This window comes from Nicotiana tomentosiformis, chromosome 2 (assembly GCF_000390325.3).
Source record: "Nicotiana tomentosiformis chromosome 2, ASM39032v3, whole genome shotgun sequence".
Lineage (NCBI taxonomy): Eukaryota > Viridiplantae > Streptophyta > Magnoliopsida > Solanales > Solanaceae > Nicotiana > Nicotiana tomentosiformis.
In genome coordinates, this window is record NC_090813.1 from 173,262,401 (window position 1) to 173,390,241 (window position 127,841).

General features: G+C 39.3%; 5 protein-coding genes across 5 annotated transcripts; 2 read left to right on the plus strand and 3 right to left on the minus strand.

The window, feature by feature from the left end:
* Nucleotides 1–10,791: 10,791 nt before the first annotated feature.
* Nucleotides 10,792–11,612, plus strand: LOC138906103 (uncharacterized). The gene is made up of 2 exons (XM_070194625.1): nucleotides 10,792–10,894; nucleotides 11,083–11,612. The coding sequence occupies exons 1-2, from the start codon at nucleotides 10,792–10,794 to the stop codon at nucleotides 11,610–11,612; spliced, it is 633 nt and encodes a 210-aa protein (XP_070050726.1).
* A 2,216-nt stretch (nucleotides 11,613–13,828) lies between these two features.
* LOC104098490 (uncharacterized) lies at nucleotides 13,829–14,329 on the plus strand. The gene has a single exon (XM_009605238.1). The coding sequence runs from the start codon at nucleotides 13,829–13,831 to the stop codon at nucleotides 14,327–14,329; it is 501 nt and encodes a 166-aa protein (XP_009603533.1).
* Nucleotides 14,330–25,630: 11,301 nt separating this feature from the next.
* On the minus strand, nucleotides 25,631–26,327 carry LOC138906104 (uncharacterized). The gene is made up of 2 exons (XM_070194626.1): nucleotides 25,953–26,327; nucleotides 25,631–25,801 (listed from the first exon to the last, which is right to left on the minus strand). Exons 1-2 carry the CDS (start codon nucleotides 26,325–26,327, stop codon nucleotides 25,631–25,633), a joined length of 546 nt encoding a protein of 181 aa, XP_070050727.1.
* A 35,681-nt stretch (nucleotides 26,328–62,008) lies between these two features.
* Nucleotides 62,009–95,276, minus strand: LOC138906105 (uncharacterized). Its single transcript, XM_070194627.1, has 4 exons — nucleotides 95,109–95,276; nucleotides 94,698–94,830; nucleotides 63,203–63,417; nucleotides 62,009–62,209 (listed from the first exon to the last, which is right to left on the minus strand). The coding sequence occupies exons 1-4, from the start codon at nucleotides 95,274–95,276 to the stop codon at nucleotides 62,009–62,011; spliced, it is 717 nt and encodes a 238-aa protein (XP_070050728.1).
* Nucleotides 95,277–114,999: 19,723 nt separating this feature from the next.
* LOC138906107 (uncharacterized) lies at nucleotides 115,000–115,482 on the minus strand. The gene has a single exon (XM_070194628.1). It carries the CDS (start codon nucleotides 115,480–115,482, stop codon nucleotides 115,000–115,002), a length of 483 nt encoding a protein of 160 aa, XP_070050729.1.
* Nucleotides 115,483–127,841: the final 12,359 nt, after the last annotated feature.

The window sequence follows — 127,841 nt, forward strand, 5'->3', positions numbered from 1 at the left end:
ATCTAGAAGTAACTCAGATAGCCTTTCTTTAGACAAAAACTTAATCTTGTCTTTTAGATGGATTATATTTACTTCAGATTCCTCATCGGATTCTCCAATTACCATAAGTGCTTGTTCATCTTCATCTTCATCATTTGACTCCTCATCTGAGCTTTCTCCCCAAGCAGCAACCATAGCCTTTGTTGATCCTTTGTTCTTCTTGGGATGAACCTGTTCCTTCTTTCTGTTTTTTCGTTCAGCTCTTTCCTTCTTCCATTCAATTTCCAATTGAGGACAGTTTTTGATGTGGTGATCAATCTTCCTACACTTGTAGCAGCCCTCATTGGCCTATTTTTCAGGAACCCTTGGTTTGCCGTAGCCTCCACTTCTTGAAGAACCCTTTCCTCTCATTAGGTACTTCTTGAAGTCCTTTGTGATCATAGCCATTTCATCATATCCTAGATTAGAACCTTCAGTGATTCTGAGTGCCAGGCTCCTTTTCTTCTTGGGTACATCCATCTTCTTGGTTTGCCTTCTAAGTTCATAAGCAGTGAGATTTCCAATTAGCTCATCCAACCTAAGAGTGGCGATGTTCTTTGAATCATGAATAACAATGATTTTGCTCTCCCATGAGACTGGCAGAACCCTTGTCAAAATATTCTCAACTTTGTCTTCTTCAAGAATAACCCTTCCAAGAGACTTAAGTTCATTTGTTAGTGTGGTGAACCTTGTATACATCTCTTGGATGGTTTCTCCTTCCTGTATAGTGAAATTCTCATATTGAGAATATAGAACCGTTCCTCTAGACCTCTTCACCCGAGGTGTTCCTTCATGAGCCACTTGTAAAGTGTCCCAAATTTCCTTAGCAGTAGTACAAGTTTGAATTCTGCTGTACTCGTCTGGACCAAGTCCACACACGAGCCATTTCTTGGCCTTAGCATTCTTTTCCCTTTTCCTCAAGTCATCAGCAGTGCAGTCATCTCTTATTTTTGGCGCCTTTTCTCCTTCGGCATTTATCTTCATGGTAGCTAGTGGACCATCTGTGACAATATCCCATAGCTCATAGTCTTCTCCTATGATGTGGTCTCTCATTATGTTTTTCCACCAGGAGTAGTACTGGCCATTGAAGAGTGGTGGCCTAGAAGTGGATTGCCCTTCCCAGATTCCAGGTGGTGCACTCATCTTGATCTTCTCCTAAGGTGTTAGCCTCTTCAAGGATAACCTGCTCTGATACCAATGATGTTTTAACTTTAATACCACACAAGAGGGGGGGGGGTGATTTGTGTGGTGTCCAATTTTTTACGTGCACAGATTATAGAAGGACCTAGTTCTTTTATGTGTTCCTTATACTACTCTTGTGGAATAATAAATACAAAAATTAAAGAACACAAGTATTTTACATGGGAAACACCTGGCTTAAAAGGTGAAAAAACCACGACCTATTTCCCAGTAGAATTGTTCCCAAACTCTCCACTAAATCACTGAGCCAAAAACTGCATTTACAAAACACTTTTTGTAAACCTAGGATTAACTATAATCCCGTTGTGGCATACAACCTCTAACTGTTGCGACAACTTCAAGTTAACTGTAACTTGAATACTCTGAGTACCTATTACAATTGCCTCTAGATAAAGCTGAAAGGTACAATATAAAAATACCTACTACAATTGAACTAGAATAAAAGACAGACACTTGGAACTGGTTCTTCTATCTGGTTCATGTAGATTCAGGTTCGCACACTTGAATTACACATGAACTGCTTGCAAAATGCCTTTCTATTTTGCTCTCAATTCACGTTTAACTTCTGCTTTTGTGCGTCACTTGTAGAATGAGAACTTCCTGCGATTTATAGAGTAAGTAGAGTAGAAATAAACTAGAGTTCTAATGCTACTCTTCCTTGGTGGAAGAGTTCTAGTTGATCTCAACCTCTAACTCCTCCCTTATCTTGGATAGTGTTCTCTTTGATTAAGGAGTCCTTCTCCTTATCAATTATGCAACCCTTTTCGATCAGGAGATATCTATTATTATGCTAGATTTCGTTTATCTCCTGCATGTGCATCTCACGTGCATTGAATTTTCCCGTGTCTATGCCTACCAGTGATGGACCTGGTTCATCCCTGAGTTCCTTTGTCAATCTTCAAAACTATCCTTTACTTGGGCCAATAATTACTTCGAGTTCGAATCACTCACTTGACTAATAAGCCTACGGGCTACCTTACTTTGAGTTTGAATCACTCACTGAAATATTAAGTCTACGGGCTATCTTGTTTCGAGTTCGAGCAATCACTCACTTGACCATTTAGCCTACGGGCTACATTACTTCGAGTTCAAATCATAACTCGACATCTAAGCCTACAAGATATATTACTTCAAGTTCGAGCAATCACTTACTCGACTTCTAAGCCTATGGGCTACCTTATTTTGTGTTTGAGCAAGCACTCACCTGATTATAAAGGCTACAAATGTCTAAATTCGATCAAATTGCCTAAAGCCTTATGAAAACCTTCATAATGCATGAATAAAGCAAAATCTTCACAAGGTAGAGAATAAAGCAGAGGCAAGTCGGGAAAAGAAAAGATCTTTATGTATATACAATAATGCTTAAAATGTCCGAACACGACCCTACACAAAAAACCAATATGAAAACTAAGGGCTAAGTTTCTTGGTTATCTACGGGGGAAGTCTCTTATCCATCGGGCTCCTCCTCGCTCTCGGAGCCACTCTTAGTCCCATCATCACCATCATCATCATCATCATCACCATCATCATCATCAAAATTCAAGGCTTCAGCATCGGCGTCGAGCTCTTTAGCCCTTTTTATCTCTTCGGTGAGATCAAAACCTCGAGCCTGGATCTCCTCGAGGATCTCCCTCCGAGATTGGCATTTAGCAAGTTCAGCAACCCAATGTGCTCGAGTGTTGGCGGTCTCGGCTGCCTCTCTTGCTTGTACCTGAGAAACTTCAGCATCGGCCCGATAGATGGCCACGAATGCATTCGCATCGGCCTTATCCATTTTCTGCGACACATAACTAGGGCCAGTAACATCCTCGACACCAGTAAACAAATCATAGAAAAGGTCCTCCCCTTCATGAGATCGGTTTGTCTCGAGGGCCCCCAAAGCTTGGGCTTCCCGAATCTCTACTTCGGAAAAAGCAGGGAGAGTGGGCGAGTCTCCGATTACTATTTCCCCAAGTGACTCACTTGGGGCGTTCTCCTCAGTTCGGAGAGCTTCAACACCGGCTCCTTCAGATATACCCACCGTTTATTGACTTCGGTGGGAAGTATCCTCGATCTCTAAAACTTCGGGGACTCTACCTGAATCTTTCTCGGATACCACCTCAGTTCGAGGCGGAGACACACAAACCACCATCGATCCAGTTGCTTTCGAAGCATCGATGGTTTCCTTCGCTCGGACCACTAGTACGGACCCGTCGTTTTCTTCTTCTTCCTCGTCTTCATCCCTTAGATGCATAACGGATTCCATGGTTAAAGGGATGGTATTATTCCTCGGCTTACGAGCCGTCCTCGTCTTCGGTTTTGGATCTTCGGAAGCAGAGGCCTTTTTTCTCTTATTATCCTTCACCGATTTTGGAACATAGGTCGAAGCATCTTCCTCGACGGGCGGGCCCCTCAAAACCGCATCTTTTCCCATACCTACATACAAGAAAATTGATTTAAGTATATGAAAAGCATCTCGTTCGAACTACCAAAGATACGAGAAAGAAGCTTACCATGACTTTTTGCCTTCCATTGGCCCTTTGACAAATCACGCCATGAGCGCTCGACATAAGTGGAGGTCGAAGTTATCTCCCGTACCCAGTTCTTGATGTTGGGAACTGCACCGGGCATCCAAGGAACCGCTGCTTGACAAACAATGGATATCGGTGAGAAAAGAAATGAAGGGGCAAAATAGTAGGAGATAACAGTAGAATTACACTTACGCTTCATGTTCCACTCCTTGGGAAATGGCATCTTTTCAGTCGGAATCAGGTCCAAAGTCTTCACTCGAAAGAACCTGCCCATTAGGCCTCGATCCCTATCCTCGTCTATGCTCGAGAACAAAACTTTGGTAGCCCGGCGCTGAAGTTTTATTAACCCGCATCGAAAGAGGCGAGGGCAGTATAATCGAATGAGATGGTCGAGGGTGAAAGGCATCCCCTCGATTTTGTTCACGAAGTAACGAATCAAAATAACGATCCGCCAAGAAGAAAGATAGATCTGGCCTAGGGTTATTTGGTATTGACAGAAGAAATCAATAATAACAGGGTCGAGGGGACCTAACGTGATACACACTTAAAAACCCTTTCACATAAGTGGTGATATCTTCTTCAGAAGACGGGATTACTATTTCTTTGTTCTCCCAATTGAAATCTTTCTTTAGCTGTTCGAGGTGCCCCTCGGTTATCGAACACATATACCTCGATACTGGCTCACATTGGTCGGGAACCGACGAGCCTTTGTCGACCTTAAAATCAGAGGTAAGAACACATGCCCCAGGAATGCACTCCTCAGGCCGTGGCTCCACCGGTGGCTTGTCGGCGGCAGGATGTGAAGAAGAAGCTTTTTCTTTCCGAGGAATGGTTTTTGATATTTTTGCCATTTTTGGATTTAAAGAGCGAAAATAGAAGGAGGTAACAAAGATTTGGTGTTTTTGAAGAGATATTTGCAGTGAAAAATCATAGATTTATAGATAAACTCAGAATATGCAAGAAATAACTTTATAAGATTTAAATATTGGAGACGCAAAAGTGGTAAATGGTAAATAAAGGGGATATTTATAGATTAAGCAATGTCGGTTCAATATCAACAGTGGCCAACCATCGTCTGACACACATTAAATGCCTTGGAAAACTAAACCGACGGGACAGTTATCACGTGCGTCATGATTGAGCCCGATGTAAATGTCAGCTTATATCTGATCGAGCCGATGGAAAATCATATCCTTTCTCGCCACATCCTTCCAGGGAAACAAGGGGACTATCTGTATATGGTCGAAACTGATTTCGGCCTTCATACGTCTGATCAATATGGGAAGATAATGGACCGAAGAAAGTCTTCATAATATCGAGATGGGATCCGAAGAAGGCAGAACCAAGCTTCAAGTTTCAGGGACATGTCAAATACCGAGCTCGAAGTCATTATCGAGCTCGGGTCCGAATCTAACTATGATGGAATCGAGCTTAAGGTCCTGAGGTCAACCAATACCGAGCCCAAGTCATTACTGAACCCTAAGTCGGCATCAAGCTCAAACCCGCATCGAGCTCTAAAACTGGAAACCGACCAATACTGAGTCCGATCAAGATCGAGCTCATAGACAAGGGTCGTTGCAGCCGCACTAAGGGAGAAAATCTCAGCGAAAATTAGGAAACAATTAATTTATCATGGGTTTTCCACTATATATTTTTAATTATATCTAAAGTAGGATTCCCCCACTATAAAATGGATGGCTATATTTTTGTAAAGCATCAAGTTTTGCATACATTGTAACTGAGATATCATACACTCCCATATTGAAGAGTTATCCTTTTTTAGCTTCAGAGATTGATTCATTTTGCTTAATCCATAAATCATCCTTTTTTCAACTTTGCTTATTTTTCATTCTCTACAATCAACACTCGATATTTCTATTTACTCTTACGATTTGTGTCAAGTTATACCACATACCCTTAGAACTACGTACAAATTCAACTTTATCCGTTTTTCAGGTAACCGGTTTATATAATATTTTGTGACTTGCATGCATAGTTGGTTGGAGTCCTGAGAGGTTCGGGTGTGATTTGGAATATTTGGTTGATAACTAGAGGCTTTATGTTAAGAAGAATTGACAAAGTCAATATTATAGGTAAAAGAACTCGGATTCCCGATCTGAAGGTTCCAATAGGTTCAATTTGATAATTTTGGAGTTGTCGGTGTATTTTGGTTCGGATCATGGGTTGCCCTGGGTTGATTCGACACTTCTACTTAAAAGTTAGAATTTTGAACTTAAGAGAGTTTGAAATTTTTGGTTTGATATTTGATTCTTGATTTTTATGTTGTTCTTAGTTCTTCTTGCCTTTGGACAAATTTACATAGGGTATACGAACTTGTTAGGATTAGATGGGTCCGGGAGGGGGGGGGGGGTCGGGTGAGTTTTGAGGCAGTTTCGAACTATTTTTAGCCAATTAGCAGTTGTAGTGTTTTGACAGCAGATGTGTGCATCGTGATCGTAATGATCAGAGCCGCGATACCAAAGAGTAAAGTAAAATTCGGGGTTTTCATGATCGCGTAGAAGAATATTTTCATGACGGCGGTCTAATTTCGAAAGCTTATATCTCGCAATCTTTAAGGAATTTGTAGATAATCTAAAAATAAAAATTATAGCCCTTTGAGTCTATTTTTAGAAAGTTAAACCGTTTGACATTTAGATATTTATACAAAATGGTATGATCATTTTACTGAAGGGTGTCACTGTATGTAATGACCTAGCTGGTCATTTTTATATTTGAACCCCATTCCCCTATTTGATACTTCCCGTATGCTTATTTCTTATTTTGTGACTTGCGGGGATGATTGGTTTGGTTTCAAGAAAGTTTTGGAGTGGACTAGAACACTTAGTTCGAAGGTTGGAACCTTAAGTTATAAGAGTTGACCGAGGTTTGACATTTATATAAATAATCCTGAAATGGTATTTTGATGGTTCCTCTAGATTCATATGGTGATTTGGACTTAGGCGTATGTCTGGATTTGGATTGAAAGGTTCCTAGGTTGATTTGGCTCTTTTTGGTGAAAGTTGAAAATTTGAAGGTTTATAAAGTTCATAGGTATGACCAGGAATTGACTATAAGTCTATTGAGGCCAGAATGTGGTTCGAGGCTTAGAAAATATCCATTATGTCAGTTTTGACTTGTGTGAAAAACTTAGGATAATTCCAAGTTGATTAGACGTGGTTCGACATAAGTTTTCAAAGTTGAAAGTTGGTTAGTTCATTAAGCTTGAATTGAGGTGCTATTTGTTATTTGGATATTATTTTGTGTGATTTGATACCTCGAGTAGGTCCGTGTTATATTTTGGAACTGGTTGTGTGGTTGGATGGGGTTCTAGGGGCCTCAGTGAGTTTTAGATGGGCTTCAGATCATTGAGGTTGAATTGGCTTATCAGGTCTAGTGTTTTCGCACCTTCTAGATTTGGTCTACAGGTACGAGTCCATAGAAGCGGACCTAGGGTCACAGATTCAAAGTTGGCTGGAATTAGGGATTTTTTTCTGATGCTATGAATCAGGCGTAGGTGCGCATGCGCATGTGCGCTATTTGGAGCACAGAAGTGGCTCCGCAGAAGCGACTTTATGTTCGCATCAGCGAAGGAGTTGAAGCTTAAGTGAAACTGGCAGAAGTGATAAGTTTGGTCGTAAAAGTGATGTCGCAGAAGAGGCAATTTGGTTACAGAATCGAAAGTGTTGGGTAAATTATACTTTATCGATGGTTAGCTTTATTTTGTCATATTTTGAGATTGAAAGTTCGGATTGAGGCGGTTTTGAAGCGATTTTCACCACTTGGGTTAGGGAAAGTGTTCTTGACTTGGATTTAATTTCATTTCATGATTCTATCCTTGATTTTTTGCATTTGATTGGTGAATCTAAGAGAAGAATATTCGGGGTTTTGGCATAACTTTTCTAAAGTGAACATTCATATTTGAACCCCGATTTGGAGTATATTTTGGATAAAACTTGTACATTAGGACTCGTATTCAAATGCATAATTAGGATTTGTGATTTTTTTCAGGTTATGAGAAGCGGGCTTGAGTTGACTTGTCTGTTGACTTTTTGTTAATTAATAAAGATTGGGTCTTTATTACTTGGAATCGATTCCTATAGCTTTGTTTGATGTTATTGAGTTATTTTTGGATGGATTTGACTCATTTGGAGGCAGATTCGAGAGATAAGGGATTTTTAGAGTATTGATTTGGCTTGTTGAGATAAGTATCTTTCCTAACCTTGTGTGGAGGAAATACCTTTTAGGATTTGACATTAATTATTTATTCGTGTTATGCGAAAAGTGATGTGTATACGAGGTGATGAGCGTGTATACGTGTACACGAGGTGACGAGCGTGTACACGTGTACACGGGTGCTATGTGTGGCTGATGATTAGATTAGATCTTAGGCTATTAATAAGCCTTAATTTGAGGAAGTGTGGTATATGAAACATGCTTAATTACTTTGTAGCTACGTGAGCATGATCACTGCAATTGATTTAGCCATGGTAATGCTTTATATGTTAAGAACCCATCTATATTTTATTATTGTCATGCCTTTGTGCACCTTATTAATAAATTATGAGCTTATATTTTTGATAAAAAAATGGCATTATTAATTTGTGATAATTGTGGCACATGTGGATACGTTGGGCGGATTAATTGGGTATTGGCACGAGGTCTTTGCCATGCGATTATAATTATTATTGTGCACATGGAGGAAAATAAGGGTGGCATTTTCTCTGGTTGCCTATGTTGCGAAATAAGAATGGTGATATGCGCATGTGGTGAAATAAGGATGACATATATTATTATTTGCACATGCAGCAAAATAGATATGGTATTGTTGATGATATTATGTGATAATTTGAGGGTGTTTCTCTTGATGTTGTTAAACGGGTTGGTATTTTTATCACATGCATGTTTTTTAAAACTCCATGATGTATTTTAAATGATTTTTTAGTTGAATTTGACATGATATCATATGCCCCCACTTTTATTTGATGACTTGTTATCAAAACTGAACCGTTTCTTGCGTTGAGTTGTTATCACCTGTTCTAAAGAGATTGTTGATATTGTTTTCCATTATACATTATGTTGCTAGTTATTGATATATTGCACATGCTGTTTGACTAGTGAGTATCATATAACTTGAACTTCATCACCACTTTACTGAGCTTAGACTTAATACTTATTAGGTACCGATTGTGGAGTACTCATACTATACTTCTGTATCTTTTTTTGCAGATTCATGTGTTGGAGGCAGTGGACCTAAGGAGTAAGAGCATTCATTGACCGCGAGGATTCAAGGTAGAGCTGCATGAGCGTCGCAGTCCTTTGAAGTCCCATCCTTATATTGATACTGTTATTTTCTAATATTCGAACAACATTGTATTTTTAGACATTTTTATGTATTTAGTTAGAGCTCATGTCTTTGTACTACCTAGTTATGCGGAGAAGTATTGAGCATTGTCATTTTGGCTTGTGTTATTTCTATTTTTACTTTTATATTAAATTTTGTCTTATTATATCATATTTTATTGATTTACGTAGTCCTAGAGATTAGGTACCATTACGACCCCTATGATGGTGTTTGGTTTGTGACAAGTTGGTATTACCGCTCTAGGTTCATATGTATTACGAGTCATGAGCAAGTTCAGTAGAGTCTTAGAGATCGATACAAAGACGTCTGTGCTTCTCTACAAGAGGCTACTGAACTATTAGGTAACATCACCTTCTTTCATTCTTTATCGTGCTGATTTGTTATTCCAAAGATTGAAACTTTACTCTTTTATTCTCTCACAGATGGTGAGGACACGTTCTTCCGGATCAGCTGAGCAGGCAACAATACCCCGATTAGCGGCGCGAGAGGGCGGGTCTAAGGTAGAGGTTGAGGTGGGGCACGTGCCGCAGGTAGAGCACTTGCTAGAGCAACAATAGTTGATCTACTTGTTGCTCCAATTAAGGAGCAAGAGCCTGATCACGTTGAGCCGGTGAGACCTACTTGGGTACCTGAGGGGCCTGTTACTACACCAAAGCTCTAGTAGACTTTGGTACACTTTATGAGTATATTTTGGAGTTTTTCCCAAGCATGGTTGATTCCGGTCGCACCAGCTACTTCACAGGCTGGGAAAGGAGCTCAGACTCCTATCGCTTACACACTAGGGTGGTTGGCTCATGCTTATCCGACACCAGGTGTTGGACCAATAGAACTAGTAGATGTAGTTCTACCCGAGGTAGGCCAGTTATGTCGGCTGAGGGGAAGAAGAGATTGGAGAGGTTTCAAAAATTTTGTTCTCCCCAGTTTAGTGGAGGGGTCTCTTTGGAGGCACATGGTTTCTTGGATTAGTGTCATCGCATTCTACGTACCTTGGGTTTGGTAGAGTCGAGCGACGCCGACCTTATTACTTTTCAGTTGAAGGGGCCGACATATAGATGGTGGCAAACTTATGATATGAGTAAGCCAGGTGGAGAAGCAACACTTACAATGTACCAGTTCTTCGATCTTTTCTTGAGGGAGTTTACTCCACAGACTCACAGGGACGAGTTACGCAGTGAGTTTGAGCAATTATGCTAGGGGGTATGACGATGTTAGGGTATGCCATGAGGTTTATAGAGTTATCTCATCAAGAAAATTCCTTGGTTTTAAGTAAGAGAGAGAGAGCCCGTAGATGTATTGTGGAGATCACCTATAGCTTCAAATTTTGGATGGCATGAGAGCTGGAGACTACATTTCATCAGGTTTTGGATATTACAAGGAGGTTAGAGCGTAGCCACGAGTAGGAGAGAAAGGTTATAGAGGCTAAGAAGCCTCATGGTTTTGGAGGATTTAGTGGCTCCTATTCTAGGGGGAAGGTCCGTCATGGTAGAGGTCATATCAGTCGATCAGTTTATTCCGCACTTCAGGTTTCCCATGGTGCTCCAGCTAGTCATGAATTTTAGAGCTCTTTTTCCGGATAACTTTTGTTTTCATGCACCTTTTTGCATGGGGTTCCTACATCGGTAATTCCAATCGTCTAAGGAAGGGTTAGTACCAACATCCATGCCCTCAGAGAGGCTTTTTGAGTGCGGTGACAGTCGACACATGGGGAGAGATTGTCCCAGAATTCGGATGTATGGACTTCAGCAGGGTAATCAGGCTATGATTTCGGCTCCAGATGCTATAACACTTGCACAACTAGCTAGAGGTGGGGCCTAGGGGGGTAGAGGTCATCCTAGAGGGGGAGGCTAGTCCCGTTGTTATGCTTTCCCCTGTAGGACTAAGGCAATTACATCAGATGCAGTCATTTCAAGTATTGTTCCGGTCTGTCATAGAGACACATCAAATATGTCATCCTAATTCTTTCCTATTTTCATATGTCTCGTGATTCTCTAGATACTCCTACTTATATGTCAATACCCGTAAGGGATTCTATTAGGGTGGACTGTGTCTATCATTCTTGTTTGATCACTATCAGAGGTTACGTGACAAGGGCTGATCTTCTATTTCTTAATATGGTAGATTTTGATGTGATTTTGGGTATGGACTGGTTATATCTATATCACACTATTCTTGATTGTTATGCTAAGACCGTGATATTTTCTATACCAGGGTTGCTGAGGTTGGAACAAAGAGGTTCCTTGGGTAATTTTCCTAATAGGGTGGATTCTTTTCTAAAGGCTCAGCAGATGGTTGAGAATGGGTGCTTGTCATACTTAGCTTTTGTTAGAGATGTATGTGCTGATACTCCCACATTTGATTCAGTCCCCGTGGTGAGAAGGTTTCTAGATATGTTCCTTGCAGACCTACCGGGCATGCTATGTAACATGGATAATGATTTTGGTATTGATTTAGCACCGGGTACTCAGCCTATATCTATTTCACCATATCACATGGCTCCAACAGAATTGAAGGAATTGTTGTAGGAGTAGCTATAAAATGGTTCATCAGGCCAAGTGATTCCTTCAAAGATAAAGGTTTGATCAGACCAAGTATGTTACGTTGGGGTACGTCTGTTCTATTTGTGAAGAAGAAAGACCATTCCATAAGAAGTTTCATTGACTATAGATAATTGAACAAGGTTACCATCAAGAACAAGTATCCACTGTCGCGTATTGATGATTTATTTGATCATATTCAGGTTGTTATGGTGTTCTAAAAGATTGACTTAAGATATGGGTACCATCAGTTGAAGATCAGGTCTACAAATATTCCTAAGATGGCCTTCAGTATCCGTTATGGGGATTATGAGTATTTTGTGATATATTCTGGGCTGACCAGTGCCCCATCAACTTGCATTCTTTTTATAAACAACATGTTTCAACCTTATCTGGACTCCCTCTTCATTGTGTTTATTGATGATATTTTGGTGTATTCACATAGTAGGGAGGAGAACAAGCAACATTTGAAGACTGTGCTTTGGACTTTGAGGGAGAAGAAATTGTATGCTAAGTTCTCCAAGTGTGAGTTTTGGTTGGATTCAGTCGCATTATTAGACCACGTGGTGTCTAGTAATGGGATAAAGGTGGACCCAATGAAGGTTGAGGCAGTTCAGATTTGGCCCAGACCTTCTATCGCTACTGATATTAGGATTTTCCCGAGGTTGGTTGGTTGGTTACTATCACCATTTGCTGGAGGGTTTCTTATTTATTGTAGCTCCATTGACCAAGTTGACTAAGAAGGGTTATCCATTCAGAAGGTTGAATGAGTGTGACAAGAGCTTTTAGAAGCTCAAGACAACTTTGACTACAACTGTAGTGTTGGTTTTGCCTTCAGGATCGGTATCGTATACTGTCTACTATGATTCTTTGTAGGTGGGCATTGGTTATGTGTTGATGAAGGATGGTAGGGTCATTTCCTACATGTTGTGCCAGTTGAAGACCCATGATAAGAACTACCCAATGCATGTTTTAGAGTTGGAAACTATTGTTGACACGCTCATGATTTGGAGGCATTACTTATATAGAGTGTCTTGTGAGCTGTATACGGATCATCGGAGTCTTCAGCATCTATTCACGTAAAAGGATCTGAACTTGAGGCAACAGAGATGGTTGAAGCTATTGAAGGACTATGATATCTCTATTCTTTATTATCTAGGGGAAGGCTAATATAGTTGCAGACGCCTTGAGTAGAAAAGTGGTGAGTATGGGGAGTCTTACTTTTATTCCAGTAAGGGAGAGGGGGAGTCTTACTTTTATTCAAGTTGGGGAGAGGCCTTTGGCTATGTATATTCAGGCCATTGGCTATGGATATTCAGGCCTTTGGCTATGGATGTTCAGGCTTTGGCCAACATGTTTGTGAGATTGCCAATTTCAGAGACTAATAGAGTCCTTGCTTTTGTTATATCACAGTCTTCCTTGTTTCAGCACATAAAGGCTCGTCAGTAGGACAATCCATATTTGCTTGACCTTAAGGACACATTTTAGTGAGGTGGTGCCAAGGAGGTGATTATTTGTGATGATGGTGTGTTGCGGCTTTAGGGCCAAATTTTTATTCCTAATGTGGATGGGTTGAGAGAATTTATCCTTGAGGAGGCTCATAGTTCACGATATTCTATTTATTAGGGTGCTGCAAAATGTACCTTGATTTGAAACAATATTATTGATGGTGGAGGATGAAGAAAGACATTGTCGGATATGTTACTAGGTTTTTGAATTGTCAGCAGTTTAAGTATGAGCATCAAAGGCCTGGTATTTTGGTTCAGAAGATTGAGATACCGAAGTAGAAACAGGAGCACATTACTATGGGTTTTGTGGTTGGTTTACCATGAGCATTGAGGGGATTTGACACAGTCTGGGTCATTATGGATAGACTGACCAAGTCTTCACATTCACTTTGGAGCAGTTGGCTATGATCTACATCTGGGAGATTATCCACCTGCATGGTGTACTTGTTTCTATTATCTCTTATTGCAGCACTCAGTTTACTTTCATATTTTTGGAGAGTTGTTCAGTAGGAGTTGGGCTCTCCGGTTGAGTTGAGCATCGCATTTTACCCTTAGATGGACAGGAAGTCCGAGCGGACCGTTCAAATTTTGGAGGATATGTTGAGGGAATGCCCTATTGATTTTGGAGGTCAGTGGGACCAGTTTCTACCTTTAGTGGAGTTTACCTAAAACAACAGCTACCCATCGAGCATCTAGATGGATTCGTATGAGGCATTATATGGGACGCGATGCCATTCTCTAGTGGATTGGTTTGAGCCTGGTGAGGCTAGGATACTAGGCATAAATTTGGTTTGTGATGCTTTGGAGATGGTGAAATTGATTCAGGAGTGGCTTCGTATAACGCAGTCTGGGAAAGAGAGTTATGCTGATAAGAAGGCTCGTGATGGGGCATTCATGGTAGGTGAGAAGGTTCTACTAAGGGTTTCGGCCATGAAAGGTGTGATGAGATTTGAAAAGAATGGCAAGTTGATACCTCAGTATATTAGTCCATTCGAAGTGTTGGAGAGAGTTGGTAAGGTGGCCTACAGACTTGCTTTTCCACCTAACTTATCGAGAATTCATATGGTGATTCATGTTTTCATACTTCGAAAGTACTATGAGGACCCGTCACATGTTTTGGATTTTAGCTTGATGCAGTTGGACAATGATTTGAGTTATGATAAGGATCCAGAGGCTATTTTGGATAGGAAGATTTGAAAGTTGAGGTTGAAGCATATTGCATCGATAAAGGTTCAATGGAGTGGTCAACCAGTCAAGGAGGCAACTTGGGAGACCGAGCATGATATGCAGAGCATATATCCTCATCTTTTTGATATCCTAGGTATGATTCTAAACTCGTTCGATGAGGAATATTTGTTCAAGAAGGGGAGAATGTAACGGTCCGGCTGGTTGTTTTGTGTATTTAAGCCCCATTCCCCTATTTGATACTTCCTGTATACTTTTTTGCTATTTTTTGACTTGCGGGAATGATTGGGTTTAGAGAAGTTTTGGAACGAATTAGAATACTTAGTTCCAATGGTGGTAGCTTAAGTTATAAGAGTTGACCGAGGTTTGCATTTTGTGTAAGGGACCCCTAAATGGTGTTTTAATGCTTCCAATAGGCTCTTATGGTGATTTTCGACATATGCATATGTACGAATTTAGATTGGGAGGTTCCTTGGTTGATTTGGCTCTTTTTGGTAAAAGTTAAAAATTTAAAGGTTTTGAAAGTTCACTGGTTTGATCGGTAGTTGACTTAAATGTTATAGGGGTAGGATTGTGGTTCTGAGGCTTTGAAATTGTCTGTTATGTCATTTGTGACTTGTGTGCAAAATTTGGGGGTTATTCAGAGTTGATTAGATGTGGTTAAATGTGAGTTTTGAAACTTGAAAGTTGGTTAGTTCATTAAGATAGAATTGAGGTGTGATTTGTGATTTGGATGTTATTTTATGTGAGTTGACACCTCGAGTAGGTCCATGTTATATTTTGGGACTGATTGGTGTGGTTGGACAGGGTTCCGGGAGCCTCTCGTGGGTTTCGGACGGGCTTCAGATCATTTGAGGTGGAATTGGTTGATCAGGTCTGGTGTTTTCTCACTTGTGAGATTTGGTTCGTAAGTGCAAGCCCGCAGAAGCGTACCTCAGATCCGAAGTTTATCGGGATCAGGGATTTCTACAGATGCGGCGAATCATGTGCTAGTGCGCACACATAGATGTGCTACTTGGAGGGCAGAAGCGGTTTCGCATAAGCGGATTTATGTTCACACAAGCGAATGGGCTAAGGCTTAAGTGAAACTCGTAGAAGAGATTATTAGGTTGCAAAAGAGACGCCGTAGAAGTGGCGGTTTGGTCGCAGAAGCGTGGATATAATATATTTTTTCGAGGGTTAGCTTTATTTTATCATATTTTGAGATTGGGAGATCGGATTGGGGAAATGTTTTAGGCGATTTTCACCACTTCGATTGGGGCAAGTGTTATTGACTCGGATTTAATATTATTTCATGATTCTATCCTTGATTTTTGACTTTTATTGGTGAATCTAAGAGAGGTATATTGGAGGTTTAGACATAAGATATATAAAGTGAAAAAGGAGATTTTAAGCCCGATTTGGAGTCAATTTTGGATGAAACTTGTATATTTGAACTCGTATTCGAATGCGTAGTCGTGAATTAAAACTTTTATCGGGTTTCGGGAAGCGGGCCTGGGTTGAATTTTTGTTAATTGATAAAGATTGGTGCTTTATTACTTAGTTATCAATTCCTATAGATTTGTTTAATGTTATTGAGTTCTTTTTAACTAGATTTGACCCGTTTAGAGGCCGATTCGAGAGGCAAGGGATTTTACACTATTAATTTGCCTTGTTGAAGTAATTATTTTACCTACCCTTGTGTGGGAAAAATACCCCGTAGGATTTGGTCTTTATTATTGATTCGTATTATGTAAAAAGCAATGTGTACACGAGGTGATGAGCATGTACACGAGTGATATGTGTGGCTTATGATCGGATTAGATTTTAGGCTATTAATATGCCTTAATTTGAGGATGTGTTTTTTATGAAACCTTCTTAATTACTCTGTGGCTGCATGAACATGATTACTACAATTTATTTAGCCGTGGTAATGATTTATATGTCAAACAACCATCCGCATTTTACTATTTTCATGTACTTGTCCACCTTGTTGATAAATTATGAGCTTATATCTTTGATGAAAATTTGGCATTATTATTTTGTTATAATTGTGGCACATATGGACATGTTGGGAAGATTGATTAGGTGTTGGCACGAGGTTTTGCCGTGCGATTATGATTATTATTGTGAGCATGAGGCGAAATAAGGGTGGCATTTTCTTGGGTTGCCCATGTGACAAAATAAGGGTAGTGATATGCATATGTGGTGAAATAAAGACAACATTTATTGTTATTTGCATATGCGGCGAAATAAGAGTGGCATTGTTGATGATGATGTGATGATTTGTTGGTGTTTCTCTTAATGTTGTTTATGTGTCAAAACGAGGTTGATATTGATCATATGAATAACTTGTTAAACTTCGTCATGTACTTTAATTGAGTTGTTAGTTGAATTTGACATGCTATCATATGCCCCATCTTCTATTTGATGACTTGTTGTCAAAATCGAACCTTTATGTGCGTTGAGTTGTTATCACCTGTTCTGAAGAGATTTTTGATTTTGTTTTCCATTATATATTCTGTTTCCAGTTACTGATATATTGCACAAGTTATTTGAATAGTGAATATTATATGACTTAAACCTTGTCACTGCTTCATCGAAGTTAGTCTTGGTATTTACTAGGTACCGAATGTGGCAGATTCAGATGTTGGAGGTAGTGGACCTAGGGAGTGAGAGCATTCATTGAACACAAGGATTTGACGTAGAGTTGCATGACCGTCGCAATCCCTTGAAGTACCATCCTTACATTGAAAGTGTTATTTTCTCATATTCGAACAATATTATATTTGATACATCTTTATGTATTCAGTTAAAGCACTTGACTCTATACTACCTAGTTATGGGGCAAAGTATTGAGTATTGCCATTTTGGCTTGTGTTAACTCTATTTCCATTTGTTTACATAAACTCTATCTTATTATATCATATTTTGTTGATTTAATTTTGTTAAGTGATTGACTTACCTAGCCTTAGAGATTTGGTGCCACCACATCCCTATGGTGGGATTTGGGTTCTCACTGTAAATTTTGAAGATGCCTAATAGTGCATTGAAATCACGAAGGTAGTGGCGGCGATCGCGAAGAAGAAAGAGAGTTGGGAATTTTGTGCATCATGATCGCGAAGGATTAATTGATGTCAGGGGTATTTTGTGTTCTGAATTTCGATCTTTGCTCATTGTCACTGTTTTTTTGAGTTTTGGAGAACAAGAGAACATAATTTTGAAGAGGGATTTCATCCAATTTTTTAGGGCAAATGTTTATAATATGATTTTGATTATATAGCATGATTCCATGGATCATGACACATAAATTAAGGACTTAAAGTGTAAAGATGAGTTTTTGACTTGAAACTTAAGATAGTGTATTTTGAGATTTTTTGATGTCTATTTGGACTCAGATGTGAAAACTAGTAACATATTTGGACTTGTATGGTTATGGGTCGATCATGTTTGACCTTGGATTTGGGTATTGACCATGTGTGCTCGGGTTAACTTTTTAGAATTACGTCAAAGATCGAAACTTTATTAATTGGGATTGCTTCCTTTTGCATTCTTTGACTTTCATGAATGATATTTAGCTAGGTTTTGGGGAATTGGAGGTCAATAACCAAGGAAAGGACGTGATTTGGGGTTGAAGACTAACCGGAAGAGGGTAAGTATTTTTCTTAACCTTGACTTGAGGGAATATCTTTAAAATGGACTTACTATCTACATGCTATGTGTTTGGGGGTAACTTATATGCAAGGTGACGAGCGTATATTCGAGAAACAAAGTTATTTTATGCTCGGAGTATATTGTAGACTTTGCTATATTTTATTTTGGTACATGCTCTACTTGTGATATGCTTTAATTATTTGTATGACTACTTGATTTATCTTATTTATGCCAGAGATCATGTATAGGCTTTTGATGATTTATTTGAACATGGTGGCTATTCATATGATGGATTACATGCTGGAGATATTTTCACGCGTTACAAACATGCATACATCATGCATAGATATCATCTCTTGTAGAAATGCATATATCCCTGCATAGTTATTTCTTTGTCCATATGTATCATACATGCTTATATCTTATTCAAATTCATTTATCACTGCAAATGATTCTCTTATATGGATTGAGGTAATGGCACATGGGTTGTCTGTGCAATTGATATGATTATGCCACATGAGTTGTCTACGTGTTTGATGTTATTATGACACAATAGTTTATGTTGTATGGTTATTGTAATATTAATATTGTTATGGCACGATGGCTTATGCCATGCGGGTATTATGATATTGATATATTATGGCACCATTGATCTTTGTGTGGTGCTTGGATATGGATATGTCCCTCCGGCGTCAGGTGATTACCCATATTATATTAGACCATGTGAGCGCAGGTGATACGTATATCGTGTTGGAGCATATGGAATGTGATGGATCATATTGGAGCACATGAGATGTGATGGGTATTAGTTATAGTTAAGTTTTGATCATGCATTGAAATTCTAGACTCATGTAGAAATATCCTTTTATATCATCGACATATGCACGTTCATACATTTTTAGATATGCATGAGACTTGTTAGTGAATTGTTGGATACTTGGAGGGTATCATATTGCGTTAAATTGAGTCTACATCATGCATTGACATTTTAAACCCATGTAGGAGTATTTGTATAAATGCTCTTTGAGAATTGATGTTAGATTGGGTCTTTATCATGTATAGACGTTCTATATTCATGTAGAGGTATTCAAGTTAAAGTTACTTGGTGCATATCTCCTTTATATGCGGATTTAGTGCATTTGTATATTGTCACGCCCCAAACCTGGGAAGGTATGACCGACATCCGATGCCATACTTTGCCCGAGCGTACCACTCTATAAACATGAACCTTGGAGGAGTAACCCTCAACTTAGGCCGATAAGGCCTATTTGCAAGCAGGCAATACTAACCAAGGCCTATTTGGCTCTATCCACTTGGATAGTCTGTCTGGCTGTCTATCAGAACTAGCAGACATGAAATGTAGTGCCCCCGACAAAAATGGCATCAGTAGAAAATAATATACCGAGTATGTAATGCAATAGAATAACAAAAAGCTGAAACTGAACTGAAGTACATAGTAAGCTAGAAGCCAAAGAATGTTATGAGTTATACTCGCATGTCCCGATTCAACACAATGCAATATAGTAATATCATAGCTAGTCCACCACATATAGGACTCAGTGTATCTCACTGACCAAATGGCCAGGCAACAGTAAAATCTCACTGACCGTAAGGTTAGGCAAATAAATACTCTCAGTGACCATAAGTCCAGGTAATTGTATCTCTCACTGACCAAGTGGCCAGGCAATAATATCTCTACTGACCAAGAGGCCATGCAAATATAAACTCTCACTAAGCAAGTGTCCAGGCAATTGAAAATATATGTATATGATGTTGTATATCATGGATATAGTAGAATGTATGAATGTGCATATATAACTTCTCTATTTCTATCCAATGTCATGAAATTATGTGAAGCGGATAAGAACCCCTCCCAATAGACACAATGGAAATATACATAAAGATGTAACACATATGAGACACGTGCTCTATAGCGTGCGTTTCTTGTACAAGATTCATCCAACTCTTAATTACTATGGATTCATACCAATGAAAGAAAAGGGATAGCCATTACATACCTCTTGTCATCTATACTAACTCAATAATGAACTTGTCTCGAATAGCAGCTTAACCTATAACAATGACAATACATTCGTTAACTTAAAGAATACTAGTATATGATGTATATCGGATGATAAATCGTTATTAAAAACAATCGGGTAGCATATGCCCTTATTTTATTACATTCCTCAAGCCTACAATATGCATAATATTGATTATTGTAATGAGCATCAAACTCGTTCTCAGATTACTAAACGACACATTTCCAACTTCTCTTTTTTGCGAATCAAGCAATACATCCAACAAAAAATGACCAACCCCCTTCCCACTTAAATCAGACATAAAGTTAACTTAGAATTAAGCTCATAATTAGCCAATCAATGGCGCAGCAACAACAACAATAAACTACACTAATACTTTTGTCAACTAAAAGGAAAATTAGAATATAATGTATTGAGCGATGAGTTCATCTCATAGCCTCAAAAACACCTTCCTTTCTACACAAGCATAATAAGAATATCAACAACAAAAAATCCAAGTGGTTCTCAATAATGTTCCAGCCACAATATCGCTCTAAACCATCCCAAAACATTCCAACAATTACAATACATCAAACATGTTTTTTTTACTCCTTTTATCTTACAAGTTCTTTAACAACAAGATAGCTATGACTTAGATAAGTTCCAGAATAAGTAGAAGAGTCATAATCTCACATTCCATTATCAATAACAGCTCCAACTTGAGCGTACTTCACCTTGAAGAAATCTCCCAAAGTAGCCATTAGAAGAAGAACTACATATCTTTGAACACCACAAGGTTTCTAGTGCTTGATTCACTTTGAGCACCTTAGGATTAGCTCTTGAACTATGTGAGAAACTTTGGAGAGCGTTTTAGGGTGTATATGAACCTATATGGACGATAAATGAGGTCTCTATGTCGTTCTACCACTTTATACAATTTTAGAACTTTCCACCACCTAAGTGGGTCCCAAAGGGGCTGCCTTCATAGTCTCGCAAAAACGCGATTATGTCTCTGCTCTTACATTGTATTAACAAATGGTTTAATGTGTTAAAAACTAAACTTGTAGACCTTAAATTTGGCAGGTGGATAACCCAGTAAATCCAAGTATATGGAGAAAAAAGCTCAGTGACATTATATCCAAAGTTCAGTAAAATTATAAATGTAACTTGTAATAACTTTTGTCGACTTTTGTTTTACCACGTGTTTGACATCAAAACGCAACATAAAAATATTATATGATTCGATTACCTTAAAACACAAGCTCATTAGCATATTAAGCACTCCTAGACAGATTATAATATCTTTGATTTATTTAGGTTCCAACCGTCACGATGCTTCCTTAGTACCTATTTTAACTAATCAATATCTTTGTAAAGTTCTTTTAAATATACGGATCATATGGATTCACTTAAGACTCATTCTAACATGAAAGTATGGGGTGTAACATCTTTCCCCCTTAGGAACATTCGTCCTCAATGTTAACTCTTAGAGACTTACAAAAATCTTTCCAGAGTCTCGTCCGTGCACTCGACTAAAACCAACCTGCACACAGCTAGAAAATACAGTATACATACCACATAGGGACACTATCTATAAATAGAAATACTTGGCCTTACACGGGAGTCAATCATAACTACTGCAAGTCAAAAATAAGAGCTCACCTCACGATCTTCTGACTAAAACTAGGTTATGCTATAATATCCCATCTCGAGCCAAATCATCAGTTTGAAATAGGTGGTGGTATTTAGATTTTATCTCATCTGCAGCCTCCCATGTCATTTTTTCGGCGTACCTATCTCTCTATAATACCTTCACAGAGGCTATCTTTTTGGTCCTCAACCTACGAATATGTCAATTTAAAATGGCTACTGCAATCTCATCGTAGGATAGATCCTCTGTAATCCTAACGCCAGCTACTTGGACAACCCGAGAAGGGTCTCCAATGCACTTCTGTAGCATGTATAATAAACTGACTCTAGCTCTGGAGGCAATTCATGCTCATAAGCTACTCTGCCTATTCGTCGAATGGCTATGTAAAGCCCTATATATTTCGGGTTAAGCTTTCCCTTCTTACTAGATCTTATGACGCCTTTCATAGGCAAAATCTTTAGGAATAGCTAGTTGTCTATGACTTTCCATAGTTCGTACTTCGGGAATTTTTATTATACGACTTTGTCCATCATATAATTTTTATTATGACGCTCTTAAAATCAAATACAATCCTCTCTTTGACTCTCATAATTCTCGCTTTACTTTTCTTAAGATTAGTTATCATATTGGTATATGTAACATTGCTATTCAACCCTTCTACCGCACCTTGTATATAGATATACATATATATATATCTGCTATGCTTGAGCATCGAGTGATTTAGGAAAGGCTTCAACTTCTTAACCTCGTATTCTAGCCTCCTGACTTATCCCGGTCTTGTGAAAATCTATACTTGACTTGTCATCTTAGCTTACTCATATTCTTGATCTTTTAAATTATTTTACCTCTATAAAAGCCTGCACATTTCTATTTTAGCATAGCATGTCCTAACAGATACTTTTGAACTGAATGGTCGATCTAGAGTGTTGTTCATCAATATTATACTTTATAGTTCTAGATCATTTTTGAAGTACAGACCATATGTTGTCACTCGCCTCATATCATGTTTTCTTATTTCTGTAGTATTCTAGATTATGACTCTACTGTCATCTGTATTCTTTACTCAAATAGTAAAAATGATGCTCCATCACCCTGTTAATGTCTCAGAGTTTTGCAATAGTGGGGGCAAATATTTTTCCTGTCATCACCACTCAATCTTTAGTTATCTCTAAGGTTGGTACTCCTCTAACTCGATTTATTGTGGAGCTATTATAAAATATGGCCGATGTACTATCTGTCTTGTACTTATGCTATTAAGAGTGATTCTGCAATGTTATGAGTCATGATTTCTATAATCATCTAGGTCTAATAATCGGACTCCTGATTTACTTAGGTGATGTAACTCTTAAGCTTCATATTCCCTCTCAGCCTGTAAATAGGCTTAAGCTGTCTTCCAATATGTGGCTTATGATATTAGCTATTACATTAACTTTTTATGGATGCTATGGAACATACATGTTTAATCTTCTAACAATTGAAGCCTTTATCTGTGACGTGGACTCAGTTCTTATTTTAACAATATATGAGAGTATCGTATAACAACAAGAATGTCAACATATATGCGACATGTATAATACTGCAAAATCTTAAGTGTGCGCATAACGTAACTAACTTTGGGTCATAGATCGAATAATTCCCTTCCGCGCCTTCGCAACTGTTTTTATTCGTAAGCAATTACTTTTTTTGGTCGTATTGGCAGTTGTTGCATGAATACTTGGCTTATCTTAGTTCCCGTTCATTAGTCACGATAGGTCCCACTTTCCTATGGAGTGCATACAATATTTTAATGAGACTCTTGTTACCAGATAATTTCTTCTATAATATCAAATTCAAGTTGCTATACTTAGGTTGAAGTTTCTTTATTATATACTCAGCTAGACTTTTATTATAATACATAGGGGAGACCCTCTGGCTATTGTAAAGTTGCAAGCTTATTACATCCTATACCCAATGCAATTTTTGATATTCTTAGTCGCCGATAATTATCCTTAGTTACTTACCTTTGTGCCCTTGTGCTCGTAGGATTACTTCTGAACTCAAATTTTGACTGTCTCCCTAGAGGCACTCTCTTTTATTTCCTTAACACTTATACGGTACCTTTAACTACACTAACTCCTATATAAAATTTCTCAAGGATTACGATCTTGTATTTGTGAGACTGAATTTTCTATGCTAGGGTTCACTATGTTTATCTTGCATGATCTATTGATTTATATGTGACCTCTTGTCTAGCTATAACTAGCCTATTCCTTGATTAACTACTAACTACTCATCGGTCCATTCTCATATCTATACTCTGCGTAACCTCTCGGGTTATGTATTTTGTCTTAACATACCTCTCGCACTGGCTCTTTTTGTATTAAGTGTCCTTTCACACTTGTTTATCAATTAACATCCTTGCTGGGAATCTTCTGCCTCTTCCCGGCATCGTGCTTGCATAATATAATTCCCCTTATATCGGTATCCAGCATGTATCAAGCACGACAAAGTTCAAGAAGTTGATACTCACTAAACAAATAAATTGTGAAATGAATATATGAAAGAAAGCTCATAATAAAGATATAAGTGAAATAATTATGTAATACAATATCAACCCCGTCTCAATACAATCACAACAACAACATAGATACCCCAAATATTACATAACATCATCAATATGCCACCCTTATTCCGCCGCTTGTGCACATAACAGTGAAATGCCTCCCTTATTTCACCACATGTGCATATACCCACCCTTATTTCACCACGTGGGCAGCTCGGGATAACACAACCTTTATTTCCCCCAACACGCACAACAATAGACAAAATTGTACAGCAAAAACCTTGTGTTGACACCCCTAATCAATCCGCTCAACATGTTCACAAGTGCCACGGTACCACAACATAATAATACCAAGTTCCACAGTATCACAACAATGGTACCAGAGTTTCATGAAAGTATAAGCTCACAACTTTCAACAATAGTGCACGGTACATAATGAATAATCATAAAAGCGGATGGGTGTTCAATTAATAAAGGATGACTATGGCTAAGCCAATGAAATGATCATGATCATAGAGTCATAAATTGATCCAAACAAGTTTCACATAAAGTTCATTATCACATCAAGGCATATTAATAGTCTACGATCTATTACGGTCATAATCACACATAGTATCCATATACACGCTCATCACCTCATGTTCACGCTACTTTTTACATCATAGAAATCAATAATTAGGGCTAGAACCTAGGTGGATTTCCCCATACATGGTTAGGAAAGATACCTAAAATAAGCCAAACCAGTACTCTAAAAGTCCCTTCCCGCATGAATCAACCTCTAGACGGCTCGAATCTAGCCAAATTAACTTAATAATATCAACATAAGCCATATACAACAAGACCAAACAATAAAGCTAAGATCTTGGCTCAATAATGCAAAGTTAACCCAAAAGGTTAACCACGGGCTCGCACCCCAGAACCCTACAAAACCCTAAAATTTCGAACACCCATTCCAATACGAGTCTAAATATATGTGTTTCATCCAATTCCAACCTCGAATCGTCTCTCAAATCATCAAATCTCACTCTCCAAAATCATAGTGCAAAAACCCCAGTCCCACCATTAATTCGTGTAAATTAGATGTAATAATCTATGGGTAATCAATATCTAACACCAAAATCATGTAAGAATCACTTTCCCCTTCAATTGTGACGAAATCCCCTTAACAATTCCCCTCCAACCGAGCTCCACAACTCCAAATAATGAAAAATGATCAAACCCTTCATAATATAAAGTCTGCCAGTGATTCTGCATCTACGGTCCATATAATCGCACATGCGGTACCGCATTTGCAATCAATATCTCGCATTTGCATGTTCCAATATAGTATCGTCCTTCTGTTTCTATGGTCAATGCCAACACACCTATGCTCCTGCTTCCGCAGTCACAAATCGCAGGTGCGGCCTCACTTCTGCGCTTGGCCTTTGGCATCCGCGGCTCCCAGCACCCCCAGCCAGATACCGCTTCTACCACTCCTGGTCTACACCTTTGGACTCGCATCTATGACCCGGCTTCCACAAATGCGAAACACTAGTCCCAGCAAACTTCATCAATGTAACATAGTCTCCAAATGGTCCAAAATCAATCTTGAACTTCTTCAACCAAGGGACTAAGTGTCCCAAATCAATCCAAAATATCTTAAATCATAAAAACGCATATGTAAAGCATCAAACATGGAAAATATGGTTAAAAGACTCAAAATGACTGGCCGGATCGTTATATTCTCCCCCTTTTAAAAAAACGTTCACCCTCGAACAAGTATAGAGCCATACATAAAGTAAAGAAAACATGAGGATAACGGCTCCGTATATCATTATCAGTATCCCAAGTTGCCTCCTCGAACGGTTGACTTCTCCAGTGAACCTTCACTGATGCAATATTCTTCGACCTTAACTTCTGGACATGCTTGTCTAAAATAGCCGTCGACTCCTCAACATAGGTCAAATCCTTGTCCAATTGCACTGAGCAGAAATCTAACACATGTGATGGATCACCGTAATACTTGTGGTGCATGGAAACATAGAACACCGGGTGAACTCCCGATAAGCTGGGTGGCAACGCAATTCTGTAGGCCACCTCACCCTCTCTCTCAAGAATCTCAAAAAGACCAATATACCGAGAGCTCAACTTTCCCTTCCTCCTGAACCTCATCACATCCCTCATTGGCGAAACTCTGAGTAGAACAATCTCACCCACGATGAATCCCACATCACGAGCCCTCCTATCAGAAAATCTTTTATGTCGAGACTATGTTGTACGAAGCCGCTCCCGAATCAACTTTACCTTCTCCAAAGCATTACGAACCAAATTAGTGCCCAACAACTTAGCCTCCCTAGACTCAAACCAACCAATATAACAACATCATCACTTCCCATATAAGGCCTCATAAGGATCTATATGGATGCTCAACTGATAGCTGTTGTTGTAGGCAAATTTTGCTATCGGTAGAAACTAATTCCATTGTCATGCCCTGAACTCGAGGACCGCGGACGACGCTCAATCGAGTGAACCCGGTAAAGCAAGCCTGTTAGATAATTTCTACACAAACTCACTTATGAATAAAGAAAATATAAACTTCTTTAATTAACACCGAAAGTGTTCATGAACAACACTAATTCCAACACCATCAGTTACTTCATTTATAAAGTCTCAAATTACACACACTTTCATAGTTTGAAGCGGAAGATGTAACACACATACAACATTACTATCTTGACTTTCTTAATACCAATACAACCCACACCATGTCTATGGAGACTTTAATAAATACAAAAGAGTATTATAATAGTGCCGGCAATAAGGCCCTGACTATCACTGACCAATATCTCATGCTGTGGAATCACCTGCATCCATTAAAGATGCATCACCCCTAGAAAAAAGGAGGTTAGTACATATGAAATAGTACTAGTATGAATGACAAAACACCCTCTCAATAGAATAATAAATAATACAAGCAAGAACAATTATAATATCAGTGGAAGCCACAAACAACATCAAACCTCAAATTAGGATCAAGACAATGTTCAAATTAATTTACATATCTTAAATTGGGAAATTTTTTAATAGTGATATTACACCGTTCATGACACCAATACCATCGTAATTTTAGCACGGAGTCCAATCACGACCCGATCGGCTAGGCCGTCTCATTTGAGACATCAACCACAACCACAATTTCAATTACAATTTCCAGCACAATCACCACCATGTGTGCGGCATGGCGTCTAATCACGACTCGACTGGATAAGCCATCTCATTCGAGACATCATACTTTTATACCAATCACCCCATTTCATACTTCTTTCACATCCTTTCATTTCATTAGCACTAGTGGCCACAATTATAAAATTCATTCTTGGCACGTCAGTCGTATTTAATATTTCATGCTCACCTTTTTCACTTTCAAACATCATCATCATCATCATCAACAACAAGTTATTTCAAATCAAGGTTTTTAGTACATATGTAAGCAATTAGAAGACTTAGACACAAAGAGACTTTTCCCAAAATTTGGCATAACAACCTTAGTTTGAACTTGACTTGAAGTCGAAAACATCTTTAATGTACAACCCATACTTTGAACACATTCTCAGAAGATAACATCATACGATAAAAGCATTTGATACACATATTGAAAAAATATATTTTAACACAAACTTATTCGAAATAGCCAATTTTATAATGAACCACTCGGGACTTAAATAAATTACATGAATACCGCGGGATTCAATTCTAGGAGAGGAGTTTAGCCAACATACCTTGATTTGATCTTTCCTTAGATTACTTCAACATTCCGAAAATCCTAGCAATCACAATCTATTTTGATACATTACAAAAATTGAATACAAATTAGGAAGATATTCATGGTTTTAGCTCATTTGAGCATTTTATGAAACACTGGGTGTGCAAATTTGGCTACCAAGTTCTTCTACAAGATTTTTTTCATTCCACAACCCAATCTTTACTTATGTGAGATCAACAATATTCCCATAAACCTTATTGGTACATGCATGTATACATATTACTCACACACCCAAGAATCATACCCCCAATCACCCATCATTTACCCCAAACTCAAAATTGAAGAACTAGGAAAAGAAATTTTTACCTCTTTGAAGCCCTAACAAGATCCTTGTGAAATCTTCAAGCCTTGAGCAAGAATTGATGAACAAATAGCCATGTCTTCTATTTCTCTGTCTAAGATACTCTCACATCACTCTAAAAATATTAGATGGAACCCTTAAAAATGACCCCCAAAGGCTATTTATCAAAATGGGGTCGGGTTACAAAAATCAGAAAAATAAAGCTCTGAAACACAGTCTGCGATCACAGAATGGGTATGTGGTCCGCAAACTAGCCGCATACTTTGGTGCCCTTAAATTGGAAAATACGGGTTGGGTCTGTGGCGGTTCTCCGCCCCGCAGACCTATTCTGCGGTCGCATAATGCACCGTAGACCTTCCTTCAAAGTTGGACAGTCACTGCTTCACTCTGCGGCCATTCTGTGGTCCGCAGAGTGATTCTGCGGCCCCATAGTGGGCCGCAGAAATGTCTTTTTCTGCCAAAACTTTTCCTTTACTCCCAGTGCATTGTTCAACCCAAAAGGTTTATTCGGTAGCACAAAACTTAAATTCCTTTGCAAAATTCTAAAGGGCCTTACATTCTCCCCCACTTAGGATCATTCGTCGTCGAATGAGGGTCAAAATCCGTCATTAGCATCCAATTTGGCCCAACTGGTAATTCATACACACTAACAGTTTCAATATTTGGCTAACTCCCTAAATTTTCAAAATTTTCGCTAGAGTCTCCCCTGTAACTGGGCTTATCCACCTGTCAGAGAATCTTAGAAGCCAATCCTAACAACATATACATAATGTGATGACACTATATAACATAAAAGCAACACCAACCATGGCCTCATAAGCAATATATTACTAGAAATGGAACACCCTTAACATAAGTTGTACAGATGATACATAATTCATAGAAGGTAACTCTTAGCATTTTAATAGAACACAACTTTATAAATACATGGATATTCAAACAAATAAGGATACTTCTTCTTCATTTCTTCCTCGGCCTCCCAGATGGCCTCTAAAACCCGCTGGTTTTGCCATATCACTTTCACAGAGGCAATTTCTTTATTTCTCAACTTTCGTACTTGCCGATCAATAATAGAAACTGAAATCTTTTCATAAGTCAATTCCTGATTAACTTCAATAGTCTCAACCGGAACAATGAGTGTCTGGTCTCCAATGACTTTCTTCAACATAGACACATGAAACACCGGGAGCACTAATGACATCTTAGGTGGTAGCTCAATCTTGTATGCCACCGATCATCTAAATGATATTGTACGGTCCGAGATACCTTGGACTCAATTTCACTTTCTTACCAAATCGTATTACACCCTTCATGGGAGAAACCTTCAAGAATACCCAATCATCTTCTTCGAATTCCAAATCCCTACGACGGACATCTGTATAGGACTTCTGACGACTCTGAGCGATCTTCAATCGCTCCTTAATGATCTTAACCTTTTCCATAGCCTGATGCACGAGGTTTGGCCCTATTAACTATCCTTCCCCAATCTCGATCCACCCAATGGGATATCTACATCTCCTACCATATAAATCCTCGAATGGTGCCATCTGAATTCTAGCATGATAACTATTGTTGCAGGCAAATTGTATGGGTGACAAAGGATCATCCCATCTACCTTTGAAGTCAAGAACAGAAGTGTGCAACATATCCTCAAGAGTCTGAATAGTCCGCTCTGCCTTCTGGTAGTTTGCGGTTGAAAGGCTGTACTAAGATTCACCTGAATACTCAGACCATGCTCAAATTTCATCCAACAATTAGTCGTGTACTGTGCCTATTTCTTTGATATACAACTGAGCATATTGTTCTACTGTGTCGGTAGCCTTAACCGGCAAGAAGTGTGTTGATTTCATGAGTCGATCCACAATCACCCAAATTGAGTCAAACTTAAGAGGTGTGAAAGGTAGTCCTACCACAGTCTATATTAATCATCTCCCATTTCCACATCGGAATTTCTATGTTCTATGCCAACCCACCGGGCCTTTGGTGTTTGGCCTTCACTTGCTGACAATTTGGACATCTTGCCACAAAGTCCGCGACATACCTCTTCATAGCATTCCACCATTAGACTTCCTTAAGATCATGCTAAATGTTTGTAGAGACCGGGTGCACAAAATACCTAGAAGTGTGAGCCTTGGTCATGATTCTCTCCCGGAGACCATCTACATTTGGAACACATAGACACCCTTGGTTCCTTAGTGTACCGTCACCCATGCCAAAATAAAAGGCCATGGTCTTATGCTTATGAATCCCCTCTTTCAGTTGTGCTAACAATGAATTGTTGTATTGCTTCTCCTTGACTTCTACAACAAGTGATGGTTCAACCCTATTTTGCACAATCACCCCTCCTTCACTTGAGTCTGCAAGACGAAATCCCAAACTAGCCAGTCGGTGAACTTTCTTGGCCAATGGCCTTTGACATGCCTCCAAGTGTGCTAAAATACCCACAGATTTCCACCTAAGAGCATCCTCCACAACATTAGCCTTCCCCGGATGATATATAATATCAATGTCATAGTCCTTGAGTAACTCAAACCATCTTCTTTGCCTCAGATTCAATTCCTTCTACTTGAAAATATATTGAAGGTTCTTATGGTCCGTGAATATATCCACATGGACCCCATATAAATAATGACGCCAAATTTTCAATGCAGATACCACCGCCGCAAGTTGTAAATCATGCGTGGGATAGTTCTTCTCGTGATTTTTGAGTTGCCTAGAAGTATAGGCTATCAACTTTCCATGTTTCACTAACACAAACCCCAATCTGATTCTTGAGGCATCACAGTATACCACAAACCCATATGTACCCTCTGGTAGGGTCAACACTGGTGTTGTAGTCAATCTCAATTTCAACTCCTGAAAGCTCCTTTCACAAGCATCTGATCATTAGAACTTAATTGCCTTCTGCGTCAATTTAGTCAACGGAGAGGTAAGAGTAGAGAACCCCTCCCAAAACTTTCTGTAATACCCAGCTAATCCTAAGAAACTACGAATCTCTGTTTGAGTTGTAGGCCTCGGCCAATTCTTCATAGCTGTAATTTTCTAAGGAGCAGCCTTAATTCCTTCACTAGAGATGACATGACCCAAGAATGTGACAGATTTAAGCCAAAATTCACACTTTGAAAAACTTTACATATAACTTGTACTGATATACGGTTTGTAAAACTACCCTGAGATGATCAGCATGGTCCTCTCGATTTCGTGAATATACAAGGATATCATCGATAAACACTATCACAAAAGAGTCGAGGAACGACTTGAAAACTCGATTCATAAGATCCATGAAAGATGCCGGGCCATTTGTTAGCCCAAAAGACATTACCAGAAATTCAAAGTGCCCATACCGGGTCCTGAAAGTTGTTTTTGAAATATCTTGCTCCCTGATCTTCAATTGGTGATACCCGGATCTTAAATCAATCTTAGAGAAGTACTTAGCACCCTGCAACTAGTCAAACAAGTCACCTATCCTTGGTAGTGGGTACTTATTCTTGATTGTTAACTTGTTGTGATGCCGATAGTCAATACACATTCTTAGTGACCCATCCTTCTTCCTTACAAAGGGAATCGATGCACCCCAAGGCGACACACTTGGTCGGATGAAACCCCTTTCTAACAAATCTCTCAATGGCTCCTCTAGCTCCTTTAATTCTGCCGGTGCCATTATGTAGGGCGGAATAGATATAGGTTGCGTGTCTGGCATCACATCAATCGGAAAATCAATTTCCCTGTCTTGTGGGATCCCAGGGAGCTCATGCGGGAAGCCTCCCATAAATTCATTCACAACAGGCACAGACTCAAGTGTAGGTGCCTCAACATCAATGTCCGTAACCCGGACAAAATGGTAAATACACCCTTTTTGATCATCTTCGTGGCCTTAAGGTATGAAATAAACCTACGCTTTTTGCACCACATCACCCCCCCCTTCCACTCAATAACTGGCTTATTTGGAAATTCGAACCTAACGGTCATAGTTCAGGAATCAGGCTTCGCAAAACATGAATAAGGCCAGTCCGACCCCATTGTTACATCAAAATCGACCATCCTCAGTTCAATGAGATCAGCCATGGTGTCCTGACCACGCAATGTGACAACACAATCTCTATAAACCCGTGAGGCCAAAATAGACTCAACAACAGAAGTAGATACAAAGAACGGATCATGAAGTTGTTTCGGTTCTATCCCAAATTCCATAGCAACATAAGGAGTGACATATGACAAAGTGGAATCGTGATGAATAAGAGCATACACATCATGATATTGGACAGTAAATATACCTGTGACAACATCTGGAGGTGCCTATGAATTCTGGCAACCCCTCATAGCATACAAACGGCTGGATCCTCTGGAACTCTGTGCTCCACCCCTATCTGCACCATGCCTTGCAGGTGTTGGAGTGCCTCGAGCTGGAGGAGGTGTTGCGGATGTAGTGGCTGCAGAACTTGCTGATTATGCCGTGCCCCTGCCCTCACCCTGGTGGGATGAATGACAGTCCCTCTGAATGTGACCCTTCAATCCGCACCCGAAGCATATGGGTAAGTCTATGTAGCATATTCCTGAGTGCATCTTTCCACACCTAGGGCATGGGGGCCTCCGTTATTGTTGGAATCTACCACCATACCTCCCATATTGGTAGGAGCCCCATTTGCCTTTACTGGGCATGAAATGGCTCAACTGCTACTGATTGGGCCCTGATGGCGATGAAGTAACAGAAGACTCACCAAAGGACTGAGATGGCCTAAAGGACCCTCCCCTGAATGTTGACCTACCGCCACCAGAAGAACCGCCAAAGTTTCCTGCAGACCAGGCCTTATTGCTACCCTCTCGCTCCATTCTATTCTTCAATTAGCAGTTCTTTGTGGCTTGAGAAAATGCCACCATCTTCCCATAGTTCACATAAGAATTCAATGCAATTGTAGCGGCTTCATTAATTACCAAGGGACTAAGTCCGTTCACAAACCGGCGCAGTCTAGCCTCCATAGTGGGCAACATGTAAATAGCATACTTGGACAGGTGGGAGAATCTCATATGGTACTCCCACACACTCAGGCGACCTTGCCTCGGGCTCTTAAACTCAGCGGCATGGGCTTCCTTAGTCTCGGCAGGTAAGACATGATTCATGAAGGCATCGGCAAACTCACCCCACCTCACCGGAGGGCTCCCCTCCTCATGGGACGCCTCCCATAGCTCAAACCAAGAATATGCCACCTCTTTTAGGCGGTAGGAGGCCAACTGCACTGCCTTTGTCTCAGTAGCACGCATAACTCAGAGAGTCTTGTTCATCTCGTCAATAAAGTCCTGGGGGTCCTCCTATGGGTTAGTACCCATGAGCACTAGAGAATCCAACTGGAGAAACCTATTCATCCTGGAACTAGCAGAATGCCATAGCTGGCTAGAAGGAGTGGGTGCAACATTTCATTTCTGGGCTTGGGAAGCCACTATCTCAGCCAACATCTGTATGGCATCCCTAAGATCCCCATCAGAAACACCGGAATCAGAAGCTGGAGATGGAGGTGGAACTGGACATCAGTTGGACGGACCATTGCACCCTTAGTAGGTGTAGGGACAAGTGCGGTCTGATGAGTTGTAGTAGAATCTGCCAGTGTAGTAATTGGGGGAATATCCTCACCCCATGGGTGCTCACCCGCATCTTCAAATATAGAATCAACTGCCACTCCTGGGGTGACATTGGCTCTCTGGCCAGTTCTTGCCTTCTTCTTAGGTGCCATGTATTGAAAATTAGAGCAACACACGAGTTAAAGGAGGAACAATCTTACAATCATCTTTACTGCATGATCGAGAACATGAAAAGAGGGTATTATTCCTAAATGCCCAAGTAGCATCCCCATTATAGATGTGGTTAACAACACACCGATAATCGGGACTCTACTAGACATGGCTCCGAGATATCCTATGACACTTTAAAACCTTAGGCTCTGATACCAAGTGTGTCACGCCCCAAACCCGGGGATCGCGATCAATGCTCAACCGAGTGAACCCGATCAAGCAAGCATGTTAGATACTTTCTAGCCAAACTCAGTTATGAATAAAGAGAATATAAACTTCAATAATTAACACCGAGAGTGTTCATGAACAACACTAATTCCAATACCATTAGTTACTTCATTTATAAAGTCTCAAATTACACACACTTTCATAGTTTGAAGCGGAAGATGTAACACCCATATAACATTACTATATTGAATTTCCCAAAACCAATACAACCTACACCATGTCTACGAAGCCTCTAATAGATACAAAAGAGTACTATGATAGTGCGGACAATAAGACCCCGGCTATACCTAAAACACAATACACAAGGAACAAAAGATGCATGACCCTGAAATGAAGTGGGGCTCACCAAGTTAGCTGAAAAGAGGGTGTACCGGTATCACTGATCAATGTCTCCTACTGTGGAACCACCTTCATCCATTGAAGAAGAAGCTCCCCCGGCAAAAGGGACATTAGAACATATGGAATAGTACCAGTATGAATGATAAAACACCCTCTCAATAGAATGATAAATAATACAAGCAAGAACAATCATAATATCAGTGGAAGCCACAAACAACATCAAACCTCAAATTAATTTTCATATCTTAAGTCGGGAGAATTTTAGTACCAATATGCCACCGTTCACAAAACCAATACCACCGTACTTTTAGCATGGAATCCGATCTCGATCGGCTAGGCCGTCTCATCCGAGACATCAACCACAATCACAATTTCAATTACAATTCCAGCACAATCACCACCATGTGTGCGGCATGGCGTCTGATCATGACACGATCGGCTAGGCCGACTCATTCGAGACATCATCCCTTTATACCAATCACCTCGTTTCATACTTCTTTCACATCCTTTCATTTCATTTGCACTAGTGACCACAATTATAAAAATCATTCTTGGCATGTCGACCGTATTTAGTATTTCATGCTCACCATTTTCACTTTTAAACATCATCATCATCAACAACAATAAGGCATTTCAAATCAAGTTTTTTAGTACACGTGTGAGCAATTAAAAGTCTTAGACACATAGAGACGTTTCACAAAATTTGGCACAATAGCCTTCGTTTGTACTTGACTTGAAGTCAAAACATCATACTTTGAACACATTTGCAGATGATAAACATAATATGATAAAAATCATTTGGTACACATATTGAACATATAACTTTCAACACAAACTTATTCAGAATAGCCAATTTTAGAATGAACTACTCGAGACTTACATAAGTTACATGAATACCGTGAGATTCAATTATAGGAGAGGAGTTTAGCCAACATACCTCGATTTGAGTTTTCCTTAAATTACTACAACGTTCCACAAATCTTAGAAATCCCAATCTATTTTGAGGCATAACAAAGTTGAACACAAATTAAGAAGATATTCATGGTTTCAGCTCATTTGAGCATTTCCTTCATTCCACAACCCAATATTTACTTATTTGAGATCAACAATATTCCCAGAAACCTTATTGGTACATACATGTATACATAATACTCTCACACCCAAGAATTATACCCCCAATCACCCATCATTTACCCCAAACTAGAAATTGATGAATTGGGTAAAGAAATTCTTACCTCTTTGAAGCCCTAGCAAGATTCTTGTGAAATCTTCAAGCCTTGAGCAAGAATTGATGAACAAATACCTAGGTCTTCTCTTTCTCTCTCTAAGATACTCTCACCTCTCTCTAAAACTATCAGATGAAACCCTTAAAAATGATCCCAAAGCTATTTATCAAAATGGGGTCGTGTTACAAAAATCAGAAAAATGAAGTTCTGAAACACAATCTGCGATCACAAAATGATCGCAGAATGGGTATGCAGTCCGCAAACCAGCCGCATAATTTGGTGTCCTTGATTTGGAAAATAAGGGTTGGGTCTGAGGCTGTTCTGTGGCCCGCAAACATGTTCTATGGTCGCATAATGCACTGCAGACCTTCCTTCAAACTTGCCCAGTCACTGCTTCACTCTACGGTCCGCAAAGTGATTCTGCAGCCGCATAATGGGAAGCACAAATGTCTTTTTCTGCCAAAACCTTTCCTTTTCTCCCCAATGCATTGTTCAAACCAAAATGTCCGAGCCGCAGTAAAACTTAAATTCCTATGCAAAAGTTTACGGGGCCTTACACCCATGATCCTCCGCTATCAATGACACAAGCATGTAACATATCTTTCAAAATCTAAATAGTGTTCTCAGACTGTCCGTCTGTCCGGGGATTAAATGTCGTACTCAACTCAACCTACGTGCCCAACTCATGTTGCAGGGCTCTCAAAAAATGTGATGTGAACTACGGGTCCTATTCGAAGATAATAGACACCGGCACACCTTGAAGGCGACTAATCTTTCAATGATAAATCTAAGCCACTGCTCTGAAGATTAGTTTGTCATGACTGGAATGAAGTGTCCATACTTGGTCAGTCTTTACAATAACCCATACAGCGTTGAACCTCCTCAAGGCCCGTGGATGTCCAACTAAAAAATCCATAGTGATACGCTCCTACTTCCACTCCGGAATATCAAGTCTCTAAAGCAAATCACTTGATCTCTGATGCTGGTACTTAACCTGGTGACAGTTAAACCACTGAGTCAGATACTCCACAATATCTTTCCTCATTATTCTACTCCAGTAGTGCTACCTCAAATGCTAGTACATCTTTGTGGCACATGGATGAATAGAATACCACAAACTATGGACCTCATCTAGAATCAACTTACGCAATCTATCCACATTCGGAGCACAGATCCGACCCTGTAGCCTCAACACCCCATCACCCCAATAGTAAACTCCTTAGCATCATCATGTTGCACCGTATCCTGAAGGACAAACAAATAAGGATCATCATATTGATACGCCTCGAGCGATCAAACAAAGAAGAACGTGAACCCATGCAATCAAGAATCCGTCTAGGCTATAAAAAATATAACCTCACAAATTTGGTAGCCGAAGTCTGAACATCAAAAGCTAATTGTCTCTCCCCAACTAGGATAAAAGCAAGAATCCCCATGCTCTCAACCTTCCTCTATCTGCACCGGCCACCACATTGGCATTTTCTATATGATAAAGAATGGTGATATCATAGTCTTTTAGTAGCTCCAACTACCATTGTTGCCTGAAGTTCTAATATTTTTGCTTGAATAAGTGTTGAGACTCATGTGATCTGTGAACACCTAACACGACATGCCGTTAAGGTAGTGCCACCAAATCCTCAACGTACACAATGATATGGTTGCTGGACACGATGATGAAGGAATCAAGATACGATAGAAACACGCTATTCATTAAGTGTACAAAGGTTGCTGGTGCATTGGTTAGCCCAAAAGACATCACCAAGAACTCAAAGTGACAATGGTGAGTTTAGAAAACCATCTTTCGAATATATGCAGTTCGAATATTAAGTTGATTATACCTCAATCTCAAATTAATCTTCGAGAATACCCTACTACCATAAAGCTAATCAAATAAATCATCAATACGTGGTAGTGGGTACTTCTTCTTGAGAGTAACCTTGTTCAACTACCTTTAGTCAATACATATTTCATCTTCACAAATATAACTAGAACACCTCAAAGGTGAAATACTCGGCCTAATGAAACCCTTATCAAGTAACTCCTGAAATTGTTGCTTTAATTCCTTAAACTCCACTGGTTCATCTGATATGGTGGAATATAGATGGCTGAGTGCATTGCACCAAATCAATAGCGAAATCAATATCTCTATCGGGTGGCGTGCCTGGCAGGTCTGTTAGAAATACATCTCGAAATTCTCTCACTAGTGGAACTGACTCAATGGTAGGAGTATCAATACTAACTTCCCTCACAAAGGATAAATATGCCAAGCACCTCTTCTCAAGAATTTATTGTACCTTCAGGAAACACACCACCCTACTATTAACACGACCCAATGAACATCTCCACTCTAACCTCAGTAACCCTGGCATAGATAACATCACAGTCTTAACATGTTAATCAATAATAGCATGGTATGGTGATAACCAATCCATTCCCAACATCATATCAAAAGCCACCATATAGAGTAACAGAAGATCAATCCTAGTCTCATAACCCCCAATAGTGACCAAACAAGAATAATAGATACGACCTACCATAATAGAATCCCCAACAGGCATAGACATATAAATAGGAGTACCCAAAAAACCACGAGACATATTCAAATATGAAGCAAAATAGGATGAAACATACGAATAAGTTGAACCCAGATCAAATAAAACTAAAGTATCTTTAAGAGAGACTGGAACAGTACCTGTGATGACATCATCTACCACCATGTCGCCCTATTGGTCCATGTTGCCCTGATTTTGCCTGAAAAGGCTCCAATGGTGCTGACTGGGCCTTGAAGGCGGTGCACTAACTGAAGACTGACCAAAGGACTAAGATGGACCTAAGGACCCTCCCTTGAATGTTGACCTGCCGCCACCAGAAGAACCACCAAAGTTGCTCGCGGACCAGGCCTTATTGCTACCCTCTCGCTCTATTTTGTTCTTCAATTTACGGGTCTCTATGGCTTGAGTGAATGCCACCATCTTCACATAGTTCACATCAGAATTCAAGGCAGCTGTAGCGGCCTTATTAATTACTAAGGGACTAAGTCCCTGCACAAACCGGCGCACTCTAGCCTCCACAGTGGGCAACATGTAAATAACATACTTGGACAAGTGTACGAATCTTATATGGTACTCCCAAACACTCAGGCTACCTTACCTCAGACTATAAAACTCAGCGGCACGGGCTTCCTTAGTCTCGGCAGGCAAGACATGATCAATGAAGGCATCGGCAAACACACCCCACCTCGCTGGAGCCCTCCTCACGGGACTCCTCCCATAGCTCAATCCAAAAATATGCCACCACTTTCAGACGATGGGAGGCTAACTCCACTGCCCCAGTCTCAGTAGCACGTATAACTCAGAGAGTCTTGTGAATCTCGTCTATGAAGTCCCTGGGGGTCCTCCTCTGGGTTAGTACCCGTGAACATTGGAGGATCCAACTGGAAAGATCTGTTCACCCTGGAACTAGCAGAATCCCCTAGCTTGCTGGAAAGAGTGGGTGCAACATTTGATATCTAGGCCTGGGAAGCCACTATCTGAGCCAACATATGTATGGCTTCCCTAAGATCCCTATCAGAAACACCAAAATCGAAAGCTGGAGGTGGAACTGGAATATCAGTTCGAGGGACCATTGCACCCTCAGTAGGTCTAATAACCTCCTTATCATCATCATGTTGCACCGTATCTGTAAGGACAAATAAATGAGGATCATCATACTGATACTCCTTGATGCGATCAAACAAAGAAGAATGTGAAACCATGCAATCAAGAACCCGTCTAGGCTACAAAACATCTAACCTCACAAATATTTTAGCCTAAGTTTGAACATCCAAAGCTAATTTTCTATCCCCAACTAGGAAAAGAGCACGACTCCCCATTTTCTCAACCTTCCTCTATCTGCACCGGCCACCATATTGGCATTTCCTATATGATAAAGAATGGTGTTGCCTCAAGTTCTAATATTTTTGCTTGAATAAGTGTTGAGACTCATGTGATCCGTAAACACCTCACACGACACGCCGTAAAGGTAGTGCCTCCAAATCCTCAACGTACACAATGATATAGCTGCTGGACACGATGATGAAGGAATCAAGATACGACTGAAGCACGTTGTTCATTAAGTGCACAAAGGTTGCTGAGGCATTGGTTATCCCAAAAGACATCACCAAGAACTCAAAGTGATAATAGCGAGTCTAGAAAACCATATTCTGAATATATGTAGTTCGGATCTTCAATTGATTATACCCTAATCTCAAATTAATCTTCGAGAATACCCTACCACTATAAAGCTAATCAAATAAATCATCAATACGCGGGAGTGGGCACTTCTTCTTGAGAGTAACCTTGTTCAGCTATCTTTAGTCAATACATATCCTCTTAGAACAATATTTCATCTTCACAAATATAACTAGAACACCTCAAAGGTGAAATACTCGGCCCAATGAAACCCTTATCAAGTAACTCCTGAAATTGTTCCTTTAGTTCCTTAAACTCCACTGGTTCATATGATATGGTGGAATAGAGATGGGCTGAGTGCATTGCACCAAATCAATACCGAAATCAATATCTCTATCGCGTGGCATGCCTGGTAGGTCTATTAGAAATACATCTCAAAATTCTCTCACTAGCGGAACTGACTCAATGGTAGGAGTATCAACACTAACTTCCCTCGCGAAGGATAAATATGCCAAGCACCCCTTCTTAAGAATTTGTTGTACCTTCAGGAAACACACCACCCTACTATTAACACGACCCAATGAACCTCTCCACTCTAACCTCAGTAACTATGGCATAGCTAACATCACAATCTTCGCGTGGAAATCAATAATAGCATGATATGGTGACAACCAATCCATGCTTAACATCATATAAAACACCACCATATTGAGTAATAGAAGATCAATCATAGTCTCATAATCCCCAATAGAGACCAAACAAGAATGATAGATACGGCCTACCATAATAGAATCCCCAACAGGCATAGACACATAAATAGGAGTACCCAAAATATCATGAGATATATCCAAATATGAGGCAAAATAGGATGAAACATACAAATAAGTGGAACCTAAATCAAATAAAACTGATGTCTCTCTATGACAGAGTGGAACAATACCTGTGATGACATCATATGATGCAACTGTCTTAGTCCTACAAGGGAAATCATGACAACGGGTCTGTCTTCCCCTCTAGGACACCCTCTACCTGCCTGTCCTACCCTCGGGACCGTGATAGAAGTTAATATTTCACTTGCTGGGCAAGCCAACTATAACAACCCGACCGATCATTCTGAGCAATTGCAGTTCTCTTGGTGGTTTGAGGGCATGAGTAACTCCATATGATATATTATGACTTGTGCGAATTGTCGGATTTGGCTTTCAGGTTATTCAGATTTGATTTGGAAGAATGAATTTCATGATTGAAGCTTTAGAGTTGGAAGAGTTGACCAAATTTGACTTTTTAGTATTTAACCTCAGATTGGAGTTTTGAGGGTTCCATTAAGTTCAGATGAAAATTTTGGACTTGACCATATGCCCAGATTTACATTTGGATATTTCTAGAAGGTTTGGACACTAATTGGCTAAAGATGGAAATTTGATGGTTTGGAAATTACGTAAGTTTGACCAAGAGTTGAGTTTAAGGATATCAGATTTGGATTGTGGTTCCGTGAATTGTAAGAGATTTGTTATGTTATTTGGGACTTGTCTACAACATTTGAGTTCATTCTGATTTGAGTTGATTTGTTTCGGCGCGAGTTTTTGAGGTTGAAAGTTCATTAAGTTTGATTTGAGGTGCAATTCATGGTTTCGATGTTGTTATGAGTGATTTGATGCCTCGAGTAGGTCCGTGTTATGTTATGGGACTTGTTGGCATATTCGTTTAGGGTCCCGAGGGGATCAGGCATATTTTGAATTTATTTCTGACCATTGTTCTTCATGTTTTCATTGCTGGTTGTTGCTGGTTTCTGATGCCTCGATTGTCCTTCGCAATCGCAAAGAATGGTATGCGATTGTGTAGAGGAAATTTGGAGCTAGGCACTTTCTTCATTGTGTTCGTGATTGTATGGCTGCGTTCGTGTAGGGTTGGGGCTGGTCTTCATCACGTTCATATCTGCTTTTACGCGTTCACGTAGTGTTTGGGGTTGAGCTAGGCTGAGTACTTGCTTCCGCGTTTGAGATGACGTTTGAAGCGATTTTCACCATATGGATTGGGGTATGTGTTTTCTACTCTGTTGTGATCTTATTTCATGAATATATATTCGTTTTTGGCATTGGATTGTGAGTTTTGTCAGGTTACGAAGTGCGGTCCCGAGTTTGACGTTTTGGTTGACTATGGTGCTTTTGATTAAACTTTTGACCTTTATCAATTGGGTTTGTTTCATTATATATTATTTTATATATTTAAGTTGCTTTTGGCTAGTTTTGAGCCGTTCGGAGGTCGGTACGCACGCGATAGCATTTTTGGAGCATCGCTTGGCTTACTCGGTATTGGATTTGGCTTGTTCGAGGTAAGTAATACTTCTAAACTTGGTGCTGATGGTATGAACCCCTAATTATATGTGATATGTGTTTGGTATTGAGGTGACACACATGCTAGGTGACGGGCGTGTGGGCGTGCACCATTTGAATTAAGACTCGATTGATTATGTGGTACTGTGTAGCGACTTAATCTTGTTTCTATTCATGAAATTTCTACGTGCTAGAATAATTGAGCTGTGATCCATGTTAGAAACCATGTTTATGATATATGCTTATCCTGTTGAGACCCACTGAGGCCATTTATGATGTTGAGTTATTTTCTTACATTGCAATTACATACTAAATCATACTCATTCATTTGTATATCATATCTCACTCTCTGTTGTCATGTATTGATATATCATATCATCAGTTTGGGCTAATTTTCATGACATTGTGAGCCCAAGATAATAGAGAGATTGATGATTGAGTTGAGTCCTGAGGATCGGATTGTGAGTGATATTGATGGAATCGGGCTGCACGCCGCAACATGTATTATTGATTCATAATAGGATCGGGCTATACACCATAACAGGTATTACTGATTTATGATGGGATCAGACTGCATGCCACAACATGTATTATTGATTCATTATGGTGAGAGAATAAGCCTAACACAACCTGCTTGGGAAAAGAATCTTACCATGGGAACAGGCTTCTCAACGGCCCTTCGAGAGTTTGCACCATGAGCGCTCGGAGTAAGGCGTCTGTGAGACAATACCTTCGACCCACTCCTTGAGTCGAGGGACAACATTGGGAACTCAGGCGACAACTGCACCACCACGAATACCAATGAGAAAAAGAGATATGAACATAGAATCAACATTCGAGGGAAAGTTTTTACTATCATGATGCATTCCACTTCTCAAGGAATGGCCTGAATACGGCCGGGATCAAATCCGAGGTCCTCACCCAGAAAAAACGACCCTGCCATCTAGTAAGGGAACTACTCGAAGTCATGTCGTGTGATAAGGTGGGCTAAAACGTGGGATGCTATTTCCGGAAAATGATTTTCAAAACTAACTTCAAGGCTCCCGCGGTGATATAACAAAAAATTGTGAATAATTCTTGTGATTTGAGACTACGAGGTGATACCTCGTTAGTGACTCTTGTTGGTATTTCTCTGTTGCTGCACTTGTCTTTGGTTGTTTCGTTTCCTTAGCATATCATTCCTTGTTTTCACCATGTTGAATTATTTGCTTTAGTTCCGTGTAGCTAACCTTGATATGTTAATTGTTGTTTCAATTTCATTGCTATCATTACTACACCGCCATACACTTGTACAATTGTTCTTATTTAATCCAGTAGGGTCTTGACCTGACCTCGTCACTACTCTATAGAGGTTAGGCTTGGTAATTACTGGGTACCATTGTTGTGTACTCATGCTATGCTTCGGCACATATTTGTTTGCAGATACATGTACCTCTTACTAGCCCAGGGATTAGCGAGAGCTCAGCTGCGGAAACTTCTAGGTATACCTGTCGGCGTCCGCAGGTCTCAAAGTCCCCCTCTACCTAGATTTCATTGTTTCATTATCCTTTTATAGACATTGATGTATATGATTATTCAGTACTGTTATTTAGAGCTTGTGACTTGTATTCGCCGGGTTTTGAGAGTTGTATATGCTGAGCTGCTGAGTTTCTTTTATATAGTTTCCGAGTTTTGAGACTTTAATTATTATTTCAGTTATTTCTGCATGAATGTTAGGCTTACCTAGTCATATAGACTAGGTGCCATCACAACATCCTACATAGGAAAATTGGGATCGTGACAGTTCATCTATATTTTTTTCCAGATTGTTTTTTAACTATTAATTTTCTTTTACCATTTCCGCTAGTGGTGTATTCTTTTACAAAATAAGTACACCGTTTCTCCTTTCATTAGTTCCACTCAAAAGCCACCCATGTTCCCTCCTTACTTCTTCTAGCGCTCATTATATACTTAGTGCTTTAAGAGGTAAAAGAATCAAAATAATACAAATTAAGAACAGAAGGGATATAGGCTTGTAATGTGGATGCCAAATAAAAGTCTATAAGTTCAAAAGAGCTAACTAGGGATAAGTTTTATTTGTGGTAAGCATTAAGCTCAAAAAGATCAAAGAAAGCCTGAAATCATTTTTCAAACTGGGCAGGTTCTAGACACAAGTACAATACTTGAACTATACAAAAATCCCACCACTCGTGGCACATCACTCACTAAGGACGATCCCATTCCGAGTCTCAAACTAATGCAAGTATTTACGGAGCTACAAGATATTAAGCATTCAGCACAAAGTGAACAATAGTCAAGTAAATATGCTACTATGAAACAAGTTAAAGGCGCCTTGGTTCATCATTCTTTCTCCAATTATTCCCTAAATTCCTAATCTACTCTAAAAGTAAAAAAAAAAAAACTATGGCCTGATTCAAAATACAGCCCATGGAAAAGATTCGAGGCACAAAAAAACCACGGGGATTTATTAATATCTAAAACACTAAAAGACATATTTTTTGTATTTTTCTATTTTTTTATTTTTTGTTAGACTTTAATCCCTCAAGAAAACTGTCTAGCATATCCATCATCGTAAAAAGTCGGAATTGCTTTTTTAAAATTAAGCTACCAAAATACTAAACTACTAACTATGCATTTAAAAATAAAAATATAGCTAACAATAAAAAGATAAGAAACTAACAATATACTAATATAATATTATACAAACCACAGAGAATCTTCAACCCTATACTTAAAAGAGTGCAATGTCCACAATGCACAAATAAAACAAAAATAATAAGGGTGAACAAGAAACTCCCTTAAAGGCCAAAGGCCGAAGCAATGGCAACTCATGTGATACTCAGACTTCTCCCAAGGATGGTCCTTTGTGCGGGTACCTCACATTAGTTTCAACCATATGGCTCACTTTTGCACCTTCCAATGGTTTTTCTTCCTATGCTCATGATCCTAAAAGTAAAACAACACTAAAAAATAATAATAAGAAAATAAAATAAACCAAAAATAAACAAAAATAAAAGAAAGCAGTAAAGTTGGGTTGCTTCCCAACAAGCACCTAATTTAACGTCGTGACATGACTTGAACCACTTTTTCCCCTATCTTGGACTTATGAATCGAACTCCTAATTTGGCTTCAAGATTTCGACTATGCTCTCGGGGTGGAGGGACAATTCTAATTGGGCCAAGTAACCAATATAATATTTTGCATTTCTTGGCCTTCGGATGAGGTACGTAATTCTGTTTTTCTAGCACAATAATATCCATAATATAGGCACCTTGTTCCTCGTACGTTGACGCCTCCAAAAGCTCAGATGACACGACTTCAATGTCATCACCCAAACACAATGTCAAAAAATATTTAGAATGTAGACCAACAAGCCCCAACTCTGGAATTGTATCACTATCTACATCCTCATATTTACATGCACTAGAGTTTTCAAATATAACATTATCTACTTCCTTACGTGACTCTTGTATATTTTTCTCAACATGGGCATCATCGACAAAAATATGATCGACTGATTGCATCTCCACTTTTAGCTTCTATATTTGGCGTATAAGCTCATTTTTAGCTTCACAACACTGATAACTATTTTATTGGGCGTTAGACGAATCAACCTTTGCACTCAATTGAGCCTTTATGTCTTGAATAACAATGCCAAATTATTCAATTTCTCGTCCCAGTTCAGCTATTCCTTCTATTAAGTGTTTCATCCCATCAGTAATTTTATCACGAAGACCCCCAATATCCTATAATAACTGCAAGTACATATCCATACGAGCATCATGTTTCACATCTTCCACTTTGTTACTTCTATCAAACTCACAAACATCATTAGAATCATCATAATAAGGGATTGGGATAGGATACCAACACTAAGGAGAATTATTCCAATAGTCATCGCAAATAATACATGATTGAGATGGTGCACACAACTCGCTCCTAGGAGTATATTTGCACTGTCCCCACAAGCGAGGCCCTTTCAATATGGACAATGATCGCAAAAACAAGATTACTTATTATTCCACCACTTTTCATTCAAAGATGCTATGTAAAAATAAATAATATTAAACTAAACTAAAAAAAAAACTTGAATAGATAATAAGTAAAAGTCTAATCTAGAAAAATAGGTAATTTTAAGTCCCTCATAACGGTGCCAAAATCATGTTGCGGCCAAACACACACGCAAGTATACGCGGTCGTCAAGTAATAAAGTAACTAAAAGTCAAGTGTCGAACCTACGAGGAATTGTTATTAACTATTAACCAAATTAAACTATCCTAATTATCTAAACAAGGATTATCCTAGAAGTGTTTGAATCTAAACTAATTAAAAATAGGAAAATAAATAGTGCAGTGTGAACAAGGGAAAAGCAAATATTTATGATATCAATGTAATTAAAACGATCTAGGGTTATGGGCTACCAATAAGTACAAATAAATTATCCAAACTAATCCAAAGGGTCGAAAATATCATAAATAACATCAAACATTCCACACAAGTTTCAATCACCTAAACGAATCTATACAACCTCTCAAAATCACAATAGGAGACCAATAGCACCGAAGTCAGCTCCCAGTCAAACTTACGAACTATCCAATTCTTCAAATTGCAAACATTCGACAAATAGAGGTAAAACCTTCTAGGAATATCCAAATTCAAATCTGAACACACGTTCAAGTCCAAAATCACCATACAAACCTATAAAACCATAAAATCCCAATTTTGAGGTCATTTAATTAAACGTCAAACCTTAGTTAACTCTTCCAACTAAAAGCTTTCAAATTGAGTATCACTCTATAAATTCAATCCCGAACACTTGAAGATAAAAAACAACCATGCACGCAAGTCATAATACATCATATGAAGCTACCTAAAGTCTCAAACTATGGAACAGAATGCTAATGCTCTAACTAATCGGTCAGGTCATTAGAAAATTGAACTTAAGAACTTCAAGAAACCTTCAAGTTTCAACCTTCTCATTATAGTACTGAATCACATCCGAGCCCCTAGGGTGCTATATCTGTAATGACCCGACCATTCATTTTGAGCTCTATTACCATAATAGTTCATATTTTATGACCTCGGGTAGCTTCAGTTCATATTTTATGACTTGTACGCATGGTCAAAATTGAATTCTGGGAAGTTCAAAGGGGTTTCGGAAGCTTTTAGTTAGAAGAGTTAACCAAGGATTTACTTTTGAATAAATGACCTCGGAATCGGGATTTGAAGGTTCCAATAGGTTCTTATGATGAGTTCGGACCTGGGCACATGTTCGGGTTTAGTATCGGGTGGTCCGGGAGTGTTTCAGCGCCTATTATTGATGGTTGGCATTTTGAAAGTGTATGAATTACTTAACTTTGACTTGAAGTGAATTTTGGTGTGATCGATATCCGTTCGGGGTTCTGAACCTTGGGATAGGTTCGTAATGTAATTTATGACTTGTGCGCAAAGTTTGGTGTCATTCCGGAATATTTTGAAATGATTCAAACGCGTTCGTCGAAGTTTAAAAGTTTATAAAAAGGTTTCGATCGTCGACTCGCAATTTTGATGTTGTTTGGTATAATTTGAGATGCCGAGTAGGTTCGTGTTATATTTTGGGACTACTTAGTACATTTGGATGGGGTCCCGTGGGCCTCGAGTTTGCAATGGATTGAAAACGGATTGACACTTGGAATTTGGAACATGTTGGTTTTGGCCAAGTTCTGGAGCAACCACACCTGGAGAAATTTGGGCACAGGTCCGGAACCGCTGAAGCGGCAAACAAATCACATGAGCGCAACAAGAGCTGGGAGCAGAGGATCGCAGGCGCAAAGTTTTTGGTCGCATCTGCGCAAGCACAGAATCGACACTTTGGTCACCGAAGAAGCGGAATCCTTGACCGCAGAACCAAAAGTTTTGGATCGCACTTGTTTTGCGCAGAAGCGGGATTTTTTCGCAGGTGCGAGAGATAGCCTCCAGTGCTTCTCCGTAGAAGTGAGGTTTTTGTCACAAAAGCGACGCCGCTAGTGCGGCTGGATGTTCGCTGGTGTGAAAGTCACTGGGCAGAAGGGTTCATTTAAATCAGACATAGCTCTTATTTATCACTTGGATAGCAGAATTTGGGGAGTTATTTTGAGGGGGGTTTCATCAAGTAACTCGAGGTAAGTAATTTAACATGGAAATTCATGGAAATTAGGGAAACTTTAAGAAGAAACATAGAATTGATAATTTTGGATTTTTACCATGTTTTAGACATGAAATTTAGAATAAATTATATATTTGAGTTCGTAATCCAGGCATGTAGGCAAGAGGGTTGACTTTTTTGACTTTTCGAGCGAAATTAGAAATTATTATAAATTAATTAATTATGAGCTTTGGAGTATATTTTGATTGAATTGCACATTGTTGGACTACTTTCAGATCGTTTGGATTTGAGTCGAGAAGTTAAATAGGCATTGGAGCCGGTTATGGAACTTCAGAGCGACGTAAGTCTCTTGTCTAACCTTGTGTGGAGGGGGGGGTAGGGACTACCCCTTAGGTGATGAAATTGTTAAGTTCTACTAGTTGCGGGTGCTACATACGCATGAGGTGACGAGAGTCCGTATGTAGCTGAAGCATGTTTATGTCAGGGTAGACTTTGGACTTTATCATACAATATTTGAATTGTTTGAACTCTTTCTGCTGGTTTAATTAATTGAATTTATAATTGAAATTGATTATATATATATATATATATATATATATATATATATATATATATATATATATATATATATATTGGGCCGAGTGTTATTACCTTGAGTTGTTGGCAAGTTATTTGAGAAACGGTAAAGGTTATATTCACTTTATTCTCATGTACTGTATTGTAAGCTTGTGTCTCGTAATTCAATAAGTTCCTTCCTTTTTTGTGGAGCGGGCCGAATGCCTCGGCAGTATGATAGATGCATCTATGGTTCGTGTCACTCGATCTTTGACAGTGTACATATTATTCTGGATTGGGTCGAACGATTGAGAAATTCATAGTTTAAAAGAAATGTTTGGAAGATTAGGTAATTTATAGATTTACCCCACGCTTGTTGTGTGCTCCACATTTGTTTATTATTTATTATATTGCTTTGTTGGACCTCTAGTAAGTGTCGATGTCGATCCCTCATCACTACTTATCCTGGGTCAGGCTAGATACTTACTAGGTACGCGTTGATTTATGTACTCATGCTACACTTTTGCACTAAATGTATAGGATTTGACAGGTTCAATTGGTGGTCATTTTGGTGCGTAGGCGCAACTGCTGAAAAGACTTTATGGTGAGCTGCATTCCAGGCTACGTACTGTAGCCCACAAAGTCTCTATTATACCATTTACTTTATTCTGTCCTATTTACATTCCAGACTAAGGTTGTGTTATTATTGTACTACTTAGTAAATACTCATTAAATTGTGACACCGGGTTTAGGGGGTGTTCTAGAATTTGGTATGGATTTTTTTACATTTATTCACTTTCACGTATTATTTTAACAAAACTGTATGTAACCACGATTTATTTTAATGCACTAACCTCGCTATCAATATTCATGGTTTTGAAAATGATTAAATGAATTATTAAGTGTTGGCTTGCCTAATGTCGATGTTGGGCGCCATCACAGCCTATAATGGATTTGGGGTCGTGATAGATTGGTATCAGAGTTCTAGGTTCACTAGGGTCTCATGAGTCATGAGTAAGTCTAGTAGAGTCTTGTGGATCGGTACAGAGATGTATGTACTTGTCTTTGAGAGGCTATAGGGTTGTTAGGAGCACTTCCCTTCTTGATTACTCGTCGTGTGATTTGATTACATCGAGGCTTTTGCCTTCATTCCCCTCATACTCACTCCTACACGATGTTGAGTGCTTGTTATCAATGGGGCATCGAAAGGTTGTAGTGGTATTACAGATGTAGCACATGATGTATCTCCCTATGTGGTCGAGCGAGCTATTGTCATCATCATGTGGAAGGGTGTTCATTCGTTTCAGCCATGTACTAGTATTTCCTATGGTTTTGAGGCTATACACAGATTGTTATGATGTTCATAAGTGGTTATCGCTCAATGTTGATGTAAATGGTATGGTGCTTATTTATGGATCGTGGTAGTGAATGACTCGAAAGGAGGATTTCTCAGTTTATGGGTAAGACATTCGACATATAATTCCAGCGGAGGAAAGGCAATTAGAGTATGGATGTTTAGGATTTGGTTGATAGAGTAACGAGACCTGATGATTTTGAGCGTGATGGAATTTTCATTTGTGATTTGGTGTCGTTGTCCTTGTTTGAACGCATTAAGGTTCACCGGTGTTATGGTCTTCTTTGATTTGCCTTCGGGGCAAGGTGTGGGGAAATAGTGTCTAAGAAGCGGTTGTCATAAATGGCAGTATGTAGCAGTTTCAGAATCTAATTAGTGTTTTGAATGCTGGTGGCTCGAGAAAGATGATCTTAGAGGAGGCTTAGAGTTGGTAGAAATTTATTAGTTCAGATGCTATAGAGATGGATTTTGATTTGATGCAATATTTGGGTAGTGAAGGATGAGGAAGGACATGGCGGAAGGTGTCTCGCGATGGTTGAATTGCTAGCAGGACAGGTATGAAAAGCAGAGGTCAGGAAGTTTCTTAAAGGAGATGGTTTAACCGAAGTGGGAGTGGCAGAATAACATATGGATTCTATGGTAGGCTAGCCACATGCCTTGAGAAATGTTTAGAACGATTTGTGAATCATGGTTGATAGTGACTAAGTCTACGGATTTTATTTGGGGTGGTGGCTATTGTACGGAGGAAGATTAAGAATGGCAGGAGGGGGTTTGCTCGGAATGAAACGTGACTTCTAATTTGGAATATATTGTTGGAATCTCAGTTGATGTATACGGAGAATGAACAAACTCTTACAGCTGGCGGGCGAGTATGGGCTTAGGAGGGTTTACTGATTTCGTGGTAGTTGTACCATATGTAGCGTCATTGGGAAGATGTCGGTATGGAATTCCACTGTTGGGGTATCTCTCAAAGACAGGTTAGCGGTTGCATGATTTTGATGAAGTCTCTATGAAGAGTTCTACTTACTACCTGGTAGAAGGTCGAATATGTGATTTTGGATGATAGTTCGGAATGTTCATGAAGAGTTTAACAAAGGACTATGAGAAATTTGGCAAGATGACAGTGCGAGATCATAGTAATTGGTGCAAGATCTTTGTGGGTTCTACATTATTTGATGGTAGATTAAAGCTAAGTAGGGGAGCTCACAATCTACTATTGGATGGCATGGTTGTCTGCTTGTGCATGCTTCTGGTTGTTGGTGCGTTGATGCATTATTTATGACTAAGAAATGAAAACATCAGGGGTGATTCAAGCAAATGACTTGATGAGCGTGTGCTATATTCCTCTTTATTGACTCATGCGCAGGTTTTGGGAAGACTAACAATTTATGCTTCTTGTGGACGTGATATACAAGGAAAATAATTCATTCGGTTGCTTCTTTGGGAGTGTTCATGTGCTGACAACGCACTAGAGTTTAGCTTATATTCAGGACCAAGTCAGAGTGGGTGACTCTCAATAGTGGTTCTAATGGGTTCGTTATATGGCTGAAGACTAGGATTTTGCAGTAGAGTGTGAAGAACACTTAGGCATTTTTCTATGTTATCATCGGGTTTGTAGGGCTATATTAGAAAATTAGGAGAAACAATTTCTAATTCACGGAAGGTCTTCCATAATGGGTGTACTAGTTTGAGATGCTATCGTGCGCATGGGGAGGGTATGAGATGGTTCATGGTTATTGAGATGATGTTGTCTCGTGAATAGGGTCAATCAAGAGGAGTGTTGTTGAGCTTCGTTATGTTCTCGAATGGACTTATTATTATTTCTAAGTCAAGTCAAGAGTATATTGAAAGAAGTGGGGTCGGTTAGTAATGGTTTGAATCAACATGATTGTGGCAATGATTAGTTCCTTCGGCGTGTTAAGGTATACATGTGGGTTGTGGTTGTACGTATGTGCTCGACGTCCACCATAATTTTACTTGATTTGGGTTACTTGATTTGGGAGGTATATGATTGAAATGGCCTTGTTGTGTAAATGGATTTTCGGAAGGGTAATGGCGGTTTAGGCCACGATTTGAGGTTTGTATTTTCTATGATTATGGGAATTCGGTCACGTTTTGGAATGGTTCTTACGAATTGAGTTAAGTGACAGGTTTCTAGATGATGAAGTGTTTATTATTTTGGTGGATAAGGAAAAATGATGAATTCTTGTACTCTCGTGTAGCGACACGGTAAGTGCAGCAGGCGGTATGGAAATTTGGAGGTTGAGGACCAAGGTCGAGGTTTGGTGTTGATGAGAATGTCACATGCTCGGAGGAGCGGGGGGGGGGGGGAGGGGGAGATTTAAGAGGTTCAGAGTATGCTGGCATTAGTTTCGGGCAGTCTAAGGATGGTTTGTTTGGGGAAGAAGTGTTGGGTATTGAAATGCGGATTCTATACTAGCACTATATGTATAGCATTGTCGATGGCCACTGATGTTCAGATTTTACTACCTGGTGTGGAATATTGTGGGGGTATATCCCACGAGAAGATCATATAAAGGTGATGTGTTAGTCATTCGATTGTTAAAGATTTAAATCAGGTATGGAGATTTTGGCACTGGCGTCAATGATAGAGGTTATGATATGGAGACGCTCTATTCCTTTGGTTGTGGACCGTGTGAGTTTGTTTCGGATTTGACGGTTATTCTTATGTGTCATGAATAGGGTTATTGTGGATCCTTGAAAGGGTATTAGTCCAGATCAGTATAAGCGGTATCAACATGAGGTCTGCTGGTAGATGTACATCATATCGTATGTGTTCATTCAACATAGTATTGTTATGGAGGAGTCTTCAAGCGTTGGATATTTTTCTCGTCATCAGCTATTCCGCGTAATACTCTATTGTGCCAGATGGGTTTTGAGACGGCTTGATTATTCGCATGTGTATTGTGATCCCATGTAGCTTGTGGCGCTATATGAGCAAGATGGCTCTCGAGATACAGGTCATTTATCGCACCTTAGTCGTGCTTGGTTTTTTGTAATGTATGGCGTTGTCCGTCTCCCCATAATTGAATTATGCACTTGGCGTGCTTGTGGTAGATATTGGGTATTTCGTAAGTATAAGAATTTCGACTTGATGTGTGTTTCCTTATTGATTGTTATCTGTGTATCGGGTGGCACGCCGCCACAGGTACATTATTTGGATCGGGTGGTACGTTTCCATGGGTATGTTGTGTGGATCGGGTTGCGCTCCACAATGATGTCATATTCGGATTGGGTTGCATGCTACAATAGTATCATGCTTAAATGGGGTTGCACGTCGCAACAACGTCATAATTGGATCAGATTGAACGCCACAACAGTGAGGTGCTAACTACGATTTCTTATACTTTTTTTGTGTACCTTGTTTCCCACATCTGAGATAAATCCATAACATTGATTTGGCCTTTTTATTCCTTACGCGGAGTGGATGGTTCATCGCAAGAGTTCATTCTTCCTTGTGGGTCATATTCGAGTTGTAGCTTGTTGACGCTTTGATGGTGTCATATGAGATTTTAGACGATGTTTGAGGTGGCTTATTTCCCGAGCAACTTGTATTGGGTGAGAAGATATTATTGGACCTTAGATCAATGCGATCAGAGTTATGTAGGGTATGTTAAACAGGAAATATTGTTATTCAGTTCAGAATGAGATAATGGTTCTTGTCCGGAGAAGAGAATCCATGATTTGTTGATTCGGAAGGTGGTTATGTATTTCTACACATCTCTTTCGTCGCGGTAGTGTTTCGAGATTTGGAACAGAGCCTATATGCATTATGAGGTATATTGCGGGCATCTGATTTGTGATATCTCAGCTATTGTGGTCGGAGGATGTTATTATGGGCAAACAACCTAGGTGGTGCATGGTGTGATTTCAGCATAGGTGCATGATCATGATTTGGTACAGTGTGTAACGATTGATACGGTGTTCGTATGTTATAATCAGGCCTTGTAAAGAAATTTGGATGTTGGAATTTGGTTATCTCCAATCTGGCTCGAGCTAATGTGCTCAACTGGGTTGTGGTGACACGGGTAGGTGCACAAGGTGTTGAATAGTGATTTTAGGGCAGCTCCGGAGCAGTTCTTACCACGTTCGAGGATGAACGTATGCTTAGGCGGGGTAGAATGTAACGACACCACCGGTCATTTTGAGCTCTAGTGCATCATTATGCGGTTGCATGCCTCGAGTATCTTCCTTTCATGTGCTTATTACCTGTACGCATGGTCAGAATTGAATTTCAGGAAGTTCGGAGTGGTTTCGGAAGGATAATTCTCATTTTAGAAGCTTTAAGTTGGAAGAGTTGACCAAGGGTTGACTTTTGAGTAAACGACCTCGGAATCGGGATTTGAAGGTTCCAATAGATTCGTATGATGAGTTCGATCTAGGTTGTATGTTCGGGTTGAATATCGGATGGTCTGGGAGGGTTTTATCGTCTATTGTGGAAGGTTGGCCTTTTTAAAGTTTAGGAATTTCGTAAGTTTGACTAAAAGTGAATTTTGGTGTTATCGATGTCCGTTTATGGTTTCGAGCCATGGGAAAGGTTCGAATTGTGAATTATTACTTGTGCGCAAAGTTTGGCGTCATTCTGGAATGTTTTGATATGATTCGGACGCGGTCGTCGAAGTTTATAAGTTTGAATGTTTAAAGAAAGGTTTCGATCATCGATTCGCAATATTGATGTTTTTTGGTATGATTTGAGTCCCCGAGTAGGTTCGTGTTATATTTTTGGACTGCTTGGTATGTTTGGTTAGGGTCCCGGGGGCCTTGGATTTGATACGGATTGAAACTTGCAATTTAGGACATGGTGGTTTTGGCCAAGTTCTGGTGCAATTGCACCTGCGGAAATTTGGGCGCATGTGCGTAGTCGTTGAAGCAGCAGAAGCAAAAGGCGTCGCAGAAGAGAAAGATTTTTATCGCACATGCGTTTGTGCAGAAGCGGGAATTTTCTGCATGTGCGAGAGATAACCTCCAGTGCTTCTCCGCAGAAGCGACAAAAGCAGGTGCGACTGGATGTCCACTGGTGCGAAAGTCACTGGGCAGAAGGGCTCTTTTAAATCGAGACGTAGATTTTGAGGGGTTTTTCATCAAGAAAGTTGAGGTAAGTGATTTTTCCCTATTACAAATTAAATACTTGGATTTTATAGAGGGTTTTAACATGGAAATTCATGGAAATTAGGGGAAATTTAAGGAGAAACCTTAAATTTAGAATTTGATCACTATTTTGGACATGGAATGGAGAATAAATTATATATTTGAGTTCGTAATGTTATGGGTATAGTTTATCTTCAAAATATATAGGAATCCGGGCATATGGGCCCGAGGATTGACTTTATTGACTTTTCGCGCAGAGTTGGGAATTGTTATAAATTGATTAATTATGTTCTTTGGAGTATATTTTGATTGAATTGCACATTGTTTGACAAGTTTTGGATCGTTTGGCTTTGAGTCAAGAAGTTAAAGAGGCATTGGAGTCGGTTATGGAGTTTCGGAGCGAGGTAAGTCTCTTGTCTAACCTTCTGAGGGGGAAACTACCCCCTAGGTGATGTAATTATTATGTGCTACTAGTTGCAGGTGCTACGTACGCACGAGGTAACGAGAGCTCGTACGTAGATAAATCAAGTTTATGTCCGCGTTGACTTACGACTTTTATCATGCAATATTTGAATTATTTGAACTCATTCTGCTAGCTTAATTAATTGAAATTGATTTAGAAGTACATATATATATATATATATATATATATATATATATATATATATATATAGGGCCGAGCTTTATCATCTTGAGTTGTTGGCAAGTTATTTGAGAATCGGTAAAGGTTATATTCACTTTATGCTCATGTACTGTATTATAAGCACGTGTCTCGTAATTCGATAAGTTCCTTCCTTTCTTTTGGAGCGGGCCGAATGCCTCGACAATATGATAGATACGTATATGGTTCATGCCACTCAACCCTCAGCATCGGGCGAAACGACCTCGACATCATCGTGCGTTATATTGCTGGCAGTTCGAACATTCACGAGATTATCTTTTCACTGATGTCCGATATTTTATATGGTACTTATTATTCGTTTGTTACTGGTACTTGATACATCTAAGCTGTTGAGGTAGAATACAAGACTAATAAATTCATACTTTAAAAGAAATGTTTGGAAGACTAGGTAATTTATAAATTTACCCCATTATTGTTGAGTGCTCCACATCTGCTTATTATTTATTATATTACTTTGTTAGACTTTTAGTAAGTGTCGATATCAACCTCTCGCCACTACTTCTCCGGGGTTAGGCTAGAAACTTACTGGGTACGCGTTGATTTAGGTACTCATGCTACACTTCTGCACTAAATGTGTAGGATCTGACATGTTCAATTGGTGGTCATCTTGGCGCGTAGGCGCAACTAATGAGGAGAATTTATGGTGAGCTTCATTCTAGTCTACGTACCGCAGCCCATACAGTCTCCATCGTACCATTTACTTTATCCTATCTTATTTACATTCCGGACAGAGGTTGTGTAATTATTGTACTCCTTAGTAAATGTTCATGCACTTATGACACCGGATTTTTGGGGAGTTCTAGAATTTGTTATGGATTGTTTTACACTGATTCACTTTCACTTATTATTTTAATGAAACTGTATGTAACCACGATTTATTTTAATGCACTAACCTCGTTATCTAAGAAAGATTCATGATTTTGAAAATGATAAAATGAATAATTAAGGGTTGGCTTGCCTAACGACGTTGTTGGGCACCATCGCAACCTATGGTGAATTTGGGGACATGACAATATCGAACATAAATAAAAGTTTAAAATAATCATACAAACCTATCAGAACCTTCAAATCATGAATCTAAGTCTATTTTGTACAAAATATTGACTTTAACTCTAGGTATTTTAAGCTTCTAGTTCAAGTTCAACTTTTCTGAAACGCTCTCGAATACCTTGGTACACGTACCACTCACGCCCGCAAGTCATAAATAATCAATTGAACCTACATGAAGTCTCAAATAAGAAAATAGAAAACTCAAAACTGTCGATCGGATTATTGCATTCTCCCCATGTTCATTCTCGAACATGAGAAGAATCCTCTTGAAACTGTCAAGTAGTTGTAAAGACTCATCGCACATGGTCCCACTGGTGATCTCATGTCACCTTCGTATAGATAATATCTTTAGTACACTTTAACTGATAATTTCTTCATCATCCCTTAGTTTATAAGCTCTTAAAAGTATTTTTAACACTTGGGAAATTTCTCAAATACACGCAATATCTCAATATGAATAACATGCGTTGAGTCATAAATGAACTGCCGGAATTCAACTACATAATATATCCCGAATATTTTATACCATATTGATACCTCTTGGTCACAATATCTACTTATTGCCAAATCCGATAGTGGCAAAAATTCCCCAACTCATATAGATCATTATTTCAAGTCTTCACAGAACTGCTAATAAAAACAAGAAACCTAAACAAACTCATACCACCCACAATAGTAATAAATAGTGGATTTTTCTTATGCTTTAAGAACGATTGCTTGTTTGATCTGCCTAATAGCATTTTCCCCAAATCGACTTTATATAAGTCTGATTATGCTAACTCGGGGTCTCTTAGCATCGTCTAATATAGTACAAGCTACCCGACTAACAAGTCACACCAAATTTCACATAGAACCTCAAGGGACATGGTGTGTATACCATACTAGAAATTGCTTAATTATATCAAATCCGTAGAAAAAAAATAGATTACCCAATAATTCCCTGAGTCTATGGTATTTTTTCTCAACAAGTCTCTAAGTATATGTATATCTTGCTCAAAATATCTATAGAGTAGCGGCTAATTAAACCAACTCAATCTCGACCGCGTACCCCAAAACACTTGGTACAATACCATAATCATACTATGGATTGCATCATCAAATCTAATGGGAATTGTATCTTATATGACCTAAACCTTCAGATGATATATTAATAGTCACCCAAACTGATCTCAATTCTTCCAAAACAGGAGTAAACCTTCCATAAACCTGAAGTGACCCATTCTAAATTTTATTTATGGATATCCAATGTAATCTCTAAATGTCTAGTCTCCACTGCAGATATATATATGTACCCCATTGTCAACCCAACTAACAAGGAACTATATTTTGTAACATTTCCTTCATGTTCCTCCATCCGTACAAATCATAGATGATCAAATACAACCTCGTGGAACCCAGATACATAAAATACTAAAATCTATAAGTCTTTGAAGTCCCTTATTAACCCTGCTACCATTCTGATATCAAGAACCAACGCCTACAACCTTTTGAACCATACGTCTTAACTAAAAGAACCCGTGAGATACATTCTACCACACTTAGGCATATGTTGTCCACTTCAAATAATGCATACTATTTCTCTTGTCAAGCACTAATCTTCCTCAAGTTATCCATACTAGATTCATAGATCCAACTATATAGCCACTAGCACACTATTATCACTGCCCGTATCAAAAGAGATAGTTTCACCTCTAGAAAATCGACTATAAACCCCAAGAGTGTAAGAATCATGTTATCATGATATTTAACTTGTCCACTTAATGCCTATGAAGTCATATATACAATCACCTTGTAAAGAATATTTTCATCAACCATTTTATGTCAGACAACAGAAAATCGAACCTCAACGACTACCTGTCACACAACTACAATAGTACTTAGTTAAATCGCCTGTAGAATTCATTAACAATGCATCTTCTACAATAACACCCTCCCCGGGTGATGAATTATAGTACTATAATACACTTGAAAAATTCAATTATTCTATGATGGCTCCAACTCAAGCTTTTCTATTAGAATGTAACGCCTCGCAAATCCGGGCTAAGTTTGAACTCGTTAAATGCATGTGGTTAGACTGGAATTATGGTAACTGATGTGTATTCACATGTGGAAGTCGAGATCTAAATGTGTGCCAAGTGTGAAAGAAGGTTAGAGTTGAAAAGAATCAAAAAGATATATGATGGAAAATTCAGGCCAACAGACAGCCAGACATGCATACTACATTTGACATGTGAACCGCATGTTGGACCGTATGTGAGTTTGAGAAATCACTGAAGGTTGAAATTTTTTAGGTCTCTAATAGTCAACATGTAATGGCCACACATGTTGGACATGAGGACCACAAGTGTGTTACGACCCAAAATACCACCAAAGGTCGTAATGGCGCCTAACCTCCAAGACATGTTAAGCCAATTATACTAGCAACATTCAACCGAAAAGACGAGATATAATATGGTTGAATCATCATAAATAATGGAATGGGTAATCAAGATAAGCCAAAACAGTGATACATAATGCCAACTCCCAAAACCAGGTAGTACTGAGTAATGAGCTATAAATCGAATATTTAAAAATGTCTCAAAACACAATACTGTCTAAATGAAAAGCAACAATATAAATGTACGGAAAAGGGACTCCAAGGGACTATGGCATCTATGCAGTGCTATATTGAATCCTCTCAACAAATGCTATGCTCACACCTGAGATTCGCTTCCTCCACTGCCCGAATCTGCACAAAAATATGCCGAAGTGTAGTATGAGTATGGGACAACGTGTACTCAGTAAATATCAAGACTAACTTTGGTGAATTAGTGATGAAGTTAAAGTCATGTGATACTAACTAGATTAAGAACATAATAACTTGCAACAAGAATGCAACGAGATGGAATACCATCAACTCGACAAAGCAAGAAATATCAACTCAACACATGTAAATCAATCTTGGTAGTCGAATCATCAGATAGTAACACAGGCATAGAATAGCATGTTAAATTCAACATAAAGTCAGATAAAAATGCATGACAAGGTATACAAGATTCATTTGCATGGCGAAGCTTCTACCCTTACACTCCACTCATCATCATGCACCTCCATATCAAAATCAATCAACATAAGTCAAAGTACTCCAATCCGCGTGTACACCATCGAAAGAGAAATATGAGAGGGCGACCCTAGGGGGATGGATCCATATCCACGCATTGCCTAGTAAAACGAATATCGTGTCATAATAATAACAATATAATTATAATGGCATGTCAAATACCTCGTGCCACAATAACAACAACATCATGACAATTACACGACAAAGAGCTCATGCTAAAATATCATCACAATCGCAGGACAAATACCTCATGCCATAACAATAACATCATAACCGCATGGCAATGACCCCGTGCCACAACAACAACAATATTATCATATCCACAAGACAATAACCTTGTTCCAGCACCGATCAATACGCTCAACATGTCCACATGTGGCAAAATGCCCAATTATCATCAAGAGACATACGCTCATAATTCTTCAACAAAGTGAACAATGACATAAAAATAATAAAGTTCGGATGAGTAATCAAATACATGAAGTATCACTACGGCTAAATAGGTTATAAAATCCATTCCACAATGGCTCATCTTGGCTAATTAAGCAATGATAATCCTAAATATGATCTCTAGCACGAAAGGATGAGTTCATGTAGTCATACCAATGATTAAACATGTATCATGTAGGGAATATAATCAAAATAAGGCATATTATTAATCTAAAGTCTAATCCGGTCATAAATAACACATAGCACCCATATACACGATCGTCACATTGCGTATATGATGCTTTTCACATATCACAATTAGGCAAATAAGACCATGTCCTAAGGTTTATTCCCTCACATAAGATTAGGCAAGATATTTACCACAACAAGCACAAATCAACCCTCTAAAATAGCCTTTCTCTTAGAAATCACCTCCGACTCACTCAAATCTAGCAAAAAATAACTCAATAATGTTAAACAATGCGACCAATCGTTGAAAAAGCGAACGTCACAATTTATAAAACTCACCTAAGCCCCTCGGACCCCACTCCAAACATCCACACAAATTTATAAACCTGATAGGAACTCGCTTTTAAGCTTAAAACATCAAAATGATATCCACAACCAAGAGTCAAGCACCAAAACGCATGTAGCATGCTTTCAAGTTCAGAACTTCAAAGATTCACAACCAATCATCTAATTCATGCTTAACCAACTCGGAACGCGACCAAAATTTGCACACTAGTCTTAAATGACCAAAAGACCATATTTCAAGTCTCGGAATAACAATCCAAACCCTATAGCATCAAAGTCAATTCTCGGTCAAATTTGTGAACTTTTCAAACCATCAAATTGTCAACTTTCAGTAAATAGAGCCAAAACATCCTAGGAACCTCCAAATCCTAATCTGAACGCACGACTAAGCGTAAATCACTATACAAACCTGTTGAAACCATCAAATCACGAATTCGAGGTTATTTATATCAAAGTCAAACCTTAGTCAACTCTTACAACCAAAGATTCCAACAATGAAACTAAGTGTTCCAATTCACTCCAAAGCCTTCCCAGAACAAAACCAACAATACCCGCAAGTCACAAAACGACAATCAAGCATACGGGAAGAATCAAACAGGGAAATAAAGTGCAAATACACAAAACAATCAGTCGGATTGTTATATTCTCCCCCTTTTAAAAAAGCGTTCGCCGTCGAATGAGTTTAGAATCATAATTGAAATGTCAAAAAGGCAAGGATATCTAATCTACATATCATGCTCGGTCTCCCAAATCACCTCCTTGACTATATGGCCTCTCCACTGAACCTTCACTGACATGATCTCCTTAGACCTGAGTTGTCGAGTCCTCCTGTTCAAAATGGCCATTGGCTCTTCCTCATAAGCCAGATTCTCATCCAACTGCAATGTACTGAATTCCAAAATATGTGACTTATCTTCATGATACTTCTAAAGCATAGAGACATGGAACACTAGATAAACTCTTGAAATACTAGGAGGTGAGGCAAGTCTATAAGCAACATGACTGACTCTCTCTAACACCTCAAACTGGTCAATAAACCTCGAGCATAACTTGTCTTTCTTCCCGAACCTAATCACACCCTTCAAGGGAAAAACACTAAGAAGAACTTTCTAACCCTCCATAAATGCCACATCACGAACTCTCCTATAGGCATATCTCTTATGTATGGATTAAGCCGTGCGAAGCCTCTCTTGAATCAACTTTACTTTCTCCAAAGCATCACAAGCCAAGTCTATGCCAAATAACCTAGCCTCGCCTTGCTTAAACTAACCAACCAAAGAATGACATTGCCTCCCATATAAGGCCTCATATGGAGCCATTTGGATACAAGAGTGGTATATGTTTTTGTAGGAAGACATTGCTAATGGTAGAAATTGGTCCCACTAGCCTCCCAAATCAATAGTTCATGCCATCAACATATCCTGAAAGATCTGATTGATCTGCTCAGATTGCCCATCTGTTTGAGGGTGAAATGAACTACTCAACTCCACCTTCATGCACAAATTATCCTGAACGTCTCTCCAAAAGTGCAAAGTAAACTAAGTGTCATGGTATGAGATGACAGAGACACATACACCATGCAAGCTAACAATATCTCTCATGTAGATCTGAGCCATCCTCTTTGAATTTTAGGAAGTCATAATCAGAATGAATTGCGATGACTTAGTCAACTGATCCACAATGACCCAAATGGCATAAAAGTTCCTCAAAGTTCGTGGAAATCCTACCACAAAGTCCATGGTAATACCCTCCCACTTCTACTCCAGTATATCAATCTTTTAAAGCAAATCACCCGATTTCTGATGCTCATACTTTAACCTGATGACAATTCAAACACCTAGAAACATGCCCAATAATGCACTTCTTCATCCTCCTCCACGAATAATACTACTTCAAAATACGATACACCTTCGTAACACCTGGTGAATAGTATATTGTGCACTATGAGCCTCCTCAAGAATTAACTCTCTCAAGACATCGACATTGGGGACATAAAGACTACCATGAATTTGCAATACACCATCATCACCAATAGTCACTTCCTTTGCACTGCAGTGCTTCACCGTGTCCCTAACAACAAGGAAATAGGGATCATCATACTGACAAGCCTTGATGCTCTCAAAAACAAGGATGACTATAAAATAACACAAGTAAGGAATTTGCTAGGCTCTGAAATATCCAGTCTCACCAATCTATTGGCCAAAGCCAAAGCATCCATAACTAAAGGCCTCTACATAGCTGGAATGAATGCTAAACTCCCTATACTCTCCGCCTTTATTCTCAAGGCATCAACTACCACATTAGCCTTCCCCGGATATGTAAGGCCCCGTAAAATTTGCCTAGGAATTTGAGATTTTGTGGTGCCAAGGTAGACTTACATGTTTGAGGATTGTATTAATTCTTTGCGGCGAGCAAGCTCGCCACGGTTCAGACTTTTTGGGCTAAAGAATACACTAAGGAGTGGATGGAAGTGTTTAGTAGAAGAAGAAAATTCTGCGGTCTGTTTTGCGACCATAGGACTGTTTCGCGGGCCACATAATCATCATAAAGTTGAGTAGAAAGTTTGTTGAAATTTGAAGGTCATTTTGCGGTCCATTCTGCGATCGCATATCCATTTCGCGGTTCGTATTTTCCATTGCAGAATTGGCATGAAGAACTTTGTTGGGTCATTTTGTGGTCCATTCTGCGGCCGCATAAGTTATTTGCGGACCGCAGACCAGTCGCAGACCGGTCCAAAGAAGACTAGTTCTTGGCACCATTTTCGCGGTCCATTTTGCGGGTCGCATATCTATTATGCAGTTCATTCTACGACTGCATACCTGAGTTCGGAGGGTCCATTTTCCTATTTTTCTAACCTAACCTCATTTTGATAAATAACCTTTGGTGCTTATTTTGAAGCGATTGTCTGATGATGTTAGAGAGAGGTAAGAGCATTTTATAGCGAGAAGGAGAAAACCTAGCATTCTAATCATTCAATCTTGCACCAGCCTTCAAGAATCAAGGAAGTCAATCACTATATTATCATCTATCCGGGTATGTCCTACCCCTGAGTTTTCATGCAAGAGGTTATGAGTTCAAGTATATTGTCGGGTTGGAAATAAGCCATGCATGTGACAATAGATTTTAGTATGTGTGGTTAATGAACCATTTTGTTTAGTTTCTTGTCGAAATCAGTTGAGGGAGGAAAGGATTATCATTGTTGAGCCTTGTAGTCTACTTTTCATATCAGGTGTTTGACAAAATTCCTAAGAGAGTTACACCATGGGAATCCTTCTAATTATTAACTAATTTTCATTATCTTCCTATAGATTGTTATTGCTAAAAGTGTTAGGGCATTGGAGTAACTTAAGGAAGGCTCAAACAAGGCATGTTGGCTAAACTCCTCTTTTAGAATTGAACCCCACAATGTCCGTGTAAGTCCCGAGTTGCTCATTATAAATTAATTATTCCAAAAAAGCCTTGTGTTAAAAGATATATGCGTTCAATATGTATTCTGAATGTTCCTGTTATGTTGTGTTACTAATTGAGAATGTGTTCAAAGTATGGGTTATATGTCTAAATGCTATAACTTCAAGTCGTGATTCAAATGAAAGCTATCATGCCAAGTTGTGTAAGAAATCTCAGTGTGCTTAAGACTCTTACTTGCTCACATGTGTACTCAAGTCTTGAATAGAAATGCTTTGTTGTTAATAATCCGTGATGATGTTTGAAAGTGAACGAGGTGAGTAGAGCATGAAACATGAAATACGGCCAACGTGCCAGGAATATTACGACATTTGAGGCCACTAGTGCCAATGAAACTAAGAAATGTGTAAAAGATGTTGAAATGAGTTGTGAATCTTTTTAATAACAAATACTTTGGGAGTATTGTTAGTTACCGAGGAAGGGTAGGTTGAAATAGCTTAACCCCGAAACTACACATGTCGGTGTAAGAAAGGATTGTAATTATTCCCCTCATTTAGGAATGAGATTGATGTGATAAAATATTCCCCCTTGTTGGAATGAGATGATGGCTAGAAAATGGTGATGTTGATCCACTTGGCATTGTGGTGAGACGGCCTAGCCGGTCAGGTCGTGATCGAATGCTATGCCGCACACATGCTGGTGGTTGTGCTGAAAATTATGATTGAGATAATGATTGAAACTATGATAATGATTGTGATTGTGTTTCATGTCTTCGGGTATATCGTCCTAGCCAATCGGGACGTGATTAGACTCTGTGCTAAAATCACGGTGGTATATCAGTGCTAAGATCTCCTAACCTAAAATAATGGAAATTTACTTGATACTTATCTTGCTCCTAATTTGATGTTTTGTCCGAGGCTTCCATTGATTTATGACTGTCATTCCTTGTCTTATCATTCATTCTAACGAGAAGGTGTTTAGTCTTATATATTAGTAATATTCCATATGTACTAACATTTCTTTTGCCGGGGGCGCTGCATCTTCAATGGATGCAGGTGGTTAATCATCAGGCAACTTTGGTCCTCGTTAGCAGTACTCCCTATTTAATGGGTTTTGGGGAGCCCTACTCTCTTCCGGGCTTTATGTCATTTGATGTTGTATTTTGTGCTTTGAGGTATAGCTAGGGACTTGTCGCCGAAACTTCCATTCTTCACTTCTGTTGTACTTAGAGGCTCCGTAGACAGGTTGTGGGTGGTGTTTGATGTTGGATACCTAACTAGAAGTGTTGGTATGTGGCAAACATGTTTTTCATCATATTTATAAACTTGTAATATTATGGAAGCCGTAAATGAATCTCTTTTGAATAACGGGAAAAGAATTGGGAACACTTGACTCTTCTCATGCCTATCTTTTGTACTGAGTTTTATATTGTTAATGGGCAAGGTTGGGTAGAAGACATCTAGTAGGCTTGCTCGGCCGAGTTATCTCGGTTGAGCCCCTGTCGCGCTCCCCGAGGTCGGGGAGTGACAGGATAGTAGATAATAGTGATATCATAATCCTTCAACAACTCCTACCACATTCGCTGCCTCAAGTTCAAATATTTTTTCTCAAACAGATATTGAAGGCCATTAATATCCATATATTCATCACAAGATACTCCATATAAGTAATGCGTCCAAATCTTGAGCGCGTGCACAATATTTGCTAATTCTTAATCATGTACCGGATAGTTCATCGTATAAAGATTTAACTGACGCAAACTATAGGAAATCACCCTACCGTCCTGCATAAACACACACCTAAGGTGAACACGCAAAACATCACAATAAACAGTATAAAACCCCAATCCTGAGAGCAATACCAAAACTAAAGTTATAGTCAAAACAGTCTTGAGCTTTTGAAAGCTCTCCTTACACTTGTCAGACCATCTGAATGGAGCATGCTTCTGAGTTAACTTTGTCAATGGAGCTGCAATAGACGAGAAACCCTCCACATCATAATGATCGTAACCGGCCAAACCCACAAAACTCCTAATCTATCTGGTTGTAGAAGGTTTGGGCCAACACTGCACCGCCTCAATCTTCTTCTGATCCACCTTGATCCCCCAATTAGAAAACACGTGGCCCAATAATACCACTGAATCCAACCAGAACTCACACTTGGAGAACATAGCCTATAACTTCTTTTCCCTAAGAATCTGAAGTACAATCCTCAAATGTTGCTCGTGCTCCTCCCTACTACAGAAATAAACCAAGATATCATCAATGAAAACAATGACAAAAGAATCCAAAAATGGCTGGAACACATTGTTCATCAAATGCATAAAAGTTTTTAGGGCATTAGTCAAATCAAAAGGCATCACTAAGAACTCATAACGCCCTTAACGGGTCCAAAAATCCATCTTAGGAGTCTCTGAAGCCCTGATCTACAGCTGATGGTAACCCGATCTCAAGTCAATCTTTGAGAACACCCTAGCACCCTAAAGCTGATCAAACAAGTCATCAATGTGATGCAATGGATACTTATTCTTGATTGTAACCTTATTCAATTGCTTATAGTCAATACACATCCTCATGGAACAACCCATGCTCTTCACAAATAGTACTGGCGCAACCCAAGGTGACACACTCGGCCTGATGAAACCTTTATCCAACAATTTATGCAATAGTTCCTTCAATTCTTTTAACTCTGTTGGGGCCATACGATATGGTGGAATAGATATAGGCTAAGTTTCTAGTGCCAAATCAATACCAAAATTAATATCCTGCAGGGAACACATTAGAAAACTCTCTCAATATGGAGGCTGAATCAATCATATCAATATTAGCATTGATATTTCTAACAAAGGGTAAGTGCGCCAAACATCCCTTCTCAACCATCCATTGAGTCTTTAGAAAAGAAAGCACTTTACTAAGAATATGACCAAGCGAACCCCTCCATTCCATTCTCGGCAACCCCGACATAGTTAATGTCACGGTCTTAGCGTGACAATAAATAATAGCATGGTATAGAGATAACCAATCCATACCCAAAATCATATCAAGTCCACATATTAAGCAACAAAAGATCAACCCTAGTCTCATAGCCCCCAATAGTAACCAAACAAGAACGGTAGGCATGATCCACCATAATATAGTCTCTAACGGGTGTAGACACATAAACAGGAGTATCCAAAGATTCACGAAACATATCCATATATGATGCAAAGTACGATTACATATACGAATAAGTAGAACCCAGATTGAATAATACTGAAGAATCTCTATAACAAACCGGAACAATACCTTTAGTGACTGCATATGATGCAACTGCTTCAGTCCTACCAGGGAAAATGTAACAACGGGCTTGACCATCCCCTCTAAGACATCCTTTACATGCATGTTCCCCACCTCTAGCTAGCGTGCAGGTGGTGTAGTATTTGGCGTGGGAATCATAGCCTAGGAACCCTGTTGAGGTACACTCATTCAAAGCCTGGGGAAATATCTCATCATATGCCTCGAATCACCGTACTTATAACACGATCTTTGTGGACATAGTTGCAAGAACTAAGTCTTCCTCGGACGACTAGAATAACCATTATACGAACTCTGCATGGTAGGTGCACTAAAGGATGATTGTCCAGTACGAGTGCTTTGAAATCCATGGCTAGTAGGAGCACTACGTGAAATCTGAAGTGTTGACTGAATTGGTTAACTAACATAACTTCTACCATGATGACACTTGCCCTAGAGTAGGCACCACTAAATCCTCCCTAAGCATGAGGCTTCTTTGCGTCCATATCATCCCTCTCCTTCCTGCTAATATAGTTTAGCCTACTAGCAATCTCCACAACCTGGTAAGTCCCTCAATAAATCTACGATCTGTCTTACACTCAGTAGAAACTAGAGGATATGCATAACATGATAACTTTGTAAACCGCATAGCATATTGTGTCACGGTCATACTCTCCTAGCGAAAATGCCAAACTCACTAAACAACCCATCCCTGAGGGTTTGTGGAATAAACTCCCCAAGAAAAGAACTAAGAACTGGGACCATGTGAGTGGTGCTGAACAAGCTGGCCTACTTGACTCATAAGTCTTCCACCATCTGTATGCCAGTCGTGAAACTGAAAGGTAGTAAAGTCGACTCTTTTCGACGGACCAAACCCAAAGTACGCAGAATACAATGTCACTAATCCAAGAAACCCTATGCATCCTTAGTAGGACCTTTACTGAACTGAGGAGGACGATGTTTTCTATAACTCTCCATCCTTTTATAATCCTCAGCAGAAAGAAATGGCCCATTCTCGAGTTAAACTTGAATGAGTGGCTGCACTCGCAGAACACTCGTAGTCTAATAAATATGAGCCAACTACTCTGGTGTACTTGAGGTGGGAGTCTGGGCTCCTCCTCCATCGTGTGAAGTAGCTGGGGCAACCAGAATCAATCTTGCCTAAGTCAAGCTCTCAAACACAATTATAATACTAGCCAAATTCTCTTAAAGTCCATGTGTAGCAATAGGTCCCTCATGTACCTGAGTTGGTCCCACCTGTCCAACATGATCGGGCACCCGAACCTCAATTAAAGCTATTGGTGGCTCCACAATTGCTGTTGTAGTAGAACCTCTAGTTGTGGTATGTTCCCCACCTTAGCCTCTACCTCGACCTTGACCTATTGGGGCTCTGACAATGGGCATTGGTGCGTGCTCAGCAGATCTACCAGAACGAGTCCTCACCATTCGTGAGAGAATAGAAGAGTTAAAGTTCAAACTTTGGGATAAACAAATCCGTATGATAAAAGGTGAAAGAAAGATAAGTTTTCCTAACAATCTGGTAACCTCTCGAAGATTCGTACAAATGTCTATGTACCGATTCACAAGACTCTATTAAACTTTCTCATGACTCGTAGAACCTATGAACATGCGGATTAGATACAAACATGTCATGACCCAAAATCCCATCAAATGTCGTGATGACATTTAACCTCCGAGACTAGGTAAGCTAATGACAACAAAAGAACACAACTAAAGAGATATCATGTTCAACTCGTTGACAAATACAGAAAATTATACATGATTTTAAAGTATAATAGTAAAAGCCCTAATCTTACTAGCGAAATCACTAAAACATGAATTTATTAAAAAATTTGGTATATCCATCTTTCAATAACATGTAAGACATTTCATTTACCATCAAGCATGAGGAGAATACTTCTCTATGCCTACATATTAAATATACATGTCAAGTCAACAACATCATAGTAAAACCATCAAGTATACTCACATTCAGCACGCTCATGGTGCCTGTCCCGAATGCCCCTCACCATCACGCACATAACAACACTCAGCACAGTACGAGTGCCTGTCACAAATTCCCCTTACCAAAGAACATATATGATCCTGTGCCTACGCTCACTGTGAATACCAGACTGTAGAGGGATGGATCCTTTCCTAAGAGCTAATCCAATATAAGGCAACAATCAATATAATAATTGCGGCGTGCAACCTGATCCAAATGTCAAGCTGTTGTAGTGTGCAACCCGATCCAAATATCAATATGTTTCGGTGTGCAACCCAATCCAAATATCAATCCATTGCAGCATGCAACCAAATCCAATTATAAATCATAATAGATCACTATAGCCTACATCAGTCACCAACCGCTCAAGTCTCAATGGCTTACCTCTCATAGAACTCAGCCCAAATAGTATCACATATAGAAGGCATCTAGAGCATGTGTTATGACATACAAATGATGTACAAAGACTGAGATATAACATGCGAATGAAATATTATGAATGAGAATATGACTACAATCAAGGAAAACATTTCAAAATTGTAATAACGACCATATCATGTCTCAACAGGTAAGCACGTAGCCTAAACGTGATGCCTGTCACGCCCCAAACCCGAGGAGCGCGACCGACGCTCAACCGAGTAAACCTAGTCGAGCAAGCCTAATTTACATTAACCTCTCATCATTACTCATTCATGATTTACCAAAACATCATTTGATCATGACTTTTAAATTGAATACATTTGGCTCAATGGCCTACAATCTTTCTCATGATGGGTGTGTAGCCTCATAAATACATGACAAAACTCAAATCTTTAAATACATGACTCACGGTGTACATGGAGTTTCTATGACAATAGATACCTAAATACATAAATTGAACTAGACCCAAACACCCACTAGAACTGTAGCGGGCTCACCATAAGCTGAGTAGTGAAAAAGATCCCTATCAAAGATCCATATTATCCTGTAGAAGTATACCTGTATCCATTAAAAGATGCAGCGCCCCCGACAAAAGGGACGTGAGTACATGTGGAACAGTACTCGTATGTAAGGAAGTCAAAAACACATATGTAATATGGTAACTCAAATAAGAGGCAAATAAAATACGTTAAGAAACTACGAAACATTCCATAGAATCACATTTCAAATCTTATCATACTTGCATCATTCTAAACTTCTTTTAGGATCAACTGAGCCATATGAACTATACGTGGAATACATAATATAATGTAATTGTAACAACATGTACAAGCAAGGCCAATGAAAGTGACACCTTCCACCCTTATTTTACACATATACTTTTCATAGAACGTCCTTAGTGTTCATATATCATATTATACACCTATGCGTCTCCTAGACCGTTCACAGTATCACCTATACAATACACCTATGCATTTCATATACCGTTCACAGTGTTCACTTACACAATACAAATACACCTATTCAAGGGCTTGGAAATACAACATGAATATGATGAATCATGGTAACAATAAAAGGGCTTAGATAGTCGTTAACGTCAAGAAAATTTATTTAGAGCTTCCATTCAAATTTATAGATATTAAGTCGGGAATCCTCTATAACCACCTTCACACAAAGCGGCCCTGCCACCTCACCCCAACATATGCGGGTGGAGGTGCATCACGATACCACAATCTCTACACAAAGCGGTCATGCCGCCTCACCCCAATATATGCGGGTGGAGGTGTATTCCACAAAACCACAACCCCTACATAAAGCGGTCATGCCGCCTCACCCCAATATATGTGGGTGGAGGTGTATTCCACAATACAACAATCCCTACACAAAGTGGTCATGCCACCTCACCCCAATATATGCGAGTTGAGGTGTATTTCACAATACCACAATCCCTACACAAAACGGTCATGCCACCTCACCCCAATATATGCGGGTGGAGGTGTATTCCACAATACCATAATCCCTACACAAAGCGGACATGCCGCTTCACCCCAATATATGTGGGTAGAGGTGTATTCCACAATTCCACAATCCCTACACAAAGAGGTCATGCCGCCTCACCCCAATATATGCGGGTGGAGGTTTCTTACACAATACCACAATCCATACACAAAGCGGCCATGCCGCCTCACCCCAGTATATGCGGGTGGAGGTGTATTCCACAATACCACAATCCCTATACAAAGCGGACATGCTGCCTCACCACAATATATGCGGGTGGAGGTGTAATCCCAAGCACAATACCATATATAGAATCAAAGCGACATAGTTTGTCATTACATTTAAGGTCAGAATTTCTCATATCATTGGAATACTTCATGTTCATGCTCATCATGGAGAAATACCACTCATTACATTAGCACATGCATGGTAAATCAATAAGTCGATTTCAATGGTACATGGGCCCAACTCCTTTTCTTAAGGTACATCATCATTTAACAAAGAACAAATCCCTTCCATCTCAGTATTCACTCCCTTGACATCTTGAGGTTATTATCTAGGTTCATGACTCTTGGGGACATAACAATCAAAGTCATTTACATACATTATTTCAGAAGCATAGAACTATAGTTGAAACCATTGAGACATACAACACTTCATAATTCTCATTTAGGCAACGACCACATTTCATGTTCATACTATCACTTACTTGTACTTGCCATGGGTGATCATAGAACATTAAGAGCATTTAGGAAAATCATAGTCTTTACTTGCAAGAACGTAGGGGCTTATAACACATTGGAAACAAACATACAAATACGTACATCTCATAACCTTTCACACCATATATCACTAAATCAATACTTTCAACCACTTACAACATTATTATTTCATTGGCTCTCTAGGCCATACATATGATTCTTCTTTCATGGAACAATGACCGTATTTTATATTCTACACTTTCATATCTTTCCTTTCATGGATCATCATCATAAATATTAATATATAAAATATTTCGAAAATCACAACTTTAGGTTCATTAGTAATGAAGACTTTAAATACAATGGATTTATTTCCAAGAAATGGAGTAAAATGATTGACAATCGAAGCACAAGTTAAAAGTATAAACAAGTAACACATCATTTATTCTTGAAATACTTTTTCCCAAAAAGTACAGTACACAATTTCCACTCATGAATATGTAAGAATGCAAAACACATTGAAAATACTCACTAAACATAGCATTAGCTAAAACAGCCACATATGGGCATCACTTGAGTTCATAAGCTTTTAGGAAATTCTATTTTCAAAGTTAATTTTAGAATAGTTAAATCAAAGCTCATTTCATAACCTTTCTCACATCATCTCATTTCATTGGCACCATTGGCCACAAGTATAACTTTCATTCTTGGCACGTCGGCCACACTATATATCCCCAATTCACTTATTTCACTTCCAACTATCTTTATAGGTTATCAACAATAAGACATTTCCAATCAAGACTTTAGGTACACATATGAGCAAGTAAGAGTCTTAAGCATATTGAGTTTTCTCACACAATTTGACATCATAATCTTCATTTGAAACACCACTCAAAGACATAGAATTTTAATACACATATCATTCTTGAACACATCCTCAAAGGATAACATAATGTGATAGGAACATTCAGAAAAAGTTTTGATTACAAAATTCTCATCACTTTGCTTATTCGAAACAATCGAATTTATTGGGAATAACTCAGAACATAGAATAAGAAACTTGAGACAACCATACTTGAAACTTACGGGAACATCATGGAATTCAATTTTAAGAGAGAATGTTTAGACAACATACATCGCTTTCAGCTTTCCTTAATTTACTACAACGATCCACTACACTAAGCAACTTCAATCTACAATAACAACATTAAATGGGACAAATATTAGTAACAAATTCCATAATTTAGGCCATTTAGGCATTTTATCAAACACCTAGTAGGTATGAATATCTACACCTCTTAACCATAGAATTAGTTCATCCAACTACTATTATTTACCAACAATTTATCCCACCATCATTCTAAAACAATTCATAACTTACAGCATCACATACATGACCATCCATCCATACCTAACCAACAAATTTCCATCAAATAATCACCTTTCAATCTCTACAATTGTTATGTATTTAAATTGGTAACTTATGGCTTCCAAACACCATACCATAAGTTACAATACTTAATTCATACTCATATTCCCATTATATATCCATACATATAAGTCTAAGGCTGTAGGATTACCTTTTGGAAAAAATCTTGCAAAACCCTCCTTTGAGTTCTTGAAGAAATTTCTTGCAAATCTAGTTATTTTATGTGTAGATTTCATCAATACTAGTGTAGAAATGATGGAATTTCACACTAAGATAATGGGGATTGCTTACCTTGAAGAATAGAGGGGTTGATGGTCTTGAGAGAATAGAGAAGAGCTCCAAAATCTGTCCAAGTAAAATGGGGAAAATGAACCCCCAAGGTGAGTAGTTATAAAGGCTTCAGGTGGGGGTAGCGTGCTAGTGCTAGTGCCAAATGCCTATACTTCACTGGTTTTCAAAGTTGCTAAGAGGGCTGGCGTGCCACAATCCGCGCGTTGCACGGACCCCAACACGCTCCCAGTTATTTTCTTTTAGATTTCTAGCTTCTCCACTCACCCTCAATTGATACCTTGCTATGATATAGATCCGAATTGACTTCCAAACCTTCATATAAGTATGAAACCATAATTACATAATAACATCCTTTCCATTTCATGTATCCAACATGTTACACACAAATTCTTCCCACTCACAAAACTCCTTAAAATGTTCCAACACACCTTAAACATATATTTTCATTTCAAAATGATGTGGTTCTATCCCATAGGTCTCCTTTAATACCCGAATACCTTAAACCCAAATATCATTGTCGCATTTTAAAATCTTAAGTCATTAGAAAATTTTAACGGGTCCTTACAATGCCTAGCACGATTAACAACTCAAGTACTCATACAAGTAGGGGAAAATACAAAAATAACGAGGCATGATAGGAAACAAGACTCATAGGAGCCTAAAGTCTACACGGATTATGAATACCCCGGCGTACGCACACACGCTCGTCACCTAGCACATGTGTCACCCCCAACACATCTCAGGTATCATAGTCCACATGGATAATTACCCTCAAACAAGCCAAATCCATACTCTAAAAACTCATCCTCGCACGAATCAACCACTAAATGGCTCTATACTAGCTACAAGCAACTCAAAACATCAAATAATCTAATAGAAATCAAACACAAACGATAAAGGTCGAATCTTTAATCAAATACTCAAAGTCAAAAAAAACTTCAACCCAGGCCCACACTCCTGAACAAGACAAAACTCACATATTTTGACAGCCCATTCGAATACGAGTCCAGCCATACATGTTTTATCCAAAGATGACGCAAAATTGATGTTCAAAACTTAATTATTCTCTTTAAAAAGGTTTTGACAAAAAAAACCCCACTTTCTCTTTCCGATTCATCAATCAAATGCCAAAATCAAAGATGAAATCATGTATAATAATAAAATCTGAGTAAAAAATAATTACCCCAAACCACGTAGTTAAAATCCCCTAAATAATCACCCAAAATCTGAGCTCCCAATCTCAAAATGCGATAAATTGAGTTCCAAGTTCGAAAATAGATTCTTATACTGCTATTTCAAGAGTACCATACGCGATTGTGGGACCAAATTCGCGATCATGAAGCATAAAACTTCAACTGCCTACTAGAATCCTACAAGAATGCGGCGCTAGGTTCGCGATAGCGAATCACGACTGCATAGACATACATGAACGTGGAGTCCTCACGCGAACGCAAAGGTCAACCAACATGACCTACCAAGCCTCTCTCAACACTACGTGAACACGAATCCAGTGTCGTGAATGCGAGGAAGGATGCCCAGCCAGCTCCTAGGACACTCTGCGATCGTGATAAATAGTCTCAACACCAGAAAATAAGAGAAACTAGCAGTGTAAAAATGAGAAAATATGATCAGAAACCAATCTGAAACACACTCGAGCTCCTTGGAACCCCGTCCGAATATATCAATGAGTCCAAAACATACCACGAACCTATTCGAGGCCTCAAATCACACATAATAACATCACAACAACAAATCGCAACTCAATTAAAGCTTAATGAATAATTTCGAATTTCTAAATTCCAAACTTTAGTCGAACAAGTCTAAACAACTTGGAATCGCCTCAAATTTTTCACAGAAGTTCAAACTAACATAACGAACCTATACCAACTCCCTAAACCAAAATACGAACCCGATAACATCAAACTCAACTCCCAGTCAAATCTATGAACTTTTCAAACTTTCAAACTTCTAACTTTCAGCAATTAGCCTCAAAATCATCTAGGAACACCATGACTCAAATCTAAGCATACGCCCAAGTCCAAAATAACCATTCGGTCCTAGTGGAACCATCAAAACTCCGATCCGAGGTCAAATATACAACGTCAAGCTTGTTCTACTCTTCCAACTTAATGCTTCTAAATTGAGAATCATTCTTTCAAATCAATCCTGAACCACTCGAAAACCATATCCGACCATACATGCAAGTCATAATGCATCATATGAAGCTACTCAAGACCTCAAACCACTAAATTAAATGCAAATGCTCAAAACAACCGGTCATGTTGTTACGTTCTCCCCTACTTAAACATACGTTCGTCCTCAAATGTTCCAAGAGTCATTCCGAAGCGATGAGTGATCCCACATAACCTCTAACCACAAAGGCCCATCAATATAACCTAACTGAAGATTCTTTCTTCAACCTTCGTCCATAAACCTAAGAACTCAATCTCCAACATCCAGAATTCATTATAAGACCTGATTCTCGCATCTATACATTGTACAAGTTTGAGTAATCTTCATCAATCCATAACTATATCCCCAGATATAATCACTTGATATACCACATAACTCAAATACTCGTAGCAATAACTTTCAACCATAATAGTTGTGAAATAACAAACCCGATACCAGCGACATACCTCATATAAAACAAAAACCTTGTTTTGAACCTTTGTACATGTCCAAGGATGACAAAAACACACAGAAGCTCATAACCACTCATCAGATCACTCTCTCACCCGCCAAGAACCACAACACAAATTCTATGTTGATAAATGACTATATTTTACTAAACATACCTTAACTAAATATAATGGCAAATATTCCAGCTCCAACAACCTGGTCTCATCCGCTACAAGTTGTTCGACCAACATGCCATACCAATACCACCTATAGCCACATACTACACAATCCATGCACAAAACAAGCAACAATTCGAACGTGACCAATGATGGAAGGAGAACTCAATAAGAGAACCAACCCATAAGCTCAATAGATACCACCCCAAAACGTAGTGCTATGAACTCATCTCAGAGAGCAGGAAACAACACACAAAATAAGCACAAAGGATCATATCTCAACATAACTGGCTGCGATGTGTAACCCGATCCAAACACACCGATCCATATGGGATATCCATTATCAAAATTCTCATACTCACCAAACACGTGTATATCAATATCAAGCACGCGAATCGCATAATCATAACCATGGAGAAACGGATAGCACAATATACCATAGACTAGAACACCAAAACCAAGATGCAATAAACCATTTAGCACACCAAGATCCATCTTGCTCAAGTTTTGTCACAAGGCCCAAACAGAACTACATCCTGTTTTGTAAATGGTCAACAGTCTCACAATTCATGGTAGCATAAGCGAGAAACACATGGAGCATATATGAATATGAATAAGATCAACTCTAGTAGATGACACACCCCTTAACAATAGTTGTGCCGAGTAAATAATCTGATATGATGTGGAATACACACCTTCATTAAGCCTATCAGTAGGCCCCCAAATCAATTCCAATCATCCAAAAATGGGAAAATAACATTCCAAAATACCACAATAACCTAACCACAAAACATACAATTCGTTGTCTAACTCTGGCCATATCTTCACAGTCTACCACCGAGAAATAGTCTGCCTCTAAGAACTTCCAATCTCCAAATCCCAAGAATACAAGAATCTCCCTAACCGATCCCAACTCCACGACTCGATGACTGACGCATCACTCATACATAATCATCTCACAGTAATTACTCACATGAATATTCAACGCCGCGTAGAAAAATTTGAACATCAGTAGTCAACAACCAGGAAATTATCGTAATACCACTCAAGCATCCGCAAGTCAAAACATAGTTGGACTTTTTAAAATGTGCACCCTTCTCATGTGATACCAGATAGTTCCTACATTATTCTAAAGGTCTGAAATTGTCCATGTAGTCTAGAACTCATGACCTTCCATTCGAAGTTGAATTGCAACCTTGTACATGTAAATCTCAACCCCACACGACACACCTCAGCTACCATTCCATCATATGAAAACATGAGAATCACATTATCAACTCTGAATCACAACTAGGATAGACACCCTGTCAACCAAGAATATTTACCTTGATCCCATCCAAGAGTAAATAACAGAACACAACAAACTCTCCATGTATATAGAAAACATATGTTCCTAGCCGTGATCGAAACCATCGAGATTTCTTTGAAACCCATTAGCACAAACCAAGTCATCAGTACTCAATCCCTCTAACTCAACTAAGTCGCGTAGGTCACCAAACTCAAGAGCATTTCCATCAAACACCTGTTGAGTTTCACCATACTAGAGGAACTGGTCACCTTTATTACTATGTTGATCCAAACCAAAAGTTGACTCGTTTCTTCAAGTCTCTCTCGACTTGGCTTCAAGTTAACACTTATCCTTTCCAGTAACACTATGGTCCTTAATCAAATCTCAACCCAAGAGATCCTAGCATGAAACCATGTCGTCTTATGGCCTGGAAGCCATTGTACTCCCTCTTGAGCACCCAATACTACCACAACTAAGATACCCACTATGAAGAGACCTTATGTAAATTTGAAGTTATTTAATTAACATCTCTAGTACTGAAATGTAAATCACTAATGATACAGAAATACCTTAAGTCTCAGCACCATCAAATGCAAATCTCAAACCTTAGCCATATACAAATCCGGGAAATCTTCAAATACCACATAAGGACCTTGAACTCATTAAAACCTTCCGAGAGTCATCCACTCTTATCAAATCCCCAATGCACTACCAATAAGAGTCCGACGACCTGTGCTTGATTACAACACAAACACTTAAAGAAGTAACCTCACATTTAAGCACCAAGTGAATCCCTTCTTCTTGCACACTACATCCACCACGAATAATGAACCTGAATCATTCCAAGATTTCCATATGCCCAAAAAGTATAGTACATCATACACCCAGCAATTTCCTTACCCGCACAAACCTCGAAGTCAGCCCTCTTCATTTCGTAACTGATCCACAATTATGCCTCAAACCAAAACTAATATAATATATGACCATGCACTCTGATCATCGATAGCAGACTCCTCCACTTGACTTGAAGCCATAAAACATAGCATATGATAAACCACAATACCCTTACTCCATAACTATCATGATCTCGCACTGTAATTTAACCAAATCATTTATAAGCTCATGCAGCTCTAGCCATAAAATACCTCAAATTATCTTCTAACATATTCATCCTCGTGACAATCGTGTGAACATCCTTAAGTGATCCACACTCAAATTGCAGCAAATATAACCTCTCTAGTGGAAAGAAAGGTCTCCCAAGTAATATCATAAGGATCACACATCTGCAGACCACCCGATGGAGATAACCCACATGCTTAGCCTCAAAGTGGCATCTCTCTATGCCCGATCACGGTATCAATCACTAAGCAATCAGTTAATCGTTCTGAGGCTAAACTCATCAACGAGACATATGAATATACTTCATTCCATAAATGAACAACTAAAGGATCCCTCAACACACTCATAACCCGAGACTGTACAACACATTCAAATAGAAATCAAGAATCTATAGTCCTTTACGCCCCATGCAAACCCTTCTCGTCACATCCAACCATCTAAGCACATCCCTCAGTCACATAGTGCTCATTATATAGCTATCCAATCACTCACTGACACATCAATCCCACTCCTAGGGACAATACCGGATATATGAGCCCAAAGCACATACTCACACAACTAAAACCATTGAACCCAAGATGAGGTATGAACCTGGTCTCAAATCCTCCTGACTGACCTATCTTTACAACATAGAGAACACATCTCGCACCACATCCATGACACCACAAATCGTCGATACACTGTTGATACTGAGTGCTCAAATTTACATACATGGATGGAAGGAAATCAATGATATATGCTTCAAGCTTAATCAATGCCACATGATAAAGAAAGAAAGATTGGAAGTTTCCTATATTCCATGTATCCTCTCAAAGATTAGTATGGACGTCATCATACTGATTTACAAGTCTCTACTATACATTTACTCATGAATCGTAGAACCTATGAACCTAAAGCTCTGATACCTCCAACTAGTCGAGATGGAAACTAACCCAACCCGTTAGGTAAGCTAGACAAAAGACAACATATTTCTAATAGAGATTTATAAATAATTAATAAAATAAATAACTAAACTTCCATATAATACCTCAAAGATTGGTAGTACAATCATGAACCACTAAGATTTAAATTTACAAAGCTAGTACAAAATAAATACAACATTTGTTTGAATATACCTAAACAGAGTACGAGTCCAAAACTACCAAGGACAAGTGGTAGCTATATCCAAAAAGCAGGTACATCTTCAATACCAACTCCAGTCATCCATAACACCTTGTCTCCATCTGCACGCAAGGTGCAAAAGTATAGTATGAGTACAGCCAACCCCATGTACTCAATAACAAGCCTAACCTTAGGCTAAAAGCAGTGACTAGCTCAAAAGAATGTCAATGTTCAATACCAATAATCAATTACATCACAAGATATAATGATGACAACAAAAGAAAACAACTCAAGATATATCATGTTCAACTTGTTCATAAATACAAAACATTAGAAATGCTTTTCAAGTATAATAGTCAAAGCCCCAATCTTACCACCGAAATTACTAAAACATGAATTTATCAAGAAAATTGTGATTTCCAATATTCAACAACACGTAAGACATTTCATTTACCATTGAGAATCTGGAGAAAACATCTCTATGCCTACATGTCAAATATATATGTCAAGTCAATAACATAATAGTGAAACCATCAGGTATACTTAAACTCAACACGCTCACGATGCTTGACCCAAATGCCCATCACCATCACGCACATAACAGCACTCAGCACTGTATAGGTGCCTGTCACAACTACCTCTCACCAAAGCACATATATGACCGTGTGCTTGCTCTCACTATGAATACGAGACTCCAAAGGGGCGGATCCATGCCAAAGTGCTGATCGAATATGAGCCAACTATCAATATAATTGTTGGAGCGTGCAACTCGATCCAAATGTCAATCCATTGCGGCGTGTAGCCCGGTCTAATTATCAATTTGTTGTGTGCAACCCGATCCAAATATCAATTCGTTTTGACGTGAAACCCGATCCAAATAGTAGTAAAATCTAAACATTAATGGCCACCGACCATGCTATTTTTATAATACTGGCCAAGCATCCGCATTTCAATATCCAACACTCCTACCACAAAGCAAACCATCCTCAGGCTACTCGAAAAAGTGCCAGCGTACTTTAAACATCTGAAATCCTCCCCTCGCTCCTCCGAGCTCATGACATTCTTATCAACACCGAACCGCAACCTTGATCCTCAACATCTAATTTCCAGACGACTCACTGCACTTAGCATGACACTACGTGAGAGTACAAGAATTTCATCATAACCCCAGAACTACTAATAGAATAAACACTTCATTGGCTAGAAACATTTCACTTAACTCATTTCATAAGAACCATTGCAACACGCAACTGAATTCTTATAAACGCAGAAAATACAAACCTCAAGTTGTGGTCAAAACCGCCATAACTCTTCCGGGATCCATTTACACATAACAAGGCCATTAGAATCAAATGCCTCCCAAATCAATCCAATTATGGTGATTATCAAGCCCGTGCGTACAACCACCAACCACCTGTATAACTTAACACGCCAAAGGAACTGATCATTGCCACAATCATGTTGATTCAAACCATTACTAACTGACCCAACTTCTTCCAATTTACTCTTTAACTTGACTTAGAAATAATAATAGCTCCATTAAAAAACATAATGAAACTCAATCAGCATTCATCCCGAGTAACCCGAATCACGAGACACCATCGTCAATACTTATGAGTTATCTTATGCCCTCCTCAAGCGTAGAATAGCATATCCACCTTGTACACTTATTATGCGAGACCTTCCGCGAATCCGAAGAAATTTCTCCCATTTCTCCAATACTGCACCGCAGACCCGATGATAACATAGAAACACTCCAAGTCCCTTTCATAAACCACTGCAAAAAAAACTCGATCCTTAGCCACACAATGGATCTGAAATCCTTAAACACTACACTTTAATTCTTGAACCCACTAGAACCATTATTGAGAGTCACCCACTCTAACCCAGTTCTGAATATAACCAAACTCTAACGCACTGTTAACATATGAACACTCTCTCAAAGAAGCAACCTGATTAATTTCTTTCCTTGTACATCTTTTCCACAAGAAGCATAAACTCTAAGTCTTCCCAAAACCTGCACATTCATCAAGTTCTTAGCTCAAACTACCCCTAATAATTTCTTCTCTTAGTCATAATAATCCACCAATGCACCGATAACCAGAAACCGCACAGGCAGACAACAACGTGATCCAATCATAGATGGTGGTCTCCCCCACTTAGCTTTAAGCTACCATCACATAAATGTAGAACCCAACAAGATTCCTCCTACTCAATTACCATGATCTCGCACCGTCAACCCGCCAAATTTATCATAGTCTCTTGTTAAATGTTTCATGAACATTCTGAATTATCAGACACAATCTCATATTCGACCTTCTGTCGGGTAGTAAGTAGAACTCTTTGTAGAAACTTCATCAAAATACACAATTGCTAACCTACTCACAGGAGAGAACCCACATGTGGAATTCCATACCGACATCTTCCAATGACGCTGCATTGGGTACAACTACCACGAAATCAGCAAACCCTCCTGAGCCCATGATCGTCCACCAACTGTACAAGTTTGTTCATTCCCCATTGACATCAACTGAAAGTCCGACAATACATTTCAAACTCAAAGTCATGTCATATCACATAATGATAATCAAGTTCATACACCCCTAAACTCTCCAAGCAAACTTCTTTCCATCATATTCAACCTTCCTCAGCATAGTAGCCACCATTCCAAATAAAATCCATAGACCTAGTCACTATCCACCATGATCTCCAAATCGCTCTAAACGTTTCTCAAGGCATGTGGCTATCTTACCACAAAATCCATATGTTACTCTGCCACTACCACTTTGCCTAAAGCATCTCCCTTAAGCAGCTTCTCGACTTCTTCTTCTCATACTTGACCTACTAGCAATTCAACCACCGCGAGACACCTCCCACCATGTCCTTCCTCACCCTTCGCTTCCCGAATACGACCTCAAATCAAACTCCCTACCTGTATCACCTGAACTAATAAATGGCTACCAACTATTAGCCTCCTCGAAGATCATCTTTCTCGAACCATCAACATTAAAAATACCAACTCGATTCTAAAACCACTACACACTGCCATCTCTGACAACTGTTTTTTAGGAAACATTTCACAATACCCTGCCCCCGAAGGCAAATCAAAGAAGACCATAACACCGACGAACATTAATGCGTTTAATCAAGGACGGCGACACCACATCACAAATGAGAATTCCACCACGCTAAAAAATATCAAGTCTTGTTACTCCATCAACCAAATCCTGAACATCTATAGTTCGATTGCCTTTCCTCCGCTGGAATTAGATGTCAAACCTCTAATCCATAAACCGAGAAATCCTCCAATCAAGTCATTCACTGTTGCGACCCATAACTAAGCAAGATACCACTCACAACAACACAGCATGATAACAACGCACGGACATCATAACAATATGTGCACAACCTCAAAACCATAGGCAATAATAATACAGGGCCAAAATGACAGAACCCTCTTCCACAAGACGAACATAATAATTTGCTCGAATACGCAAGGAGAAACATCCTACACCACATCTGCAGTACCACTACAACTCCTTAATGCCCAATTAATAACAAGCGCTCTACGTCGCATAAGATTGAGTAGGAAGAAAATGAAGGCATAAGCTCTAACGGAATCAAATCGCACGATGAAGAATAAAGAAAGGAAGTGCTCCTAACAGCCCTATAGCGTCACAGAGATAAGTACAGATGTCTCTGTACCGATCCGCAAGACTTTACTAGACTTGCTTATGACTCGTGAGACCCAAGTGAACTTAGAGCTCTAATATCAAGCTGTTATGACCCAATTTTCCATTGTAGGTCGTGCTGGTGCCCAACGTCGCCGTTAGGTAAGCCAACGGTGAACTATCAATTTAATTATTCATTTTTATTATTTTTGAAATCATGAATCTTGTTAGGTTGAGACACAAATGCGTTAAAGTCATAAATGAATACAATTTAAATAATATACGAGTAAAGGTGTATCGAGGTTAAGCAAACCATAAACAAATTCTAAAAACATCCCAAAACCTGGTGTCACTAGTGCATGAGCATATTAAGGAGTAGAATACAAATACAACATCTATCTAGAATCTAAATAAGACATGATAAATTAAATAGTACGATGGAGACTCTGTGGGCTGCGATACGTAGCCTGGAATGCAGCTTACCATAAAGTCTCCTTAGAAGTTGCGCCAACGTGCCAAGATGATCACCAAATAAACCTGTCAGATCCTGCATATTTAGTACAGAAGTGTAGCATGAGTACGTAAATCAACGCGTATCCAGAAAGTATCTAGCCTAACCCCTGAGAAGTAGTAACGAGGGGTTGACATCGACATTTAGTAGAGGTGAAATTAAGAAATATGATAAATCAATAAGCAGATCTGAAGCACAACAACAATAATGGGGTAAAACTGTAAGTTACATAATCTTCCATAAATTTCGTTTAAAGATATAATTTTTCTCAGTCTCGTGTTCTATCTCAATAGATCAGATGTATCAAGTGCCAGTAGCAAATGGATAAGAAATACCATATAAAATGCCAGGTATCAGTGGAAGGATAATCTCGTGAATATTCGGACTGCTAGCGATATAACGCATAATTATGACCCAATCCAAAATAATGTGTACACTACCAAGGGTCGACCAACACGAACCATAGATGCATCTATTATACTGTCGAGGCATTCGGCCCGCTACACAAGAAAGGAAGGATGTTAACGAATTACGAGACACGTGCTTACAATACAGTACATGAGCATAAATTAAATATAACGTTTACCATTTCTCAAATAACTTTCCAACAACTCAAGGTTATAAGGCTCAGCCTAATATATATATATATATATATATATATATATATATATATATATATATATATATATATATATATATGTGTGTGTGTGTGTGTGTGTATTTCTAAAATAATTTCAATTATAAATTCAATTAATTAAGCCAGCAGAATGAGTTCAAATAATTCATATATTACATGATAAAGTCCTATGTCTACCCGGACATAAACATGCTTTATCTACGTACGGACTCTCATCATCTCGTGCGTACATAGAACCTACAACTAGTAGCACATAATAATTACATCACCTAGGGGGTATTTTCCCCCTCACAAGGTTAGACATGAGACTTACCTCGCTCTGATGTTCCATAACCAACTCCAACGCCTCTCTAACACCTCAAACCAATGCCCATCGATAATTTAACAATTTATAATTTATTTATAATGAAAAAGGTGAAAATCAATAAAAATATACTCCAATGCATATAATTTAACAATTTATAATAATTCTCAACTCCGCTCGAAAAGTCAACAAAGTCAACCCTCAATCCCACGTGCCCGGATTCCGAAACTTCTTGAAGATAATCATTACCTATAACACCATGAAGTCGAAGATATAGTTTATTGCTAATTTCATGTCCAATTTCGTGGTAAAAATTCAAAAATACCAAATTCTATGTTTTCTGCAAAATCTCAAAATTTCCTCCAATTTCCATGTTCAAATCCATGTATAATTCATGTATTTAACTCACAATGTGAAGAAATCACTTACCTAGTGGAGGATAATGAACAAGCTCCTTCACAAATCTCCCCAAGCTCTGCTCCAATGGAAGATTTGAGATAAAATGAGCCAAAACCCATCTTTGCTAACTTATACACCGCTCAGACGACCTTCATCGCGAACGCTGAAATTCCCTTATGTTCGCGAAACACATCTAGCTTCAGCTCCCAACTCCCCTATGCGAACGCGATAAAGGGCACGCGAATCTGATGCTTTACCAGCCTGCCCATCGCAAACGCGTCTGCCCTTCCACAAACGCGAAGTCCAAGCCAGCCACTAGACCAGCTTCTTCATCGCGAACGAGAAGCCTAGCCCCCAAACCATCGTGAACGCGTGACAAAAGTCGCGAACATGAAGCACAAAAATCCAGCAGCCAAAAATCCCACTGCGCGAACATGATAACAACAATGCGTTCGCAATGAACAACACCAGAACCAATAACAGCAACAACAAAACATGGAAAAATGATCTGAAATCATCCCGAAACACACCCGAGGGCCTTGGGACCTCGTCCGATCACACCAAAAAGTCCCAAAACATAACACGAACTTACGTGAGGCGTCAAATCAATTCAAACAACATCAAAACTACGAATTAACGATTGGAACCTTCTTTCAACTTTCAAACATTCAAACTTTGACGAACGTGTTTGATTCATACTTAAACATTCCAGAATAATGCCAAACATTACGCACAAGTCACAAATCACGATACGAACCTATTACAAGGTTCGAAACCTGAAACGTACATTGATAACACCAAAGTCCACTTCAAATCAAACTTAAGTTATTCTTAAACTTTTAATGCCAACATTCCATAATAAGCATTGAAATGATCCCGGACCACCCGATACACAATACAGACATACGCCCAAGTCCAAAATCATCATACGAACCTGTTGGAACCTTCAAATCCCGATTCTAAGGTCGTTTACTCAAAAGTCAAACCTTAGTCAACTCTTCCAACTTAAAGCTTCCGAATTTAGAATTTTCTATCCGAATCAACTTTGAAGTCCACGAAATTTGATTCCGACTACGCGTAAAAATCATAAAATATGAAGTGAAGCTACTCAAGGCCTAAAACCGTCGAATGACGCACTAGATCTCAAAATGACTGGTCGGGTCGTTACATGTTCAAAAATACTTTTTTTTCCTTTATCATCTAGTTCCAAATATTATCGAGCCAAAAGCAATACGCGTTTTGATGTAAAAATATAGTAAAGTTCTTTTACTTTTTCTCCCTCTCTCTCTCTCCTTCTCGAATCATTTAATAGGAATCTTTCCAATATACCATATTACATTTATGACAAACGAAACTAGCACTATTTGTTATCTTTCCTTTGAAGATTTTGTTGGTACATGATGTTGTATTTTAGCTTATGATAAATACAATGAATAAAAATAGTAGTGCTAATTGAAAAGGTTAAGAAATAATGCATTGTATCCCTTTGAAATACAATGCATGTACAACACTGGTGAAATGCAAATTACTACAAAATGTACAAAATGCAGATTTTTTCCTTAGAATAATTTGCCTGAAACAGGATTGAAATGTTAAAGAAGTCATAAAAGTCGAACTTTTTACATCTTCAACAGCCGAGCTTGAAGATGGATCTTCCTTTGAACAACTTGTTGTTTGAAATTTGTTGAAGGCTTCATCATAACATTGGAAAGCTTGGAATTAGATACCCTCGACTCGAACAATCATATTAACACACCCAAACTAACATTTGTATAATCCGACTTCTTACCACAAAATACAACAAAAACCATCGATTTGAGAACTTTTTTTTACCTTTAGTTGATTTTTCAAATTTGTTGAACGCAGTTATGGCTGTATCATGTGATTTCAAAGACTGGAAGATACTACACTTAACCCCGATAATTATAGGAGAATATTCACTTCATGAGTAGTATATTCCTCACCTATTACCAGAAAATTCAACATACATTTTCGAAGCACTATTCTTTTTCGACTTCACCATTGTTGATTACTCAATCTATTCACTCACACTTAGAATAATATAGGAGAGCAAGAGATGAAGAAACAATCAAATATAAGGTTTATTTAAGTATTAGGGCTTTAAAGAGGGATAAAATATACCTTAGGGTTTCGGCCATCTAGGGTTGTTTAAATATTAGGGTTTTGAAGACCTTATTATACGAAAGATATAAGAAATACACAATCAAGTATATGTACATAGATGAATAAATTCAAAATATATACGCGTATACAAAAAAAAGATGAAAAAATAAGTTTATGGGAAAGAGGGTTTGCAAGATTGATATTTTCCATGTATTGGTAAGACAAGCATTCAATGGATGAGAGAGAATCAAGGAAAAATTCAAACCCTAATGGGTAGGGCAATTATGGTATAAAATTAGCACAGAAACCCTATTTTGGGTGTGATTTTACATTAATAACTCCATTTGGGCCATTGTGGCCAAAAAGAGTGGCAGAAAGGAATTTTCCATTTTAAAATATGTGCATTGTGGTTTATACATAATCTTTACATTTATAAACTTTATGTTTAAGATAATTAATAGATACGTGCAATTCCTTATTGAATATTTTGATTTAACAAATCCTCAAACAACCTTAACATTTGAGAAAAGTAAAAAGTTGTCAGTATAGTAAATGAAATGGCAAGTAACATGGTTCCTACATGTAATGATCCGGCCGATCGTTTTGAGTATTTTAGCCCTGATCCCCTATTTATTGCCTCCTCTATGTTATATTGTAGTTATGTCACTTTCCGGGGTGTTTGATTTTGGTTTCGGGTGAGTTTCGGAGTAAAATGGGACACATAGTCCCTAAGTTGAGGTTTAAACTATAAGAGTTGACCGTAGTTTGACTTTTATGTAGAAGACTCCGGAATAGAGTTTTGTCGATTCTAATAACTCCGTATGGTGATTATAGACTTAGGAGAGTGTTCGGATGTTGGTTTCAGAGGTCTGTATGTTGTTTCAGCATGAATTGGCAAAAGTTGGAAAGTTAAAGGTTTGGAAGGTTTGAAAGTTTGACCGGGAGTTGACTTTATTGATATCAGGGTCAGATTTTGATTCCTAATATTGGAATAGGTCTGTCATGTCATTTATGACTTGTGTGAAAAATGTGAAGTCAATCGGAGTTGTTTTGGTTTGAATCGGCATTAGTTTTGAAATTCAGCAGTTCATAAGTTCCTTAGGCTTGAATCAATGCGCGATTTATGGTTCTATTGTTGATTGATGTGATTTGACGCTTCGAGCATGTTTGAATGATGTTTTAGGACTTATTGGTATGTTTGGTTAAGGTCCTGTTCGTGTCGGGAGTAATTCGAACCATGTTCGGCGCATTTCGGAACCTTGAGGATTGCTAAAGCGACTGAATTTTCTGATATTTAGTTTCCTTCATCGCGTTGGTGAGAGAGATCTCACATTCACGAAGGGTATCTGGGAGGCAGGTGAGGGTTGTTCTTCACGTTCACAAAGATGGCCACGTGTTCGCGAAGGGGTAAGAAGTTGTTCACCGCGTTCACGTGCGAGAGGTCGCGTTCGCGTAGGCCTGGCTGGGCTCAGTGTGCATCATGTTCACATTGGGGGATCTCGCGTTTGCGAAGAGGAATTTGGAGGCTGAGTTTTTTTGTGCTTCGCAAACACGAGGCACAGTCCGCGTTCGCGAAGAAGGATAAAACCTAGGGTAGAATGTAAGTTTCAAAATCATGGGTTCATCTCATTTTTCATATTTTGGACCTAGAGTGCTCGGTGTGAGGTGAGTTTTCGAGGGATGTTTAAGGAAATCATGGGGGTGAGTGATTCAATCCCCGATTGGTCTATATTTTATGAACCCATTACTATTTTCATCATCTAATTAGGCATTTGAGTGGGAAATTTGGGGAACAATTGTGAAGACCTCCTAGACTAAATTGTTGAGTTTTGAAAGGCGATGTGAGGTCAGATTTGAGTAATTCTTATATGGTTGGACGTGTTATCGAATAGGTGTTCGGATTTTATAATTTTTGTCGGGTTCCGAGACGCGGGCCCGGGTTGAAATTTTGGGTTGACTTTTTATTTCTTTGCAAAGATCGTAACTTTATTATTCAAATTATTTTCCTATAGTTTATATTTATAGTATGAAGTTGTTTTGGATACATTTGAGTCGTTCTTAGTTGGATAATCGAGGGGAAGACCTAATCTTGGATTGGGTTAGCATGATTTGAAGTAAGTGTTTTGCCTAACCTTGTGTGGGGGAAATTCCCCGTAGGATTGGTGTTGTTTGTGATAATTGTAATGTGTGGAAGCCGTGTACGTAAAGTGTCGAGTGTGTATACAGGCTAAATATGGAAATTTACCAGTTTTAGCTATGTATATTCCTTTCATGCCTTAATTGAGTCATCTTAACATGTTATATTCATCATCATTAATCTATTTTCACATGTTTTACTTGTCTTATCTCTTACTTGCTAATTGCTCTACATGTTTAGTTGAAGTTCTTGTTTCCTTTACTCTGTATTCATTATTTAGTCATTGAACTCTTTACTTAAAGTTGTTAAATCATGGAATATCTTGTTGTTGAAATTGGTATTGAGTTACAAAGGTCGTGATTCACATTGAGGCAAAGTTTTAAATTGTGAATTACCATTCTATTGAGTCATTCATTTCCATTTGTTATTGTTGAGACTCTTGTGTACATTGAGGTTGAGTCATGGGCTCTTTACTGCGAAAAACATTGTTATTATTTGGTTTTCTTGCCAAGTTGTGATATTGGGCACTTGAGGTGCGATTTGTGATACGTTGTGAAATTGATACGCATGTGGCGGTATATATGATTTTGGGGTTGAAACACATGTGGTGAGATAAGGTGTGCTTGATATGCGTGGCTAGTAGGGGAACAACTAGAAGCCATGCGGTGTGATAAGGTGGGCCGAAACACAGGATGCTATTTTGGAAAAATGATTTTCAAAACTAAATGCAAGGCTCCCTTGGTGATATAAGGAAAGATTGTGATTTATTTGTAACGAACCGACCGATAGTTTTGAGAATTGGTGTTCCGGTTGGTGGTTTATGGTCTCGAGCAATTTCATATTATGTATGATGACTTGCGTGAGTGGCCGAATTTTTTTTTTTTTGAAAAAGAATAAAAAAAGTGGGGCCTTTTGATTATGAATCATCATGAATGTGCTAATATGTGATCGGGGTGAGCGGTGGTTAGATATAGGGATAGCTTCACTGCCCTAGGAAATGAGCTGCTATCCAATCAATTGCCACATACTTTTCTTTTATTTCCTCAAATTCGTACTCCTCCGGCCATCCCTTTTGTCGGATTTTAGACGATCCGGGATTGATTTGGAATAATAATTCCTGTTTTAGAAGCTTATGTGAAAAGAATTGACCGGAATTTGACTTTTGTGTAAGACAACTCTGGAATGGTATTTTGATGGTTCCAGTAGCTTCGTATGGCAATTTTGGAGTTGGGTGTATGCCCGGACTAGCATTTGGATATTCCTAGAAGTTTTCAGAACTAATTGGCGAAAGTTGGTGTCACAAACCAAAACTCGTCTTGTCGTGATGATGCCTACCGTAGTACTAGGAAAGCCAACATATCACACATACTAACACTTTTAAAACTCAAATATACTGAAGAATGTTAAATAATTTAAGAATCTCCCAAAGTATCAGATATGAACCTCGAAACTCAATACAAAATCCTCCCAAAAGATCGGGATGTCACGGAGTACATGATCATTCTACATATATAACAACATAACTTGGTACACTGTCTGCAAAGTAAGACAAAATACATAAAACCAAAAGATAGGGAAAACAGGGTCAAGGTATGCGGACGCCAAGCAACTACCTCGATGATCTCCGAACAAGTAGACTCCACGATCATCGGCCGTCGTACCCGGAAATACCTGAATCTGCACACGAGGTGCAAGGTGTAGTATGAGTACAACCAACTCATTAAGTATCACAAATATAAAAGGCAAGATAAGAGAAGCTTAATTGTTGAAGTCACTAGTTAAATCAGTACAATTCCATCCCTTTTAATTAACAAGACGTGAGATTTAAAGCTATCCCATAAGGCTTCATGATACGAATATCCGTGTGTGCATGTGCACTGGTTCTCCGTTGCCCTGCTCAACAGTATTATGGCATATAGGGGAATGAAAACAAGTAAGTCAGATAAATGATCAATAAAATACAACTTTCACACACAACATGAACCACTCATGTGATGCACGGACAACTCACGTGCTAACAATAGAATCTGTACGGACAACTCACGTGTCAATAATATCAATATATGGATCAGCACTGAAAACTCACATGCTGCACGGACAACTCGCGTGCCAATAATATCAATATATAGACCCGCACGGACAACTCACGTGCCAATAATATCAATATATACACCCGCACGGACAACTCACATGCCAATAACATAATCCGTCCGGCATAGCCGCAAGCCCCAGTCCAAAATATCATGCATAAGCCATAAAGCAAGTGTAAAGGTATATCATGAATGAAATAAGATTCCCCTATCCATGGACTGGTGTAATAACATGCTAAAGTGTAGGCATGTGCAAAGTGTGGTATCGTAGCTATATCCGCAAATTTCATCAATGAAAAATATTTATCAAGTTCGTTCAGGGATCAATCCTCTGAGCAGACTCATCATGGCTTAATTAGATCACATAAATTGTTATCAGATACTAGATATCGAAGATAGAAGCTTAACAGTCATTTTTGGGCTTATAAGAGACCGAGCACAACCCAAACATCAATATACAACCCCGGTGCCCTGCACATGGGATCATCCCCAAACATATGCGCACCCAAAAGCACGTGGCTATCACAACAAACCAGGCAATTGTTGCCTTAACCGAGTTTAAATATGATACCTACCTCAAGCAATTTGAATCACTCCGCTAGCAAGCCCTTACCTCGTGAATCGGCCTCCGACCTTCTCGAATCTATCCATAAGCAATTTGATACAATCAACACGAGCTAAAGGAATCAATTCCATAAGAAAATACCAAGTTCTTAATCAAAAGTCAAAAAGTCACTCTTAAGTCCGCCTCGTGCCCATGTCTCGAAATTTGATATAAGTCACAAAATCCGGAAGCCTATTCAACCACGAGTCCAACCATATCAAATTTAACAAAATCTAACACCAAATCGACACCCAAATCCCAATTTAAACTCTCCAAATCCCTAGCCTAAAACCCCCAAATTACACCTTAAAACCATACAATCTAGGTGGGAAAATCAATAGAGAAACATAATTATTTGGAAAAATAAACCACAAATGACTTACCTCAAGAATTCTTCTAAAAATTGCCTAATCTTGAGCTTGAAATGTTTTAAAATGATGAAAAATCTCGGAACCCTCGTTTATAAGACACCGCCCAAACTTTTCGCACCTGCGGCCAAATAACCGCACCTGCGGAACCGCTTTTGCAGTAAAATCCTCTGCTTCTACGGAATTCACTTAATCCTCTATTGTCCGCATCTACGCTCCAGGTCCCACACCTGCGGAGGTGCTTCTGCAGCCCACCATCCACTTCTGCGGAAATATACCTCGCCCGCCCAACTCCACATCTGCGGAGCTTTGATCGCACCTGCGGGCTCGCAGAAGCGGTTACCCCCTCTCACTTGCGCCCTGCCCCAGGTCAGCCCAGCTCCGCACCTCCGCAAATCCAATCGCATCTGCGACATCGCAAGGGCAGAAAATCACCTCGCACCTGCGAACTCTGTCCATTTCTTTCCAATCCGCTTCTGTGATTCCCTTCTCGGTTCTGGGAGCTCGCACCTGCGGCCAAAACTTTAGCAGTCTTTCAAATTCCAAATCTTGATCCGTTAACCATCTGAACTCCACCCGAGGCCACAGGGACCTCAACCAAATATACCAACGAGTCCTAAAACACAATACGAACTTAGTCGAGCCCTCAAATCACATCAAACAACATCAAAAAGATAAATCGCACCCCAATTCAAGCCTATTGAAACAAAGGGATCCCAACTTCTACAAATGACATCGAAACCCATCAAATCACGTCTGATTGGCCCCACATTTTGCACTTAAGTCACAAATGAGATCATGGACCTACCCCAACTCCCGAAACACCATTTCGAGCCCGGTAACCACAAAGTCCACTCTTGGTCAAATTTCCAACTTTTGCCATTTCAAGCCTAATTCATCTATAGACCTCCAAATCACAATCCGGATACGCTCCTAACTCCAAAATCACCCAACGGAGCCAATGGAACCATCAAAACTCCATTTCGGAGTCGTCTACACATAAGTCCACATCCGGTCAACCTTTTCAACTTAAGTTTTCATCCTTGAGACTAAGTGTCTCAATTCATTCCGAAACCTCACTGGACCTTAACCAACTATACCGGTAAGCCACATAGTAGTTATAAAGTACAAAATGAGCAGTAAATGGGGGAATGGGGCTACAACTCTTTAAACGACCGACTGGGTCGTTACATCCTCCTCTTCTTAAACAAACGTTCGTCCTCGAACGGGTCTAGAAATATACCTGGAGTCTCAAATAGACGTGGATAACTGCTCTGCATCTCTTCTTGGTCTCCCAAGTAGCCTCTTGAAGTGGATGAACTCTCCACTTCACTTTCAACGAAGCTATGTCCTTTAACCTCAACTTTCGAACCTGCCTATCCAAAATGGCCACCGGCTCCACATTATAAGTCAAATCACTATCCAATTGAACCGTGCTGAAATCCAAAACATGAGATGGATCACCGACATACTTCCAGAGCATAGAAACATGAAATACCGGATGTACACACGACAAACTAGGTGGCAAGGCAAGCTTGTAAGCCACTTCTGCAATCCTATGAAGTACCTCAAACGGACCAATATATCGAGGGCTCAACTTTCCCTTCTTCCCGAACCTCAAAACACCCTTCATGGGTGACACCTTAAGCAGTACCTTCTCCCTAACCATGAAAGAAACATCCCGAACCTTCCTATCGGTATAACTCTTCTGTCTGGACTGCGTCATGCGAAGCCAATCCTGAATCAATTTAACATTGCCCAAAGCATCCTGAACCAAGTCAGTATCTAATGCCCTTGCCTCCTTCGGCTCGAACCAACCCATCAGAGATCGACACCGTCCCATATAGAGCCTCATACGGACCTACGCCAACTCCCAAAACTCCAATTCGAGCCCACCACTCTCGGTCAAACTTCTAAATTCCAACTTTCCCCATTACAAGCCTAATTCAATTATAGACCTCCAAATCACAATACATACACTTTTCTAAGTCCAAAATCACCCAACGGAGCTAACGGAACCATCAAAATGCCATTTCGGAGTCGTATACATATAAGTCCACATCCAGTCAACCTTTTCAACTTAAGTTTTCATCCTTGAGACTAACTGTGTCAAATTATTCCAAAACCTCACCGGACCCGAACCAACTACCCCAGTAAGTCACATAGCAATTATAAAGTACAAAGTGAACATTAAATGGGGGAACTAAGCTGCAACTCTCAAAACGACCGGCCAGGTCATTACATTTTCCTCCTCTTAAACAAACGTTCGTCCTCGAACGAGTCTAGAAACATACCTAGAGTCTAAAATAGGCGTGGATAACTACATCGCATCTCCCACTCGGTCTCCCAAGTAGCTTCCTCAACTAGCTGACCTCTCCATTGAACCTGACTCCACATCATAAATCAAATCACCATCCAACTGAACTGTGTTAAAATCCAAAACATGAGAAGGATCACCGACATACTTCCGGAGCATAGAAATATAAAACACTAGTTGCACACCCGACAAACTAGGTGGCAAGGAAAGCTTGTAAGCCACCTCTCCAATCCTTTGAAGTACCTCAAACGGCCCAATATATCGAGGTCTTAACTTGCCCTTCTTCTCGAACCTCATAACACCCTTCATGGGTGACATCTTGAGTAGTACCTTCTCCCCAACTATGAAAGAAATATCCTGAACCTTCTTATAAGTGTAACTCTTTTGTCTAGACTTCGTCGTGCGAAGCTGATCCTAAATCAATTTAACCTTGTCCAATGTATCCTGAACCAAGTCAATACCCAATAGCCTAGTCTCCCCCGGCTCAAACCAACCCACCGGAGATTGAAACCGTCTCCCATATAGAGCCTCATACATAGCCATCTGAATGCATGACTAGTAATTGTAGGCAAACTCCGCGAGTGGCAGAAACGGATCCCATCAACCCCCGATCAATGACACAAACACGTAGCATGTCCTCCAATATTTGAATAGTGCGCTCGGACTGTCCGTCCGTGTGAGGGTGGAATGTTATAATCAACTCAAACTAGGTGCCCAACTCTCGCTGCACGGCTCTCTAAAACTGCAACGTAAACTACGTGCCCCGATGAAATGATAGACACCGGCACATCGTGAAGGAGAACAATCTTGCGGATGTAAACCTTGGCTGGAACCGAGCTACAAATCCCACTATATCTTTCTTCATTATCCTCCACCAATAATGTTGTCTCAAGTCCTGATACATCTTTGCGACACCTGGATGAATGGAATATCACGCACTGTGGGCCTCCTCAAGAATCAACTTACGTAGCCCATCTACATTAGGCACACAAATTCGACTATGCATCCTCAGCACCCCATAATCCCCAATAGTAACATCTCTGGCATCACCGTGCTGAAATGTGTCCTTAAGGAGAAGCAAATGAGGATCATCATATTGGCACTCTCTGATGCGATCATATAAGGAAGACCGAGAAACCACACAAGTTAGAACCCGATTGTGCTCCAAAACATATAATCTAACGAACTTAATGGCCCAGCCCTAAACATCAACTGTAAGAGGTCTTTCACCAATGGGAATGAATGTAAGGCTACCCAGACTCACCGCCTTTCTACTCAAGGCATCGGCCACCACATTGGCCTTCCTGGAATGATATAGAATGGCGATGTCATAATCCTTTAGCCGCTCCAACCATCTCCACTACCTCAAGTTTAGATCCTTCTGTTTGAACAAGTGCTGGAGACTCTGATGATCTGTAAATACCTCACAAGACACACCATAGAGATAGTGCCTCCAAATCATTAATGCATGAATGATGGCTGCCAACTCCAAATCATGGACAAGGTAGTTCTTCTCACGGGGCTTCAACTGTCGAGAAGCATAAGCAATCACTCTACCATCCTGCATCAAGACACACACAATACCGATCCGAGAAGCATTACAATACACTGTATAAGATTCTGAAGCTGAAGGAAAAACTAGAACTGGAGGTGTGGTCAAGGCAGTCTTGAGCTTCTGAAAGCTCTCCTCACACTCATCCGACCACTTGAAAAGAGCACCATTTTGTGTAAATTTGTTGAAGGGCGATGCCATAGACGAGAAACCCTCCACGAAGCGACAATAATAAACAGACAAGCTGAGAAAGCTCTATATCTCCGTAGCTGATGATGGTCTAGGCCAACTCTGAACCGACTCTATCTTCTTCGGATCCACCTAAATCCACTAAATAGACACCACATGCCCCAAGAATGCCACTGAACTAACTGAAACTCACACTTAGATTACTTAGAATAAAGCTTCTCCTTCCTTAAATGATGCAGCATAACTCTCAAATGATGGGCATGCTCCTCCTAGCTACTAGAGTACACCAGGATATCATCAATGAACACTATGACAAACGAGTCGAGATAAGGCTGAAATACATTGTTCATCAGATGCGTGAATGCTTCTAGGGCATTGGTCAAACCAAACGATATCACATGGAACTCATAATGACCATAACAGGTCCTGAGTGCTATCTTTAGAATATCCGAGTCCTGAATCTTCAACTGGTGATACATAGACCTTACGTCAATCTTAGATAACACTCTCGCTCCCTGAAGCTGGTCAAATAGATCATCAATGCGCGGCAAAGGATAATTTTTCTTGATTGTAACTTTGTTCAACTATCTATAATCAATGCACATCTGCATAGAACCATCCTTCTTATTCTTCACAAACAGGACTGGAGCACCCCAAAACAACATACTAGGTCTAATAAACCCCTTATTAAGAAATTCCTGAAGTTGCTCTTTCAATTCCTTAAACTCAATTGGTGTCATACGATACAGAGGAATAAATATAGGGTGAGTGCCCGGCACCAAGACAATACCAAAGTCAATATCCGTATAGGGCGGCATGCTCGACAGGTCTGCAGAAAACATATCCGAAAACTCTCGCACCACCAGAACAAAATCAATAGAAGGAGTATTAGCACCAACATCCCTCACAAAGGCCAAATAAGATAAACAACCCTTCCCAACCATTTGGTGGGCCTTCAAATATGAAATCATTATGCTGGGAACATAGTCTAGAGAACCTCTCCACTCAATCCTTGGCAACCCCGGCATCGCCAATGTCACGGTCTTAGTGTGACAATCCAGAAAAGCATGACATGGAGACAACCAATCCATACCCAAGATCACGTCAAAATCAACTATACTAGGCAATAAGAGATCAACGCTAGTCTCCAATCCCCCAATATTCACTACACATGACTGGTACACACTGTCAACAACAATAGTATCGCCCACCGACGTAGATACATGAACAAGTGAAACTAAGGACTCACAGGGCATATCCAAATAACGAGTAAAATAGGACACGTAGGAATAAGTAGAACCAAGGTCAAATAATGTGGAAGCATCTTTGTCAAACACTGAGACAATACCTGTGATCATTGCATCTGAAGCAATGGCATCTGGCATGGCAGGAATAGCATAGAATCCAGCCTGACCACCACTTGATCGTCCTCCCACTCTTAGGAGGCCCGTAGCTACCTGAGCCCCTCCCCGAGCTGGCTGAATGGGTGGTGTAACTGCTGGTGCTGGTACTATCGACCGAGAACTCTGCTGTGGAGCCCTACTCAACAATATAGGAAAATCTCTCTTGATATGACCCATGTTCCTGCACTAGAAACAACCCCTCCTCTGACAGAACTGTTGTTCCTGATAACCCGAGGAACTGCCTGTAGAAACCTGAGCAGATGAGGCATGGTGAGACCTCTGCGATGTTAGTGTGCTGAATGTAGATAGGCCTGAGTGAGCACTGTAAGAATTGTGGCTAACTGATATACCACGATGAGCTGGACAAGTAGTTTGAGGGGGCCTATAAGGACAACCCTTGTTGTGGTAAGACTGTCCCCCAGAATGAACACCACTGGGACCACCCGAACCTCAATGCCTCTTCACCTCCTTCTCCTCATGCTCCAAACTATACACTATGTCTATCTGCCAAGCAATATCAACCATCTCATAAAAAGTAGCACCGGATATCCTTTCTAGAGTCATAAGCAATCGCAATTAATATGTGAGGCCATCAATGAACCTCCTAATCCTCTCCCTATCCGTGGGAACCAACCAAACTGTATGATGAGACAACTCTAAAAACCTCATCTGATATTGGGTCACTTACATGTCATCCTGACGAAGCTGCTCAAACTATCTATGCAGCTCCTCCCTGTGAAACTATGGCACGAACTTCTCCAAGAAGAGAACGGAGAACGCATGCCATGTAAGTGGTGGTGCACCAACTGGACCGCGCCTCTCATAATCCTCCCACCTTCTGAAGGCAGCCCAAGTAAACTAAAAAGTTGTGAATGAGACCCAACTGGTTTCTAGAATTCTTGTCCTGCGAAGAATCCTCTGACACCTATCCAAAAAGTCTTGGGCATCCTCAAACTCAACCCCACTGAACGATGGAGGCTGGAGCCTCCCAAACCTCTCAAGTCTCCTCTGCTTATAATCAATCATAACGGGACCTACTTGGGCCTGAGCAGCTGCAACCGATTGGGCTAGTAGTGCCCCCGGTGTCTGAAGTCCATGTATCACCAGCTCTGGTGTACGAGTGGTGGGAGTCTAAGTACCTCCCTCGGCCTAAGAAGTGGTTGCCGCGGCCGGAACAGAAACCGCCTGAGTAAGAATGGTGCACACTGTCAAAATATAAGTCAAAGCCTCCTGAAGGCCTGGAATCACAATGGGCACAACTGGTGCCTGAACTAGCCCCACTAGCTCAACCATAGCTGGTACTTGCTCCTGAGCTGGGGCAACTGGTGGTTCTGCAGGTTCCGGATATGAACCTCGAAACTCAATACAAAATCCTCCCAAAATCGGGGTGTCACGGAGTACATGAGCATTCTACATATGTAAGAACATAGTCTGGTACATGGTCTAGAAAGTAAGACAGAATACATAAAACCAAAAGATAGGCAAAAGAAGATCAAGGTCTGCGGATGCCAAGCGGCTACCTCGATGATCTCCAAATAGGTAGACTTCATGATCAACGACCGCCATGCCCGGAAATGCCTGAATCTGCACACGAGGTGTAGGGTGTAGTGTGAGTACAACCAACTCAATAAGTATCGCAAATAAACATGGCAAGGTAAGAGAAGCTTAATTGTTGAAGTCACTAGTTAAATTAGTACAATGCATCCTTTTTAATTAACAAGATGTGAGATTTAAAGCTAGCCCATAAAGCTTCGTGATATGAATATTTGTGTGTGCATGTGCACTGACACTATTATGGCATATAGAGGAGAGAAAACAAGTAAGTCATTCAAATGATCAAGAAAATACACGTTTCACACACTACACAGACAACTCACGTGTTGCATGGACAACTCACGTGCTAATAATAGAATCTGCACGGAGAACTCACGTGTGACACGAACAAGTCATGTGTTAGTAATATTAATATATGAATCCGCACGGACTACTCACATGCTGCACGGACAACTCAAATTCCAATAATATCAATATATAGACCCGCACGGACAACTCACGTGCCAATAACATAATCCGCCAGGCATAGCCGCAAACCCTAGTCCAAAATATCATACAGAAGCCGTAAAGCAAGTGTACAGGTATATCATAAATGAAATAAGATTTCCATATCCCTGCAGTGGTGTAATAACATGCTAAAGTATAGACATGTGCAAGGTGTGCTATCGTAGCTAAATCCAAAATTTTCATCAATGAAAAACATTTATCAAGTTCATTACGGGATTAATCCTCTCAACAGACTCATCATTGCTTAATTAGATCATATAAACTGTTATCACATAGTAGATATCGAAGATCGAAGCTTATCATTCATTTTTGGGCTTATAGGAGCCCGAGTACAACCCAAACATGAATATACATCCCCGGTGCCCTCCACATGGGATCCTCCCCACATATATGCGCACCCAAAAGCATGTTTTATCACAACAAATCAAGCAATTGGTGCCTCAAGCGAGTTTAAATATGATAGTTACCTCAAGCAACTTGAATCACTCTGCTAGCAAGCCCTTGCCTCGCGAATTGGCCTCAGAATGTCTCGAATCTAGCCATAAGCAATTCGATACAATCAATACGAGCTAAAGGAATCGATTCCATAAGAAAATACCATGTTCTTAATCAAAAGTCACTAAAACCAGCCCCTGGGCACACGTCTTGAAATCCAAAACAAATCACAAAATCCGGAATCCCATTCAACCACGAGTCCAACCATACCAAAATTACCAAAATCTAACACCAAATCAACACCCAAACCCTCAGTTTACACTCTCCAAATGCCTAGGCTCAAACCCCCAAATTACGCCTTAAAACCATCTAATCTAGGTGGGAAAATCAATGCGGAAACATAATTATTGGGTAAAATAAACCACAAGTGACTTGCCTTAAGAATCTCTTCAAAATCTCTCTCAAAATCACCTAATCCCGAGCTTTAAATGTTTTAAAATGGTGAAAATCTCGGAACCCTCGCTTATAAGACATTGCCCAGGCTTTTCGCACCTGCGGACAAATAACCGCACATGCAGAACCACTTTTGCGGTAAAATCCTCCATTTCTTCGAAAATCACTTAAACCCCCAGGGACCGCATCTGCGTTCCAGATCTCGCACTTGCAGAGGCTCTTCATCGGCCCATCATTTGATTATGCGAAAACAGACCTCGCCCCCCAAACTCCGCATCTGTGGAGCCTTTATCACACTTGCGGGCTCACATATGCGGTTACCCCCTTGCACAATGCGCCCTGCCCCAGGTCATCCCAGCTCCGCACCTACTCAAATCCATGCGCACCTGTGGCATCGAAGGTGCGGAAAATCACCTCGCACCTGCGACCTCTGCCCATTTCTTTCCAGACCACTTCCACGATTCCCTTTTCACTTCTACGAGATCACACCTACGGTTATAAAGTACAAAATTAGCAGCAAAATGGGGGAACAAGGCTACAACTCTCAAAATGACCGGCTGGTTAGTTACATCCTCCTCCTCTTAAATAAGCGTTCATCCTCAAACGGATCTAGAAACATACCTAGAGTCTCAAATAGGTGTGGATAACTACTCCGCATCTCCCGCTCGGTCTCCCAAGTAGCCTCCTCAACTGGTTGACCTCTCCACTGCACCTTCACCGAAGTTATGTCGTTTAAACTCAACTTTCGAGCTTGCCTATCCAAAATGGCCATAGGCTCTACATCATAAGTCAAATCACCATCCAATTGAACCGTTCTGAAATCCAAAACATAAGACGAATCACCGACATACTTCCGGAGCATAGAAATATGAAATATTGGATGCACACTCGACAAACTAGGTGGCAAGGCAAGCTTGTAAGCCACTTCTGCAATCCTCTGAAGTACCTCAAACGGACCAATATACCGAGGGCTCAACTTTCCCTTCTTCCCGAACCTCATAACACCTTTCATGGGTGACACCTTAAGCAGTACCTTCTCCCTAACCATGAAAGAAACATCTCGAACCTTCCTATCGGCGTAACTCTTCTGTCTGGACTGCATCATGCGAAGCCAATCCTGAATCAATTTAACCTTGTCCAAAGCATCCTGAACCAAGTCAGTACCCAATGCCCTAGTCTCCCTCGGCTCGAACCAACCCATCAGAGATCGACACCGTCTCCCACATAGAGTCTCATACGGACCTACGCCAACTCCCGAAACTCCAATCCGAGTCCGGTAACCACAAAGTCCACTCTAGGTTAGACTTCCAAATTTCCAACTTTCCCCATTTCAAGCCCAATTAAATTATAGACCTCCAAATCACAATTCAGACACGCTCCTAAGTCCTAAATCACCTAATGGAGCTAACGGAACCATCAAAACTCTATTCCAGAGTCATCTAAACATAAGTCCACATCCAGTCAACCTTTTCAATATAAGGTTTCATCCTTGAAACTAAGTGTCTCAATTTATTTTGAAACCTCACCGGACCCGAACCAACTATCCCAATAAGTAACATAGAACTTATAAATTACAAAATCAGAATTAAATGGGGGAATGGGGCAACAACTCTAAAAACGACCACCCGGGTCGTTATAGTTGGAAATTTGAAGGTTTGAAAAATTCATAAGTTTGACTGAGAGTTTACATTGATGATATCGAGTTCAGATTTTTGTTCTGCAAATTTAAATAGCTTCGTTAGGTCATGTAGGACTTGTACGCAAAATTTATGTTCGTTTTGGGTTGATTAGATATGTTTCGGCACGAGTTTTGGAAGTTAGAAGATTTTAAAATTTATAAGTTCGATTTGAGGTGCGATTCTTAGTTTCAACGTTTTTTTGATGTGATTTAAGCTCTCCAATAGGTCTGCGATATGTTATAGGACTTGTTGGTATATTCGGATGGGGTCCCAAGTTGCTTAGATAAGTTTTGGATGTGGTTCGGATCGTTTGGATCATTTTTGGTTTAGGCTAGTTGGAAGAGTTCTGGTTTGTCGCACCCGCAGACAACTGGGCGCTGATGTGGTGGTCGCAGGTGCAAAGATAAAGGCGCAAAAGCGAGGATTTGCACAGATGCATATTTTTGCATTGCACATACAGTTGCGCAGAAGCGGAACAGTGTCCGCAGGTGCGAGAGGTCAGCTGGCTTGTGGTGTCCCCAGAAGTTGAGGTTAAGTTACAGAAGTAACGCCACAGAAGCATCTAATTGTGTCACATGTGTGATCCCTTGGGAGAATGTTAAGAGACAATGGTTAGTCATTTTCACCATTTGATTTGAGTTGGAAGCCTTGGTTTTGGGCGATTTTGGAAGGGTTCTTCACGAGTTTGATTTGGGTAAGTGTTCTTTATCCGAAATTGATTATATTACATGATTCCATACTCATTTATAACATTAAATTAGTGAATTTAATGGAAGAAAATGGGAAATGTTTTAAAATCCTTCAAAATGTAAAATGAGGATTTAAAGGGCGATTCGATATCGGAATTCGATAATTTTTGTATGGTTGTACTCGTATCAGAATGGGTGTTTTGATTTTGTGATTTTATCGGATTCTTAGGTGTGGGCCCGGGGTTTACTTTTTAGTTTTAATTAAAAGACCGAAGTTTTATTATCCGGAATTAGTTCTTATGAGTTTTATTTATGTTATGAAGTTATTTTGGCTAGTTTTGAGTCGTCCAGAGGTTGTTTCACTCGAGAAGGTCATTTTAGAGTATCGGTTTAGCTTCGTCGATGTAAGTATCTTGCCTAACATTATGGGAGGGAATTACCCCTTAGGATTTGAGTCGTTTGTGTTATTTGTGTGATGTGAAAGCCATGTACACGAGGTGACGAGTAGGTACTCGAGCTTGTATGTGATAAGCCTACCGATCTAGACTCTTAGGCATCTATTATGTGCTTATTTGGAATTGCTAGCACATGTTATATACTTTATTCGTCATGTCTACTATCACATGCCTTACTTGAAGTTGTCGTTACATGTCACAGTCTTTACTTGTCGAGTTGCTCTTGTATGCTTTATTTTGAGTTGTTTCCACTTTTACCATTACGTGATTTCTTTTATCGTTGAGTTGCTATTTTACAGAGATACTTTCACTATTGAGTTTATTCTTAACCAATTAATTGGAATTGAAGTTATCGAAAGGGATTAATGTATTTTACCCGAAATTGTGTTTAAAGGAGGTGTTGTTCTTTGATGAGTTACTTTTCCGTTCAAGTTTTTGTTATTGAGATTCTATACACGTTATGTTTAGTCTTGGGCTATTTGTTGTGAAGTTATTGACATCGTGGAATCTTTGGAAAGGTCGTGGCCTACGGGGACTTGTGATATAAGTTGATTATGTTGTGTTTTTATGATGATAGTAGACGTGAATTGTTGTTTGATTGGGTTGTTGTTATGCAGATTATAAGTGTGGCATTTCACTATTGTTATCATACATGGCATAAGGGTGGCATCTCATTGTTGTTGAATGTACGGAGCGATACAGGTGGCTATTGTGTTATTGCCTAAGCGGAGTGATAATGGTGGCTATTTCACAGAGTGATAAGGGTGGCTATTATATAAAGTGATACGGGTGGCTATTATACTTAGTGATACGGGTGGCTATAGGAGAGACAAGGGTGGCTAATGATATTGTCAGGGCGGAGTGATACGGGTGGCTTTTATACGGAGTGATACGGGTGGCTATCAGAGAAATAAGGGTGGCAAATGTCAGGGATAATGTGTGATGGTTTGGAGACATTGTGTTGGTGAAGTTCGTGTGATGGTGCGGTTTGAAGACAATATATTGGTGAATTTCGTGTGATGGTGTGACTTTCATTGTGATTGTTATACCCTTTACGTGACTTGTTTTGTTATTTCGATGAGCTAGTCGATGTCCTTGTTATTGCTTATTGATTTGGGATGCAGCAATACACTTTCACAAGCATACACTGTAGCATATCATTTATACTATCTCACAAGTACAAAACTTGACATTTATTGATCATGCCCATGTATTATGGTATTATCCATTTTCATGTTGCTATTGAGTTTGTGATTATGCCGGGCGAAATATGATGGTAAGCCTCTGATTATGCTGGGCGGATTGTGGTAATAATTAAACCGGGCAGATTATGATTGTGAGCCTGTGATTATGCTGGGCGGTTTATGATTGTGAGATTCTGATCATGTCGGGTGGGTTGTCATTGTAAGCCTGTGATCATGCCGATCGGATTGTAATTGCGAGCTTGTGACTATTTTCAGGCAGATTGTGACTTTGGCACGTGAGTTGTCCGTGCGGTTGTGATTTTGAGATGTAGGCACGAGGTGCCGTGAGTATGTGATGGCGGGTTGAGACTCGGGACTTGTGACTATGATATGAGGTATCACGGAGTAATTTCGTTGTGAAACTTGTGTTAGACAACTTGCTAAATTGTTTGTCCTTTGTGATTCCTTATTTGGTTTTAAATGATGTTTTCCCAGTATTCTTATTGCTTTACTGCCTATATGCACATGTTGACTTTTTTGCCATTTGATGATTTCTGCTTTCCATTATTAGCTTTATACTACTACACTGCACAGGTTACTTTTTCTAGTGAGTGTCTTGACAGTACCTCGTCACTACTCCACCAAGGTTAGTCTTGATACTTACTGGGTGCCGGCCGTGGTGTACTCAAACTATACTTCTTCACATCTTTGTGCAGAGCCAGGTATTGGAGATATCGGACTCGGGAAGACTTAGCATATTGGTCGCGAGGATTCAAGGAAGAGCTGCTTGGTCATCGGAATCCCTTGGAGTTCTTTCCTTTGTTTGTACTGTTAGCTTGTATTTGAACAATATTGTATTTCGATATTTGAGATCTTTCCATGTATTCAGTTAGAGTTCGTGACTCTGAATTACCAGTCCTAGGAAGTTATTATGATTACTGCCTCATAGTCTTATTCCGCTTTTGTCTCGGCACTTATATTAAACCATTTTTCAAGTTATCATTGGATGTAGAGCTGAGCTCAGACGCGGAGACTTCAAGGTACACTTACCAGTGTACGCAGGCCTCGGAGTCCCCCTCCATCTGGATTATTTGTGAGGTGATGAGTGAGACAATGAACCTCCGAAATCTATAACAAAAGTGCGTAACATGTCCTCCAAGATCTAAATAGTATAGTCGAATAGCCCATCCGCCTGAGGATGAAACATTGTGCTCAACTCAACCCCCATGTCCAAATCACGCCGAACGTCTCTCCAGAAATACGATGTGAATTGCGTGCCTCAATCATAAATGATGGAAATGGGTACATCGTGCAGGTGGATAATCTCCTGAATGTAAACCTGAGCTAACCACTCTGAAGAATAGGAATTCGCCACCAGAATGAAGTATGTGGACTTAGTCAACTGGTCCGCAATAACCTAGATTGCGTCATACTTCTTCAAGGTCCATGGCAAGCCTACCACGAAATTCATAGTGATGCGCTCCCACTTCCACTCTGGTATCTCCAATCTTTGAATCAATCCACCCGGTTTCTGATGCCCATACTTCACATGTTGACAATTCAAATACCGGGATACTAAGCATCAATGTCTTTCTTCATTCTGCGCCACCAATAGTGTTGTTTCAAGTCATAGTACATCTTCGTCACACCTAGGTGAATAGAATAGCGCGAACTGTGAGCCTACTCAAGGATAAATCCTCCCATCCCATCAACATTTGGAACACAAATCTTGCCTTAAAGCCACATAACACCATCATCTCCAATCACAACCTCCTTGAAACCACCCCGCTACATCGTATCCTTCAATACCAACAAGTGAGGATCATCAAACTGGCGAGTCTTGATACGCTCCAACAATGAATATTGTGCTATAACTCAAGCAAGAACAAGTGTGGGCTCCGAAACATCCAATCACATAAATCGGTTGGCCAAAGCATGAATATCCATGGCTAGTGGTCTCACGGTTACCGGTAAGTATGCCAAACTACCTATACTCTCCGCCTTCCTACCCAATGCATCGGTCACTACATTGACCTTCCCTAGATGATATAATATGGTGATATCATAACCTTTCAGCAACTCTAGTCATCTCCACTACTGCAAATTAAGGCCTTTCTACTTGAACAGGTGTTGGAGACTCCGATGGTTGGTATAGACCTCATAATGAATACCGTACAGGTAGTGCTTCCAAATATTCAGCGTGTGAACAATGGCTGCAAACTTTAGGTCATGAACAGGGTAGTTCTTCCCATGAACCTTCAACAGACAAAATATCTAGGCAATTACCCTATCATCCTGTATGAATATCGCACCAAGCCGAAAACGCGATGCATGACAATACACTGGGGCAACACCAACACTGGGGTTGTAGTCAATGTAGTCTTGAGCTTCTAAAAGCTCAACTGACACTCATCGGACCATCTGAAAAGAGCACCCTTCAGGGTCAACTTGGTCAATGGGGATGAGATAGAAGAAAACCCCTCTACGAATCGGCAATAATAACCCCCCAAACCTAAGGTGCTATGAAATTTTGTAGCTGAAGTAAGTCTAGGCAGTTCTGAACTGTCTCAATATTTTTAGGGTCCACTTTAATGCCATCAGAGGATACAACGTGGCCCAAAAAGACAACTGAATCCAACCAGAACTCAAATATTGAAAACTTGGCTTATAACTATCCCTCAAATGCCGTTACACCCTTCATCCTAATTTTCACATAAATTAGGATGAAGGGTATAATAAACTAACTTTCTACATATGAGACAAGATGCCAAGTCTAAATCACAATATCTTTCAAGAATCAACTGATTCTCAGTTGGTCGAAGAATTCCATGTCTTACGCTTGAGTTCAATACACCTAAAAATTCATCCCGACTGATTTGACTTCCCAATAAGGCAACGATAATTAGAAGTCCTTTGATTCAAGAAAAATGTTATTGCTGTTTAGTCAAATAAAACTCTTTTAGCTTTTCTCTTTCCTGGATCCTGCGAAATTTCAAAAGTGTCGATTTGGTTCAAGAAAAATACTTCCCACTTCCCCTTACAACTTGTATACAAAAAATAAAATTAAAAAAAAAAGGAGGTGGGGGTGAGGGGGTTGGGGGGACACACTTAGCTTGAAGGACTGATCAAGTCCTTAATTCTGAAGCATTTGTTGAGGTACAGACTTTAATTGTTGAGGTACACACTTCAGAAAGCGCAATAAGTTAAAAAATGGATTTTAAATTATATATTTGACGGTGTAATTTTTTTATTTTCGGAATGTATAACTAGGGTAAATTTCTCAAATTGTCATATAATTATGACTTTTTTCACCAAAGTTATTTAACTATATTTTTTGATACAAAAATATAAAACTTTCAGTGACTCACACAAAAATCATAATGACCGGAAAACACAATTTTTGGGTAGTATTTTCTTATTTTGTATTTTTTTATTAAGTATTTTTAGTCTAACAAATAATAACTCAATTGAAATAAATAAATAAATATATTTTAGTATTATTTTAACTTAATTTAACAAAGGATTCTTTTTAATATTATTTTAACTTATGTATATTGGTATTGGGTCACGTTGGTCACTTCTATTTTAACTGAATTATTATTTATTAAAATAAAAATAAAAAATAAAAAACATAAAATAAGAAAATACCACAGTTGCGTTTTTCGGTCACTATAAGTTTTGTGTGAGCTATTGAAAGTTATATATTTTTGTGTGAGAAAATATAGTTATATTATTTTGGTAAAAAAAATCATAATTATATGACCATTTATAAAATTTACCCCTTGTGTAACTACTTAAAGCATGTTCATCAATTTTAAGTTACAAAACTAAGATTACTATACACAATTACCTATATATTATTATAGGTCACTCTAATGAGATACATCAATTATATACGATAAACATTTACGTACACCAAGTATTTATATCAACTTAAGTAATATTTTAACTCTAGCAAATACTCTCTTTGTTCCACTTTATATTGCACGATTCAGAGTACGACAGTCAAAGTTTTCAATTTGACCATGAATTTAGTTATAAATTTTTCAAGTTTTTAAAATAAAATTTGTATATTTGAAAACTATATAAAAGTATTATTGTCACGATCCGAAATTTCCAACCTCGGGACCATGATGGTGCCGAACATCTACTTGCTAGGCAAACCGACATTATTAAATTAATTAACATGTTTTAACAATTATTGCAGGATGATGATAATTAACGATTAATGAACTCAGAAATGAACACATTATTAATATAACTAACGCAGTGCTAAACTACTCCCAGAAACCCTAAGTCACAATTACATGAGGAACTAGAATACTACAAATACGGTCTGAAATAAAGTACAACTGTTTGAAACTAAATAAATAGTAAAACATGATAGAAGGGGACTTCAAGGACTGCGAACGCCATCAGCTCTACCTCAAATCTCCAAAAGCAGCTGAATCTGAGCAGTCTCGCTACGCGCCAACTCCGGTATCTGCACAAGAGGTGTAGAAGTGTAGCATGAGTACAACCGACCCTATGTACTCTGTAAGTGTCGAGCCTAACCTCGACGAAGTAGTGATGAGGCTATGACAAGACACTTATAATAAAAGCAAAAACATGAATAGAATATAAACAGTAAACTCAAGTATGTGAACCTGTAGGTCAACTATCATAGGGTCCTAGAATAACACTTTTGCTCAACTTCTCAAAATAATACGGTACAGTTACACCGTCAAATACAAAAAAATAAGTCTTCTCTGTTACATCGTGCAAACCGATCCTCAAATATATATAAATATCAATTCTTTTTCTTTGCGACGCACAACCCGATCCATAAATATATATAAAGATTAATTATTGCAGCGTGCAACCCGATCCCACCATATCATCATCTGTTCATATCATATTCCGTCCTTGTCTCTTCATATTATATCATTTCACTACCATTGCGGCGTGCAACCCGATCCCAAATAATAATAAATGAAACATATAACTACAACCAACTACGGCGTGTCCCAAAATAAAACGTAATAAAGGAACTAAACAAAGAAATTCACAAAGCGGATAAAATAGTTACATGATAGCACACAAAATCAAATAGTAAGTAATGACAATTAATAGATAAATATGCGTATACAAAAAATCAATTAGCAATTAAGGCATGTAATGGATAAAGGCGTGAATTCAACAAGTAATTGTAATTAACAATTAAAGCATTTAACAATTAATAATATGGATTAAATAATGCAAGAATAGTTGAAAACAATAAATAAATATCCCAACCCGCATGATTGACCCGCGACTACGCATATACACTCATCACCTTGCATATACGCTGTCCCCACACATAAATCAAGTAGCAATTAAACCAATCAAGTCCTAATCCCCTCAAGTCAAAGTTAGGCACAATATTTGCCTCTTTCCGCAATCAAATCAACACACAACCACATCTTTTTCTTTAGAATTAGCCTCCAAATCCGTCAAATCTAGTCAAATATAGTTCAAATAATTCAAAATAGGCTTTAGAAACTACCCACGAGTGAAAACATTCAATCTTTAATGAATTAGGAAAAAGTCAAAAATGTCAACCCCGGGCTTGCCTGGTCAAAACCCAAGATTCTGACTTTGGTCAAAAACGTATCCCCGAGCCCGGTTACGCGATTCGGTTTGAAATACAACCTCAATTTGAGGTCTAAATCTTAAATTTACAAAATTCTCAATTTCTACCCAAATTTTTAATTTCCACCATGAAAATTCTAGATTAAAAGATAAAATCAATGGGTATTATGAGAATATTACAAAACAAGTTAAAATTCACTAACCAATGAAGTGGGGATAAAAAAGTTCTTCAAATTCGCCTCTACGCCGAGCTCTAGCATCAAAAATGGTGAAAAATAGTTCAATCCCAACTTTCTGCTCTTTCAAATACCTGGTTGTAAGGTGTTCTTCGCATTCGCAAAGCACCTGACGCGTTCGCGATGCACTGGCCAATTGCCTTTGCGTTCGTGAGCTACACTTCACATTTGTGAAGGCTTAATTCCCCGCCTTCCTTCGTTTTCACGAACCATGGTCTGCGTTCGCATAGAGTAACCACCTTCCCTCCCAGCTTTCCCCAAAGCATCGCGATCGCAAGTCTACAGTTGCATTTGCAAAAATTAAGTCTACAGTTACATTCGCAAAAATTAAGACCCCCTTTGCTTCGTGTTCGCAAAGAACAACCAGCCCTAACCCCAGCGAGAATGGCTTCGTGATCGCGAAGCACAACACACCAGACACCAGAAACAGTTGTTGCACAAGTTCAAAATGTTACGAAACTCACCCGAGCCCCTCGGGAACCAAACTAAATATGCACAGAAGTGTAATGGCATCATAAGAACTCACTCGTATGATAAAAACATAAATATAATATTTTAATTTCCTCAAATCAAGATTAGACCCAACACTTACCTCACTCCGCAATCAAATCAAAGCTCAACCGGGGCTTTTCCTGTAAAGTTCGCCTCTAAGCTAATCAAATCTAACCAAACTCGACTTAATATTATCAAATAATATTAGGGAAATTAATTACAATGGATTAAGCTAAGATCTTTACAATTTTATGAAAGAGTCAACAAAAGTCAAACCAAAGCTTGCCGGTCAAAACACGGGTCCATTGGTAGATTCCGGCTACCCATGTCCATATGAGTTAATATATGTGATTAGTTTCAAAATCCGATTCCAAATCGACTCTCAAAACTCAATTTCTTATTTTTCAAAAACTTGATAAGGTTTCACAATTTTTCACTTTGATTCACATGATTTTGATGTTAAAATATAAGATAAATTGATGGAATATGATTATAAATGGATTAGAATCACTTGCCTAAAGTTTGTAGATGCAATTCCCTCTTCAAAATCACTTCCTACTAAGCCTAGGATTCAAAAATGAGAGAATGTTTCCAAACTTCCCGTCTCCCAGCCCTTTTACCAATTGCAGATGTCGCATTTGTGACACAACATTCGCATTGGCGAACCCTCGCCATTATAGACCAGGGCTTTCATTTGCGAACCATGACATCCTCATGAAACCTCGCATTTACGAAAAAAGATTTTGGGATCGCGAAGTTGGGAGTTTGGCAAATGCGAAAATATTTTTGCAATTGCGAACAAAGGCAAAAATATGGTAGACTTCACAAATGCGAAAGGGATGTCGCAATTACGACAACTGAACCCCCACAGTCACCTCGCAATTGCAATGTTGGTTTTAGCAATTGCGATGCCTGAGCACCAGCAACACCAGCAGTCAAATTTTAGTTCAAACCCATTCTAGAACTTGTCTGAAACTCATGTCAGATGAGCTTTTGGGGAGCTACAGTAATTACACTTCTCGCAAGAACGGCTCCTCGGTGGAGGAGTCCGAGCCCTCAGGGCTCCAACCCAAACATTCACACAAGTCTAAAAACATCATACGAACTCGCTCGCGCGATCAAAATATAAAAATAAAATCTAAAACTACGAATTGAACTCTAAAACACATGAATTTCAAAGTAAAGTTCAAGAATTTCTAAAATTACAATTAAACGTCTGAATCCTAACAAATCAATCCAAACGACACCGAATTTTGCAGACAAGTTCTAAATACCATAACGGACATATCCCAAGTCCAAAAATCAAATTTCTAGCTCGATAGCTAAAAGTCAACATACGGCAATCCTATCAATTTCAAATTGCCAAATTTGGGCAAATTAACACGATTTGACCTATACACCCAAGTCCGAAATCACAATACGGACCCATCAGGACCGTCAAAATACTAATCTGGGTCCGTTTACACAAAATATTGACCATAGTTAACTCAAAGCATTTTTAAGGCAAAATTTCACATTTTCTTCAATTTTCAACATAAAAACCTTTCGGAACAAGACACAGACAACGCACACAAATTGAGGAACACTATATGGAGCTAGTCGAGGTCACGGAACACAAAAGTAAAGGCTAAAACTCAAAATGATCTATCGGGTCATCACATTCTCCACCTCTAAAATAAATGTTCGTACTCAAACAGATATATAAAGGTACCTAGATAGGTGAAGGTTGTGGGTATCTACTCCGCATGTAGGACTCGAACTCCCACGTGGCAGCCTCGATCGACTGGCCTCTCCATTGTACTCTAACTAAAGGATAACTCTTAGAACGCATCTTTCATACTTGCCAGGCAAAAATGGCCACCAGCTCCTTCTCCTAAGTCAAATCCTTGTCAAATTGGACTGAGCTGAAATCTATCACATAGGACAGATCACCCTGATACTTTTGGAGCATTGAGACATGGAACACCGGATAGACTACTGATAAACTAGGTGGCAATTCAACATTGTATCTCACCTCACCCACTCTCTCAAGAATTCAAAGGGTCCAATATACATAGGGCTCAACTTGCCCTTCTTCCTGAATCTCATCGCACCCTTCATGGGCGAAACATGTAGCAATATCCTCTCTCCAACCATAAATGCAAAATCAAGAACTCTCCGATTGACATAACTCTTCTACCTTGATTGAGCTGTGCAAAGTTGATCCTGAATCATCTTGACCTTTTTTAAGGCATCCTGAACCAAATCGGTACCCAACAATCGAGCTTCTACCAGCTCAAACTAACTGACTGGCGAATGATATTGTATCCCGTATAATACCTCATAGGGAGCCATCTGAATACTCGATTGGTAGCTGTTATTGTAGGCAAACTCCTCAAGCGCAAGAACTTATCCCAAGAACACCCAAAATCCATAACGCAAGCGCGAAGCATATCCTCTAATATCTGAATTATGAGCTCGGACTGTCCGTCCGTCTCGATAAAATGTTGTACTCAACTCAACCTGTGTGCCTAACTCATACTATACAACCCTTTAGAAGTGTGACGTGAATTGTGTACCCCGATCTAAAATGATAGACACCGCCACATCGTGAAGATGAACGATCTCGTGGATATAGGTCTCAGCCAACCGCTCTAAAGAATAGGTAACTGCTACTAGAATGTAATGTGTCAACTTGGTCAGCATGTCCACAATGACCCATACCGTGTCGAATGTCTTCAAAGTCAATGGGAGCCCAACAATAAAATACATGGTAATACGCTACCACTTCCACTCGGGAATCTAAAGCTTCTAATGCAAACTGCTAGGCCTCTCATGCTCGTACTTTACTTGCTGACAATTCAGACACCAAGCCACATGTGCAACTATATCCTTCTTCATTCTCCTCCACCAATAATGCTGCCTCAAGTCCTGATACATCTTGGTAGTACCCGGACGAATGGAATACCATGAACTATGGGCCGCCTCAATAATCAACTCACGAAGCTCATCCATATTGGGCACACAAATCCGACCTTGCATCCGCAACACCCCATCATCTCCAACGGTAACCTGCTTGGAACCACCATGCTGCACAATGTCCTTAAGGACAAGCAAGTGGTGGTCCTCATATGGACACTCTCTAATGCGCTCATACAAAGAATACCGAGAGACCATGCAAGCTAGGACACGACTAGGCTCCAAAATATCTAAATTTATGAACTGATTGGCGAAATCCTGAACATCTGATGCTAGCGGCCTCTCACCAGCTGGAATATATGGAAGGCTACCCATACTCGCAACATTTCTAGTCAATGCATCGACCACCACATTGGTCTTCCCGAGATGATACAAAATGGTGATATCATTGTCTTTCAACAGTTCCAACCACCTCCGCTGCCTCAAGTTGAGATCCTTCTTCTTGAACAAATACTGTATACTCTAGTGATTCGTGAATACCTCACACGACACGCCGTAGAGGTAATTCTTCCAAATCATCAGTGCATAAAAAATGGCTGCCAACTCTAAGTCATGAAAAATGTAATGCTTTTCATGAACCTTCAACTGCCGCACCATGTATGCAATCACCCTACCATCCTGCATCAATACTGCACCGAGCCCAATACGTGATGCATCACAATACACCGTGTAGGATCCTAAACCTGTGAGAAACACCAACACTAGTTTCGTAGTCAAAGCTGTCTTGAGCTTCTGAAAGCCCAACTCTCACTCATCGGACCACCTGAATGGGGCACCCTTCTGGGTCAATCTAGTCAATGGGACTGTTATGGATGAAAACCCCTCCACGAACCGATGATAATAACCCGCCAAACCCATGACACACAGAATCTCTATAGCTGAAGTAGGTCTAGGCTATTTTTGAACTGCCTCAATATTCTTAGGATCCACTTTAATGCCCTCGGCTGATACAACATGTCCGAAAAAGGCAACCGAGCCCAACCAAAACTTATGCTTTGAAAATATGGCATATAACTGACTATATCATAGAGTCTGAAGTATAATTCGAAGATGCTACTCATGATTCTCTCGACTACGAGAGTAGATCAAGATATCATCAATGAATACGATCACAAAAGAATCCAAATAGGGCTTAAATACCCGGTTCATCAAATCCATAAATGTTGTTGGTGGCATTTGTCAACCCAAAAGACATCACTAGGAACTCATAATGCACATACTGAGTCCAAAAAGCTATCTTAGAGACATATGATGCCCTAATCTTCAACTGATGGTAGCCAGACCTCAAATTGATCTTCGAAAATAGTTTTTCACCCTGAAGCTGGTCAAATAAGTCATCAATCCTCTACAACGTGTACTTGTTTTTGATAGTGACTTTGTTCAACTGCCGATAGTCTATACGCATACTCATCGAACTATATTTCTTCTTCACGAACAACACGGGCGCACCCCAAGGCGAGACACTAAATCTAATGAATCCCTTATAGAGCAAATCTTGCAACTGCTCCTTCAGTTCCTTTAACTCAAGCGGGGCCATACGGTATGGTGGAATATAAATGAGTTGAGTTCCTAGAGCCAAATCAATACATAAGTCAACCCCGACATGGCTAAGGTCATCGTCTTGGCATGACAGTCCAATATAGTATGATATAGTGACAACCAGTCCATGCCCAAAATAACATCAAAGTCTACCATATCAAGAAGTAGGAGGTCTACACTAGTCTCAAGACTCCCAATAGTAATCATACATGAACGATAGACATGATCTACAACAATAGAATCTCCCACAGGCATGGACACATACACAAGAGCACTCAAAGAGACACAAAGCACAACCAAATATGAAGCGAAATATGATGACACATAGGAATAAGTAAAGCCCAGAACAATTAGAACTGAAGCATCTCTATGGCAAACTGGAACAATACTTGTGATAACAGCGTTAGATGACTCGGCCTCAGGTCTAGCTAGGAATGCATAAAAATGAGGTTGGGCCCCACCACCCTGACCTCCGCCTCTCGGACGGCCTATAACTGGGTGGCCTTCACCTATAATGCCCTTACCTCCACCGCTAATGGCCTGACCTCTACCTCTGGACGGCTAAGCGGGCAGTGAAGCAACCTGTGCTGGAACCTTGGCACGAGAACTCTAATGTGGCATGCTGCTCAACAATCTAGGACAATAACTCATAATGTGAAATGTACCCCCACACTCAAAATATCTATCCTACTGATGTGGTTGCTGAAGCCGAAACTGAACCGAGGAACACTGATAGGAGGTGATGGTGAACTGTAGGTCGGCTGCCCGAAACTGAACCCGAGGCATTATGGGATGCCTGGAGCGCTGACTGAAATGGCCTAAGAGGATGGCCTCTGCCAAAAGTACCCCTGCCTCTAGATGAGTCACTACTGAAAGCACCGAAATGACGAGGCCTCTTATCAAGCACCGACCCCCTTTCCTAACCACGAACCATCTCAATCCGTCTAGCAATATCTATAGTCCTAGGGAAATAAATATCATCTCTAGTCTCATTGTCCATCTATAGCCAAATACTGAAGGTGAGCCCATCATTGAATCTCCTCACTCTCTCCCCGCTCAATAGGGAGTAAAACAATGATACAGCGAGCTAGGTCCACAAATAGAGTCTCATACTGGGTGACGGTCATGCCACACTACTAAAGGCGCTCAAACTGCATGCGATACTCCTCTCTCAAAGTGAAAGGAATGAACTTCTCCAGAAATAACTGTGAAAACTAATCTTAGGTAAGTTTAGGAGAACCAACTAGTCTAGTCAACACATAATCTCTCCACCATCTCTTGGCAGAACAGGTCATCTAAAACACTGCAAAGTTGACCCCATTGGTCTCAACAATACCCATGTTGTGCAACGCCTCCTGGAAATGGTTCAAGTAATCTTGTGGTTCCTCAGAATTTGCACTGCTAAAATGAACAAGAAAGAGCTTGGTAAACTTATCTAGCCTCAACAAAGCCTCAGAAGATATCATATCCATGGCTTATGGCGCAACAACCGGCTGAACTACCCCAACTGTTTGGGATGCTGGAGTGTGATATAAGGCAGCCACCTACTCCAGGGTGTGAGTAGCGAGAGTTTGTTCTCCTTTCCCATCCTGAGAGATGGCTGGTGCCACCGAAAATGCACCGGTCTGGGCCAGACTCTCTATAAGGCCCACCAAGCAGACTAGAGCGTCCTGAAGTGCTGGAGTCGCTATCAATTCCTCCAGGAACTGAGTCGATCCAACGGGTACAGTCTGAGCTGCTACTGCTCAAGCTCTAGGATGAGCTCTCCCTCTGCCTCGGCCTCTCTACTTCTAGTAGTAGTTACCATAGGGGGATCCGGCTCCTGTCCAGCTGCATATATTATGCGTGCTCTCGCCATCTGCGAGAGAATAAGAATAGAGTGGTTCAATCATCAATGATAGAATGAAATCGCACGATAGAGAAAGAAAGAAGTTAAATGTTTCCTCAAACTTCATAGCCTCTGGAAGATAAGTAGAGACGTGTTCGTACCGATCTTCCAAACTCTACTAAGCTTGATCATGACTCGTGAGACCTAGGCAACCTAGGGCTTTGATACCAACTTGTCACGACCCGAAATCCCAACCTTGGGGTCATGATGGAGCCTAACATCTACTTGCTAGGCAGTCCGATGCGAACAAAGAATTTACTAATTTTTAACAATTTGTGACAATGTATGTACGATGGAAATGATATAAGTCTGAAGTATAGTATAATAATAATGAATAGTGTGTCTAAACATAACCCAGAAACTAGTATCACAAGTACATGAACATCTAGAATGCAACAAACATGGTCTGAATAAAATGCACTATTTTAAAACGTTGTGCAGTTGTACTTCAAGTCTCCGTCAATAACTGAATTTGAGCAAATCTACTGAACACCGCTAGGACCAACTCTGGTATCTGCACAAGAAGTGCAGAGTGTAGTATATGTATAACCGACTCCATGTACTCTGTAAGTGTGGAGACTAACCTCGATAAAGTAGTGACGAGGCTAAAGCGGGTCACTTACAATAACCGGTACGCAACAATAATAATAATAACAGGGAACGAAAGTAAGGTAGTTAATTTATGAAAATGAACACAACCCTCACAATCAGAGGGCACAGAATAACAGACCTCGTAATTTCATATAAAAATGCTGAAAACTAACACAATAACAACAATGAGTACATCACACACGATCTGTTGCAGCGCACAATCCGATCCGACCGTACACGCATAATCCTCCCTTATTTCACCATAGCATCATTTATCAATATCAAGAATCATGTATACAATCCGTTGCGATACACAATCCGATCCCACCATCTCATAATAATCCATGTCATAATCCTCCCTTATTATACCATCTAATCATTTACCAATATCAAGTATTACGTACTCAACCATTGCGACATGCAACCCGATCCCATCATATCATTATTTATCAATATCAAAATCCTTTGTTATTTTACCATTCAATTTATTATCCTTCACTTCCCGTTGAGGAGTGCATCCCGATCCAAATCAATTTCAATAAACATAAACAATCCAATAATTCAATTTACAAGAATTTCTACAATCAAGAGTATGAGTACAGGGTAATAAATGAACCACGTAATAATCAAAGGAATGCAACAAATATTACAAAAATAACAAAACAAGTAAAGTACGTGACAATTAAGGTGTGGAAGTAAAATAGTTAATGCAAGTAGCAATTAATCACGGAGTCATGGAAGAGACGAATAATTCAATACAAGAATAATTAATGACAAGTAGCAAGTTACGGCATAGTAAGCAATTAAAGCATGTAACAATTAAGGCATGCAATGTGATAATTCATGAAATACGAAAAAACATTGAAACAATTGTTTTGATGGTGTATATACACTCATCACCTCGCATATACGCCAATTAATATGTAATTCACATAACATTAAGTTAAAGGGTTCCTAATTTCCTCAAATTAAGATTAGACCCAACACTTACCTCGCTCCACAATCAAATAAAAGCTCAGTCGGGGCTTTTTCTCTAAAGTTCGCCTCCAAACCAATCGAATTTAACCAAAATCAACTTAATATTATCAGAAAATACTATGGAAATCAATTACAATAGATAAAGCTAGTATCTTTATACTTTTTCTAAAAAGTCAACAAAAATCAAATCGGGGCTCGTCCGGTCAAAACCCGGGTCCAATAGTAGATTTCGTCTACCCATGACCCCATGGGTTCATATATGTGATTAGTTTTAAAATTCGAGTCCTAATCAACTCCCAAAACACAATTTATTATTTTTCAAAACTTTGACAGGGTTTCACAATATTTTACTTTGATTCATATGATTTTGAAGTTAAAATCTAAGATAAATTGATGGAATATGATTAGAGGTGGTTTAGAATCACCTACCCAAAGTTTGTGAATGAAATTCCCTCTTCAAAATTGCCTCCTACCGAGTCTAGGGTTCAAAAATGAGAGAATCTTTCCAAAATTCCCGTCTACCAATATTTTTATCAGTTGCAGATGTCGCATTTGCGACACAGGATTCGCATTTACGACACAAGATTCGCATTTGCGAACCCTCGCTATTACGGTCCAGGGCTCGCATTTTCGAACCCTGACAGCCTCATGAAACCTCGCATTTGAGAGAAAAGACTTCGCATTTGCGAAGTTGGGAGTTTGGCAAATGTGAACAAATGTTCGCAATTGCAAACCAAGGCAAAAATCTGCCAGACTTCGCAAATGTGAAGGGGATGTCACAATTGCGACAACTGATCCCCCAATTGTGATACCTAAGCACCAACAACACCAGCAATCAAATTTCAAATCAAAACCATTCTGGAACATGTCAGAAACTCATCTGAGCCCTCGGGGCTCCAACCCAAACATCCACATAAGTCTAAAAATATCATACGAACTAGCTCGCACGATCAAAATACAAAAATAACATCTAAAACTACGAATTGAACTCTAAAACACATGAATTTCAAAGTAAAGTTCAAAAATTTCTAAAATTACAACTAAATGTCTAAATCCTAACAAATCAACTCCAAACAACACTGAATTTTGCAGACACCTTCTAAATAACATAACGGACACATCCCAAGTCCAAATATCAAATTCCGAGCTCGATAGCTAAAAGTCAACCTACGGTCAAACCTTTCAACTTCAAATTGCCAAATTTTGGCAAATCAACACGATCAACCTACGGACTTTCGAAATCAGTTAGGGGCATACGCCCAAGTTCGAAATCACGATACGGACCCACCCGAACCGTCGAAATACTGATTCAGGTCTATTTACACAAAATGTTGATCGTAGTCAATTAAAATTATTTTTAAGGCAAAATTTTACATATTCTTCAATTTTTCACATAAAAACTTTCCAAAATAAGACACAGACTGCGCACACAAATCGAGCAATACTAAACGTAGCTAGTCGAGGTCTCGGTACACGAAAGTAAAAGCTAAAACTCAAAATGACCTATCGGGTCATCAAACAGAGGCCCCCAGAATAACACTTTTGCTCAACTTCTCAAAACAATACGGTACTGTTTCAATAGTCAGATATAATAAAATAAGTCTTCTCGGTTGCGGCGTGCTACCCGATCCACAAATATATACAGTCATACCTCTCTATAACAACATCCATGTATAACAACCATTCACTATAAAAGTCATATTTTGCTCAAAACCGATTGTTTAATTTATATTTTTCCTTTATATAATAGTTTTTTACCTATAAAAATAATAAATATATTTATAGCAGAATGCTCTTTGTAAATTTACCCCTCTATAACAGCCATATATATTCTTTAAGATTACTAATAGTAATTCTAAAAATATGCGCACAATATTTTTCATTAAACAATTATTCTATCTTGCATAACATATAAGATTTGAAGATTTGCACATGATATCTTTTTCAGTGGATAAATTTCAAAAGATATTTAGAAAGAAAATTTAAATGTTAAGTTTTTACATTATCTTCGAAGGAAAGCTATTGGATACTTTTTTGCTGAAACTTTATCGCGAATATTCGCCAATTCAAGCGTTATATCGCTAGTAAGAGAATGGAATTTAACAAATAAGCTACAATTACAAAGTTCTTCCATCAATATTTAAAGAATTTATTTTTCTAGGTAGCTATAAAATGTTTGCCTTAAAGTTTAAATCTTTATGCGTTTAGTTATGAATTTATTAATAATGTATTAGGTTTCTTCAATATTTAACTAGTGAAATTGCATATATTTTGTAATTTTAAATTTGAATAATTTTTTTATCTTTTATATGAAACACTAAAAAGGAAAAATATTTTATTTTTGGATAATGTTTATCTATAACAGCCAAAATATATTTAAACGTCAAATGTTGTTATAGGTGTATAACATTCATTTACTATAAAAGCCAAAAATAACGGAACAAACGAGGTTGTTATAGAGAGGGTTGATTGTATATAAATATCAATTCTTCTCTATTGCGGCATTCGACCCGATCCACAAATAAATATAAAGAAATATCGTTGTGGGGTGCAACCCGTGAAGCACAGGTTCGCACACCTCTCTAAATCCCACCAGATAATCATTTTTTCATATCATATTTCGTCCTTATCTCTTCATATTATATCATTTCAATATCGTTGCGGCGTGCAACCTGATTCCAAACAACAATAAATGAATCATATAACTACAACCAACTACGACATGTCCCAAAATAAAATGTAATAAAGGAACTAAACAAAGAAAGTCACAAAGATGATATAATAGTTACATGATAGCACACAAAATCAAATATTAAATAAAGACAGTTAATAGATAAAGACACGGATATAAAGAATCAACTAGCTATTAAGGCATGTAACAGATAAAGGAATGAATTCAACAATTAATTGCAATTAACAATTAAAATATTTAATAATTAATAACATGGATTAAATAAGGCAAGCATTATTGAAAATAATAAATAAATATCCCAACCCGCATGGTTAACCCACGACTACGAATATACATTCATCACCTTACAAATATGTTGTCCCCACATATAAATCAAGTAGCAATTAAACCAATCAAATCCTAATTCACTCATGTCAAAGTTAGGCACACCACTTAACTCTTTCCGCAATCAAATCAACACTCAACCACGGCTATTCCTTTAGAATTAGCCTCCAAACCGGTCAAACCTAGCCAAATATAGTTTAACTAATTCAAAATAAGCTTTAGAAACTACCCACGAGTCAAAAAGATTCAATCTTTAATGGATTTGGAAAATATCAACAAAAGTAAACCCTATGCCCGCTTGGTGAAGACCCAAGATTCGAATCAAAATCCGATTACCCATTCACCACCGAGCCCGGTTATGTGAATTGTTTAGAACTCCGACCTCAATGTGAGTTCTAAATCTCAATTTTACAAAATTTCCAATTTTTACCCAAATCCCTAATTTCTACCATAGAAATCCTAGATTATAGTTTAAATCAATGGGTGATTATGCGAATATAACAAAACAAGTTAAAATTAACTAACCAATGAAGTGGGGATGAAAATTTTCTTCAAAATCACCTCTAGGCAGAGCTCCAGCATAAAAAATGGTGCAACATTTACAATCCCAAATTTCAACTCTTTTATATACCTGGGCGTCGGGTTTTCTTCGTGTTCACGAAGCACCTGACACATTCTCCATGCACTGGACAAATGGCCGTCGTGTTCGCGAGGTACTCTTCGCGTTCGCGAATGCTTAATTCTCTACCTGCCTTTGCGTTCGCGAATCATGGTCCGCGTTTGCGAACCATAGTCCGAGTTCACATACAGGAACCACCTGGCCTCCCCCGGGTCTCCCCCAAAGTATCATGTTCGCGAAGGGTAAGCCCCCTTTTGCTTCGCGTTCATGACATGTTCTTCGCGCTCGCGAATAACAACTAGCCCCCAGCCCTAATGTGATGACCCAAAAGGTCATCCTAAAATTTAATAATTAATTATGTATTCTAAGGTCTTAAAAAATACTATTTATTATTCCTCGACTTGCGTGTGCAATCCGTATAATTTTACGAAAAGTTTTAATATGAAAAAATAATTAAAATGTGAAATAGAGCTTTAAAACTCAACTGAGTTGACTTTGGTCAACATTTTGAGCAAACAAACCCGTATAAGTGTTTTGACAGTTTTGGTACGTCCGTATCGTGATTTGGGACTTGGGCATATGCCCGGAATTTAATTTGAAGGTCCCTAGCTCAAGTTATGGCCATTTAACGGAAATAAAAATTTAAAGGCTAAAGATTTCCATGTTTGACCACGAAGTTGATCTTTTGATATCGAGACCGGAATTCGATTACGGAAATTGGAATAGCTCCGTTATGTTATTTATGACTTGTGTGCCAAATTTGAAGTCATTCCGGATTCATTTAGCATGTTTCGGCACAAGTTTTGTAAATTGATGTTGTTTGACGTGAATGGAAATCCTGAGTAAGTCCGTATTATATTTCTGGACTTGTTGGAATATTCGGACGAGGTCTCGAGTGGCTCAGATAAGTTTTGGATGAGCCACGGAGCAATTGGAACCTGCTGCCCAGTGCTGGTTCTGGTGTGTCGCACCTGCGACATTTTGTGCGCAGGTGCGTGGTCGCTCCTACAGAATTCCAGCCGGTTCTGCGACATTGGACAGCCCTGCCGAGCTCTGCTTCTACAGAGAAATAATCGCAGGTGCGCAACCGCATCCGCGATGGACAAGCCGCTTTTGCGAGGAAGACCGCTTCTGCGGTCAATAGGGTGCTTCTGCTATGTCACAGGTGCAACATTTCTGCGCGTAGATACGGCCACCGGACAAGCTGTACTGTTTCGCAAATGCGAGCTTCGTCTCGCAAATGCGTGGCCTCAAGTGCGAAAATATTGCCCGCATGTGCGAAGATGGTGGGCAGAATACATAAAATCAGGTTTTAGTCATTTTCACTCATTTTTGAGTTTTGAGTCTCGGATTTTGGCGATTCCAAATGGGTTTTTTCATGACTTTGAATTGGGTAAGTGTTCTATAACCAAAAGTGATTATATTTCATAAATTCATGTCTATATTCATCCTTTATTTTGGATTTAGATGGAAGAAATTGAAATTTTTGTAAAACTTTCCAAAAATACAAAATTAAGATTTGAAGGTCAATTTGATATCGGAATGTGGTAATTTTTATATGGCTCGTCTCGGAACGGGTGTTCGGATTTCGTAAGTTTTTTCCAAGATTTAAGACATGGGCCCCACTGTTGATTTTTGAGATGAATTTCAGATTTTAATTCGGAAAATTAGCAAATTCATATGGAATTAATTCCTACGATTTGTATTGAGTATATTGAATTGTTTATGACTAGATTTGAGGATTTCGAACACGAATTCCCGAGGCAAAGGTTTATTAGATTCTTGAATTTGATTGCAAAGTGAGGTAAGTATCGGGGTTAACCTTTACTTGAGGGAGTAGGACTTATTTGTCTATTTGTTACGTGATTTAATGTGCGGGTACAACGTATATGTGAGGTGACGAGTACTTATGCGTTGTGGTTGAGTCAAAGCATGCGAGTGGAATTTGTTTATTGTGAAAAATTATCTATTTAATTAAGATATTCCTGCTTAAGTTTTTATTGATTATTTGATCATTATTAGAGAAATTATTATTCATTTAATTACTATTGAATATTGTGGAAGGTGAAGTCGGTATTATGTTATTGAATTGATTGATAAGTGTATATCCCCGCATTTAAATACTCTTCCAAAATTATATTATTATTTTCATGGTAAGGTAGAGTATAAAAGCACGAAGGATGATGCCGTACCATTTTTATTTTTTATAATATCATTGTCATGATAAGGAAGAGTGTAAAAGCACGAAGGGTATTGCCGTGCCATTTGTGAGTGTAAAAGCACGAAGGGTGTTGCCGTGCCATTTGGGAGTGTAAAAGCACGAAGGGTGATGTCGTGTCATTTTCAGAGAGTGTAAAAGCGCGAAGGGTGATGCCGTGCCAAATGAGAGTAAAAGCACGAAGGGTGGTGTCGTGCCATTTTCATATCATCAATTTGTCATTTTAGTGTTGAGAAACTATTTGGCTACTAAGTGATAATTCTCCTGCTGAAATTATTATATGAACTCCCTTCGCATGTTCCCTCCCAAATTTATAAAGTGTTATTTATTGTTTTATTGTTGCTTCGTATTTGTATATACTTGTAGAGGTTGTTTACGTAGGTGTCCTGTCACAGCCTCGTCACTACTTCGTCGAGGTTAGGCTCCACACTTACAGAGTACATGGGGTCGGTTGTACTCATATTACACTCTGCACTTCTTGTGCAGATTTTGGAGTTGGTCCCCGTAGCATACCGTAGACGTTCTCGGATTCAGCTACTCAGAGGAGACTTGAGGTATAACTGCACAACATTCGCTGTTATGAAGTCCCCTTTTATCTTATCTCAGTTGTGTATTATCTTTCAAACAACTTGAATTTTATTCAGACCTTTATTTGTATTATTCTAGTAGCTCGTGCACTTGTGACACCAGATTCGGGGATGTATTTTGATAATTCGGTATTTATGGTATTCCGCACTTTATTTCAGTAATTGACTTCTATTTAATTAAATTTGCTTTAAATAGTTAAGATTATTTTAACGTTAGCTTGCCTAGCAAGTGAAATGTTAGGCGCAATCACGATCCTGAGGGTGGAAATTTCGGGTCGTGAAAGTTGATACTAGAGCACTCGGTTACTTAGGTCTCACGAGTCACGTGCAAGCTAAGTAGAGTCTGAAGGATCAGTACGAAAATGTCTGTACTTATATTTCAGAGGCTATAAAATTTAGCAACAATATCACTTCTTTCTTAATTTGTCGTGCGATCTTATTCTATCATCGTTGATTGAACCATTCTATTCTTATTCTCTCGCGGATGGTGAGAACACGTAATATATCTACCGATGGACAGGGACCAGAGCCCTCGGTGGCAACTATGACTAGGGGTAGAGGTCGAGGCCGAGGTCGCGCTAGAGGCCGAGGCAGAGGCAGAGGTAGAGCTCAGTCTAGAGCTCGAGTAGCAGCACCTGTTGTAGAACCTCAGGTAGATCTTCAGGAGGAGGTTCCAATTCAGACTGTACCAGTTGGACTAGTTCAGGTTCCAAAAGGATTTATAACTACTCCAGTGCTTTAGGACGCTCTAGTCCATTTGGTGAGTGTTTTGGAGGGGGTGACCTATAATGGTACATTTCCTGTGGCACCAGCCTTCTCACAATCTGGGGGAGGAGCGCAGACTCCCACTACTCCTGCTTCGGAGCAGATAGCTCCACAGTATCAGGCTCCAGCAGCCCCACTAGTTGGGGTAGTTCAACCAGTTGTTGCAACACAGGCCAGTGATAGGCCCGCAATGTCTTCTGAGGCCTTATTAAGACTGGATAAGTTTACTAAGCTCTTTCCAGTTCACTTTAGTGGTACACCTTCTAAGGACCCACATGATTATCTTGACTGTTGCCATGAGGTGCTGCGGAACATGGTTATAGTTGAGACCAATGGGGTCGACTTTGCTGTATTTCAGATGACGGGTTCCGCCAAGAGGTGATGGAGAGATTATACATTGACTAGACCAGTTGGATCGCCTGCATTAACCTGGGAACAGTTCTCACGGCTATTTCTAGAGACGTTCCTCCCTA

What these genes read in the sequence shown, in the direction of transcription:
- LOC138906103 (XM_070194625.1), top strand. Translation starts at nt 10,792, where the DNA reads ATGGGGAGAGATTGTCCCAGAATTCGGATGTATGGACTTCAGCAGGGT. An exon ending in ACTTGCACAACTAGCTAGAG is followed by an intron (nt 10,895 to 11,082) that starts GTGGGGCCTAGG and finishes GTGATTCTCTAG; the next exon opens with ATACTCCTACTTATATGTCA.
- LOC104098490 (XM_009605238.1), top strand. Translation starts at nt 13,829, where the DNA reads ATGGATTCGTATGAGGCATTATATGGGACGCGATGCCATTCTCTAGTG.
- LOC138906104 (XM_070194626.1), bottom strand. Translation starts at nt 26,327, where the DNA reads ATGAGGGATGTGATGAGGTTCAGGAGGAAGGGAAAGTTGAGCTCTCGG. An exon ending in TACGGAGCCGTTATCCTCAT is followed by an intron (nt 25,802 to 25,952) that starts GTTTTCTTTACT and finishes TTATGATTTAAG; the next exon opens with ATATTTTGGATTGATTTGGG.
- LOC138906105 (XM_070194627.1), bottom strand. Translation starts at nt 95,276, where the DNA reads ATGGGTTGGTTCGAGCCGAAGGAGGCAAGGGCATTAGATACTGACTTG. An exon ending in CTTTCATGGTTAGGGAGAAG is followed by an intron (nt 94,831 to 95,108) that starts GTACTGCTTAAG and finishes CATTTTGGATAG; the next exon opens with GCAGGTTCGAAAGTTGAGGT. An exon ending in ACGTCTATTTGAGACTCCAG is followed by an intron (nt 63,418 to 94,697) that starts GTATATTTCTAG and finishes GTTATTTTATAG; the next exon opens with TCATCCTTGTTTTTGAGAGC.
- LOC138906107 (XM_070194628.1), bottom strand. Translation starts at nt 115,482, where the DNA reads ATGGGTAGCCTTCCATATATTCCAGCTGGTGAGAGGCCGCTAGCATCA.